Source organism: Hypanus sabinus, chromosome 1 (assembly GCF_030144855.1).
Source record: "Hypanus sabinus isolate sHypSab1 chromosome 1, sHypSab1.hap1, whole genome shotgun sequence".
Taxonomy (NCBI): domain Eukaryota; kingdom Metazoa; phylum Chordata; class Chondrichthyes; order Myliobatiformes; family Dasyatidae; genus Hypanus; species Hypanus sabinus.
Genome location: NC_082706.1, coordinates 75,536,369 through 75,680,547, shown reverse-complemented (window position 1 = coordinate 75,680,547; position 144,179 = coordinate 75,536,369). Strand labels below are relative to the sequence as shown.

Genomic DNA, 144,179 nt, shown 5'->3' with positions numbered 1-144,179 from the left:
GCTGTAATATTTTCTCTGACAAGCAATGCAACACCTCCCCCTCCTGCCCCTCCAATTCTATCACACCTGAAGCAATGAATTCCAGGAATATTTAGTTGCCAATCACACCTCTCCTGCAACCATGTTTCACTAATACCTACAACATCATATTTCCAGGTATCAATCCATGCTCTAAGCTCATCCACCTTCCTTACAATGCTCCTAGCATTTAAATAGATGCATTTAAGAAACTTTCCAGCTCTTCCTTTCTGTTCATCCCTAACGATGCAATCAACTTTATTATCTTTTTCTTCCTTCTCCCCTACATCTTCGGTCTGAGCGCTCCCCTTCTTTGTCACCTGCCTATCCTCCCTCACACACTGTCTACTAGCTTTCTCTATTTGTGAACCAACTAGTCCCCCTCTCTCCTAGTCTCTTCAATTTGATTCCCACCCTCCAACCATTCTAATTTAAAGTCTCCCCAGTAGCCTTCACAAATCTCCCCGCCAGGATATTGGTCCCCCTAGGATTCAAGTGCAACCCGTCCTTTTTGTACATGTCACATCTGCCCCAAAAGAGGTCCCAATGATCCAGAAAATTGAATCCCTGCCCCCGCTCCAATCCCTCAGCCACATATTTATCCTCCACCTCATTCCATTCCTACTCTCACTGTTGCATTGCACAGGAGGTAATCCTGAGATTACTACCTTTGTGGTCCTTCTTCTCAACTCCCTTCCTAACTCCCTATATTCTCCTTTCAGGACCTCTTCCCTTTTCCTACCTATGTCATTGGTACCTATATGTACAACCACCTCTAGCTCCTCACCCTCCCACTTCAGGATATCTTGGACGCGATCAGAAACATCCCAGACCCTGGCACCAGGGAGGCAAACTACCATCCGGGTCTCCTGAATGCATCCACTGAATCACCTATCTGACCCCCTATCTACCGAGTCCCCTATTACTACTGCCTTCCTCTTCCTTTCCCTACCCTTCTGAGCTACAGGGCCGGACTCTGTGCCAGAGGCATGGCCACTGTTGCTTCCCCCAGGTAGGCTGTCTCCCCCCACCCCCAACAGTACTCAAACAGAAGTACTTACTGTCAAGGGGTACAGCCACTGGGGTACTCCCTGGTACCTGACTCTTCCCCTTCCCTCTCCTAACCGTGACCCACTTGTCTGCCTCCCGTGGCCCTGGTGTGACCACCTGCCTGTAACTCCTCTCTATCAACTCCTCACTCTCCCTGACCAGACGAAGGTCATCGAGCTGCAGCTCCAGTTCCCTAACACGGTCCCTTAGGAGCCGCAGCTCGGCGCTCCTGGTGCAGATGTGGATGTCCGGGAAGCTAGGAGACTCCAGGACCTCCCACATCCAACACCGAGAACAACAAGCTGCCCTCACACTCATAATTCCCCCTTTCCTCAAATAACAGGAAAAATTGAAAACTAAACCTACCTTGCCTCACCTGTTTCCGCTTAAGCCCGTTGAGCCAAAGGCCTTAAGCCTTCACTCTGCTCCCGGCGCACTCCGCTGCCCACAAATGACGCTCGCACTGTATAAGGCTGTGTTCCTTTTAAATCTTCTGCGCTTCACTCAAAATTCAAAGTTTTTGTGATTTTTATAAATGACCTGGATGAGGAAGTGGAGGGATGAGGGGTAAGTTTGCTGATGACACAAAGGTTGGGTGTGTTGTGGATAGTGTGGAGGGCTGTCAGAGGTTACAACAGGACATTGATAGGATGCAAAACTGGGCTGAGAAGTGGCAGATGGAGTTTTACCCAGATAATTGTGAGGAGGTCCATTTTGGTAGGTCAAATATGATAGCAGAATATAGTATTAATGGTAAGACTCTTGGCAGTGTGGAGGATCAGAGGGATCTTGGGGTCCGAGTCTATAGGATGCTCAAAGCAGCTGTGCAGGTTGATTCAGTGGTTAAGAAGGTGTACGGTGTATTGGCCTTCATCGATCCTGGGATTGAGGTTAGGAACCGAGAGGTAATGGTGCAGCAATATAGGACCCTGGTCAGACCCCACTTGGAGTACTGTGCTCAGTTCTGGTCGCCTCACTACAGGAAGGATGTGGAAGCCATAGAAAAGATGCAGAGGAGATTTACAAGGATTTTGCCTGGATTGGGGAGCATGCCTTGTGAGAATAGGTTGAGTGAACTCAGCCTTTTCTCCTTGGAGTGATGGAGGATGAGAGGTGACCTGATAGAGGTGTACAAGATAATGAGAGGCATTGATCATGTGGATAGTCAGAGGCTTTTTCCCAGGGCTGAAATGGTTGCCACAAGAGGACACAAGTTTAAGGTGCTATGGAGTAGGTACAGAGGAGATGTCAGGGGTAAGTTTTTTACTCAGAGAGTGGTGAGTGAGTGGAATGGGCTTCCAGCAACGGTGGTGGAGGCGGATAGGATAGGGTCTTTTTAAAAATTATTTTTATTTATTTATTAAATTTTAGAAAATTACAAAGAATAAATGTGATGATAAAATAGTGAGAAAAATAATATTAACCCTCCCCCCCCCTTAACCCTTATCTAAAGAAAGAAAAAAAAGAAGAGAAAGATTGCCTGGATATCAAAGGATCCCCACATGCTCCATGGAGTTCAAAATAATTTTAATATTTATTTTTACTTTCCCCAATTACTTTATAATTTTATCTTCAAAGGACCTATGTATTTAATCCTATCTTTTGTAAGTATGGGAGCCAAATTTTCAAAAATATATCATGTTCATTTCTCAGATTGTATGTAGTTTTTTCAAGAGGAATACAACTATGTATTTCATTATTCCAACAATCCATAGTTAAATATAAATCAGATTTCCATGTAACTGCGATAACTTTTTTGGCTACTGCCAATGCAATTTTTATAAATTTTTTCTGATACTTATTCAATTTAAGTTTCTGTATTGTCCCTTCAATGTCTCCTAATAAAAATAATACTGGACTATGTAGGAGTTGTACTCCAGTAATTTGTTCTAATAAAAATCTTAGATTTATCCAAAATGGTTGAATTTTAAAACAAGACCAAGTAGAATGTAAAAAAGTACCAATTTCTTGATTACATCAAAAACATTGGTCAGACATATTTGAATTTAATCTATTTATTTTCTGTGGTGTTATATATAATTGATGTAAAAAATTATATTGTATTAATCTAAGTCAAACATTTATTGTATTTCTCATACTATCAGAACATAATCTTGACCAGTTTTTTCCATCAATTTTAACATTCAAATCAGATTCCCATTTTTGTCTTAATTTATGAATTCCTGATTTAATTGTCTGTTTTTGAATCAAATTATACATACAAGATGTAAATTTTTAAATTTTTCCATTTTGAATTAATATTTCTATTTCACTAGGTTTTGGCATCAAAATCATTTGTCCCAGCTTTTCTCATAAATAAGCCTTTTATTGAAAATAACAGAAAAGAGTGTTATTTGATATTTTATATTTATTTTTTAATTGATCAAATGACATCAATATACCTTCAAAACAATCACCTATATATTTAATTCCCTTTTGGAACCAATTATATAAAAGCTTATTATCCATTGTAAAAGGAATAAGCCTATTTTGAATTAAAGTTCTTTTTGCTAATAAAGATTTCTTTATCTCATCGTCCATATTTACCTTATTCCATAAATCAATCAAGTGTCTTAATATAGGAGATTCTTTTTTTCCCCGTATCCATTTGGATTCCCATTTATATATAAAATCTTCTGGTATGTTTTCTCCTATCTTATCTAATTCTATTCTAATCCATGCCAGTTTTTCTTCATCAAAAAAAGACACAATAAATCTAAGTTGATTTGCTTTATAATAATTCTTAAAATTTGGAAGTTGTAACCCTCCTAAATCAAATTTACATGTCAATTTTTCCAATGATATTCTTGACATCTTTCCTTTCCAAAGAAATTTCCTTGCATATTTATTCAGTTCTTGAAAAAACTTCTGAGGTAATTGTATTGGTAAAGTTTGGAATAAATATTGCAATCTAGGAAATATATTCATTTTTACAGCATTAACTCTACCTATTAATGTTATTGGTAACATCATCCATTTATCAAGATCCTCTTTTATTTTTTTAATAATGGCAAATAATTTTGTTTATATAAATTTTTTACATCATTATCAACTCTAATACCTAAATATTTTATCCCATTTATTGACCATCGAAATTGAGTTACTAATCGACATTGATTATAATTTCCTTTGGTAAGGGGTAAAATTTCACTTTTATCCCAATTTACTTTATACCCTGATACTTTCCCATATTCTTCCAATCTAAAAGATAATCTTTGCAAAGATTGCAATGGGTTTGTTAAATAAATCAAAACATCATCAGCAAATAAATTAATCTTATATTCTTCTTGATTAACTCTAAAGCCCCCAATGTCTGAATCTGTTCTAATTAATTCAGCTAATGGTTCTATTGCCAATACAAATAAAGCAGGTGATAATGGGCAGCCTTGTCTAGTTGACCTCGTTAAGCAAAATGGTGTTGAAATCTGACCATTTGTAACTACTTTAGCTTGAGGATTAGTATTTAAGATTTTAATCCATTGTGTAAAAGATTTTCCTAACCCATATTTTTCCAATACCTTAAATAAAAAATCCCATTCCAATCTATCAAATGCTTTTTCTGCATCCAAAGCAACTGCCACACTCATTTCCTCGCTTTTTTGTGCCAAATGAATTATACTAAGTAACCGGGTTATATTATCCATTGATTATTTTTAATAAACCCTGTTTGGTCCATATGTATTAATTTTATTTAATTAAATAAAATTTTTGCTATTATTTTATAATCTGTATTCAACAAAAAATAGGCCTATATGATGTTGGTTTTAAAGGATCTCTATCTTTTTTTGGCAATACAGTTACGATCGCTGTTAAAAAAGATTGTGGGAGTTCATGCATTCTTTCCACTTGGTATATTAATTCCATAAAAGGAGGAATTAATAAATCTTTAAATTTTTTATAAAATTCAGGAGGAAAACCATCTTCTCCTGGGGATTTATTACTCTGAAGTGATCCTAAAGCTTCTTCAACCTCTTTTAATGTAAAGGTGCATATCTAATCCTTTATGTTCTTCCAAATTTAATTTTGCAAGGGTTATTTGTGATAAAAATTTATCTATCTCAGCAATCTTATTTTGTGATTCTGATTGATATAGTTCAGTATAAAATTTTTTTAAAGTTTCATTAATTTCTAAAGGTTTATAAGTAACCTTATTTACTTGTTCTAATTGCATTTATTGTTCTAGAAGCTTGTTCTGTTTTCAACTGCCAAGCAAGAATTTTATGTGATCTTTCACCTAATTCAAAATATTTCTGTTTAGTTCTCATAATTACTTTTTCTGTAGGATATGTCTGGAGTGTATTATATTGTAGTTTTTTATTAACAAGTTGTCGTTGTTTTTCTTCTGTCATATATCTTTGAGATTCTTTTTCTAACTTTATATCTTTTTCCAATTGATCTATTTCTACCATGTATTCCTTTTTAATTTTAGATGTATAACTTATAATCTGACCCCTTAAGTATGCTTTCATTGCTTCCCATAATACAATTTTATCCTCAACTGAATGTAAATTTGTATCCAAAAAAAAATTGAATCTGTTTTTTCATAAAATCACAAAAATCTTGACGTTTTAATAAAATTGAATTAAATCATCTATAAATTGATTCCTCCTTATCCATCATTATCATTGTCATTATCAAGGGGGAATGATCTGACAGTATTCTTGCTTTATATTCCACACTTTTCACTCTATCTTGAATATTTTTTGATAATAAAAAAAAATCAATCCTTGAGTAAGTTTTATGTCTATTTGAATAAAATGAATAATCTCTTTCTCAGATTAATTTTTCTCCATATATCAATCAGGTTTAAATCTTTCATTAATGATAAAGTTAGTTTTATTACTTTTGATTTTGTAGCAACTTTAGTTAACCTATCCAAAGCTGGATCTAAACAAAAATTAAGATCTCCACCTATTAATATTTTATCATGTGCATCAGCCAAGTTCAAAAAAAACTTCTTGTATGAATTTTGCATCATTTTCATTTGGAGCATAAAAGTCCATAATTCTGAAAAAAATTGACAATGTATAATCACATATCTTCCCACAGAATCAATTATTACATTTTGTATTTTAATTGGTAAAGATTTATTAACCAAAATTGCAACTCCTCTCGATTTTGAATTAAATGAAGCTGCAATGACGTTTCCAACCCAATCCCTCTTTAATTACTTATGTTCTGTTTCTGTTAAATGTGTTTCTTGTAAAAAAGCTATATCTCCTTTCATTTTTTTAAATATATGTTAAAACTCTTTTTCTTTTCACAGGTCCATTAATTCCATTAACATTAAAACTTAAAAAATTAAGTAAATTAATCATTCATAATACCTTGGGAACTCTTTAAAATTCTCCATGTTGCTATGAGTTTCTCCCCAACCATCCAGGCAAAAAAGAAGAAAAATAGAAGAAAGATAACTAATATATTAGAAAAAAAAACAAAGTACCCCCCACTAATGTTGTGAATAAAAAGAACACAAAATTACCCCCCCCCCCCATTTTACGGGTCATGGTAATCACCACGATTGTACACGTGAAACTCGCAGCCATCGATCAGGAGCTCCTCCAGCTCCCCCGCAAAAAAAAAGAAAATATATTAGTGAAGAAAAAAAAGAAAATAATTAATGTGTCTACTCCCAATTAATATCCTCAACTTTTTTTATATAAATGTCCGTCAAGTCCAACCTTGTTTCAGTCTTCATCATTAGTCCATTTCATTTCTATAATTCTTTACTTCTTTTCGTGGACATCAGGTAATTCTTGTACAAATTTCTCCGCTTTCCGGTAGTCAACGAAAAATCTTGTTTCTTTGTTATCCAGGAAAATTATCAATTTTGCTAGGTAGCTCAATAAAAATTTATAGCCCTTTTCCCATAAAGATTTTTTCACTGATTAAATTCCTTTCGCCTCTTCAGAAGATCGTAACTTATGTCTGGATAAAAAAAAACTCTTTTCCCTTCGATTATTAATGGCCCATTTCTCTTTTTAGCACCTTCAAGATCATTTCTTTATCTTGGTACCTTAAACATTTTATCAAAATTGATCTTGGATTTTGATCTTGTTAAGGTCTTGGTCTTAAAGCTCTATGTGCTCTTTCAATTTCAATTAATTGGCTTCCTTCTTTCATTTCCAAAATTTTCTGAATCCATTCTTGAAATAATTTTATGGGATTTTCTCCCTCTGTACCTTCCATAAGACCAGCAATTTTGATATTATTTTGTCTACTAGAGTTTTCAAGCGCATCTATTTTTTCCAACATCCGTTTTCTTTCTATTGTCCAGGCAAGATTATTGTCTTCTATCTTATTTATTCTTTCAGTGTTTTCTTCCACTTTTACTTCCATCTCTTTAACTTTATTATCCATCTTCTTTTGTTTTTCCACCACACTATCGAGTGTATTCTGCATCCTTCTTAAAGCTTTTAATTCATTCATAATATATATCAGGATATCTTTTATGTCTCCTTTAATCTCCTCCTTCTTTTCCTTTTCTTCTTCCTCTGAATTTCCCAGAGTCTGATTCCACTTCCAATTCACTTAAAGTTTCACTTCCAGCCGTAGTTGGGATTTGTAGTTTAGTTAATATCTGTTCGTGCATACTTGTTTCTTCGCGCATGCGTTGTTCTTGTTGTTTCTTCTTAGAGACCGCCGACATTGCTGCAGCTTCCTGTCCCGCATCATCAGAAGTGCCATGCACTTCGCTGGGAGGAGATCCAACTTGAGTCCGAGGCTTCGCCGAGACGGTTAGGCCTTTTACCCAGCTGATTTGCGCAGTCTTCGAAGTAGTAGCTTTCTTCTGTTTCGGTTTAGGAGCCATATCAAAAGATAATCCTGAGTTGCTTATAAATAGTTTCTAATAGGTATTTGTTAACTCTTCTTCATTTAAACCCTATTTCATTACTTTTTACGAGGGAGCTGGATTCCCAATGTCTCGACCCTACGTCATCATGTGACGCCCCAAGATAGAGTCTTTTGGATAGGTACATGGAGCTTAGTAAAATAGAGGGCTATGGGTAAGCCTAGTAATTTCTAAGGCAGGGACATGTTTGACACAACTTTGTGGGCCGAAGGGCCTGTATTGTGCTGTAGGTTTTCTATGTTCCAATGTTTCTAATCTATGACCCCAACAGTCCCCAACAAGTGAATTGCATAGGGGAGCGCTCCCTGTGTAAAGCAAAAATTGGGGGAAGGGAACAATGTGCTTGCTAGTAGGATCCTGTTAGAGATGGTGGAAGTCACAGAGACGGGAAGGCTGGTGGGGTGGTAGGTGAGGACAAGCGGAACCCTATCCCTGGTGGGGTAGTGGGTGGATGGGATGAGAGCAGATGGAAGAGATACGGTTGAGGGTAGTGTTGATGGTGAAGGAAGGGAAGCCTCTTTCTGAGAAGAAGGAGGAAAGCTTCTTTGTTCTGAAATGAAAAGCCTCATCCAGGACTAGACAGGTATATGGAGGAATTTAAGGTGGGGGGGTTATATGGGAGGCAGGGTTAAGGGTCAGCACAACATTGTGGGTTGAAGGGTCTGTACTGTGCTGTATTGTTCTATGTTCTTTCCTGAGAACAGATGCATGGAGATGGAGGAATTAAATGAAGGGGGTGGTGTAATAGCGTGGGAAGAGCTATGGTCTAGGTAGCTTCTTAATAATTTCTCTTTTGGCTCCACCAACTTCCTTCAAATGAAAGGTTTAGCCATGGGCACTTGTATCGATCCCAGCTCTGCCTGCCTTTTTGTTGGCTATATGGAACAGTCTATGTTCCAAGCCTACACTGGTGACCGTCCCCTACTTCTCCCTTGCTACATTGACGACTGCTTTGGTGCTGCTTCCTGCACCCACACTGAGCTCGTTGACTTCATCAGCTTTGCCTCCAAATTCTACCCTGCCCTTAAATTTATCTGGTCTATTTCAAACATCTCCCTCCCCTTTCTTGATCTCTCTGTCTCTATCTCTGGACACAGCTTATCTACCGATGTCTGTTATAAATCCATAGATTCTCACAGCTGCCTGGATTATACTTTTCCCACACTGTCACTTGTAAAAACTTCATCCCCTTCTCTCAATTCCTCCGTTTCTGTTGCATCTGTTCGCAGGATGAGGCTTTTCATTCCACAACAAAGGAGATGTCCTCCTTCTTCAAAGAATGGTTCTTCACTTGCTCCACCATCAATGCTGCCCTCAACCGCATCTCTTCTATTTCGCACATGTCTGTCCTCACTCCATCCTTCACCACCCCACCAGGGTTAGGGTTCCTCTTGTCCTCACCAACCACCCTGCTAGCCTCTGCATCCAGCAAATAATTCTCCATAACTTCCGCCATCTCCAACTGGATCCCACCACCAAGCACATCTTTCTCTCCTCCCCCTTTCTGCTTTTTGCAGGGATCACTTCCTAAACGACTCCCTTCTCCATTCGTCCCTCTCCACTGATCTCCCTCCCAAAACTTACCCTGGTAAGCGGAATAAGTGCTACACTTAACCCTAAATCTGCTCCCTCACTACCATTCAGGGCCCCAAACAGTCCTTCCAGATGAGGCGACAGTTCATCTGTGAGTCTGTTTACTGCATTTGCTGCTCATGGTTTGGCCTCCCATTCAGCCGAGCATCTACGCTCCATCGAGAGGGAGTGGTGGGGGGAGAGAAGAGAGAGGAAGGAAAGAGGGAGAAGGAGGGAGAGAGATATTAGTGTAGTTAGGCATCTTGGTCATCATTGTCAAAGTAGGCCAAAGGCTCCTTTGCCATACTGTTTAACTTTGTAACTGTAAATCTATAAATGAAAGCCCCCATTGAAAGGAGGATGAAGTGCTGAAGGTCCAGTATATGAATCCTATCAGCATAACTTGATGATGTAAAATTCATTGGAAAAGTTGTCAAACACTTCGCAGTGATGCTCCTTTAAAAATGAGCTTTCTGAATTTATCTCTAATAGTAGGCTGGGCTACTGAAATATCCAATAGAATTTGTGAACCCTGTCAAGCTCAGTAAAAGCAGGAAGAAGCTCAGTTAATTCTTCCTAAGCTACTCACCAGCTGTGAAAGGTAGTAGACAAACTTTTGAAAGATTTGCTGCCTTACTTCTCAGTAGAAACAGTAAATCATTTTACTGTACCAGGTAAGCTCAATGTCACTGTGTTGTTTTCAATAATCACTTGGTTGCAGCAGAGTAACTGCTTTTAGACTAAGGAATAGGAAATTGGTTTAGTTTTAAAATTCTACATTTATGTGTATGATTTTTAAAATCCTGTTGAAGGAGGGTTTAATGATTGTTGCCATGATAAACAGGACTTTAAAAACTTGCACTTGTTCCTCAATCACACTTTATTTACTTGATCGCAAGCAGAATGTAACCTGTGCCAATTTATCAAGTAAATGGAACAAACGGCGGTGCAGTTGCCGGCTTGCAAAAATTGCTAAAACAGTAAGCAAATTTAAAGCTGATGCATATTTTCATAAGCTATTACTATTTTTCTTTTGATGAGTTTAACAGTTAGTTTTTGAGCTCAAGAAAGGCAAATCAAAATGAAATAAAATGCTGTAAATACTCAGCAAATCAAAGGGCATTTGTGGAGAGAGAAACATTTCAAGTACCTGTTTCTTTGCAATTTAGTGCTGACTGACAGTGAAAGGTTATTTATTGTATCTGCCAGTGATGTATCTTAAATCTTGTTTGATTCTTAACTTTTCCTAATACTAATAAGAGGTTGCAGACCTAAAGGATTAGCTTAGTTTCCCTTTCCTCAGAGGTTGCCTAACCTGCTGAGTATTCCTAGTATTTTCTGCACATTTCAGATTTCTAGATCTGGAATTTTTAACATTTTGCAAAAAGAAATTATAAACGAACAGAGTTCTTATGCAAAATGATGCAGAATGACTCACTATAAAGAATGTGGTATGTTTAGTCATAATTTCCATTCCTCTTCATTTAAATTTGCTTCCCTATTTTGGAATATTTACATGTTGCGATGTCTCAGGCTGAGATCCTACTTCTTGTCTCTAGCAAAACATTGATGACTTGAACAGGAAACTTATTATTCTTGAATCCATATTTCTACATAATTTCCTCAGGTCTTCAAAGAAATAGAATGGCGTAATTCAAAATCACATTCTGGGCTAAACAAGCAAATAATAGCAATACAATATTTCTATTACTCCCTTAACCAAGTGCAATCTTTTGAAATAAGAGATGTTACAATAGTTTACAATTTCTATCTTAAAGTAGAAGTTAATAATTGATTTATAATATTTAACAAACACAAAAATATAGGAGCTAAAATGCTGGTTTGGATTATTTGACTGGTTTTCATTAAGTGTTACTAGTCATGAGTTAGTTACAGCCAGTTACACCGCTGGTCAACAAGAGGACCACAACTTTGTCGTAGGGTCCGGAGACTTGTGTGCCTCAATGACCCAGAGAGCTATGTTGGCTGGAGTCGGGGCTGTGGGCTTTGACTCTTGTTCCTCCAGATTCGGGGGTTCAGCTCAGGGCGAACAACCCTGATTGGTCAAAAAAAACTGTTATGAAAACAGTTATTAGTCATTGATGCAAGTTCTACCTGTATGGTCAAACACTCTCATTTTTGATGCAATTTTATTTTCATATCTCGTAGCAAGAGGCATCCAATATACTCTTTTTTTCAGGCAATTTAATCTGTATAACATAGTGCATTCATAGTGCATTTTACTTGCTGGATCCTTGATGTTTGAACATTTGATGGGTCTGGGCCTGAGGAGGGATCTCTTTGAAATCTATCGAATATTGAATAGAGTGGATGTGAAGAGGATGTTTCCTATGGTGAGGGAGTTTAAGACCAGAGGACACAGCCTCAGAATAGAGCGACGTACTTTTAGAACGGTAGATAAGGAGGAAGCCAGAGAATGGTGAATCTGTGGAATCTATTGCCACAGGCAGCTGTGACAGCATTGGGTATATTTAAGGTAGAGGCTGATAGTTTCTTGATTAGTCAAGGCATGAAGGCATACGGGGAGAAGGTGGGAGGTTGGAGCTGAGAGGGAAAATGGATCAGCCGTGATGAAAAGGCTGAGCAGACTTGATGGAGCCAATGGACTAATTCTGCTCCAATATCTTATGATCTTATGGTGGTTGTTGGCCTTTGGATGCAGGGTTTACCAAGCCCTAGAAAGTGAGCAAACAGTTAAGAATTTAAAGTTCTGGTAGAACTTCTGGTGCACAATTTCATTATTTAACTTAGATAACTGATCCTGCTCTCAAGATTTTCTCTCAACTTAACAAAATCAAAATCAAGGTAATACTTTTAGTTGAGTTCTCATGTTAAGGTGGTTCCTAAGTATTTTCCATAGGGGTACAATTGAAAGCATCCTTACTGGCTGTATCACTGCCTGGTATGGGAACTGTACCTCCCTTTATCGCAGGACTCTGCAGAAAGTAGTTCAGACAGCCCAGCACATCTGTAGATGTGAACTTCCCACTATTCAGGACATTTACAGAGACAGGTGCATAAAAAGGGCCTGAAAGGATCATTGGGGACCTGAGTCACCCCAACCACAAACTGTTCCAGCTGCTACCATCCAGGAAATGATACCATAGCATAAAAGCCAGGACCAACAGGCTCCAGGACAGCTTCTTCCACCAGGCCTTCTGACTGATTAATTCATGCTGACACAACCGTATTTCTATGTCATATTGATTGTCCTGTTGTACATACTACTTATTACAAATTACTATAAATTGCAGATTTAGCCAGAGATGTAACAAAGATTTTTACACCTTGTATATGAAGGATGTAAGCAATAAAGTCAATTCAATTCAAACTCCCTCTCTTGTAACTCTGTCATCCTCCAGCCTTCAGCCCCTCTTTCACATATCTACAGAAAACAACCTTCACTTGTCCTATGTCTCCTTTCAGCACTTAATCCAATTAAACCTAATCCGAGTAAACATCTTATAGCATCCAACTAATTCTATTCTGCACCCTCTGCAAAGCCTTGTTGAAGTTGTATAACATAGTGGTAAAGCCTAATTTGGAGTATTGTGTGCAGCTTTGGTCAGCTGCAGAAAAGATATAAATAAGGCTGAAGGAGTACAGAGAAAATTTACAAAGATGTTGCCAGATGGGAGAGCCTGAGTTATAAGGAAATATTGAATAGGTTAGGACTTTATTCCTTGGAATATAGAAGACTGATGGGAAATTTGATAGTGGAATACACAATTATGAAGGGTATAGATAGGGTAAATGCATGCAGGCTTTCCTACTGGGATTGTGTGGGACTACAACTAGAGGTTTTGTGTAAGGGTAAAAGGTGAAAAGTTTAAAGGGTACATGAGGGGAAACTTCTTCTCTCAGTGAGCTGTGTGCGTGTAGAAGGAGCTGCAAGTACAAGTGGAGCGTGCAAACTTGATGTCAACGTTTAAGAAAAGTTTGGATAGATACATGGATAGTAGGGGTATAGAAGGCTATGGTTCCAGTGCAGGTTGATGGGAGTAGGGCATTTAAATGGTTCAGCACAGAATAGATGAGCTGAGAGGCTTGTTTCTGTGCTGTACTTCCCTATGACTATCATTCCTACAATGGACACTGAGAGTTGAATTCAATGCACTTAATTTTTATAAAGCTGCACCTTAACATTTTAACTCTTGAGCTCAATGCCTTGACTTGCCAAAAACCCTATGTATACCCTGCCAGCTAGTAAGGTCATTTGCAGGGAGTTATGGATTTGGGCTCCAAGATCCTTCTATAATTGTTTTTCAGTTTTGGTCAACCTGCTGTAGGAAAGATCTTTTTAAACTGGAAAGAATGTAGAACAAATGTTTCCAGGACTCAAGAGATTGGACAATTTGGAAATATATCTATAACCCTGAAGTCTTCATGAATTTATAACTTTTGTAAAATATAATGTGACAAAATGGAACCTGTGTGATCCTAGAGTGCTTCGCTGGTTTGGAAGGAGGATTACAAGAAATGTGTGTGTGAGTGTTTTATTGCATGGGGTGTGTTTATGGCAGGGTTTGCTTTGGCAACAGAGAAAACCAGGTCAAGTTGTCATGAGGGGAAGAAGCCTCAAAAGGTAAATGAACAGATTAAAGACAAATGTGATCGATGCAGGTAAGAAAGGAATGCAATTATGGGCTGGAATGACCTCAAAGACATGAGGTTGATGAATTACTGGATTCTGTAAATGTATAAAGTTAGTTTGTTTTGAGCTGCAATATTGAAGCTTCCTTCCAATGACTTAATGTATGGAAGTAGTCTTAACCTTGCAAGTAATAAATGTGATTAGAATTTGATCTACTCTGAATTTGCTGTAGTTTGTTACTGTATATTAGAATACCTAGCTGAATGGTACATTCCAACAGGCTAGGACTTCCTTCCTTGGAGCACAGAAGACTGAGGGGCAATCTTATAGAAGTGTATATCATTACGGGAATTAATAGGGTAAATGCATTCAGTGTTCTCCCAGGGTTGGAGAATCAAGAACTAGAAGCATAGGTGAAAGGGGAAAGATTTAATAGGAACTTGAGAGGCAACCTTTTCATATTGAGGGTGGTACTATAGGGAATGAACAGCCAGAAGTGCTGCCTCTATACCTACAACTGTATGGCTATACATAGTTCAAACTCATTGATGACACCACTGTTCTTAGCAGAGTCACACATGGATGATGACCAGGAAGCAGAGAGGAGTGAGGTGGGTCAGCTGATTGAGTGCTATTGTAATAACAATGATGCATTCAAAGTCAGCAAAACCAAAGACCCGATTGTGGACTTTAGGAAGGGAAAGTCAAGTGAACACACATCAGACTTTGTTGAATGGTCTGTGGTGAAAAGTGTAAGTAGCTCAAAGTTCCTGGGTATCAATATCTCGCAAGACCTACCTTGGGCCGTAAGGAAGCCTTTTGAGATTTGTCATGTGATCTAAGTTCCTGATGATCTTCAACAAATGTGCAGTGGAAAACATTCTGAATGGCTTGAAAGCTACAGTGCATAGAAATGCAAGTGATACAGGGTGTGCTGGATTCAGCCAGTCCCATCATGGGTACAGCACTCCCTATTGTTGAGTACATCTGCAAATGGTGACATCCATTACTAAGGAACTCCATCATCTGAGCCAAGCTCTATTCTCATTACTACCAAAAGGCGAGAGGTGCAGGAGCTTGAAGAACCACACATCACGGTGCAACAACTGCTTCTTCCCCAGTGCCGTCAGGCTTTAGAACTTATCTGAAAATCCCTAATTCTACTTCAAACAGTACTTCCCTCAACTTGCACTTTATGCTATTTTTGTTTGTGTAAGTTATGCATAATTTAAGTTTATGTAATGTATTGTGCTTTGCTGCAAAAAGCCAAATTTCATGGCATTTATATCCTGGTTATGTATGCCCATGACAAGAAAGTTGAACTTACCCTGAATTTAACTAAGTTTGTGACAGCGTTTATTATTGAGCAGTGTGAAAAATTATTTTTTTTGCACCCAGTAACTTTTCCTTTAAATGTCAGCACAGATAGCAGTTTGTTCCTGCTTGGAAAACAAGCCCCAGAAATGCAATAGTGATAGCTATTTGATTATGCGTTGCACTAGAAAACCTGAGATACTTCTAAGTATATATTTGAAATTAAGATGTTTAATAGAGCAATTTCATCTTATCTGGAAGCATCTATGCAGTATTTGAGGAATTGTAACAGCTTTAATATTGCTACCCAAGTAGGAAGAGTTATTAAGATGAGAAATAATTGCATTGTATTGAACATACTTCCATTTGAAAGAATAAAGCTCTGTTCTGGTTTTAAAAGCTTTTTCATATTTAATTATTCATTGTGTATTCAGAGGCACTAAAATAGCTTTGTGCATGCCAGGTGAAAATAGGTGTTCCTGAACGTAAACACAAAGAAAAACACTGAGCAAGAAAGGCTTGCAGCAGAAATGTGGCAGACTTGCAGCTGAGCATCCAGTATCTGCTAAAATTAATTTATTTGTAGTCCAAGTGATCCCAATTTTGGCTCGTTTTTGTCTCTGAGTTTCGTGGTGCTCACCTGACTGAGTCTGTAAGCTGTAATGTTGAGTTTTTTGAATGGAGAAAGCATGAGACAAGCAATATGCACTAGAATTTCACAAGCTGAAACAAAGCCATCTACGTTTTGCATATGTAAATATTTCAATTATATTATTGCTTGGTGTCACATTTCCTTGAAAATTAAGTCATACTAACAAAAGATAAAGTAACACTGCCAGCAAGCTATTGAAGATTGGTGTTGTTGAGTGCCATTGAGTCACTGTTGACACATGGTGACCCTATAGATAGTGTAGTTGTCCATAGAGTTTTTGTGGCAAGATATGCAAGTAGATTGCCAGGCCTTTCTTTTGTGTAGATACTGCTGCTGTTCAGGTTGGGGATTACCGTATACTTTAACATTTTTCAAATGATTAAAACATTTACTCAGCCTTTAATATTAATTTGCCTTTAGATAGGACGACTACTTCTTGGCAGTCCCTCTGTTCCATTCAGATGCAGTTGAAAACCTCAGATTATAGTCATGAGTCATAGAAAAGCACTGCATAGAAAAGGCTCTTCAGCTCATCAAGTCCATGCCAAACCATTTACGCTGCCTACTCCCATTAACCTGCACCGGGACCATAGCCCTCCAAACTTCTTTTAAATGTTGAAATTGAGCTTGCATGCACACTTGTGTTGGCAGTTCATTCCACTCTCTCATGACCCTTTGATTGAAGAAGCTTCTCCTCATCTTTCCTTAAATTTTTCATCTTTTATCTTTAATCCATGACCTCCAGTAGTAGTCCTACCCAATCCCAGTGGAAAAAGGCTTGCTTGCATTTACCCTAACTATACTTTTCAGAATTTTGTATGTCTCTATCAAATCTCCTCTCAATCTTCTACTTTCCAAGAATTAAAGTCCTAACCTATTCAATCTTTCTATATAACTCAGGTCTCCAGGCCCAGCACCATCCTTGTAAATTTTCTCTGTATCTTTTCAACTTTATTTACATCTTTCCTGTAGGTAGGTGACAAAAATGGTACACGATACTGTAGCAGTGTGCTACACGCAGCGCTAAAATTACGACATGGAGTCGGTAACTGCAGTCGAAGGAAAAAAACTTTATTCGAAAACTTCAGCCTCACTTTTAAGCCTCTGTCAACCGGCCCCCCGTGGCGCGGAGGCTCCAAAGCTCTGTGCTCGCAAACCCCCGTAGGCTATCTAATTGTGAGTCGGTTCGGATACGCTAGGAAATGGGTCGCCACAATACTCCAAATTAGGCCTCATTAATGTCTTATACAACCGCAGCATAACATTCCATCTCCTGTACTCAGTACTTTGATTTATGAAGGCCAATGTGCCAAACCTTACTTTAAGACCCTATCTACCTGTGACACCACTTTCAATTATGGACCTGTGTACCCAGATCCCTTTGTTCTACCACACTCCTCTGTGCCCTACCATTCACTGTATAAGACGTCCCTGGCTGGTCCTATAGACGTGCAAGATCTTGAAGTGTTGCCATTAAATTCCATCTACCAGTTTTCAGCTCATTTTTCCAGCTGGTCCAAATCCCTCTGCAAGTCATGATAGTCTTCCTCGCTGTCCACTACAGATCCAGTCTTGGTGTCATCAGCAAACTTGCAGATCTAATTATCCACATTATCATCCAGATCACTGATATAAATGACAAACAACAATGGACCCAGCACCAATCCCTGTGGCAGTGAACTAGTCACAGACCTCCAGCCATTCTTCTTATGGCTTTCTCAATTTTTTTTTTACATTTCTGTGAGGTTACTTGTTAAGTTTTGTGTGCTTTTAAAAGTGATATATAAATACAAATTTGTGTTTTTTTAAAAATTAATGACATGTATATAATATCAGTTGTGAAGACGAGTTGTTTAATTCAGACTACCACTTCTTATTGGAATTTCCTATAATCCACACTGTTCCTCTGGACTGCAGAAATGTTTACTGAAAGTTCCTGTGACAGTCTGTGAAGAATTTTCGGACAAACAGCACAGATTCTGAGTCTCTTGTGTCTCACCTGCCCACATCAGTACACCTAGTTAGGAAAGAAGGCACTAAGCATGCATGTATTACAATTATCCATGGGAAACACAGAGACGTTGCCAGAGATACCAGGTTCATTCTTATCTTCGGGTGCTGTTAGTGTGGAGTTTTCACATTGTTCTCCTGACCTTGTCCAGAAGAAGATTCTTGATCCAAAATATCGACTGTGCCTCACTCCTCCACCCATAGAAGCTGCCTGACCCGCTGAAATCTTCCAGCAGTTTGTGTGTTGCTCCAGATTCCAGTCTCAGCAGTCTCTTTTATCTCCCCTGTGACCGTAAGGGTTTGCTTCGGCTTCCCCCCACAGCCCAGAGATGTGGGGGTTGCTCAGTTGAAAGGCCCTGTAGGTGGATATAGCATCTGGGAATATGGGGAGAAGATGAAAAGGGACTGATGTAGGACTTGTGTAGACTGGATGGGTGATGGTTGGTGCAGATCCAGTGTGCTGAAGGCTGAATGTCCATATTCAGGAGTTTAGCTGATGAAGTTGTTACTTCCAGTAAGATGGTGGCATGCCTGGTACTTGTTTGTGCAGAAAAGTGGCTCTCAGACAGCATCCCACGCGCCATCAATCTTCAGGCCTTGCCACTCAGAGACTTGGGTGAATATTACTTTGTGATTGTACGTGCTATTGTAACAATATGTGTTGTGTATGACTGTAGATAGAGTTTTGTACATTGACCCCAGAGAAATGATGCTTCCTTTAGTGGTATACAATGACAATAAACTTAAATATTTCACCCTTACGTTCTGCATCCATTTGCATGGAGAGGAGGATATTCATGAGTCATCAAACCATTGCGTGACACAGGTCCATCTCTAGAAATTAATGTTAAACAGGATCAGTTGACAAGGGTCTGATATTATAAATGTGCAGGAAATAAAACCAGCTGATGCTCCCTATAATTGTCCAGTCTGGCCTTTGAACAAATTGAATGAAAGCTGGATTATTGTCAGTAAATTGAATACATCCCTCTGCTAACATCCTAGATATTGTGACTTTGATTGACAGAATTTCTCAGGAGGAAAATGATGATGTGCAGTTTTGGACTTGGCAAATGCATTTTTTTTTCAATCTTACTAAAGCAAATTTCACGGGTCAATTTGCTTTCATGTTGGAAGGATGTCAGGATACCTTTCAGAGGTTAGCTCAAGAGAATTTATGTCATCCTACCCTATGTCATAATTTAACAGAGTGCAGGGATATAGTGAGAAATGGCAAGTAAAGTTTTACATGATGTTATTGAACAGTTGAAGAACACGGTGTGGGAAATTAAACCAACAAAAACACAAAGGCCAACCACAAATGTGGTCCTTTTGGACACTCTAGGAGAAGAAAGGGATAAAGTTATGGCACAGCTACAGCCAAGGTATAGGCATGAAGTTTGTAGTTCAGTTAGATTTTTGGATATGACACATTTCCCACTTGATGATAATGCTACAGCTGATAGTTAACAAGGAGAAATGAGGATCATTTGAATGAGGATCCGAAGCTGCTAAAGAAGTATTTCTGACTACCTTTAGCGCTAAGGAAGCCTAACTGCATATTGGATCCTCAGGTAATGAACAGCGCGGTGGTGTAGCAGTTAGGCTTACAGCATCAGCCATCCAGGTTCAATGCTCTCCGCTGTTTGTATGTTCTCTCTGCTACAGTATGGCTTTCTCCCAGATGCTCCAGTTTCACACCACATTACAGAAATGCATGGGTTGGGTTTAGGGTGATTAAGTTGTGGGCATGTTGTGTTGGCACCAGAAGCATAGTGACACTTGCAGGCTGCCCCCAGTACATCCCAGCACCACAGTAGCGTAGCAGTTACTGTGATGGTATTACAGCTTGGGCTGTTGCGGAGTTCAGAGTTCAATTCTGGTGCCACTCTGTAAGGGGTCTCTGTATGTCCTTCCTGTGAAATGCAAGGGTTTTCCACAGGTGTTCCGATTTTCCCCACAGCCCAAAGATGTGCCGGGTATGTTAATTGGTCATTGTAAATTGTCCCATGATTAGGTTAGGGTTAATTGGGGTTGAGGGCTTGCTGGGGTGGCATGGCTTGAGGGGCTCAAAGGACCCCCCTGCACTGTATAACAAAATAAAGATAATAATTGAATCAATCCTCAGACTATATTGATCATTGTTGAAAACAATTACTAGTTTGTTATCGCGCATTGGTGGAGACAAAAGCTATGGTGGAAGAATAGTAATACTTTGCTGGTTATTTCAATTATGATTTAGATATATGTGAATAGCACCAATGATAAAATTTGTCATGCTTGGCAAAGTTCTGTAATAAAATAGAAATGGTACATTGCTGCTAGAGTGATGACTTTGCTACAAAGTTGGACACTTCTGCCATGCAGAAGCACTGTGAAAGGGGTGACAAAACAATTATCCTAATCTCCACACTTTTAGGGACCACCATTTGGCACAGCAGAAACATCAGAATCAGGTTTAATATCACTAGCACATCATGAAATTTGTTGTCTTTGCAGCAGCAGTACAATGCAATATATTGCATACTAATAGAACAAAAGTGTGAATTACAGCAAATATATATATTTTTAAAAAGTGAGGTGGTGTTAATGGGTTTAATATCCATTCAGAGATCAGATGGCAGAGGGGAAGAAGCTGTCCCTGATTTGTTGTGTGTGTGCCTTCAGGTTTCTGTACTTCCATTCTGATGGTAGCAAGGAGAAGAGGGTGGTGGGGGCTTAATGATGGATGTCACCTTTTTTGAGGCATCGCTCCTTGAAGATGTCTTGGATACTACAGTGGCTAGTGCCCATGAAGGAACTGACTAAGATTACATCTCTTTGCAGCTTATTTTGATTGTGTGCAGTAGCCACCCCACCTCCCCCACCATAGCAGACAGTGATGCAGCCAGTTAAAACGCTCTCCACTGTACATCTGTAGAAATTTGCGAGTGTCTTTGGTGACATACCAAAACATCTCAAACTACTAATGAAATATAGCTGCTGTCATGTCTTTGTAGCTGCCTCAATATGTTGGGTTCAGAGATCTATCACCCAGGAACCTAAAGTTGCTCACTCGCTCCACTTCTGATCCCTCTATGAGGACTGGTATGTGTTACCTTATCTTACCCTTCCTGAAGTACACAATCGGTTCTATGGTCTTATTGACGTTGAGTGCAAGGTTGTTGCCATTTGATTTATGGACGGATCTGCCAGAGAGGTTAGGGAGAAACATGTCAGGAAAATCGCAGCTTTCAATCCTTTGTCCAAGACTATTTTAACTGGTATTATGAATGGACACTCCAATCAAAATGCTGAACTGATTGCTGTGGCGCTGGTACACGTCACGCTCTGAAGTGGAAAGGTGTTGTGGCAAGAAATACATGAGATTCTGGACTAAAGTATTTGGACTAGGAATATGGACAATCAAACAGAAGAATAGTGACAGTGGGATGCTAGGAAAGCTACTGTAGAGACAGGACCTTGGACAAAAGATAAGAAATATCACAAAAATCACAAATTGCAGAGTATCTTGTTGATGCTCAGGCAAAAGAAGATGATTTATCTCATTAGTATGGCCAATGTGTTGATCAAATTGTGCAAGTTTGAGAAGTAGGTAATAGAGGAAACAGATAGTGTTAATGCAAACAGACTTTTTCCAGTGAGATTGTGTGAGACTTGAACTAAATGTAATGGGTTAAATATTAAAGGCAAAATACTTAAGGAAATCTTAGGGAAACTTCATCACTCAGAGGGTGGTGTGAGTGTGGAACAAGCTGCCTAAGGAGGAGGTGGATCTGGGTATGATTTCAATATTTAAGAGAAGTTTGGATAAGTACATGGATGGGAAGGTTTTGGAGGGCTATGGTCTGGTTGAAGAGACTATGAAGAATAACAGCTTGATGGGCCAAAGAATCTGTTTCTGTGCTGTAGCGCTCCACCAGTATGATTCTCTCAAACGATGGAGGAATACCCTTTCCATTTAAGGCAACTACATATTCCAAAAGAGGCTTAGTCTTGCTCAGGTACAGCAAGTAGATTATGTATAACCCTTTTACAAAAGAGCTATCAACACTTACAAGTCCCGTCCAGATTACAAACTGGTGACTTATGGACACCCTGTACATATGAACAAGCCCTTGTGACACTGATGGGATAGACGTGGATGGATTTACCAGCTGTTGTGTGCCTGCTGGGTGGGAATGGGGTATTTCTGTGGGTCCTCTTTCCCCACCCCCACACATGCCCCACAATCGAACTGCAACGATCAAGGGCTGGGTCAAACCACGCAGAGTGGGTAGTGCTCACTGACACTGACAGAGTCAACGACGCTGACTAGTGACTGCCTTTCACATGCATGCTCACTTACCGTCCACAGATGTTTCTGTGATTCTCTCCCACATTTTGCTTTCGTTCATTTCTGAATTGAAAGTTCAAAGTAAATATATATCACCATATACAACCCTGAGACTCATTAATTCCATAAAATAGTGACCATAATAGAATTAATAAAAAAATGGAAACATATCAACCAGTGTGCAAAAGACAACAAACTGTCCAAATGCAAAAGAAAATTAAAGCAATAATAATAATAGTAATATTTAAATAAGCAATAAGTATCAAAAATATGAGACAAGGAATCCTTGTTCCCCTTAAAATTTTCACCCTTAACTGATGACCTCTAGTTGTAGTCCCACCCAACCGCAGTAGAAAAGCCTGCTTGCATTTACCCGATCTATACCCCTCATCATTTTGTATACCTCTATCAAATCTCCTCTCAATCTTCTACATTCCAAGGAATAAAGTCCTAACCTATTCAATCTTTCCATATAACTCACATGCTCCAGACCCAGCAACACTCTTATAAATGTTCTTTGTACTCTTTCAACCTTATTTACAACTCTCCTGTAGGTAGATGATCAAAACTGTACACACTACTCCAAATCTCCAAATTAGACCTCATTAATGTCTTATACAACTTCAGCATAACATCTCATCTCCTGCACTTAGTACATTGATTTATGAAGACCAATATTCCAAACCCCTTCTTTATGACCCTATCAACCTATGACGCTATTTTCGATTATTTATGGACCTGTACTCCCAGATCCCTTTGTTCGACCGCACTCCTTAGTGCCCGACCACTCATTGTGTAAGACCCACCCTGGCTGGTCCTACCAAAGTGCAATACCTCACGTTCGGCTGCATTAAATTCCATCTGCCACTTTTCAGCCCATTCTTCCAGAGGGTGTAGTCCACTGTAACTGATGATAACAGTCTTTGCAGTGCACTACACCCTCAATCTTGATGTCATCCACATACTTGCTGATATAGTTTACCCCATTATCATGCAGATCATTCCTGTAGAAGATAAACAACTATGGACCCACCACTGATTCCTGCAGCACTCCACTCATCCAGACAGAGAAGCAACCATCCACTACCATTCTCTGGCCTCTCCTACAAGGCGAACATCTATTCAAATTTGCTACCTTATATTGAATGCCGAATGACAAATTTCTTGAGCAACCTCCCAGGACCTTGCCTAATGCCTTGCTAAAGTCCATGTAGACAACGTCCACTGCCTTGCCTTCATCAACTTTCCTTCTAATTTCATCAAAAAACTCTGTGGGATAGGTTAAGCATGAAGCCACGCTGACTATCTTTGTCTATGCAAATATTCATATATCTGGTCCCTTAGAGTACCTTACAATAACTCTCTCACTCTTGATGTCAGTCTCACCGGCCTATAATTTCCTGGTTTAATTTCTTAAACAGTGGAACAACATCAGCTATCCTCCACTCCACTGGTACCTCACCTGTATCTGGATTAATTGAACAGCTAAATGAGTTACTGAACAACATGTAAAAATGTTGAGACTGTGATATACTCTGTAAGAATGGTTCACTTATTTGTTATGTGTTGTGTCATATGATGTAGGTGATCATAGTCTCAAGGCAATTTTTTCTACAGAAGTGGTTTGTCAATCCCTTCTTTTGGGCAGTGTCTTACAAGTCAGGTGACCCCAGCCATTATCAATACTCTTCAGAGATTGTCTGCCTGGTGTCAGTCTGCTACCATGGCTTCTGGTCAGGGGACTAAGCAGGTGCTTCACCTCACCCAAGGGTGACCCACAGACTAGTGGAGGGAAGGTCATATTCCTCTTTTGGTAGCAACATATCTCCATCCCAACACGCACAAATGGTTAGGTCTTTTAAATTGGGTCTAGTTTAATCTCAACAATTGACCACTAACAAAAATGTCATCCTTCCAACATATAATAAATGCACATTGATTTTCTAAACCATCAGAGGAATGCAAAATAGTGACACCCAAAAAGCAGTCATTTGTAAAGGGGCAAAGGTGCAGAAATATTACTCAGAAAGTGTTGTCAAAAATGGGGAAATTATTAATCAAGTAAATGCATATTGAGTGTTACAGTGTTAACCCTCTAACTTCAGAGTTAGAACTCAAAGTAACAAGAAAGCAGAGCCAAATCAACAATAGTGTCACCAAGACCAAACCAAAATTATTGCTCAATTTTATTTATCCATCCAGGAACAGGTTTAATTATACTTTGTCGCAAGAGATTCTGAAAATGCTGGAAATCTTGAGCAACACACACAAAATGCTGGAGGAGTTTAGCAGGTGAGGCAGTGTCAATGGAGAGGAATAAACAGTTGATGACCTTTCTTCAGGGCTGGAAAGGAAGGGGGCAGAAGCTAGCGGAAGAAGGTGGGGAGAAAGGAAAGAATACAAGCTGGCAGGTGATAGGTGAGAGGCAAGGTCTTAGTTTTTGTACTTCTGCAGAATGAAAACATTTGTATGAGTTGTATGCTCTAGATTCTAGAGCCTAGAATATGGACTATGTGGCTATTTAGTAAAAGCATCAAGTGGTGGAATAGAGTATGTAGTGGAAAACAGCAAGAACTTTGTAATTGGTTTAGTGATGTTGAACATTTTGTGACATGTGCAATGTATATTGTTAATCACTATTACACCAGTGTCTTTTTTAATGTATCAAGAGTGCAGTAAATGGACTGATTAAAACTGATTGCTGTAATTTATCATGTGATGTGTACTTGTCATGCAGCAAGAAGAAGCTTGATCATGTGTATAAAGGAAGGAGATTTTGCCGTTGATGGAGTGGTCTCTTTGGACTGGATTTGTATGTAGTGCTAAGGATCATAAACTGGTGTAGTCATAGTGTCAAAACAACATAATGAACGTGAGAGTATTGTTTTGTTCTCTCTTGAGAACTGTTTTTGAATTAATCAAGCATACTTTGCTTTTAAACTGTGGTCATGACAGAGTTGTCTCAAGAGCAACTGAAGACTATTTACATTTGCTGCTACGTACAGCAGAAAGGACATGAGAAGTGTGTTTACGTGAACAGTGTATGCGGCTCTTATATAATAAAATAATGTTCTTGAATATAGTGATTGAATCAGAACCAGACTGCAATACACCCCCATTTTACAACTAATAGGAACAACTTGCAGAATGGGCTCGACTGACTCTATAGAGATACTATTTCTTCCATAAAATAAAAAAAATGGGTATAATTCATTGACATGATTGATGTGATCAGAAAGTTGCTCTGAAACTAGTTTAGACCCTTTTTTTGATCAGATCGGCTTATGAGGAATTAAACCATATATATTATGCTCTGCAGCTAGTGTAATCAAAGATCCATGTATTGCTGGAAGATTGCAAACCATCACCAGCCTAGACAAGCCTAAAGAAGCGAATTGAAAATTGGTGAGGAAGGCAAGAATGGTAATGGATGAAAATACATCAGGAGAGGTATTGAAACATCCCCTTCTCAAGCATCATGCAACAGGTGGTAAGTATAATGGAGTAAATAAAAAAATGAATTCATTTTAATAACAAGATACCAATAAGGGCATGTTAATAACCCACACCAATAATAATGTGGAAATCAGCTAAGTTCCAGCTATTTGGCAGTGTCATGCATTAGGCACAGCTTTCTGGAATTAACATAGAATTCTTACACATGCAAAATGAATTATCAAAGATAATTCTGTGTTAGAATTCTGTGCAAAGATAAAAGCTGTGTTTACACAAGATATTGTGTAACTGGAGGAAAGAACTGTAGTTTATCAATTTTCCATCAGCTTTCCAATTCATTTGTTTAGTCCTAAAACTATTCAAATTATAAAATTCACTATCTTTCAAAGTCTCCCTTCCAACTACGAAAACAAGTTGAAATACGTATAGGGATAATTAACAGATCACAAAAAAAAACTTACTCTTTTTTTCCTTCACTTTCAAATACTTCTCACCATTCTGACTGGTATGTTCCAGGTAAATTTCAATGAGCATCACCCAACTTGTTGAAAGTTGAGAAGAAGGCTGGTGAGTACAGGACTAAAGGCTCCTGTATTTCCTTTGCAATGGTAGCAGCGAGAAGAGAGCATGGCCAGGATGGTGGTTGTCCTTGAGATGGATGCTGTTTACTTACCGCAGAGCTCCTTATACATGTGCTCAATGATGGAGATGGCTTTTCCTGTGATGGACTGGACTGTATGATATCCATTGTCTTTTCCAGGTTTTGCTGTTCATGGGAATTAGTGTTTCCATACCAGGCCATGATGCATCCAGTCAGTATCCTCTCCACTGTGCAGCTACAGAAGTTCATCAAAGTTTTAGATGCCATGCTGAACCTGTACAAACTGCTAAAAAAGTAGAGGCACTGCCTTATCTACTTTGAAATGACACTTCTGTACTTGTTCCTGAACAGATCCTCTGAGATGGTAATGCTGAGGAAGTTAAGTTACTGAGCCTCTTCACCTCTGATCCCCTGATCAGGACTGGCTCATGGATCTCTGGTTTCCTTCTCCCCTAGTCAATATTCAGCTTTTTGGTTTTACTCACATCGAGTGAGAGGTTGTGGCACCATCTGGCTGAATGGTGTCACAGCAACAACAGCATCTCACTCAACATTGCACAACCAAAGATTACAGGAGGAGGAAACAGTGCCTTCCAATATTTATACATTGATCCCAGGGCTTCCCAACCTGGTGTCCACACAGCTTGTTTAATGATATTGTCTCCTGGCATAAAAAAGGTTGGGAACCCCTGCTGTCTGCCTTGCTCATTCAAGTCCCTGTCCAAATACCTTTTTGATATTGTAATTGTTTCTGCCTCTATCACCTCAACTTGCCCCTCATTCAATTACTCTTTGTTTGAAAATGTACCTTTCAGATTCTGTGCCATCCTCCTCCCTCCCACTTCAAACCTCTGCCCTCTAGTTGCAGACAGCCATACCATTTCGAAACAAATAGTACCTACATAACCTATCTATGCCTCTCGTTAATTTACATACCTCTAACATTGCATCTTACAGCCTCGTCTGATCCAGGGAAAACAAACCCAGTTTACCCACTCTCTCCTTGTAATTCACGCCCATTAATCTAGGAAGTATTCTGAGAACATAGAGCAGTCTCTCAGAGGAACAGGCCCTTTGGCCCACAATACTGTACTGTACTCATTAATAATTAAATGCCCTTCTGCCTAAACAACCTTCATCTTCTATTTTCTAACCTTTTTTCTAACCTTCTATTTTCTGCACAGCTATTGCCTATCTAAGAGTTCCTTAGTAATCTCTATTTTGAATCTGCCTCTACCACCACCCTTGGCAGTGCACTGCAGACTCCTAGCCCTCTCTGTGTTTATAACATAAAATTAAAGATTTTCCCTCCATATTTTTTTTGAACTTTCTTCCCTCACCTTAAATATATGCCCTCTAACATCTACCTGTCTATTCCATCTATGCCTCTCCTAATCTTATAAATCTCTGGAAATGGCTTGGGAAAATGTGTAAACAGCCATGTACACCCCCATCCTATTTATAAACCAATGTGGGCAAAATTCCAGACCACAACACACAGAGCTTGCCACGAAACCAATCAGTGACAAGATGTCCTCCTTACATCACAATTGAGTTTCCATAATGACGTCCAATCAGCTAACTGATTAAGGCCAAGCATTCGGCAGTCTCACCACAAATGAACAGCATTGATGATGCATCCTCATACAGTGACGAAACGCTTGCAAGTAAACTGCCAGGATCGGAAAACAACTCAACCCAAACATTACAAACCTCCATCAGATCTTGCTTCATTCTATGTTGCTGCAGGAAAAACAACCTCAAATTCGTCTGACCTCTGCAGAATGCGCATGTCCACTAATTCATGCAGGATTCTATTAAACCTCTTCTGCAGCCTTTCCAGAGCCTCTATATCCTTGTTATAGCAGGGTGAACAAAATTCAATGCGGTACTTCAGGTACAACGCAACTAATATTTTATAAAGCTGCGACATAACATCAGGACTCTTGTGAATCTATTCTGCATCCCCTCTAATTTAAGCATATCTTTCTTATAGCATCATCAGAAGAGCTGGCACTGTTCCATGTATTTCACAGAAAGTGTAGCTTGGGCCTATGCAAGTGCAAAATGCCATTAACCACACCTTTGAACTGGAAAAGCTAAGTGAGTGTTATTAAAAGGGAATTTGTTTTATATGAGGACAAGTTTACACAGGACTGTTGAGGTGGAAAACTGATACCAACTGATCATCAACTGTAAAATGGGGATAAGTAATTTAAGAAAATACAATTTATATGGACTAATCAGAAATAATTGTGCTTACTGCTGTTTGCCCAAAAGAAGCCAAAAATGCTTATATTTGTGACACTTATGCTTCCTGGCGTGTTGACAGTTTCCATTTGCTTGATCTTAACTAATTCATTTTTATCTTGGATGTACAATCAATTCTAGTCCAACTGCCTTGGGGTGGGGTGAGGATGACAGACTGGAGTTATGCCTCATTTACATAAGCAAATATTCTAAAGTCTATTTCATACTTGTGAAAAGTACGTTATTGTTTTTCCTCTAATTACAAAAGTAGATGGAACAAACGGTACCACTTTGTTATGTTAGTGAAGACCTCAGCTACATTCGATAGTTTGTTTTTTCTGAAGGCTTTTTTGCCTTTAGGTTTTAGCCTTTTTGTGCAAACCACTTCATGGATCCAGCTTCTGAATCATCCCTTTAAACCACTTCAACCAATTGATCGCTTTCCTGTTTGGTTTAATTCCAAATGTTCCCAGAAAAATATTGAGGATTTATGCATAGGAATTAGATTGTATAATGAAATATTATGGAAGTAAATTATTATGTATTCATCGGATGAGAGGAAATATTTCTTGGTCAGGTAAAAAAAAGTAACAGCGCAAATATGAAAATCAAGAACAAAAAGGCAGTTCATTTGTAAGCAACACACACAAAATGCTGGAGGAACTCAGCAGGCTGGGCAACATCTATGGAAATGAATAGACAGTCGACGTTTCGGACCAAGACCCTTCTTCAGGACTGAAAAGGAAGGGGTAAGATCCCAGAATAAAAAGGTTGGGGGGGAGGGAAAGGAGGCTAGCTGGAAGGTGATAGGTGAAGCCAGGTGGGTGGGAAAGGTCAAGGGCTGGAGGTGGAATCCAATAGGAGAGCAGAGTGGATCATAGGAGAGAGGGGACCCCGGGGAAGTGATAGCCAGGTGAGAAGTAGTAAAAGATCAGAGTGTGGATTAGAGGAAGGAGGAGGGAGGGGAGAATTTTTTTTACCAGAAGGAGAAGTTGATATTCATGCCATCAGGATGGTGGTTACCCATATAGAATACAAGATGTTGTGCCTCTATGCCAAGGATCGCCTTGGCATGGCACCAGAGGAGGCCATGGTGCAACATGTCGGAATAACTTATTTATTTCAATTAGTTGCTAATTTTGTATTGAAAGGCAAAGTTAATCTTTGAAATATAATGAAAGACAATGTAAGGACTGCTATGATAAGGTTCATCATGCAAAGGATGACAAATATGATATATTAAGGATTCTGCCAGAGTCCTGATAAATTCTAGTTACAATATCTGTTAAAGGACAGAGCAACTTTAAAGAAGAAGTTCACTCAAATTCATTGGTCAGAACGCATTTAGAGTATTGTATGCAGGATGCATATGGCAGCAACGGAGCAAGAGCCAGTGGAATTCACCGGGTTGTTGGCAGGAATGGAGGGCAGTCATTATAAGGAGAGAGGAAATAGGCTGGGTTTATTTTCATTGAAAGGCGGCAGACTGATGGCAATCTTACAAATAGTTACAAATTATGAAAGGTAAAGACAGGATAGACAGTCAGAAACCTCCTCTAGAACAGAGGACATGAGGACTAAAAGGTACAGACTTAAGGCAAGAGTGAAGAAATTTAAAGCATATCTAAGGGGTAAATTTTTCCACACAGAGTGTGGAATGAGAGAGAGTATTGGAGACAAATGCTATTACATTTAAACATCCTGAAACAGCTGGAAACATCCACTGTTAATTCATTTCCATAGATACTGTCTGACCTGCTGAGTTCCTCCAGCATTTTGTTGTTATAGCATTAAAAGCACATCAGATAGGAAAGGAATAGAGGGCTAAGATAGGCAAATTAGGTTAGAGTAGATACACACTGTGATCCGTGTGGATGAGCTGCACCATAAAGTACATTCTGTGCTCTGTATTTGTGCTGTACATTTCTATAACCCATTGGCTTATTTAAATTTGTTGTAAATACATTAAAACTCTGTACTGCTTTCCCATTAGACACAAAAGCAGAATAGGGCCTCTCAGCCCATTAAGTCTGTCCTGCCATTCTGTCAAGGCTGACTTACTATCCATCTCAACTCCATTCTCCTGCCTTCTCCCCATAACCTTCGATGCCTTTACTAATCAAGAACCTATCAAACTCCACTTTATATTTGCCCAATGACTTGGCGTCCGGAGTTGCCTGGGGTAATGAATTCCGCAGATCCACCATCCTCAGGCTAAAAAAAATTCCTCCTTGTCTCTGTTCTAAAGGAGTATCCTTTGATTCTGAGACTATATCCTTTGGTCTTGGACTCCCCAACCATAGGAACAACCTCTCTACTTCCACTCTATGTCCGCCTTTCAATATTCAACAGGTTTCAATGAGATCCCCTCTCATTCTTCTGAACCCAGGCGAGCACAGGCCACCGGCCCATTGAACACTCTGCATTCCTGGGATCGTTCCTGTGGCCCTCTCCATCATGCCAGCACATCCTTTGTTAGACAGCAGGTCCAAAACTGCTCACAACATTCCAAGTGCTTCAGCATTACATGCTTTTATATTCTAGTCCTCTTGAAATGATTGCTGGTATTGCATTTGCCTTCCATACCACCAACTCAACCTGCAAGTTAGTCCTTATTTCCCCATTTGGAGAGATGACTAATACTGTGGCGAGCATTTGACAGATGAGGAAGCTCGTTAAACTCAGCAACCACTTTATTGCGATAAGCACAAAACAGACCAGGCACCATGACCCGGAGAAGGAACCTAACTAGTCTCATACACGTTGTTCCCCACTGTGATGCGCGGCCTCCTCTTCCCTCGCATCGCCGCAAAGTTGCCGATGACCATAGCCAACCGGACCACTGTTGCTGTCCACCCAGGCGACAGTGGTCCGTATTGGGGAGAATACAGGGATGGATGGTAGTGATGGCTGACCCCGTGTCCACCAACGCACGGCATCTGATGCCCTCCACCACGCAGTTCACGTGTAAGCCTCGCTCTCCACCCAAATGGCCCGCCCGGAGGGGCGACATCGGAGGGGTTCTGCTGGAGGATTTGGACAGTGCTGCCCACTCGGCGATTCCCGATGGCTGCTCTGGGCTGTGGCATGGTGCTGGTTGGGGGTAGTCCCGGGCCAAATGACCTGCCTCATCGCACCAGGAACAGAGGTTGTTTCGTGGCCCAGGGTGGGGTCGGCATAGTGCTGGTCAGACTTGTCTCATGGGCATCCTCCTCGTCAAGGTTCCTCCTCATCCTCGGTGACACAAGCCCTGGCTTGTGGCATGCAGGGTGATGCTGGAATGTCCTGAGAGGCTAAAATTGCTTCTGCGATGATGGCGACGTCAGGCGAACATGCTGCCGAAGGTGATCCGGCGTCAGTGCCTTTACAAAGGTGTGGGGGGAAAGCTGTCCCTGGGCCGCAGGAGGGAACCGGGGGTGGCCATGTCAAGCACAGTGGCGGGGTTCAGCTGCTAATGCCCCCAGGCTTCTTCCCATACGGCTGCCCAGTTCTTCCCTCATTGCTTCCGCCAATGGCCTCTGCTTGAAATGCCGCTCCTGCACCACTATGAGGGCCCTGTAGTCACACAGCTCCGTCAGCATTAGGTTGAGGAGGGCCCACAGGGCACCTCGTTCCAGTGCCAGGGTAAGGTGCATCGCTGTCTCGGGGGGCCCCACCCGATGTGCCATGCGGCAAGTTTGATTGGATTTTCTCCTCAGTGGTTGTTAGTTATGGAGTCATACAGCACAGGAAAAGGCTCTTTAGTCCAAGTCATCCAGCCAACTAAGAATCCCATCCAAGCTAGTCCAATTTGCCCATGTTTGACTCATATGCTTCTAAATCTTCCAGATACTAACCACCCTCTGGTCGAAAGGTTCAGTCCTCAGGGTCCTGTTAAATCTCTTCCCTCCCAACTTAAACCTATTGATTACCCAGCCATGGGAAAAAGAATGTGCGTATTGACCTTATCTATGCCCCTTGTGATCTTATACACTTTTGTAAGTTCACCCTTCGTTCTCCTACACCCTGATGAGGAAAGACTCAAAATGGCCAATTTTCCTCCATAGCTCAGTCCATCGAGCCCAGGAGATATTCTCATAAGCATAATCTGCACTCTCTTCAACTTAATGGCATCTTTCCTATAGCAGTGTGACTAAAACTGAACACAGTATTCCAAATGTATCCTCACCAACATTGTATATCTGCAGCATAGTATGTTAAATTCTATACTCAGTTTCCTGACTGATAAAGGCCAACATATCAAAAGCCTTCTTCATCAACCAGTCTACTTGTGGCACCTACTTCCAGACAACCATGTCTTTGTACTTCTAGGTTCTTCTGTTCTACAACACTTCCCAGAGCCCTACTGTTTACTATGAAAGTCCTACCCTCATTTGTCTTGCCTCAAATGCAAACAACACACGTATCCAAATTAAACTCCTTTGCCTTTCTTTGGCTTTCTTTGGCTTATCTGCCCAGCTGATTGAGATCCCTCTGTAGATCCTGATAGCCATTGTCACTGTCTATGGCATTACTGATTATCGTGTCATTGACAAACTTACTAACTAGTCTCTTGGTACTACGGAAAATGCAAATTCTTTAGTTGCTGGTCTTAAACAATTGCTGACTCAGGTAGACTGGGAGAATCAGAATGGTACTGGACCCCAAGAAAGGGAGTTTGTGGAGTGCCTCCGAGATGGATTCTTAGAACAGCTTGTACTGGAGCCTACCAGGGAGAAGGCAATTCTAGATTTAGTGTTGTGCAATGAACCAGATTTGATCAGGGACCTCGAGGTAAAGGAACCATTAGGAGGTAGTAACCATAATATGATATGTTTTAACCTACAGTTTGAGAAGGAGAAGGGAAAATCGGATGTGTCAGTATTACAGTTGAACAAAGGGAACTATGGAGCTATGAGGGAGGAGCTGGCCAAAGTTCAATGGAACAATACCCTAGCAGGGAAGACAGTGGAACAACAATGGCATGTATTTCTGGGAATAATGCAGAAGGTGCAGGATTGGTTCATTCCAAAGAGGAAGAAAGATCCTAAGGGGAGTAAGGGGTGGTCGTGGCTGATGAAGGAAGTAAAGGGCAGTATAAAAATAAAAGAGAAGTATAACATAGCAAAGATGAGCGGAAAACCGGAGGACTGGGAAGCTTTTAAAGAGCAACAGAAGATTACAAAAAAGGCAATACGCCAAGAAAAAAATGAGGTATGAAGATAAACTTGCCAAGAATATAAAGGAGGATAGTAAAAGCTTCTTTAGGTATGTGAATAGCAAAAAAATAGTTAAGACCAAAACTGGGCCATTGAAGACAGAAACGGGTGAATTTATTATGGGGAACAAGGAAATGGCAGATGAGTTGAAGAGGTACTTTGGATCTGTGAGTTGAACAGGTACTTTGAATCTGTCTTCACTAGGGAAGACACAAACAATCTCCCAGATGTAATAGTGGCCAAAGGAACTAGGGTAAAGGATGAACTGAAGGAAATTTATATTAGGCAAGAAATGGTGTTGGATAGACTGTTGAGTCTGAAGGCTGATAAGTCCCCGGGACCTGATGGTCTGCATCCCAAGGTACTTAAAGAGGTGGCTCTAGAAATCGTGGACGCATTGGTAATCATTTCCCAATGTTCTATAGATTCAGGAACAGTTCCTGCTGATTGGAAGGTGGCTAATTTTGTCCCACTTTTCAAGAAAGGGGGAGAGAGAAAACAGGGAATTATAGACCGGTTAGCCTGAAGTAAGTGGTGGGAAAGATGCTGGAGTCAATTATAAAGGAGGAAATAATGACACATTTGGATAGCAGTAGAAGGATCAATCCAAGTCAGCATGGATTTATGAAGGGAAAATCATGCTTGACTGATCTTCTGGAGTGTTTTTGAGGATGTAACTATGAAAATGGACAAGGGAGAGCCAGTGGATGTAGTGTACCTGGACTTCCAGAAAGCTTTTGATAAAGTCCCACATAGGAGATTAGTGGGCAAAATTAGGGCACATGGTATTGGGGGCAGAGTACTGACATGGATTGAAAATTGGCTGGCTGACAGGAAACAAAGAGTAACGATTAACGGGTCCCTTTCGGAATGGCAGGCTGTGACCAGTGGGGTATCGCAAGGTTCAGTGCTGGGACCGCAGCTCTTTACAATATACATTAATGATTTAGATGAAGGGATTAAAAGTAACATTAGCAAATTTGCAGATGACACAAAGCTGGGTGGCAGTGTGAAATGTCAGGAGGATGTTATAAGAATGCAGGGTGACTTGGACAGGTTGGGTGAGTGGGCAAATGTATGGCAGATGCAGTTTAATGTGGATAAATGTGGCGTTATCCACTTTGGTGGCAAGAACAAGAAGGAAGATTACTATCTAAATGGAGTCAAGTTAGGATCACCTAGATCTCGTTGTACTTCCCCATAAGTCAATGAAAGCAAGCATGCAGGTACAGCAGGCAGTGAAGAAAGCTAATGGCATGCTGGCCTTTATAACAAGAGGAATTGAGTATAGGAGTAAAGAGGTCCTTCTGCAACTGTACAGGGCCCTGGTGAGACCCCACCTGGAGTATTGTGTGCAGTTTTGGTCTCCAAATTTGAGGAAGGACATTCTTGCTATTGAGGGAGTGTAGCATAGGTTCACAAAGTTAATTCCCGGAATGGTGGGACTGTCATATGTTGAAAGGTTGGAGCAACTGGGCTTGTATACACTGGAATTTAGAAGGATGAGAGGGGATCTGATTGAAACATATAGGATTATTAAGGGATTGGACATGCTGGAGACAGGAAGCATGTTCCCGCTGATGGGTGAGTCCAGAACTAGAGGCCACAGTTTAAGAATAAAGGGTAGACCATTTAGAACAGAGATGTGGAAAAACTTTTTCACCCAGAGAGTGGTGGATATGTGGAATGCTCTGCCCCAGAAGGCAGTGGAGGCCAAGTCTCTGGATGCATTCAAGAGAGTTAGATAGAGCTCTTATAGATAGTGGGGTCAAGGGATATGGGGAGAGGGCAGCAACGGGCTACTGATTGTGTATGATCAGCCATGATCACAGTGAATGGCGGTGCTGGCTAGAAGGGCCGAATGGCCTACTCCTGCACCTATTGTCTATTGTCATTACCATGCATTGCATCTGTGTAGCTATGTCTCCTACTGTGATAATTCAGCCATTATACATCACAGATTTGGACCACTTCACTAGAATGTAGCAAAATGAGGGGAGGGGTTTATAAAATTATGAGGGGTGTAGATAGGTTAAATGCAAGCGGGCTTTTTCCACTGAAGTTGGGTGAGACCAGAACTAGAAGTCACAGATTAAAGGTGAAAGGTGAAATACTTAAGGGTAACTTTATCACACTTTTTTAAGCGTAGTGACAGAGGAATAAAACTACCAAACAAAGTGGTGGATGCTGGTTCACTTTCAGCACTTAAGAAAAGTTGGGATAAGTAAGTGAATGTGAGGAGTATGGAGGGTTATGGTCCAGGTGTGAGTGATGGGACAAGGCTGACCAACAGTTTGACACGGACTAGATGTGACAAATAGCCTGTTGCTGTGCTCTAGTGCTCTATGACTATATGACTGAGATCCTGTAGTTAAGTCCTGGAGTATCTAGACAGATTTGGTTATAGCAAACACAAGAAAGTCTGCAGATGCTGGAAACCCACAGCAATGCACACAAAATGCTGGAGGAACTCAGCAGGTCAGCCAGCATTCATGGAAATGAATTGACAGTCGATGTTTCAGGCCAAGATCCTTCTTCGGGACTGAGAAGGAAGGAAGAAGATGCCACAATAAAAAGATTGAGGGAGGGGAAGGAGGCAGGCTGGAAGATTTTTCTCGACAGCATTCCTTCCTCTCTAGGGTGACAGTAAGTTCACAAACTGCCTTGTGGCTTGACTGAACAGGCTTCAGCCCTGGCCTGAATGTGTGAAGCTTGCATGTTCTCCACCTGAAGATTCACAAGCTAATTGGTCTCTGCAAGTTGCCCCCAGTGTGAGGACAAGTTGATGGTACCCTGGGAGAACGAAGTAGGTGCATGATGATCAGTGGACCATAAGGCCAGTTTTTGTGTTGTGTGATTCTGTTGCTCCAGGTAAGATGTCATTATTTCACAAGCTTTATTTTTTTCCCCTTGGACAGATTGTATTTCAATTTTATTCTAAAACTCCGTTGTAGTGTTTTAATAATGGCTGCTGCTACTTCATGGTCAAATACATGTGGCTAGAGCTCTCCTTGTCTCCCTTTGATCTGACTGCTAATAAATTAGGCTGGGGCAATGCTGGAGGAAGCTCTCAAATTATTATTCATGCAATTAAGCATAGCCATAGAAAACTGGATGAGGTCAGTAGAATTGAATTGAATGGTATTTTTAATCTGTACCTATCCTATGCTCCCACAGGAGACTACAAGCAACAGAATATTCAAGATTGGTTCAACAGTAATTGCACGTGAGTAATCCTTTCCTACCTCTAAAAATCTCTTGATGCAAAAATACCAGTGAGAACCATCTTCTACTTGTTCTTTCCAAACCTTCCCATGATGACAATGGGGAAGCTGCTCCTGAGACCCCACAGAGTCACAGCTAGAGTCAAGGGTATAAGCAGTCATTGGGGTGGACCACGCTTTATGCGGCTGGCAGTTCCAAATGGATCCACACTGCTGTTTAACGTAGCTCTGCCTTCCTATGTAGAAGGAAATAATGGAACAGAACAGGTTCTGGCCCATCTCATATTTGCTCTGTCTCTGGGATTGGGTTAGATTAAATATAAGTGGTTTCTTTTATCTTTACTTTAGTTATCTTGCATTGAGCTAAATATGCTGTTCAATGGCTGCATTTTTATTTTCAGTTTTTCTTTCTGAATAATTAAAATACACTTCAGCATTTGTTCAACAAGTCTAATCAGAAACTTTCAGAAATTGGTAAATGGTCTTTGAGGAAAAGGCCTTTGTCAGCATGCATTATCAGCAATGATCAGGTTGCCTGCAGCATAGCATCAGGATCCAGTAGCTCAGGCCAATATCACTCATACACCATTGTGAGATGGACATAATAACAAGCCCTTGGTATAGCTGCAAAGGAGCAAAAGTTATGCTAGGGTAGGGTCTTGCACATTTTGTTTAAAGCTGTTTTCAGGGTTACAAAATTGAACATATGTGAATTGCTATTCGGTGCCCTTTACTTTATTTCCTTTGTATTGTACTGTAATGCTGCCACAAACAAATACATTTCACAATGTCAGTGACAATAAACCTGATTCTGATTCTATGCTCAATAACTGTACACAAAATATCTTTCTTACACTTCCCAACACAGTACCCATTTCATTATGCATCAAGTCTGTCCTATCAACAGTTCCTTTGTGACCTCTTTCTATGCAGAACTGTGCTATCTTTGATCTCTGCACTTTAAGCATGAGACTGGAATTAGAAGGAAGTGTGATTGGATGAGGAGCACACTGTGTATCGAGGACTCATCGGTATTGACATCAATGCAGGTGCGCCTCAGAGATGCCTACTGCTCCACCATCTCTATACTCATGGATGTATGGCTGGGCATAACATAAATTTGCCAGTGTCAGCACTGCTGCACATAAATCTCAGAAAGCAACAAGGAGGCATAAAGGAGTTAGATATATCAGCTGGTTGAGTGGTGTCACGACAACAATCTTGCACTCAGTGTCAGCAAGATCAGGGAATTAATTGTGGACTTCAGGAAGGAGAAGGTGGGAAAACATGCACCCATCCTTCTTGAGGAATCACTGGTGGAAAAAGTGAGCAGTGTCAAGTCACTGGTTGTCAGCATCTCAAAGGATCGACCCGAGGCCCGAAATATTAATGCAGTCATGAAGAAGGCATGCCACTCTCAGGATAGTTGGTATGTCAGCAAAGACTAGCAAAGTTCTACAGATGTATCATGGAGAGCATTCTGACTGTTTGCATCGCGGCCAGGGTGTGGATGCAGGGGGTTGTAGACTCTGCCTTGATGGGCAGAACTCTCCCCACTATCAACGATAGCTTCAAAAGGTGGTGCCCAAGAGGTGCTGCATCCACCATAAGGGACTCTAACCATCTAAGACACGCCCTCTTCTCATTATTGCTATTGGGGAGGAGGTATGGGAGGTGAAGATCCACACTCAAGTGTTATAAGAAAAACTTCTTTCTTTTCATCATCATATTTCTGAATTGTCCGTGAACCCATGAATACCTCACTACCTCAGTATTCCTCTTGGTTTAAGATGGAGCTGACGAAACTCAGTGGTGACTTGCTGACAGCAAACACAACCATTAGCTACTTTATTGATCACACTTTTTCTTAAAAATGATCACTGCAATCAATAGCCTGCAACTTCCTTTTTGGATTTGAGCTTTGGAACCGCCTGTGTTGCCTGGCATTTTTGTAGTGTGAACTGAAGCCTCGAAAGTTGCAGTCTGGCGGGTATGGGCCAAATCAAGGTGGTGGGACCTGGGCCGAGAGTGGGGAATGAGCCAATGTTTGCCCATTGCTGGAGCAGACTTGGAGACAATTCGAAGCAGTTAAACCGAGACAAAGTAGAGTCGAGATGGCGGGGCCTGCTTTTGAGAGTGAGGGATGACCCACTGTTTGGCCGATTAAAGCACTAGGCCCAACTTGAAAGGTTAGGTACAGACTGAATCAAGATGAAAGGGCCAGCCCCAAAGACATATCAAAGTGGCAGGGCCCACGTCTAAGAGTGAGGAATGATCGGAGGTTTAGCCAATTTAAGCACTGGGCCTTATTGAAAAGGTCACGTTGTCAGGGCTGGAGATGAGGGACAGGCTGGTGCTCAGCTTGCTGCTCAGTAAGGTTTACTCATCTCTGCACTGAATTGAGGCTGTGGCCTGCAACTAATGGGCTCTTGGATCAGCCGTAATTATCTCTGTGTCTGTGAACTCACTTTCATGAACATCAGTTCTGAACGTTATTTGCTTACTTTTTATTGTTGGCATAATTTGTTCTTTGTTCTGCACTTTGGCTGTTTGACGGTATTCCCTTTTCTCAAAAGGTTCTATTGGTTTTCTTTGTTTTGTGGCTGCCTGTAAGAAGATGAATCTCAAGGTTGTATGTAGCATAAATACTTTGATAATAAATGTACTTTGAACTTTTTGTTTCCTTTTTTATTTATTTGTAACTTATAGTAACTTTCAAAGTTCAAGTTCAAATTAAATTTATTATCAAAAACACGTACATGTCACCATATACTACCTTGAGATATATTTTCTTGCAGGCTTTCACAGCAGCACAAAAGAAATTCAATATAATCAATGAAGAATTACATACAAACACTGACAAACTACCAATGTGCAAAAGAATATAAGCTGTGCAAATATAAATTAATAATAAACAAATAATGGCCATGAGTTGCGGGTCCATAGGTAATGGAATCAGTCTGGATATTGACGCTGATAGCTGAGGATTAATACCTGTTCCTGAACCTGCTGGTATGGGTCCTGAGGCTCCTGTACCTCCTTCCCAATGGCAGCAGAGAGATTAGAGCTTATCCTGGATGATGGGTGGGGGTGGGTATGTCCATGACTACAGATACAGCTTTCCTGTGGCAGTCATTCCTTGTTGATGTGCTCAATGATGTGGAGGGCTTCGCCTGCGATGGACTGGACTGCGTCCACCCCATTTGTAGGACTTTTTGTTCTTAGGCTTTGTTGTTTCCATACCAGGCTATTATACAATCAGTTAGGATACTCTCCTCTGTAATCTATGTAAGTTTTAGATGACATGCCTAATCTATGCAAAGTAGGGGCACTGCCGTATCCTCACATTTATTGGTATTAAACGAGTAGAGCAGGATGCTAAGCACACAGCTTTGTAGTGTGCATGCACTGATGGTGATTATGGAGGAAAGGCCAATCCATACTGACTGGGGTCTGCAAGTGAGGAAGTCGAGGATCCAGTTGCATAAGGAGATATCGAGGCCTAGGTCTTGGAGCTCAGTGAGTAGTTTCAAGGAGATGATAACATTGAATGCCAAGCTGCAGTCAATGAAGAGCATCCTGATAAATGCATTTTCACTTTCCAGATTTCCAGAGCTGAGTCAAGAGGAATGAAACGGCATCTGCTGTTGACCTGTAGTGACTGTAAACATATTGGAGCAATCCAAATCCTGCACCGCATTGCTGTCCCAAACAGCAAATTTCATGACATGATAATGTACCTGATTCTGATTTTAAGCTTATGATCTGATTTTTTCATTTCTCCAAGCTTCATTCTCTTACAGATACCTATATTGATGACCCCTACTTTATGTGGGAGTTTGCATTCCTAGAAAATGGCCTGTATCATGACTTTTTGTAAGGTGAACCATGTCATCTGTGTATGTGACGAGAAACTTGAGTCAAAAATAAAATTTATTTACGTTTTCTCACTTTTTAACCTTTGCTCACACAAATTCCATGAAAGTGAATTTTATTTGGGATCTTTTGAGTGGTGATTCTATAAGGGGTGAACTTCCATACACCAAATATCCATAACACGGAGGTTGCCTGCCAAATGTCTTGTGTGTAGTTGTGGTTTTAGGTTTCCTAGTTTGGTGTGGGAGCATTTTGTAAATATCAAATGTGCTATTTTGTTTTACAGATCACTTGTATATGAAGCCAGGACTCAGAGCCCACAGGAAGCAGGTGACGACAGTAAAACTTAGAATTACCATTGAGGGTGTTTCATTGTTAGGCTGATTGTCAGCACTATTGTTACTTAATTTTACTCACATTTGTAAAACACAGCTCTTCATACCAGCTTCCTTTATTGCAAGTCAAATTTGCCTTTCATAGCAGGACTAACATAAAACAGATATTCTCTTGAGATAAAATGTAAGTTTTCTATAGTATTGTATTTCAAACACCAGGAATGACGAAAACTAGAAAGTAGGGAAGTCCTAATTGTACTTGTGTACAGTATTGCTAAAATGATCTTTTCCTGTCTTGAGACAGTTATTGGCAAATTATTTGATCCTTGGAAAGAATGCTTCAGACCAAGTCTGCACAATGAGTAACAACCAGTGGCAGTAATCATGGACTTACTTGTTCAACTTTTGACTGGAGTTGAAACCAGTAAAGACAATTGATAGAAATAAAACACATCCACTACAAGATAAACACAATGCAAGCAATGGTGTTCATATAACAGCCCTACAGAAACATAGCTTAAAAAATCCATTTTGAACAGAAAAGAAAAACCTTTTCACTGCATGAAGAAGGCGCCTCAGTGGCATAGCTGTTAGTGCGATGGTTTTGCAGCTCGGGGCATTCCAGAGTTTGGAATTTGATACCGGCACCACCTGCAAAGAGTTTGTACTTTCTTCCCATGACTGCATGAGTTTCCAACAGGTGACCAGTTTCGTCCCACAGTCCAAGGGATTACCAGTTTGTAGGTTCATTGGTCAATGTAAGTTGTCCTGTGATTAGGCTGGTATTAGTTGGATGGGTTGCTGGGCAGCATGGCTTGTTGAACCAGAAGGGCCTACTCTATGCTGTATCTCTAAAGAAAGTAAAATAAAACAAAAGCTACATAGCAGTGCTTCATTTATGAAGGGCTACTGACTTGTAATGGAATGCACTACTACTACATGCATTGGCTAAAAATGGGTTTTAGAAATGGATCATAAATTCGGAGTAACCAAAATCCCTGTCTATAGCTGTATTCCGCGCTTTTTTTCCCAATATCACAGTGGTCTATTGTGAGAGTTCAACTGATCACATGGGCACTTTTAGAAACTAGGTGAAGTTTTCAGTTTCAAAACCAAGATTTGCATTCCACCCAGCAAATATAAAATCCTCTGAGCTTGACATTTGTAATATAGTGAATACAGTGACATTGTAAAACAGTTGCTCATTGGGTGAGCATGTTTTGTCAGCAAGATTCTGAAAAATATCTTGAGATGGCTAAGTGAAAGTTTAGTCAAAATAGATGCAATAGGTACCCTAAGGGATGAGAAAGGAAGAGAATCAGAGTGATGCAGTAAAGATTCAGCAGCATTAGGTGAAACTATTAAAATCAGGGTTGTGTAGTTGGTCAGGACTGGAAGGAAAGGTTTCTGGGTGCTGTAAGGAATTATAAAGACTATGAAAGTATCTGGAAATGTTCCTCTGAAGCACTTTCAAATTTCCTCTGAAGAGTTATGTAACGGAAAATCTGAAAGCAGAACATCCCCTGCTCACTCACAGGAGAAAGGCCACGGACTTCCTTTCTTGTGAGGCCAAGATACTTGAACTGTAGATAAAAATATGAACTGTAATTTTCTGACGTGTTTTGATTACCTCAGGCTGAGAAACAATAGAGCCAGGGAAGATAACTAGGAGCACATTACAATGGTCAAGTCCAAAGGCAGCAAAAGTTAGAGCAACAATGAAAGTTAAAACAAGAGGTGAACTTCCGCAGGAGCTGGTGTTATGGAAGAAGAAAAGGACAGAGCAGTACTGGCACTGATATATTGTTCTGAACTTTTAAAGTTCAGGATTGTGAAGAGTAGTGGTCTTTTGCAGATAATTGCCTGGAAAATGGATATAGTTGGCAGTTGCAGAGCAGAATTTTAAATAAAGCTGACATTCGCCTTGACACCATTTGAAGTAAGTTTCTGTTGGGTGATATTAGACAAGCAGATTGACAAATTAAAACTGTCAGGGAGTCAAAAGGGAGAGAGGGGTGTGGGTGAAATTGCTATGGGTGTTGTCCACATACCATTTGTGAGGAAACTGACATTCTACAGGAATCTTGGGGCAGGGATTGAGAACCTGAGGACAACAAGAGGTAATTCTCTAGCAACTTGATTGATTAGAATGGAATAAGATGAGTGCGGTCCCATGCACCCTGCAGTCAACAGACATTGTAGTGTTGTCAAACATGTACAACTGTCTTTATGGATTTCATTTATGCCTTTGAATTGTTTTTGAATGGGATGAAACCTCAACTGGAGAAATTTGGATGGTTTTCCAGGGAAATTTTGAGGCTGCAGTATGTTCAAAGGTTTTGGAGAGGAATTGGAAGTGGTAAATGGAACAGTTGTTGCAAAGGTAGAAGGATCGGTGCTTAATTTTTCATGTGAAAAGATCATTGTAGCAAATTGGAGACAGTGATGAACAAGAGCTGCTGAAAGTATTAGCTGGTTCTGCATTCTTAAATCAAAAAAGGAGCTAGAACTGAACATGTGAAATAAAAACTGACCCGGCAGTATCTGTGGTGAGTAATGGAAGTCATGTTTTGAAGTACAATGTTCAAAGCAAATTTAGTAACAAAATGCATTATGTCCCCAAGTACAACTATGAGGTTTGTTTTCTTGCAAGTATACACAGTAAATCCAAGAAATACAATAGAATCAATGAAAGACCACATCCAACAGAGCCAACAAGCAATCAATGTACAAAATACAACAACCTGTGCCAATACAAAAAGAAAGAAAATATAATGAATAAATAAGCAATAAATATTGACAACATGAAATGATGAGTCCTTAAAGGTGAGCCAACTGGTTGTGGGAACTGTTCAGTATTGGGTAAGTGAAGTTGTGTTATCCGCGTTGGTTCAAGAGCCTGATGGTTGAGGAGTAGTAACTGTTCCTAATCCTGATGGTGTTGGTACTAAGGCTCCTGTACCTCCTTCCTGATGGTTGACGGGTAATAACTGGTCCTGAACCTGGTGGTGTTGGTACTAAGGCTCCTGTAACTTCTTCCTGATGGCAGCAACAAGAAGAGATCATGACCTGGGTGGTAGGAGTCCTTGATGATGGAAGCTGCTTTGCTGCAATAGCACTCCGTGGAGATGTGAATATATGTGGGGAGGGCTTTACCTGCAATGGAGAAGCCCGTATCATATACTTCTTGTAGGATTTTCTGTTTAAGATCATTTGATGTTTCTAAACCAGGCCGTGATACAACCAGTCAATATACACTCTATGACACAACTATAGAAGTTTGTCAAAGTTCTGGATATCATGTTGAATCTTCAAAAACTTTAAGGGATTAGAGATTCTGCCATGCTTTCTTCATAATTGCACTTGTGTCCTGGGCATGATAACACTGAGGAATTTGCTGACCCTCTCCATCTCTTATCTGCTGATGAGGACTGTCTCATGGACCTTCGGTTTCCTCCTCCTGAAATCAATAATCAGCTCCTTGGTCTTGCTGACATTGAGTGAGAGGTTGTTGCTGTGCTCTACTCAGCCAGGTTTTCAGTTTTCCTCCTGTATGCTGATTTGTCACCAACTTTGATTTGGCCAACAACAGCGGTGTTGTCAGCAAACTTAAATATGGCATTGAAGCTGTGCTTAGCATCACAGTCATAAGTTTAGAGCAGGTAGCCCAGCATATAGCTTTGTGGTGCATCTGTGCTGATGGAAATTGTGGAGGAGATGTCGTTGCCAATTCGAACTGTCTGGGTTCTGCAAGTAAGGAGATTGAGGATCTAATTGAACAAGAAGGTATTGAGGCCAAGTTCTGAAGCTTACTGATTAGTTTTGTGGGAATGATAGCATTGAATGCCAAACTGTAGTTGATAAAGAGATCCTGAGGTATGCAGCTTTGCTGTCCAGATGTTCCAGGGTTGAATGAAGAACAATGAGATGGCATCTGCTCTGGTCCTGTTGTGCCCGTGGACAAATTGGAGTGGATTCAAGAGGCTTCTTAGACAGGAATTGATATGTTTCATCACCAACCTCTCAAAGCACTTCATCACTGTGGATCAGTGGACTGAAGCAAGTTGTCGCGTTCTTCTTTGCCACCAGTATAATTGAAGCCTGCTTGAAGCAGGTGGGTACCTCAGACTGCCAAAGCAAGCGGTTAAGGATATCGGTGAACACTCCAGCCAGTTGATCAGCACAGATCTTTAGTACTCAGCCAGATACCCCATCTGGGTCAATATCCCAGCACGCACTCTGCTGCGGGGTCTGCGCACCTTCATGGGTGAGCTTCCAAACAGGTTCAGCAGTCACACTCATGAGTATTCACATTCCAGCCAGTTACTGTTTCATTGTGGTGGTATTTAACTCTCTTGCTCACTTTCCAGTCTTGCTGAGACTTTCCAAAATCAGAGCAACCTCTACATGCCATGCTTACCATCGTTCTCCTTCCAGGAAAGAAGACTACTGTTTAGCTTGACGCTGCTCAGGAGCGATATTCATTTATCATTAAGCTACTACGGATGAGCCGCTGTGTCAGATTTAGCTTGACAGTTCTAGATAATGGCCCTGTTGGCCTAGCTTTATTATGTTATTTTCTGCACAGTTGCCATTAAAGTCAGCGAACCGTTGATCTGGTTCAGTGTCCTCTCTCTCTTTCTCTCTGCCCTTTGGCCATAACCAAACATCCTGTTAAACTGTAGGCGCACCCTCTTGAAGGATGCTCCCACATTGGCCTTGGAGACTAAAATCACAAGGTAATTGGTGGCTGTAGCTGCATACAGTATCTTCATGGATTCCCACAGGAGTGTTAAACTGTATGATCTTCATAATTCTGGCCTCATTAACATATGGCATTGGTAACAATCCTAGCTACATATAGTATCTGTACCTAGGACTTTTGCACAGTACTGTATTATGTTCAATGTTAAATCTAGAAGGCTGAAGCATACTAAGTCAGAAGATGAGACCTTCCTTGCTCAAGGATAGTTGGGTCTTGTTGGAACCCAAAGAAAAGATGATCAGAATGAGAGCCGGATATGGAAATAAAGAAGTGAGTAGAAGTGCAAAGTGAACCCATTTCAGAGCTTTGATGATCAGTGATAGAGAGAGAGGAAACCACATTTGAGGAAAAGTAGGAAGTTTTCAGTGAAAAATATCTTCATCTCAACAGCTATGATGGAACAAAGATACTAAGAGAATAAGGACCACGGCCCACTGCAAGATATAGTCAAGATAATACAGTAGTACATGGATTTATGATAAATATATATTGCCAATGTATCCTCTGAGATTGTGATTAAAATCCTAGAGAAGTGCAGCACAGAAACAGGCCCTTCAGCCCATTAGCCCATGCCAAACCAGAAATCTGCCCAGGCCCATTGATCTGCACCCAGACCCTAGCACTCCATACACCAGCCCTCCACACCCCTCCCATCCATGTACCTATCCAAATTACTCGTCAAAGTTGAAATCAACCCTGCATCCATCTCGTGCACTGGAAGCTAGATCCACACTCTCACCATCCTGTGAGTAATTAAGTGCTCCCTCATGTTTCCCTAAAACATTTCACCTTTCACCCTTAACCCATGACCTCCAGTTGCAGTTTCACCCAACCTCTGTGGAAAATGTCTGCTTGCATTTACCTTATCTATATCCATCATAAAATTGTATTCCTCTATCAAAACATCCCTGAATCTTCAATGTTTTATGGACTAAAGTTCTACCCATACAACTCAGGTCCTCAATTCCTGGCAGCATCCTCATAAACTTTCTCTGTACCCTCTTGATCCTATTTACATCTTTCTTAAAGGTAGGTGACCAAAACTGCACACAATGCTCCAAATTAGGTCTCAGCAAAGTCTTGAAACATCAGCATAGCATCCCATCTCTGGGTTCAGTTCACTGATTTATGAAGGCTAATGCACCAAATGCTTTCCTTATTACCCTATCTACCTGTGATACCACCTTCCATAAGTAATGGATCTGTATTTCCAAATCCTTCTGTTCTACTGCACTCCTCAGTGCTCTACTGCTCACAGTATAAGACCTACCACTATCCAGGAACATTCTAGGAACATTCCACTATCCAGCCTGGCATTCCAACTGTTTTATATATGCAATAAGAAGGAAAGAATGAATAAAAAATGAAAGAAATGTCAACCTGCAGCCTATGCCTCTCCTCGCCAAAGCCTCAATTCCCCACTCTAACACTGGCCCACTCACACAATGGCCACTCCACTTAAACCTGAACACTAAGAAAAAAGGTTGAATAGGTTTGAAGGACCGAAGTGCACAGCTTCGATGAGAATCATCAAGTATTCCTGTTTAGGACTATAGCTGAAATCCACAGTCATAGTCATGGGTACATTGTTTTAAGATTTATAAAAAATCTATCGATACTCAAAATCAGTGGATCCTGTACTGCAGACTCAGCTGGCAAGTGCAGTTCCTCTTTAAAAAATGGAAGCAGGAAAGGCGTGTTCATCTATAGGTACTATTGAAACACAAAAGCTTTAGACCCCATTCCTGTCTACCCTTTTGGCAAATGTACAGTCTCTAGAAGGTAAAACAGAAAACCACAGAGCAAGGTAGAGGTATCAAGGAATGCTATGTACTTTGCTTCAAGGAAACATGGCTATTCCCTGCCTTTTCAGATACCGTGCTGCAGCTTGATGGCTTCACCATTCTCCACAAAGACAAGACAGCTCAGTTTTTAAAGGCAGAGGAGGTGGAGTATGCTTTACGATTAACTCTTCGTGCTGCACAGACATGGCAATTCTGCTCACCTGACCTGGAGCATCAAGCAGTCAAATGACGACCATTTCATCTGCTGAGCGAGTTTTCCACCATCATCTTGATAGTTGTGTACATTCCACCTCGAACTAGCAACAGGCAGGCACTGGAGGAGCTGAGCACCATAATAAGCAGGCACAAAACAGTGCACCCTGATGCACCCCACTATGATTCTGGGGTATTTCAACCAGATCAACTTGAAGAATTTTTCACACAACTACCACCAACATATCATCCTTGGAACACTTGACCACTGTTATCCCAGTATCAAGTACATTTACTGTGCCATCCCACACCCACACTTCGCAAAGTCAAGGGAGGCAAAGAAGCACTTAACAGAACTGCTTTGGATGCATGCTTAGCCCACTGCTGTGCTCGTTCTACACCAACAGCTGTGTGGCTAGGCACAGCTCAAATGCCATCTATAAATTTTCTGATGACACAATTATTGTTGGCAGAAATTCAGCTAGTGGCAAGGAAGCTTACATGCGTGAGATAAATCAGCAGGTTGAGTGGTGTTGCAACAACAACCTTACATTGAACATGAGTAAGAACAAGGAATTGATTGTACACTTCAGGAAGGGGAAATTGAGGGAACACACGTCAGTCCTTATCAAGGTATCAGGAGTAGAAATACTGATCTGTTTCAAGCTCCTGGGAGGCAACTTCTCTGAAGATCTATCCTGGGCCCAGCACATTGATGCAATTAGAAAGAAGGCATGATGCATGTCTATGTCATTAGGGGATTGAAGAGACGGCGTAAAGCTGTAAACTTGGCTCCATCATGGGCACTTGCCTCCACAGTATCCAGGACACCTTCAAAGGGCAATGCCTCAAAGGTGGCATCCATCATTATGGACCCCCATAACCCAGGGTGTGCCCTCTTCTCGTTGCTACCATCAAGTAGGAGGCAAAGGATCCTAAAGACATGCACTCAGAGTTTCGCGAACAGCTTCTTCCCTCCACCATCCAATTTCTGAATGGACAGTGAACCCATGAACAATACTTCACTGTTTTCTCCTCCTTTTTTGTACTACTTACTTAATTTATAGTTTTTTAATTACTATGTTTGTAATGTACTGCTGTTGCAAAATGACATATTTTACAATAAATGCCAGTGACTCTGGCATAATCCCATGAACGTGATTATCTCATGGGATAAGAGAGGAGTATTATATATTTATATTCTTCTGTGAGTATGAAATATAATAATAAAAGATAGTGATGACATAATGTAAGCTCTAGATACTGGGAGGTCCTTGTTGCTTGAGTTTGAATAGACAATCTTGTTTAATCTTGTTTAATCTATGTCCTTTTATAGCTAACTTATATATAAATTACCAAAACTAGCAATATCCAAAGTCAACATAAAAATAGTCTATATGTTTATTTAAAAATAACTTGAGAAATTGCTAATATGTCTTAAGCAGATGTACTAGCTCTGTAGGAGAGAGGGTAATGATGTTTAATCCTCAGTAAGAGGACTGCATCATAGAAATGTTGGTCAAGTAGGAGGCTGTGTATCCAGCTGGATAGATGAGGGCACAAAGACTAGCAAAAGAGAACATGGAGGATTTGAGGATTATGATCAAAAAGAAAGCAATAAGTATCTCTGAAGAATATCTGAAGGCTAGAGTGTAGAACAGATTTATTACACATCTTCAAATTTCCATGCATTGTATTTAACAGCTCAGCTTGAAATTCAAAACCCAGCAATGTCATTAGTCTTTAATGCACTTGTGCCATATTTCATTCAAACAGCACTTACGATGAAATTTTTATGCATGATCTCCCTTCAATCTTAATGATCATTTTCAATTTTTAATTTTAATAAAGGTTGCCAACTATATGGCATTGTCCCAGCAACCCTTCTTTCAAAGTGACTTGCTTTGACTTTTTTCATGTTGTGTTTCAAGAGACAGATTTGCAGTCTGAAGAGTAGTTTGGAACAGGACCTTCTAATGAGCAACCACCCTGGATCAGCTCTGTCCATCTCCTGAGTTCAGTTCAGACAGACAGTACTGGTACTGAATCAGAAGAACAAAATTTAAATGGAAGCTGAAAGTTAAAAACAATCTTTAGCCAGTCTAAAACAAGAGTAACTCTGCAGATGCGAGAAATCTGAGCAACACACACAAAATGCTGGAGAGACTCAGCAGGCCAGGTAGCATCTATGGGAAAATGTACAGTTGATGTTTCAGGCTGACACCCTTTCGCTGGACTGGAGAAAATAAGATGAGGAGTAGAGTTAAAAGGTGGGAAGTGGGGAGGGAAAAGCACAAGGTGGTAGGTGAAATCGGGAGGGGGAGGGATAAAGTAAGGAGCTTGGAAGTTTATTGGTGAAAGAGATACAGGGCTAGAGAAGGGGGATTCTAATAGCAGAGGACAGAAGGCCATGGAAGAAAGAAAAGGGGGGAATAGAACCAGAGGGAGGCGATGGGCGGGCAAGAAGATAAGGTGAGAGAGGGAAAAGAGGATGGGGAATGGTGAGGGGGAGGAATTATTGGAAGCTCAAGAAATCAATGTTCATGCCATCAGGTTGGAGGCTACCCAAAGGCGTTGTTCCTCCCACCTTAGTGTGGCCTCATCGTGACAGTAGAGGAGTCCATGGTTGACAAATTTTAACCAGCCTATTCATGCCCAAAACTTCCTCAATGAAATTGTTGTCGAATAATTCATTTGACATCGTGTTCTGATTCCCACAATTTTTTTTAAACTGGGGAGTAATATTTCAGGCTTGCACAGGAGGACTGACAGAACATAAAACAGAAAAATGCCCTTCAACTAGTGATATTGTGCTGAATAAATTAATAATCAAATGTCCAACTAAACTAATCACATCTGCCTATCCAATGTCATATCCTTCCATTTCCTGCACATTCATCTGTCTAACCAAGAGCTTCTTGAATGCCTTTATCATACCTGCCTCCACTGCCACCCTTGGTAATACATTCTAGGCACCCTCTACCCTGTTTAAAAATAGCTTGCGCTGTACATCTCCTTTGAACTTGCCTGCTTTCACCTTAAATACATGCTCTCTGGTATTAGACATGTCATCTCTGGGAGAAAGTTTGTGGCTACCTTCTTTATCTATGCTTCTCATTATCTTATAAACCTCAGCCTCCGCCACTCCAAAGAAAACAGCCCTCATTTGTTCAACCTCTCTTTATAGCCCATGTGCTCTAATCCAGGTAAACTTCTTCAGCACCATCTCCATGCTTCCTATAATGGTGGAACCAGAACTGAATGCACTACTCTAATACAAAATAATGAGAGTTTTACTAAAGCTGCAATGCAACTTGCTGACTCACAAACTCAGTTCCTTGACTAATTAAGGCAAGCATGTCACATGGATTCTTTATCACTGTTATGGTCCGGTCTGGAGCCTGCATTCCGGTTCTTGATCCAGTCCGCGGACTCCAGACTCCGGGTCTTGTTGCCGTCCCTCCTTTCGCCCTTGAGCCCAATTAGTCACACTTATGGATCATTGTGGCTTGTTGGGGCTCAAGGAGGCACACCTGATGCCCATCAGCTGGCGGTGTATAGAGGGGGCTCTGGGACTGAGTGGAGTTGGATGGGGTTGTCCTGTCTATCTTGCACCTCCAGTTGCCCTGGCTTGGAGTTCCCCTAGTTAAAGATGAGTTCCTTGAGTAAGTCTGGTAGTCACCCTGGACCTAGTTCCCTTCCTATCCCTTGCCTCCATCGAGCAAGCCTGGCCAGACTGCTGTTGCCTGGTGGGGGACTTTGCCAATGGGTTGTGCCCTGCAACCTACCCAGGTGCCCCATGACCTGCTCAAGCCCCTGTGTTCCTGCCTGAGAGGTCTGGGCCCTGCCTAGGAGTTGTGTGGCCTGCCCAGAGGTCTCTGCCCCTACCTATCCCTCGCTGCCGATGGGTTGTGCCCTGCAACCTACCCAGGTGCCCCATGACCTGCTCAAGCCCCTGTGTTCCTGCCTGAGAGGTCTGGGCCCTGCCTAGGAGTTGTGTGGCCTGCCCAGAGGTCTCTGCCCCTACCTATCCCTCGCTGCCAATGGGTTGTACCGGCAACCTACCCAGGTGCCCCATGACCCGCTCAGGCCCCTGTGTTCCTGCCTGGTAGGTCTGGGCCCTGCCTAGGAGTTATGTGGCCCACCCAGTGACCCCTCCTAGACACTGCCTGAACTCTGGGATCCTGCCTTGCCTGCCTGAAATCTAAGACTCTCACATCACCTTGAACGTCACGTCCCTCATGCACACCATGGTCTCCATATCTTGTCTCTCATTTAGTTGTTACCTTCCTGCCCCTTGTACTTCAGTGCCTGCGTCCTGAACTTGGGTCCAGCCTCCTGTCCCCTTATGACAATCACCCAATTGACTGGGTAGCCATTGTGGAGCTATGGAGTTGTTTCTCAACATCCCTCTGCATATCAATTCCATTCAGAATCCTACTATTAACAGGGTACAGTCCCTTTATATTTCATCTACCAAAGTGCAACATCTCAGATTTGACTGGGTTAAACTCCATCTGCCATTTCTCGGCCAATACCTGCAACTGATCTATATCTCGTTGTATCCATTAGCAGTGTCCTATGCTATCCACAACACCACAAATCTTTGTATTGTCTGCACAATTACTAACCCACCAATCTATATTTTCATGCAGTTGATATATACATATCAAAGCAGAGGTCCCAGTATGTATCCCTTCAGAACACTACTAGCCACAGACCTCAAACCAGAATAAGTCCCATCAACCACCATCCTCTGTCCTCTATGGATGGCTAATTCTGAATCCAAACATCTAATTCACCATGGATCCCATGCAAATTAATCTTTTGGCTAACCTTCTCATGGGGGACCTTTACAAACACCTTATTAAAATCCAGGTAGACAACATCTACAGCTCTACTTCCATTAGCTTTGACACCTAATCAAAAAAAACTCAAATTAAGATAGTAAGACTCGACTTGCCTCATCATGCTAACTGACCCTAATGAAGTAATGTTTTTCAGACTGTTCATAGGTCTTATCCCTTATAATCCTCTGCAGTAACTTTCCTCAAATGATGTGAGACTACAGTGATGTCTCCATTTGCTTTCTTGAAGAATAGAACAACATTAACTGCTTGGCTGTCCTGTGTGATATTGCCTGTGGCTAGAGAGGACATAAAAGTATTGGTAAAGGCTCTCGCAATCTCATCTCTTGCTTCGCTCAGTACTTTTGGATATATACCATCAGACCCTGAAGACTTACCCACCTTAATGTTCTTCAAGAGAACCAACACTGCCTCCTTTATCTCAAAATGGCTAAGTATATTTGCATGCTTCACATATTTCTCCTTATCCTTTGTTGTATATTCTCCTTGGTAAATACTGATGCATAGTACTCACTTAGGACCTCATCCTCTGCCTCCAAGTGCACCTTCCCATCTTTAGCCTTGACTGTTCCTAACCACTCCTGATTATCCTCTTGCTCATGATGTACTGTATGTACAGAGTACATTGGAATTCTCTTTAATCTTACTTGCTAAGGACTCTTCTCCTGTATTTCTTAATGCTCTTCTTGAGTTCTTTTCTTTCTTTATAATCTTCAATGACTGTGGAAGTTGCAGCAAAGTAAAGGGTAAAATGGTGTGCTAACAGATCAGAGCAGACACTTTGTATAGCCTTTCTATGCATTGAAGTTCACTAAGACAGCAGTCAAGATGATAAGTTAACAGCGACAGTGTGCAGATATGGTGCAGTCACCCAGGCTGAAAGTGGCCCCTGGACACTGAACTCTTGTACAGCACAGCCTTCCTGTTCATGCGTGGGAACCAAGGATACTGAGCACACTAAGATAAAGATCGAGATGTGAACAAAGGTTTCTAGGGAAACACTTACTATTGGGAAGCTATTTTACTAATTCTCAAATATTATTGGCCTTTATCATGTAGTTTTAATTGGGTAATAACACCTGAAGTATGTATTATGATTGGTATTTAAATATGCAAATAATGGGATTCAGAAGTGCACAAAATTTCTATTGGAATAATATTTGTTTACAGCTAGTCAATTTCTGTATTAAAATGTCATTTTTCCCCCTCAAACTTCACAGCAGTTTGATACATGGTTCTCTTTGCTGCACAAGTGGAAGCTGTCAAAGTCCAGTTAATCGGTGACATCTGGGCTCTATTTAATTTCAATTACTTAAGCCTTACATACACTTCCTTTATCTCCTTGATTAAGTTTACTACCTCTGTCAACATTCAATGTTCCCTGATCTTGCTATCCTTGTCCTTCAATCCTATCTAAGCTACAGTAGCTGTCACTTACTCTGTGAAAGTGGACTTGAATCAATCTCCACATGTCAGATGTAGACTTGTCCACAAACAGCTGTCTCCAATGAACTCCTCCTAGCTTCTGCCTAAAACTTACATAATTTGTCCTACTCCATCTTGAGGCTCTGCCATAAGATCCATTCTTATTCTTATCTTAAACTTTAAGGAGTTGTGCTCACTGATCCATAACTGTACTCCGACTGAAAGGTCAGTCACCAGGCCAGGCTCATTGTCCAGCTCCAGGTCCACTATGGTCTCTCCTCTTGGCGAAGTGCCTACGTATTGATTTAAAAAACCTACTGGATGCACATAACAAATCCTTCCCCATCTAAGCATCTTGCACTGAGGAGGTACCTGTTTAGATTAAGGAAGTAGAAGTCACCCACAACTATAACCCTTCAGTTTATTCACTTTTCTCTAATCTGCCTGCATATCTGTCCTTCAATATCCTGGTGGCTACAATGGAGTCTGTTGTGTATTCCCATCAGAGTGATTACACTTATTTTTGAATTCTTCTTCTTCTTCTTATTATTATTATTGATCTTATTTTTGAATTCTACCCATATGGCGTCAATGGATGAGCCTACTATTATGGATCCTCTCTGACATTGACTTTGATTAAGAGTGATACTGCCCCCTCTTGTTTATCTCCCTCTCTTGCCTTTCTAAAGCTTTGAAACCCTGGAAAAATAAAACATCCATTCCTTTCCTTCTCTCTGTTAAGTCTTTGTAATGGCTACAACATCATAGTTCCATGTACTGATCCATGCTCTAAGTTAATCTTACTCACAATGCTGCCAGCATTAAAACAAACCTGTTCCAAGCCTTCTATCCAATTCTGTCTATTACCTTGATCCCCTCTGTTCTTACTGGTCATGATACCTACCTTCTTCTCGATCACTTGATTTTCTGACATGTTTCTCTTGCTCCCAACACCCTGCCAAATGAGTTTAAACCCTCTGCAAATCCTTCACCCAGGATATTGGTTTGCCTCCAGTTAAGCTGCAACCCATCCCTCTTGGACAGATCATCCTGTCCCTGAAGAGGCCCAATGATTCAAGAACCTGAAGCCCTGCTCCCTAAACCAGTTCCTCAGCCTCTCATTCATCACTGCGAACTCTACATCCCTGCCTTAACTAGCATGTGGCACAGGAAGTAATCCAAAGATTCCTATCTTCAAGGTCCTGCTTTTCAGCCTCTTTCTTAAGACCCTAATAGAAGTACAGCAGACAGAAGTGTGAAATTAATCTGCACATGCTGCTCTTACCCTGAGGTGATCACGAGACTGTAAAATTCTCTTTTGCAATTTTTCATTTAAACAACTGCTGCTTCTGAGAATAAAGTTGGTATGGACTGACAAACTCTCATGTCTGGCCCATCAGAAATCATGCAGAGGATGAACAGCACAGAAGATGACTTAATGTTGGGAGTGGAAGGTAAGCAATATTTACTTTTCTCTCTCCTTTGCGTTCCCTACCAGCTCGGTTCTAATCCTGTTCTGTTCATTATTTCAGTGATTCAGGGATAGGAACTGTGGGAAATAACTTGAATTAATTTGCAATAGTCTCATTTCCCATTGACTTTTACAGGCTGGCCCTATGGAGACAGTTTCCTGATTTTTACAGGCTGGTCCTAGGGAGAACTAGGAGGAGGGCCATGGTGAAGATAGGACAGAGAACTCCCAAGACAAAAATAAAAGGATTTTTTTTTGTAATTTATTTTTTATTGAAGTTCATCATCAAACAAACATTTCCATAAGATGTATTTCAGACATTGTACATATATATCATATAATCATATATATCACAAATCTCCACAAAGTATTTATCTGAGGTATACACTTATAGAAAAGAGTGGAAAGAAAAAAACAAACAAAAGGAAAGAACTATGTACAAGTAGAGAGTGATCTTTTTTAAACAACAGATTCATTGGTTTGTGAGAATAAAATCAGGTCTATGAGGCATTAATGTAGTTAAACCATTTTTCCCAGTATGAATCAAATTGTTCCCGCTTATGGTTAACAGATGCTGTTATCTTCTCCATTTTGTAAATGTTCATTGTAATTTCCATCCATGTATTTAAAGTTGGGCTCTCCTGGGATAACCATTTCCTAGTGAGAGTTTTAATTTTTTTTTATTGTTACTATGCTCATGTCACTTGAATTTCATAAGAAGTTAATTAAATATTTTTGAGAGATGGACCAGCCTCAATTCCAAATGCATCAACTCCATTTGCACATTCAAACATAGCTTCCTAGAAGAACAACTAACCACTTATAATTTCCCAGAAAACAAATACATATGGGAAAGTGGAGACACTTTGAGGTGTTGATCTGTGCCAAGACTCATTTGTGACAAACCACAGAAGTGTGAGTTTTGCTGGATCAAACCATAACTTAGATTCATCAGCTGGAATATGGGTGTGTGATTAAAAGTTGACTCCCTATGGATTGTCTACCAATCAAAATGGAGGACTGTTACACAATACTTGCAATGTATTTAAATACAGTCATGTCTGACAATTTGGTGAGATCTATTTCTCGGTTTAATATATTGACAAATATTTAATTTTAATCTTACAGCTATGATATATCCAAGTTCAATACAAAACATGTCTTTCAAAGAGTATGTGAGGTTAGTTCATTTTTTATAACTGAATTTAAGACGAAAATGAAATATTGAATGTGGCACAGTATATTGGAGATTCATCACGGGTTATGTTTTATCGAGCAGAGCAACTTCATCCAAATAATTTCACGATCGCGTCTGCTTTCAGAAGCTGATTCTGAAAGCCAGTTTTTGAAGGATAGCAGAGGTACTTGCTTAACGAATCACTTTGAGTCCCTCTGTCGCCCACACTTGCATCTCTTCTGTCAAAGGATAAGAGGGAGTTGAGAGTACCAGAGGTAAATTGGAAAACAATATTGACCTGAAGGTGAATGTGCACAGAGCTTCACAAGTCTAGACAAATATGTTGAGGGCACAATTGCAATAAAATTTCTATACCTGCTACGTCCAAAATCGGTGCTACAGTATAAATGATGGTAGTGGATTGGAATGGGTATGACACAATATTGGTTCCAGCACTTTTGAGTTGACATGGTGTGGCTTCAGTGCCTACATCAGGACCCTTCGGTTGAATTGGATGATAAAGCATAGAACATAGAACAAAGTAAAAACAGAACAGGAGCAGGCTCTTTGGTCTACAATGCTGTGTTGAACCAATTAAATTAGAAATCAAATGGCTAACTAAACCAATCTCTTCTAACTACACAATGCCCATATCCTTCCATATTCCTGATATTTATGTGTCTATATAATCATTTCTTAAAAGTCTCTAATGTTTTTGCCTTTTCCACCACTCCAGACAGCACATTCCAGGCATCAGCCACTCTTCATAAAAAACATGCTCCTCATGTTTCCTTGGAAAAAGATATTGTCTGTCTACTCTATCGACGGCTCTCATAAGCTCATAAGATCTCCCCTCAGCCTCTGCCACTCCAGAGAAAACAATCCAAGTTTGTCCAACTTCTTGTTACAACACATGCCATCTAAAACCAGGTAACATTCTGGTAAAACCTTTCTGCACCCTTTCCAAAGTCTCAACTTTCTTCCTGTAATGGGGTGACCAAAACTATATGCAAAATTCCAGATGCAGCCTAACTAGAATTTTATAAAGCTGCAGTATAATGACCTGACTTTTAATCTCAATGCCTCGAATAATAAAGGCAAACATGCCATATGCCTTTTTAACTACCCTATAAATCTGTATAGCCACTTTCAGGAAGCTATGAACTTGGACTGCAAAATCCCTCTGCTCACGTTTGATATACCAAGGTTTAGCACTTCACATTTAGCCTGGTTAAACCGGCTGTCATTTCTCTGTCCACATCTATATCCCCATGTATTCTTTGCCAGTCTTCTACACTATCCACAACATAATCAATCTTCATGTTATCTGTAAACTTACTAACCCACTCATCTACATTTCCATCCAGGTCGTTTATATATGTCATAAACAGCAGAGGTCCCAGCACAGATCGTTAAGAACACCACTAATAGACAATAGGTGCAGAAGTAGACCATTCAGCCCTTCGAGCCTGCACCGCCATTCTGAGATCATGGCTGATCATCTACTATCAATACTCGGTTCCTGCCTTGTCCCCATATCCCTTGATTCCCCTATCCATAAGATACCTATCTAGCTCCTTCTTGAAAGCATCCAGAGAATTGGCCTCCACTGCCTTCCAAGGCAGTGCATTCCAGAACCCCACAACTCTCTGGGAGAAGAAGTTTTTCCTTAACTCTGTCCTAAATGACCTACCCCTTATTCTCAAACCATGCCCTCTGGTACTGGACTCTCCCAGCATCTGGAACATATTTCCTGCCTCTATCTTGTCCAATCCCTTAATAATCTTATATGTTGCAATCAGATCCCCTCTCAATCTTCTTAATTCCAGCGTGTACAAGCCCAGTCTCTCTAACCTCTCTGCGTAAGACAGTACCAGGAATTATCCTCGTGAATCTACGCTGCACTTCCTCTATAGCCAGGATATCCTTCCTTAACCCTGGAGAACAAAACTGTATACAACACTCCAGGTGTGATCTCACCAGGGCCCTGTACAAATGCAAAAGGATTTTCTTGCTCTTGTACTCAATTCCCTTTGTAATAAAGGCCAACATTCCATTAGCCTTCTTCACTGCCTGCTACACTTGTTCATTCACCTTCAGTTACTGATGAACTGAAGAACATGACTAATGACAGACCTCCAGCCAGAACAAGCCTGGTCTGAATCCAAATGGCCAAATCACTATGTATCCCTTGTCAAATGCCTTGCTAAAACCTTGTAAACAACATCCACAGCTCTACCTTCATCAATCACACTCATCACCTTGTCAAAAAACTCCATCAAGTTAGTAGGACTGAACTTGCCCCGCACAAATCTATGTTGGCTCTCCCGAATTAGGCCACGGTTTTCCAAATGCTCATAAATCTTATCCCTAAGAATATACTCTATTAACTTCCTTACTACTAGTGTAGACTCACCAGTCTTTAGTTTCCAGAATTATCCCTGTTTTCCTTTTTGAATAATGAAACAACATTAGCAACTCACCAGACCTCTGGGACCTCACCTGTGGCTAGCAGAGGGCACAAAAATATTGGTAAAGGCCCCAGTCTCGTCTCTTGCCACTCTCAATAACCTGGAGCGTATCCTATCAGGTCCTGGGTACATCACTTTAATGCTCTTTAAGAGGTTCAACACTAACTCTTCCTTTACCTTGAAATGCCCTAGCCTATCATACGCTCAGTACTGATCTCCCTACCGTCCATGTCCTTCTCCTTGGTAAATACTGATGTAAAGCACTTATGAAAGACATCACCCTCATCCTCCACGTCCAAGCAGATGTTCTCCCCTTTAGCCTTGAGCTGGCCTACCCTCTCCCTAGTTACCTTCTTGCTCTTGATGTATGTATAGAATGCCTTGAGATTCTTGTTAATCCTTCTTGCCATGGACTTTTTTTAGCCCCCCCACTGGCTTTCCTAATTACCTTCTTCAGTTCATTTCTCACTTTTTTTTTAATCCTCAAGGGCTGTGCTTGATTCTAGCTCTATATTGTTTGGAGGTAACATCCTATAACTCTTCAGAAAATTATTAGGCATGTAGCTTCTGTAAACATTATTTAAAGAAAACCTTTCCTTCATTAAGATAAACTTAAGGCTCCCAGCATGCTTTCAACATTCTTTAAAACCTAGCTTTTTTTTTTGCTATTTTGTATAATCTTTCACTTATAATGAGATCTACATTGACTTGTGATTTCCTGGTGGGAGAGTATTTGCCTGGTTCCATTTGTGATGCATAATTATAATGGGGTTTGAAGGGGTTTCCCTCGTTGGCATTGACAAGAGAGCTTAAGAGAGCTTAAATATAAGATGGGAGGTTTAAGAGAGGATCTGAGGAGGATAATTTTTCACCACAAAGTGTGGTTGCCATCTGGAACAAGTTGCTTGAGGAGTTGATGAAGGCAGGTACTATCACAACATTTAAGAAGAGTCCAGACAAGCACATGAATCGTCCAAGACAGACTGTGGATATATGGGATTAAAACAGTGAAGGACAATGGTTGGTGTGGCCATGCCGGCCTGTTTCTGTGCTCTATGACTATCACTAGATGTGGCTCTATAAAACTGACAGAAAGAAAGAAAAGAGATGACAAAAGGTGAGTTGGTGATGGTAGTGGATGGGAAAAACTATTCTAAATGCTGGGGGTGTGAGGTACAAAAGTCAATTTTGTCCCTTGCTATCCTTTTGCTCTTAAAATACCTGTAGAATCCCTTAGGATTCTCCTTCACCTTGTCTGCTAGAGCAACACGCCTTCTTTTTGCCTTCCTGATTTCCTCCTTAAGCAAACTCTTGCATTACTCATACTCCATAAGTACCTCATTAGATCCTACTTGCCCATGTCTGTTATGCACCTTTTTTCTCTTAACCAGTGCCTCAATATGTCTGGAAAACCAAGATTTCCTGCACCCGTTATTTTTACCTTTTATTCTGACAGGCACATACAAGCTTTGTACTCTCAACATTTTATTTCTGAACCCCTCTCATTTTTCAAGTACACCTTTGCCAGAAAACAGACTTTCTCAATCCACACTTGCCGGATAATTTCTGATACCATTAAAATTGGCCTTTCTCCAATTTAGAATCTCAAATTGTGGATCAAACCTATCCTTTTGCACATTTACTTTGAAACTAATGGCATTGTGGTCACTGGATGCAAAGTGTTCCCCTGCACAAACTTCTGTCACATGCCCTGTCTCATTCCCTAATAGCGGTTCCAGTATCACAGGCTCTCTTGTTGGGACTTCTGCATGCTGATGAAGGAAACTTTCTTGAACACATTTGACAAGCTTTGTCCTATCCAGTCCTTTTACAGTATGAAAGTCCCAGTCAAAGTGTGGAAAATTAAAATCACCTACTCTAACAACATTATGTTTCATGCAACAGTCAGCGATCTCTTTACAAATTTGTTTCTCTAGATCCCCAGGAGTGTTGGGTGGTCTGTAATATAGCCCCATTAATGTGGTCTTTCCTTTTTTATTTCTCAATTCCACTCGTTGTGCCTCACTAGTGGAGTTCTCCAGTCTGTTGTGACAGAGCACTGCCGTGACATTTTCCCTGGCTAGTAACACCACCCTTCCTCTTTGAACTACTTCTATCACGTGCAAAACAATAAAATACTGGAATATTGAGATGCCAGTCCTGCCCCTCCTGCAAGCAAATCTCACTAATGGCTCCAATGTCATAATTCCAGGTGTTGAACCATGCCTGAGCTCATCTGCCTTTCCTACGATACCTCTTACACTGACATTTAGTCAGAACATGTGTAGAAAGGGTAATTGAATCAAATAACAAGTTTGAAATTTCCTTTAAAGGAAAAAAATGCAAGGTCATGGTCCACATAAGAATATAAGAAATAGGAGCAGGAGTAGGCCATCTGGCCCCTCGAGTCTGCTCCGTCATTCAATAAGAACATGGCTGATCAGACCATGGACTCATCTGCACCTAACTGCCTTTTCTCCATAACCCTTAATTCCTCTACTATGTAAACATTTATCCAACCTTGTCTTAAATATATTTACTGAGGTATATTTGCTTCATTAGGCAGAGAATTCCAAAAATTCACCACCCTTTGGGAAAAGCAGTTCCTCCTCATCTCCGTCCTAGATTTACTCCCCTGAACTTTGAGGCTATGTCCCCTAGTTCTAGTCTCACACACCCGTGGAAACAACTTCCCTCCCTTTGTCTTAGCTATCCCTTTCATAATTGTATATATTTCTATAAAATCTTCTCTCATTCTTCTGAATTCCAGGTTACTCATTCTCTTCTCATAGTCTAACCCTCTCATCTCTGGAATCAACCTGGTGAGCCTCCTCTGCACTGCCTCCAAAGCTAGTATATCCTTCCTCAAGTAAGGAGACCGGAATTGCACGCAGTACTCCAGGTGCCAGTACCCTGTACACTTGCAGCTTAACCTCCTTGCCGTTAAATTCAATCCCTCTAGCAATGAAGGACAACATTCAATTTGCCTTCTTGATAGCCTACTGCACCTGCAAACCAACCTTCTGTGATTCATGCACAAGCATTCCCAAGTCCTTCTGCATAGCAGCTTGCTGGAATTTTTATCATTTAAATAATTTTTACCTTTCCATTTTTCCAAATTGGATGACCTCTCATTTACTAACATTGTACTCCATCTGCAAGACCCTTTCCCACTCACTTAACCTATCTATATCACTCTGCAGACTCTATGTATCCTCTGCACAATTTGCTTTTCCACCCAATCTAGATCCGTTCTTTCAAAGGAACTAAAGAGATGCTGAACCAAGTGTCCTCTTTTTGTATTCTATGATTCTGTAATCCTTTTTTAAAAAAAAACTAGTTTGTGTTAATCAATAGTGCCTTCTACTCTGAAAAACATCCACTGACAAGAATGAACAGCATAGCTTCAACAACCTCCTTGAACAATGGACCCAAAAGGTGAGTTATTCTAAGGCAGCATAGTGCTAAGATAATACAAATTTGCTACCACCAGTCATGAAGATTGACATATAGGTATTTTAAATAGTGGGGCAGGGGTGATTTTGATCTAAAATATATTAGTTCACTTTAACATAACTGCTGGGGGCTGGATTGGCCAGCAACAAAGAAACCTATGATTTCAGTGGTGAAGTTGGGTTTACAAAAGAATGGTGAAGGGTGTGCTTTCAGGTCTGGGAACTACCTGGTTTCTCATTTACTAAGCTGCAGTCCTCTGAAGGTAGCCATGGAACAGCTCAAAGATTCTAACCTGAAATGGCAATTGTGCTCCTTTCTTAGAGTCTAACACACAACTTTCCAAAGGGGTTCATTTCTCAAAACTGACTAGTGTTCTGGGCCCTCAGTTCTAAGGCACCTACAGGCTGAGCTTGATTGCAAATGATTCAGGCATGCCTCTGGCATTCAGAGGTACAGCATGATCACTGTAGAGGATGGAGGTGTATTTGTAGCATCTCCCAATTGCTGCTGAATTGCCATCTGGGTGTGGCTCACTATAGAGTTTTGATCACATGTGCTGATTGTGGGATCTCATTCCCTGTATATTTCAAGCTGCTTCTGCAAGTCATCCCACATTTCAACTTCACCAGAATCAGATTTAATATCACTGCCATACTGTATGTCATGAATTTTGTTGATTTGCAGCAGCAATACACTGCAATATATAATAAAAATATAAATTACAGTAGGAAATATATATAAAACAGTTTAAAAAGTAGTAAAAAAAAGAGAGTAGTGGAAAAAAAGTGAGCAAAACAGTGGGGTATTGCACATTCAGAAATTTGATGGTAGAGGAAGACAACCAGTGTAAGAGGTCATTCTTTGGTGACAGAACATGAGGTTTAAAAAGAGCATAGTTCAGGGGTCGGCAACCTTTACCACTGAAAGAGCCATATGGACCCATTTCCCACAGAAAAGAAAACACTGGGAGCCACAAAACCCGTTTGACATTTAAAATGAAATAACACTGCATACAACGTTTTTTTTTGCCTTTATGCTATGTATAAACAAACTATAATGTGTTGCATTTATGAAATTGATGAACTCCTGCAGAGAAAACGAAATTACATTTCTGCATGCAACAAAAACATTTTGAACTCCGAAAAAAAGATGTTGGGTTGAAGGTTACTCCATAGTTAGCCTACCTTGGATCGAAAAATTAAAAGAAATTGCGCACTGGCGGGTGTCAGGCATTGGCAGTGGTGACGTATATTAATAGTGATAAAAAACATGTTGTAGCGGTGTGCTACACGCAGTGCTAAAATAATGACACTGCAGTCAAAGATAACTTTATTCGAACTAAACAGCCTTGCTTTAAAGCCTCCCTCAACCCGCCCCCGCGGATGCTCCAAAAGACACGTACTCACAAACCCCCGTAGGCTTAGCTGGAACTGTGGCTAATTGTGAGCCGGTTTGGATGTGCCAGGAAATGGGGTCGCCACAACGTTTTATTTAGATTGTACAAGATCACCATAATCTTCAAATTCCGAATTACATTTCAAAAACTAACAAACCATGGGGAGCCGCAGCACAGAGATGAAAGAGATGCATGCGGCTCCGGAGCCGCGGGTTGCCAACCCCTGGCTTAGTTACTTCTCAGCAGGCAGCAATCAGCATGGGATCAATAAAAAGAAAGGAGGTGTAAGCCGAGCGGCCATTGTTGGAGTTGGAGTATTGTTATAGGGTTTCAGATCTCTGGTTCATTAGGATCTCTTCTCGGGAAGGTATGACCCGCACAAAAATGACAAGTTACACATCTGTGTGGCTTAGCTGATGACACCACTGTTGTGGGCTGTGTCAAAGGGGGAGGGGGAATGAATCAGCAGACAGGAAGGAGATTAATACCTTGTCTGAGTGGTGTAATAACAACAACCCCTCACTCAATGTCAATAAGATCAAGGAACTGATTGTAGACTTCAGGAGAAGGAAACCAGAGATCCATAAACCTGTAATCATCAGAGGATCAGAGGTGGAGAGGGTCAGTATCTTTAAATTCCTGTCATATAACCATTATTGTTTACAAACACCCATCATATAAATAGTATTGTTGAAAAAGCACAACAGTGCCTCTACTTCCTCAGGAATTTACGGAGGTTCGGCAGTTCATAGAAAACTTCGGCAAACTTCTATAGATGTGTTGTGGAAAGTGTGGTGACTGGCTGCATTATGGCCTGGTATGGGAACACCAATGCCTTTGAGCAGAAAATCCTACAAAAGGTAGTGGATTCAGCCCAGTACATCACGGGCAAAACCCTCCAACAACTGAACACATCTACATGCAATGTTTGCCATACAAAAGCAGCATCCATCATCAAAGATCCCCACCACTCAGGCCTTGCTCTTTCTTGCTGTTGCCATCAGGTAGAAGGTGCAAGTGCCTTAGGACTCACACAACCGGGTTCAAGAACAGTTACCATTGGGCTCTTGAACAAAAAGGGGATAGCTACACTCATTTAAAGACTCTATTATATTGTTATTTCATGCTTATTATTTATTGATATCTGCATTTCTACAGTTTGTTTACAGTTAACAGTTTCTGATGTTTACAGTTTAGTTACTGTTCTATATATTTGCTAAGAAAATGAAACTCAGGGTCATATTTGGTGACATCTATGTACTCTGATAATAATGACCATGAACCCGAGGGGGACCAATATGCTTGCAGGCAGGTTTGCCAGAGCTGCTGAGGAGGGTTTAAACTAATCTAGTAGAGGGATGGGAACCAGAGTGATAGAGCTGAGGATGGGACAGTTGGTGTACCAGTAGATTCCGTGTGCACTGTGAGGAAGGGCAGGCAGACCACAGGGAAAATCAGCAGTCAGTGGTATGAGTTGAAGTATAACAGGGGATCAAAATCAAAAAGGGTAATGAATGCAGGACTGAAAGTGTTATATTTGAATGCACCCAGCATACAGTATGAGACCGTAAGTCATAAGAAATTGGAGCAGAATTAGACCATTCAGCCTCTCGAGTTGATTCCACCATTTGATCATGGCTAATCCATTTCTCTCTCAAACCCATTCTCCTGCCTTCACCCCATGACCTTTCATGATCTGGCTTAAGAAGAATCTATCAACCTCCATCTTAACTACACTCAATAACCCGGCCTCCATACCCACCCTCTGGCTAAAGAAATTCCTCCTCATCTCCATTCTAAATAGATGTCCCTCTATTCTGAGGGTGTGACCTCTGGGAAGCATCCTTTCCACATTCACTCTATTGAGGACTTTCAACATTCTATAGGTATCAATGAGATCCCCCCTCATTCTTCTAAATTCCAGCGACTATAGGCCCAGAGCTGTCAAATGCTCCTCATATGATAAACCAACCCAGCAATCACTTTCGTGAACCTTCTTTGAACCCTTTCCAGTGTCAGCACATCCTTTCTTAGATAATGGGCTCAAAACTGCACACAATACTCCAAGTGTGGTTTAACCAGTGCCTTACAAAGCCTCAGCATTACATCTTTGCTTTTATGTTCTAGTCCTCTTAAAATGAATGCTGACATTATATTTGCCTTCCTCACCATCTGCACAACCTGCAAGTTAATATTAGAGGATTCTGCATGAGTTCTTCTGCACCATTGATTTTTAAATTTTCTTCTCATTTACAAAATAGTCCACTTCTTTATTCCTTCTGCCACTTCCCTGCACTATATCCACCTGCCAATTCTTTGCCCATTTCCCCAATCTATCTAAGTCTTTTTGCCATCACTGTGAAAAGAAGTGGTCCCAATATCGACTCTTGGGGCACAACCCTAGTCACTGGCAACCAATTAGTAAAGACCCTGTTATTCCCATTCTTTTCCTGCTATCAGTCAGCCAATATTCTATCCATTGTACTACCTTTCCCAGTTGCTTATGGTGTTCCACAATGTCAGAATTGGGACCAATTCCTTTTACATTATATGTCAATGATTTGGATGACAGAATCAGTGGCTTTGTGGTCAAATGTGCGGATGATATGAAAATCGGTAAAGGGGCAGGTTGTGTTTAGGAAGTAGGGAAGCTGTAGAAGGAACTAGACAGATTAGCAGAATGGTCAAAGAAGAGGCAGATGGAATACAGTGCTGAGAAGTTTGTGGTGATCCACTTTGAAGAGGGAATAAAAGGGGAGACTATTTTTGAAACTGAGAGAAAAATTTAAAAACTGAAGTGCAAAGGGATTTCCTAAAGGTTAACATGCAAGTTGAGTCAATGGTGAGAAATGCAAATACAATGTTAACATTCATTTTGAGAGGACCAGAATATTAAAAAAAAGGATGTAATGCTAAGGCTTTATAAAGCACTGGTGAGTCCTCACTTGGAGTATTGTGAATAGTTTTGTGTCCCTGAACTTAGAAAAGATGAGCTGACATTGGAGAGAATCCAAAGGAGGTTCAGAAGAGTGATCCCAGGAATGAAAGGTTTAACATATGAGGAGCATTTGATGGCTTTAGACCTGTACTCGCTCGAGCTTAGAAGAATGAGGGAGGTTTTATTGAAACCTATCGAATGATGAAAGATTTGGATAGAGTGGATGTAGAGAAGATGCTTCCAATAGGTGGGAGTCTAGGACCAGAGGGCACAGGCTCAGAACTGAGGGACACAAATTTAGAACAGAGATGGGGAAAGATTTCTTTGGCCAAAGGGTGATGAATATGTGGAATTCTTCACCACAGATAGCTGTTCAGGCTAAGTCATTGGGAGTTTGATAGGTTCTTGATTAATCAGGGTGCCTGATGTTACAGGGAGAAGGTGGAAGTAGGGGGTTGAGAGGAATAATAAATCAGCTGTGATGGAATGGTGGAGCCTACTGAATGGGCCAAGTGGCCTAATTCTGCTCCTGGTCTTATGATCTTAAAGCCTAAGATGTTGTTCCTAAAACAGTGAGTGTGTGTCTTCTGTCACCTCCTTGATGATAGCAATGAGAAGAGGTTATGTCTTGGGTAATGGGGTCCTTAATGGAAACATAGATGGATTCGGCCTTTTTGAGGCATTGCTTTTCGAGGATGCCCTCGATGCTGGTGAGCTGACTGAGTTTGCAACTTTCTGCAGGTTTTTCAGCTTCTGTTCTGTGACCCTTCTATACTAGACGGTGGTGCAACCAGTTAGAATGTGCTCCATGGTGCAGTTGAAGAAATTTGTAAGAAGCTTTGGTTACATACCAAGCTTTCTCAAACTCCTAATGAAATATAGCCACTGTCATGCCATCTTTGCAATTGCATCAATATATTGGATCCAGGATAGACCTTCAGAGATGTTGACAGCTAGGTACTTGGAATTGCTCACCCTTTCCATTGCTGATCCCTCAATGAAGACTGGTGTGTGTTCCTTTGACTTCCCCTTCCTGAAGTCCACAATCAGTTCCTTGATCTTACAGATATTGAGTGAAAGGTTGTTGTTGCGGCACCAACTAGCTGATCTATTTCACTCCTGTGAGTCCTCTCATCAGCATCTGAAATTCTGCCAACAACAGTTGTGTTACTGGCAAACTTACAGATGGAGTTTGAGCAATGCATAGCTACACAGTCATGGATGTAGAAAGAGTAGAACAGTGGGCTAAGCACACTTGAGGTGCGCCAGTGTCGATTGTCTGCAAGAAGGAAATGTTATTTGTGATCTGCAGTGACTGTTGTCTCCTGATGAGGAAAACAAGAATCCAGTTGCAGAAGGAGGTACAGATGATCAGGTTTTGGAGCTTGGTGATTAGTAATGAAGGTAAGAATGCTGAGCTGTAATCAATAAACAACAGGTATTGCTATTGTCCAGGAGATCCAAAGCCAAGTGGAGAGCCAGTGAGATATTGTGGCAATAGGGCAGATTGTAGTGGGTGCAGGTCCTTGCTTGGGCAGAAGCCAGTTCTGGCCAGGACCAATCTTTCAAAACATTTCATCATCAAGTTATCACCTTAATTTTAATGTGCCTGATACTATCTCAGCATGCCTTTTTGCATTCTTCATTGAACCAGGGTGATTCAAGTCAAACTATACATGATTGAACTAGCAGAGTGAGAGATACATCAGGCCATGAATTTACAGATTGTGCTGATGCACAGTACTGCTTATGTTGATGATTCAAGGTACCTCATGAATATCCAAGTTTAAATTCCCGGTTCATTTCTGAATCTTTCTCATTAAGCACAATTGCAATCCCACACGATATGATAAGGATCACTATTAGTATGAAGATGAGACTTGGTTTTCACAAGGGCTGTGCAGAGGGAGCATAATGCTTTGCAATACAGGTGACCCAGGTACAATTCCCACCGCTGTCTGTAAGTAGTTTGTACGTTCTCCTTGTGACTGTGTAGGTTCCCTCCAGATGCTTCTGTTTTGCCCCACAATCCAAAGATGTACCAGTTGGTAGGTTAGCTGGTCATTGTAAGTTGTTCTGTGATTAGGGTTAAATTGGGGGTTGCAGGTGGCATGGCTGGAAGGGCCTATTCCATGATTTATCTCAATACATTAAAAAAAATACAATGTAATCATGCACAGAGGCATCTGTCATTCGTGAGGATGGTTCACACAGATTCATTGATAATAAAGCTTCCCTCAGTACCTGCTCTCCTTCCAGCTCGGCAGTTATGTTCTTGAGGATTTATCCAGTCCAATCAGTGCTGATGCTACCAAGTCAGTCTAGGTGATAAACATAGAAGTTCCCACATTCTGTGCCCATACTAAATGCTGTTCAATTTGAAGGAAGACAGGTTCCTCAGCAGATTGAGGATCAAGAGGATTTTTATTCCTCATGTTTGGTTTTTACGAGATCCGGACTCAATATTGACAAATTGTGAGCTGTTCCTTGCACATGTATAAAACTGTATCACCACTACCTTTAGTGAATTCAACTTACAAGTAGGACAGAGTGTATCCAGGAACTGTGAAGGAGAAATCTGATTCACTGTCTGGAGTGTATAATTCAAAGGGTGTTATTTCATTTATAAGAGGGACTGTTTTCCCAATTAGATAACAAATGTTTTTGAAGATGACTTTGCAAGTTAATGGGAGAGGGAAGCACTTTGCATATGTGAATTCAGTGCTTAAGTTGGTGCTAGGTGAACTGTCTCAGTTTATCCTTTTTCTGTATTAACCTAATGGTTATTAAACAATAGCATTTTCTAATGAAAATTAAATCATCTACATTGCTGTGAGTCAGAAGACCTGTAGCGACCAGTATGAGTAATGACAATAGGCCTCTCAAGTCAAGTCAGTCAAGCTTGCCTATGTATATACCTATGTATATACATGTATATGACATATATGACCATATAAAGTATGTAGAAATGAGACAATGTTTCTTTGAACCAGGGTGTAAAGCACAGTGTGCACATATCACACACAACACACAATAACTAATGAAGGTAAGGATAAACTTTATAAACCATAACACCATCAGACTTGGGAGCAGAATTAGGCCATTTGGCCCATCAATTCTGCTCTGCCATTTCATCATGGCTAATCCTTTTTTTTCTCCTCCTCAGCCTTCCCCTATAACCTTTGATGCCATGGCCAATCAAGAACCTGTCAATCTCTGCCTTAAATACACCCAACAACCTGGCCTCCACAGCAGCCTGTAGTAACAAATTCACCACTCTCCTGAAAGAAATTTCTCTACATCTCTATTTTAAATAGATGCCCCTCCATCCTGAGGTTGTGCCCTCTTCGCCTAGACTCCCCAACATGGGAAACATCCTTTCTATATCTACTCTGTCTAGGCTTTTCAACATTCAAAAGATTTCAATGAGCTTCCCCCCATCCTTCTAAACTACAGCATCAACACCTCCATTAGCTGGGTTGTGCAGTCTTTCAGAACCCGACCTGGTATATTATCGGGCCCGGGTGTTCCTCACCTCAGTTTCAGCCAGACGGAGTGTCTGCTCCTCTAGACGGAGGGGTGCCTTCCTCTCCAGCACATCAAACAGGGTGTAAAAGACATTCAGCCTGTCAGGGAGTGAAGCATCCTGGTCTCTGATGCACAGGGTAGACTTGTATTCTGTAATCCTCTGAATTCCCTGCCACATGCCCCTAGTTTGCAGAAGTGGCTATAAATTCTTTGAGAAGGCTCCTGTTCCACCTTCCTGATGGAGCAGGAAAGCACAGATCTTGCTTCCCTGAGGGCCATTGCATCCCTCAGTTGAAAGGCAGCATCACAATCCCTCAGCCATGCACAGACCTCTGCTTTAAGCTGTGGCTTCTGATTTGCCCAGACGTGTTTCATGATGGTAACATCATCAGTACACTTCTCCACGTAGCTGGTCACAGGATCAACATATTCCTTGACGTTAACATGGTTGCCATCGGTAACAGCCTCCCTGAATATTCTCCAGTTCGTATTATCAAAGCAGTCCTGCAATGCAGAGATTGCACCCTCAGGCCAGGTTTTCACCATCTTTGGAACTGGTTTGACCCACTTGATCAGTGGTTTGTATGCTGGAATTAACATTACAGACAAGTGATTTGAGAGTCCAATGTGGGGTCAAAGGACTGCTTTATAGACACTGGTATGTTAGTATGAACCAGGTCTTGTGTATTTTCACCTCTGGTAACAAAATTAACATGCTTGTGGAATTTCAGCAGGACTGTTTTAAGTTCACATGGTTAAAATCACCTGCGATAATGAAGATACCATCAGGGTATTTGGTTCGAAAGTTACTGATGGTGCTGCAGGGCTCCCGCAGCACCTCACTAACATTATTGTGTGTGGGGGGGGGGGGGAGTATATACAGATACCAACACAATTATAGCGCACTTCCTCAGTATATAAAATGGTCTGCGCTTCACAAAAATGAACTCTTTTCCTAAGGTGCAAAATTTTTACAAAAACTGTCTGATAATTTTTTTGTCACCAATACTCAGGATAGTTGTCTTATTATTCCAAACTTTTTTTAACTGAGACCCTATCTGGCTGCATGGTCTTATAATAACCTTTCTTGTCAGCATGACCAAAGAAATGATTATAGATTTCAGGAGGGAAAACCAGAGATATGTGAGCCAGTCCTCATCAGAGGTGAAGAGGGTCAGCAACTTTAAATTCCTGGGTGTTACTATTTCAGAGAACCTGTCCTGGACTCAGCATGCAAGTGTAATTGTGAAGAAAGCACAGCAGCACCTTTACTTCCTTAGGAGTCTGTAGAGATTTAGCATGACATCAACAACATTGACAAACTTCTATAGATGTGTAGTGAAGAGTGTTGCATCACAGCCTGGTATGGAAACACCAATGCCTTTGAATGGAAAATCCTACAAAAGGTAGTGGGTAAACCCTTCCCAACCATTGGGCACATCTACATGAAACACTGTCATGGGTAGGCAGCTTCCAACATCACCCAGGTCATGCTCTCTTCTCACTGCTGCCATCAGGTAGCAGGCACAAGAGCTTGCACATTCAGGACTTAAATATCAGCAGATAACTACACTCACTTGCCCCATCATTGATATGTTCCCAGAGCCAATGATCTCACTTTTAAGGATTCTGTATCTCAATGTCTCATGTTCTTGTTATTTATTGCCATTTAATGATGCATTGGAAATACCCACGTCAAGATGTTTGTTATTGACTATCGCTCAGTGTTTAACACCATTACCCCTACAGTTCTGATTGAAAAGCTACAGAACCTAGGCCTCTGTACCTCCCTCTGCAACTGGATCCTCAACTTCCTAAGTGGAAGATCACAATCTGTACAGATTGGAAATAACATCTCCATCTCAATCAACACCGGCTTGGCTCACTGCTCTACTTTCTCCACACCCATGACTCTGTGGCTAGGCATAGCTCAAATGCCATCTATAAATTTGCTGATGATACAACCATTGTTGGCAGAATTTCAGATAGTGTTGAAAGGAGCGAGCTGCACTGGTTAGTTGAGAGGTGTTGTGGCAATAAACTTGCACTCGTTATCAACAAGGCCAAAGAGCTGATTGAGGACTTCAGGAAGGGTAAGACAAAGGAACACATACCAATCCTCACAGAGGGATCAGAAGTGGAGAGAGTGAGCAATTTCAAGTTCCTGGGTGTCGGTATCTCTGAGGACCTAACCTGGACACAACATATCGATGCAGCTATAAAGAAGGCAAGACAGCGGCTGTATTTCATTAAGAATTTGAGGAGATTTGGTTTGCTAACAAAAACTTCTACAAATGTACCACGGAGAGCATTTTGACTGGATACATATCACTGTCTGGTATGGGGGGGGAGGGGATTGTGGGGCTACTGCACAAGATTGAAGTAATTTGCAGAAACTTGTTAAGTTAGTCAGCGCCATCATGGGTACTAACCAAGACATCTATAAGGAGCAGTGTCTTAGAAAGGCGGCGTTCATTATTAAGGATCCCCATCACCCAGGACATGCCCTCATTGTTACCATCAGGAAGGAGGTACAGAAGCCTAAAGGCACACACTCAGTGGTTCAGGAACAATTTCTTCCCCTCTGTCATCTGATTTCTAAATGGACATTGAACCCGAGAACACTACCTCACTACTTTTTTTTTGCACTACTTATTTTAAGTTAACGGTTTAATAGACATATATATTTAATATAATTCTGTTTTTTCTCTATATTTAATTATCATGCATTTCATTGTACTGCTACTATACAGTTAACAAATTTCATGACATATGCTGGTGATATTAAACCTGATTCAGATTCTAATTCTATTTATTTATATTTGCATTTGTGCAGTTTGTTGTCTTCTGCTCTCTGGTTGATGTTTCACTGATCCTTATAGTAACTGTTTTATAGACTTGCTGAGTTTGTCCACATGAATATGAATCTCAGGGTTGTTTATGCTGACATATGTATATTTTTATGATAATAATTATTTTGAACTACGAACTTTGAATTTTTTTTTCAGTTGACTTTGAATCTGTCAACCTTCTGTCAATCTAGCCTAGCAGAAAAACTGCACCACATAGTACATTGTGAAATGAAGCCAAGGACACTTGAGCATAAATTGATGAGATCTTCAAAGTGTTTCATCTAGTGGCTGTTGTCTTTGATAAGCTGTCATCTACTGTCTTTTAGGTGGTAGGGTAACCATGTGTATCTTCATTTCAGCTTGTTGCTGGGCCTTCTGTGCTTTTGATTGAGTTTTGCCATCTTATGCCCACAAAGCTTGATGAAATTATCAATCCAAGAATGCTTGCATTTCTGATTAATCAACTGATACATCCCTTGGTCATTCTCAACAAACCATTCCCCATCCTTACTGGTGGAGAAGCCAAGAGTCTCTTCACAGGTAGAAATTATAGCAGATGTCAGACAGTCCACACATTGCACCAGAAGTCCAATCAAATCAGTCAGACAGTTCAAACATTGCATCACAGATCCAATCAAATCAGTCAGATACTCCAGATATTGCATCACAGGTCCAATCAAATCAGAGTCATTAGGTACTTGGGAAAGGAACTTTCTTTGAGGGTCTTGAGCCATTTGGGGTGAATTTTATTGGAATAGCCTTACAATTACCGCTATTATTTGGGGGGGCCAGGCTGATGAACATAACAGAGTGGCTAAGGTGGTGGGCAGTGAGCTGCATCCTGACATTCATTGTAGCTTGTGAAGCCTCAGCAGTGACTGAGTCTTATGCATCATAATCCATGATCCTCAAGCACCTTTACAGTCTTTGGCTGAGGGTAAAACGGGATGGAGAGCCTGCCTTTCTGTGGAATCTTTTTAAACGTCTTGTATCTCCTGATTCTTCAGTGGTATTTAATCACTGATTACAGCAAATATTTAAAAATATAAATGTTATTATTTTGAGAAAACATATCATTAAGAAATAAAAAATATAATAAATTAAAACAGGTAGAAAGAAAATTACTTCCCTTAATCGCCAGGACATGAATATCTATTCAATAAATGCCATTTATTTACCAGGTTTAGCTGATCACTAAAATAAAGCCATTTTCACATCTAAGCCTATGTTCTTGGTCTTTTAAGATCATCTTGCTTTTTTTTTGTTAGTGTGAGTTTTGAAAGGGAATTTACATTTTTAACAAGCCAAGATATAAATTTGTGTTTCCTAGATAACTGGACCTCTTAATTATTAACCCAGTAGTATAACATCACACCACTACAACTTAAGCAAATTAACACCTCTTGATTTCTGACGTTATACAATATACTTTTAACATCCTAACTTGCCTAATTTTCAGCGTTTTTGAATTTCTGGATCGCTGGCACCATGACCCTGAGGAACTTCTACTTGACCTTGGGTTTGGCAAAGAGGAACCTGACATCTCAACCAAAATACCAGCTCGTTTCATCAACAGCTCCTCTGTTGCAACTGGAATAAACATAGGGGTCTTTCTGGAAGCTCAGAAATCACGAATGGAGATGGAAATTCTTGATATATGCAGTAAGGAAACCTCCACATAACTAAGCTTCATGAAATGTCCCTGGAATTACATGAGATTCCACACTGATAGTTCACAAAAAACTTGCATTTGATCATGAGAATTTCTTCTCCAAAGCAGCACTTGATATTTTTTTAAAGTTCAGGGTCTGCTTTTCTTTCTAATTTAAATCACTTCCACTTACTTGAAGTCATAAAAGTGACTAAAGTATTTTCTGCTTCGTCGAGCACCTCTGCTCCATCCGCCTACCACAAGCTGGGTTTCCCAGTGGCCAAACATTTTAATTCCGATTAAGAGATTTTGAATTGGTAGGGGCAATGATAAAAAGAAAGAATAAGTATGTGTAAAAAGTAATCATTTGGAATAGTTTGGAAATGTTAACTTTTTATTGCCCTCCGTAGACGCTACCCGACTCAGCATTTTGTGTGTGTCCTCGAGATTTCCAGCATCAGCAGAATTTCTTGTGTTTATCATGTGGAATCTCATCCAACACAAACACCAATATTGGCAGTGATAATGTTTGCAAAGAAACCTGATGATTTCCCAGTGGCCAACTATCTAAATTCCGATTGCCATTTCCATTCCAACGTGTCAGTCCATAGTCTCCTCTTGTGGTCAGGCTCAGGGTGGAGGAGCAACACCTTATATTCTGTCACGGTACTCCAACCTAATGGTATGAATATTGATTTCTCCTTCCAGTAAACAGATTCCCCCCTCCCACTCTATTCCCCACTCTGGCCTTTTACTCCTTCTCACCTGCCTATTGCATTCCGCAGGTCCCCTCTTCCTTCCCTTTCTCCATTGGCCAATTCTCCTTTCCTATCAGATCCCTTCTTCTCCACTTCTGGCCGCTTCTCTCCCACCGGGCCTCACTTGTCACCTTCCAGCTAGCTTCATTCTAGCCTCCACACCTTTTTATTCTGGCATCTTCCCCCTTCCTTCTCAGTCTTGAAGAAGGGTCTTGGCTTGCAATGTTGATGCATTTCCGTAGATGCTGCCTGACTTGCTGAACTCCTTCAGCATTTTGTGTGTGTTGTAATGTACTTTTGTTCTTGTTCACAGAAACAACCAGCCAAAAAGTTTTGTCTGAGCTCAACAGTGTGCAGATGCAACTGGTGGACATAAAAAATGAACACAGAGCACTGCTGAAAAACATTTCACAGAGAAATCCCTCTAAAGACATTGAGGATTCTCAAAAACCTGAAGAAAACTGGGGAAATAATGAGAATACTTTGAGCACTTTAGGAAGAGAAAGAAAATATGCTTTCCTCTGTGCTCATACAATTACTCCTCAAGATGACAGCATCATATCACAATGGAAAGTAGGACAGAATGAAGATCAGAGAAATGTACCTGGTTTGCCTCTTGATTTGAAAATAGCCCAAGATTATCCCCTGCCAGAAGCATCCGCCAAAGACAAAGACATGGACTTTCAATTTCAAATGCTCCAAGCAAAGAAGCTGAAGCATGGCATGTGTGACAAGTTACCAGAATCCTTTGAAATTGAAGAGGTAAGCAAAGCCAGGAATCATACTTCAGCGTGGTATACATGGGTTTGCTAGCTGGAGGTTAGATTATTGCAGTATGGAACTTAGGGATGGATGGGGGATGGTGCTGGTGGTTTCTGTAAAGTTGAGAGAGTATAAGAATAATTGAAAGTAACTAAGGGACTTAGCCTGATGGTGGAACCAATCCAGCAATGTGTTGGGAAGACCTAGTTGTTGAGAAAGTGCCCACTAAATATCATTTCCATCACAATGGGACCCACAAGGATCAATGGCATTCCACGCGTCTCTGATGCAGAAGTCATGGGTAAGGTGCCTGGAAGTACCAAATCAAGTTTCTGAACTGGAAATATTGTTATCATATTTCACTGGAGAATGTTAGACTGCATACCAGAGTGTATTAAATGGCAGTTCAATGATTGAATTACAAACTAATCCCTTTTCTGAAAAAATTATAAAAACTTTTGATGTTGGTGAAAAGTACAAATGGTGTGAATATTCACAGGTCAGACAGCTTTTGTGGAAAGAGAAACAGTCAACATGTTGTCTAAACTCGGAGATGTTGCCCTACCCCTTGATGCTTAATGTTATCTACATCTCCTGTATCAAATCTTTTGTCTACTCTATCTAGTAAACTGATTAACTTTGTAGCATTTCTCCTTCTTCAGCTACCTTCTCTTTCCTTTCTCTTTGTGGGTCTCTATATTTCACTTTCCTACTCACCTCTGTCAATAGTTAATTTGAATGTATTACACTCTCCTGTGTAATAAATTGGAACTATTGGAGGCCAGGAGAAATATCTATGACAAGCTACTAGGAACTGTCTGTAAAACTGAATGTTCCCACTCTGATTTTTGTCCACTGAACAATACTCCATCCATGTGGATATCCTACCCCAGCCTTAAAAAATGTTACTCAAAAATTGATAGGAATCTGGAGATTACTGCCTGAAAGACTAGTCAATGCTGCTTATAATGGTTAGTTATGGTGAGATTAGTGTGAGTAGCCCTTTATTGATTAACAATAGGGTTTTGGCCTGAAATATTGACTGTATTCTTTTCCTAGACGCTGCCTGGCTTACAGAGATCCTCCAGCATTTTGTGTGTGTTACTCCGATTTCCAGCATCTCCTGATTTTTTTTCTTATTTAGCCTCCTTATTTTGTTTGCTTAACTTATTCTGTAGTGAGCTTTGAAGGAGTGTCACTAGTCTGTCTACCTGCATTGTATCCCACCAGGGGTTTAGCTCTGATCTGTCCAAAGGTGCTCCCTTAACATCTCTCATGCTTTGATGATATTTGTTTGGATCATTGAATTCTCCCATTTCTGCTGGGCAGAGAAATGGCAGGTGGAGTTTAAACCATAAAAACGTGAGGAGTTGCACCCTGGCTGGGCAAATGTAAGGAGACAGTACACTGTTAAGGGCAAGACCCTTAACGACGTCAGTGAGCAGAGAGTTCATAGATTCATAAACATAGGTTTTTAGGATGGTTAAGAAGGGTTATGGAATACTTGCTTTAATAGTTGAGACATTGAGCTCAGAAGTCAAGAGGTTATGTTACAACATTTTAGAACTCTGGTTGGGCCACATCTGGAGTATTGCATACATTTCTGATTGCCCCATTATAGGAAGGATGCTGAGGCAATGGAGGGGGTGCAGAAGAGGTTTAACAGGATGCTGCCTGGTTTAGAGTGCATATGCTATCATGAGAGGCTGAAAAAAATATTGGGTTGTTTGCTTTGGAATGGTGGAGGCTGAGGGAGATCTGATAGAGGTTTATAAGATTATGAGAGGTATAGACAGAGTAGTCAGGGACTACCCTTTTCCCAGAATAGTAATGTTTAATAGCAGTGGGCATATATTGAAGGTGAGAGGGGATGTGAAGGGTAAGGGTAAGTGGTGGATGCCTGGTATGGTGGTAGAGCCTTTTCAGAGATGTTTAGGCATGCACATGAATATGGGGGAGGTGGAGGGATTTGTTTTTTTGGGGGGGTTTGATTTACTTTTTAGCTGGTGTGCCTTTTCCTGTGCTATACTGTTCTACTGTACCTCCAGAAGTGAAAACAAAATTGGAAACAGACTAGAATCACAAAAGACTGCAAATGTTGAAAATCAGGAACTGAGCCAGCTAGGCAGCATGGAGGAACATGAGGGAAAGCAGACAGTCGATGTTCCGGCTTGAGATCCTTCAACAGATCTGGAAAGAAAGAGAGCAGATGGCCAGTAGGAAAAAGTGGAGGGCTGCTAAGAGAGGACAGTGGACCATGAAATAAAGGGAAAGAGTTGAGGGGGGAACCAACTGCAGGAGAGTGATTGGCACATGGAGAGAATGGAAGAGGGGAAAAATGGGGTGATGGAGGCAGAGGGATAAGGGAAAACAAAGGAAGGCCAGAGAGCTGTTGTTACCAGAAGTTAGTGAAACGGATACTTATGCTATCAGTTTGGAGACTACCAAGGCAGAATATGAGGTGCAGAATGGATGTTAAATGTTACAGCCATTTTCTTTGCTGCCCACCACAATTTATCGACACAGTGTCTAATATATATTTAACATTTTCTGCTCTTTCTCAATGAGTCATTGAGTCATGGAATTTTATAGTATAGAAACACGCCATATAGCCCACCAGCAATTATCCATTAACTCCATGTTTGTGTATAGGGAAAACCTGCAGTAACCACCAGAATAACATTGGAATTTGGGAAGAAATCAGAGCACCATATGGTTATAAACATACCCGGGTTATATCTACCCGACACAGAGAGCTCCCAACATTAGGAAGGAACCCAAAGTTTTAAAGCTGCAATCCTGTAGTGCTAACTGCTGCTTCACCATGCTACTACTTGGTTATGGAAACATTAATTTATTTCATTTTGTTAAACAGCTTGTGGATATCTTTCTCTTTCTTTGATAGTTCATTTGCCATTTTCTGCTACATCTAAAACTTCTCAAACTGCAAGCTTTCTAATTTTCTTCACAACATCACTGTACAATCAGTGGCCACATTGTTCGGTAACTATTGTAAACAATGAAGTGATCACTGATTGTTTACTCCTGGTCTTCTGCTACTGTAGCCCATCCACCTCAAGGTTCAATGTGTTGTGCATTTTTCTAAAATTATTTATTGAGATACAATGCAGAATAGGCCTCTCCGCCCCTTCGAGCCACAATGCCCAACAATCCCCGATTTAATCTGAGTCAAATCATGTGATTGGTGATCATGGGACAATATACAATGACCGATTAACCTACCAACTGAAATGTCTTTGGACTGTAGGAAAAACTGAGGCACCCAGAGGAAACCTACATGGTCATAGGGACAACGTGCAAACTCAGGCAGCAGCAGGAATTGAACCTGGGTCACCTGTACTGTTAAGCATTGTACTAACCATTACCCTACCATGCCACCCATTCAAAGAGCATTTAAACATGCTCTTCTGCAAGACACGTGGATTTTTGAGTTACTATCAGCTTCCTCTCTCAGGAACTAGGCTGGCCATTCTCCTCTGACCTCCCTCATTAACAAGGCATTTTCTCTGACAGAACTGCTGCTCGCTGGATGTTCTTTTTGTTTATCACACCGTTCTCTGTAAACTATTGTGCTGGAAAATCTCAGGAGATCAGTTTTTAAAATACTCAAACCACCCTATCTGGCACCAACAGTCATTCCACGGTCAAACTCACTTAGATTACTTTTATTCTCCATTATGATGTTGGGTCTGAATAATAACTGAACTTTTTGACCACGTCTGCATGCTTTTATGTACTGAATTGCTGCCACATGATTGGCTGATGATATAGTTGCATTAACAAGCAGGTGTACAGGTGTACCTAATAAAGTGGGCCACTGGGTATCTATTAACTGAAGATTCTGAGCATTTCTTTATCTATTGGAAAATTCTGAAATTGGTTTCCCAATTAACTGATGCATTCCTTTAACTTGTACAGAGTTTTATTTAAAATTAAAACTACTTTTCCAAATAATTTGTTACTCCAGAAGTATGTATTCAAAATTCTGCCCTATTTTGCATGAAAGGTAAAATTGTTTAATGCAGGAAGGTTTTGAATCTTTAATTGTTGCCTCATATTTCATGCCCTCCTGACCTGAAAAGCAAAAAAAAATACAGATGCTAGAAATATGAAATAAAAAGAAAAACTATTAAAATATTCAATATATCAGAGAGTATCTGTGGAGAGAGAAGCAGAGTTAATGTTTCATGTATTGATGTTTCCAAACGTACATTTTTCTCTCTCTACAGATGCTGCCATATATACTGAATATTTCTAGTAATTTCTGTTTTAACTTATGTTTAACATTTCACCTGAAAAGATTAATTGCTGCTCAGATGCTTCCTCAGTACAATACTGGGAAAAGCAATCTGCATGGTTTTTGTGACATTTTTTGCTCTGTTTGATTAATTATTTTAGCAACTGATAAACTGACACTTATATAGCCATTGAAAATCCAAGGGGAATAAACTGACATGGATATAGCTGTTGAAAACCCAAGGGAAAAACAAACTAAATTAAGTGATTTATTTTGTGTCTTAGATGCAGAGTTTTGATGAAGATAGTTCTCCAAGAATGGCTGCTAACAAAAATTGTTCAGGTAAATATATATTTTAATCATAGAATATTGAACATGGGAAGTAAATATCTCATCATTACAATGAAGAATCAAGTTATCAATAGTTTTCTTAGCAATATATTTACATATAGTTTAATCTCAGGCATTTAATACATTTCAGTTTTTCCATGTTTGGCTGTCAGTACTTATTGCCTATCTTTGTAATTGGGTGGTGGGGTGGAGATACCGTACATCTCTGCCCAAGGAGGTGTAAGGCACTCCTTTCCTCTGCTCGTCTGCAGGTCACCCTTGGGCAAGGTGTAGCATCTGATTAGCTCCCCACCCCACCAGGATCAGGATCACATGAAGTCTTGAGAGCAGGAGGTGGATGGTCATATGAGCAGCTGGTGCAGATCACAAGTCCTGTTTATGTGACCATTGACACTAGGCAGATGATCTCTGTAGAGTACAGATAATGGCTGGGGTCACCCACCTTGTAAAGACACACTCCAGAAGAAGGGAAGAACAGTCATTGTCATGAGAACATGATCGCCCACATCATACGACACAGCTCATAATGATGATCTCATACAACACAGCACATAATGATGACTTCATACAACATGGCACATAATGATGATGATGATGATGACTACTCAGAGCCCTACAGTTGTTCCTTTGAAAAGGTGAAAATGTGCATAACCATTGTCTTTTCATCCCTTCCTTTTGTGATTCTTGCCTACTGACTTCAGAATCAGGTTTATTATCACTGACAGACATCATGAAATTTGTTGCTTTGTGGCCGCAGCAGAATGCAATACATAAAAATTACTAACTTCATCATCGTTATGTACCATTCCCTTCTTCTGGGCAGTGTCTTTACAAGATGTTTGACCCCAGCCATTATCAATACCATTATCAGAGATTGTCTGCCTGGTGTCAGTGGTCACATAACCAGGACATGATCTGCACCAGCTGCACATACACCACCTGCTCCCTTGGTTTAACGCGACCCTGATGGGGAGGCTGAACTGGTGCTACACCCTGTCCAAAGGAGTCCTGCCAGCTAGCCGAGGGAAGGAGCACCCTACACCTCCTTTGGCAGAGATAAATTTCAACCCCGCCACCCAAAGATAAAATTACTGTAAATTACAAAATAAATACATCATACAAAAGATGAATAATGAGGTAGTATTCATGGACTGGTTCACCAAACTCAGAAGGGCAGAAATATGTGGAAGAATCAGTATCCAATAATTTTCCTTTATCAAAATAATTCATTCTCCTCTCCAGGAGCATTGTCCTTTCTTTGGCCTTTACTATAATGTGTCTATTGCCTATGTCTTAAAAATGTCTCAATAATCAGAATCAGAATCAAACTTTAATCGCCAAGTACCTGTGCACATACAAGGAATTTTGCTTCCGGCAGATGTCGTCTCTCTGCTCATAACAATAATAATGATAAATATAAATGAAAATATAGACTATACAGACAGGTAGTGCAATCCAAGTAATAGTTAGCCGACAGTTAACCAGCAGTTAACTGTTCAGCAAAGTGACCGCAGTAGGGAAAAAACTTCTCCAGTGCCTATTAGTCTTAGTCTGGAGGGATCTGAAGCGCCTACCAGACGGAAGCAGTTCAAACAGTTCGTGCGCAGGATAGGAAGAGTCCTTTATGATGTTCCCCGCCCTCTTCTTCAACCTGGAAGTGTACAGGTCCACAATAGAGGGCAGGGAGGCTCCGATGATGCGCTCGGCAGTCCTCACTGTGCGCTGTAGTCTGGTTCTATCCTGCTTGGTGGCGGCTCCAAACCACACAGTGATGGAGGTGCACAGGACAGACTCAATGACTGCAGTGTAGAACTGCAGCAGCAATTCCTGAGGCAGACCATATTTCCTCAAGAGCCGCAGGAAATACATCCGCTGCTGGGCCTTCTTCAAGATGGAGCTGATGTTCTGCTCCCACTTCAGATCCTGAGAGATGGTGGTTCCCAGGAACCTGAAGTTCTCCACGGTGGACACAGGGCTGCTGAGGACTGTGAAGGGGGACATAACGGGGGGATGTCTCCTGAAATCCACTATCATCTCCTTTGTCTTGAGTGTGCTCCGCTCCAGATTGTTCCGACTGCACCAGAGCACCAGTTGGTCCACCTGCTGTCGATATGCAGACGCATTACTGTTCTGGAATAGTCCGATGACGGTGGTGTCATCTGCAAACTTCAAAAGCTTCAAAAGCTTAGGGGTTGGAGGAGGTGCAGTCATTGGTGTAGAGGGAGAACAGCAGTGGAGAGAGGACACACCCCTGGGGGCGCCAGTGTTGGTGATTCGAGTATCCGAGGTGACCTGTCCCATCCTTACCTGCTGACTTCTGTTGGTCAGGAAGCTGGAAATCCAATCGCAGAGGTCAGGTGGCACAGTGAGGTGAGACAATTTGGAGCAGAGGGTATGAGGGACGATGGTGTTAAATGCCGAACTGAAATCCACAAACAGCATCCGAGCATAGGTCCCAGGACGATCCAGATGTTGCAGGATATAGTGCAGTCCCAGGTTGACTGCATCGTCTACTGACCTATTTGCCCGGTAGGCAAACTGCAGGGGATCCAGCAGGCTGCTGGTGAGGGTCTTCAGGTGGTTCAACAGCAAGTATTCAAAGGATTTCATGACCACAGATGTCAATGTGACAGGTCTGTAGTTGTAATACGCATAATATGCATATGCGTATAGTCGTAATATGCATAAAAAAACAGAAAGCAACAGACAATGGAAGTGAGGATAAGATGTAATATAAGGATTCAATACGAACCTATATTAAGACAGATTACTGCTAAGAATTACTTTTTAAAATTAAAAAAATTCATAGTCTATGACAGCTTCATCTAATATCTATGATGTATGCATCCCTGCAGACACTGAAATTGCAGAGAGCTGCAGCTATTCATACGCACAGCACAACAGCATACACATAATCAAGTATATCATACAGGGATATTTGTTTTAAAAGTAGTTTTTGATGGACTATAGGTCATGGTCTCTTTGGGGGCTTGCATGGTGGGTGCTGGGGAGACCAATGCTTTTGCTGAAGCAGGGAGGGAGGGTTGATTTTTTTGCTGTTGCCTGTGTGTGAGTGGGGAGCGTCTTTGGAGTTCGAACATTTTTTTTTCATTCATTCTTTGTGGTTTTTTTTCTATTTCATGGGTGTCTGCAAAGTGTAAAGGATTTCAGGTTATATCCTTTCTCTGATAGTAAGTTAAACCTTTGAAAATGTGGTGGTACATACAATAACCATTGAGAAAGTACTTAGTTTCCCGATATCAGTGCTGTTACAGTCATAAAGTTATTGAAAAGTACAGCATGGAAACAAGTCCATGCTGAACCATTTAAACTGCCTACTCCAATCAACCTGCACCGAGATTATAGCCCTCCACACCTCTACTATCCATGTGCTTATTCAAACTCCTCTTGAATGTTGAAATCGAGCATGCATGCACTACTTGCTCATTCCACACTCACGATCCTCTGAGTGAAGAAGTTTCCCCTCAGGTTCCCCTTAAACTTTTCATCTTTCACCCTTAACCCATGACCCCTAGTTGTACTCCCACACTACCCGAGTGGAAAAAGTCTGCTTGCATTTACCAGTCATAATTTTGCATACCGCTATCAAATTTCCTCCTAATCGTCTACATTCCAAGGAATAAAGTCCTAACCTATTCAATCTTTCCTTTGTATGTTATTAGTCAGAAATTGTGGGAGGGGTAGGGCATTGAGCTTTGTGACATCATTAGCACCATCAGGAAAGTGCTTGATTTATTGAAAAATCAAGGATGTAGTCCCATGACTCCTGTTACCAGTAATGGTAAAAAATGCCTGGATATTTTATGAACCTTAGCTGGCAAATCTAGCCCATCTATTGCTGATGAAGGTTCCTGGCCCCAAAATGTTGACTGTTTATTCCTTTGACCTGTTGAGTTCTTACAGCATTTTCCCATCTAGTGTAAAATCATTTCTACATTCTTTATGAACAGATTCATAATGAGATCTAAAGGAACAGACTTAATTAAATGGAACCGGTGAGATGGGCAACACATAGTGAATGAAATTCAAAAAAGCAAGAAGTGATGCAATTTAGAGGAAGAAATATAACTCAATAAATTACAAAGGCAGATAACATATGTAGCTGAATGAGTAGAGAATTTAACTGAAATTTAACTTTTATAAATGAAAGAGAAGTGTCAAAAATTTAATGCAAACATCCAGAAGAGCAATATTTTGATCATGATTGCTTTGGTTTTTAGTGGAAAGTCAGCAAAATCTATACAATATACATCCTGAAAATTTTTCTTCGCAAACATCCACAAAAACAGAGGAGTGCCCCAAAGAATGATTGACAGTTAAACTTTAGAATCCCAAAGCCCACCCCCCTCCCATGCAGAAGCATCAGCATGGCAATGGATCCCCACCAGAGTAAAAGCATCAACGCCCTCCACCAAACACTTAAGCATGCAGCAAGCAACAGCAAAGACACAGACTTACAGCACCCAAAGACAACACATTCACCTGGTTCTACATACCACAGGCTCTCTCTCTCTGTCTCTCCCTAGTAAGGGAAAAAGAGATGTCCCCGTTTCACAGTGAGAGGGGAGACATTACAAACAACTCGCTAATTTACGATGTTAAAAGTCTGTTGCGTCACTTTTTCCAAGCTCTGCGCCCAGAAAGTCAGCCCCGGAATGTCTCAGATCTCTGGACACACAACCCACTGCTCCTGATGTTCTGTGTTCTCCTGCAACACTTTAGTCAGGGGTATCAGCCTAAAGTCAACACGTCTCCAGAGCCACGAAAATCCAGAACCCTGAAGGCACTCATCTTCCGCGAGGCCTCTGGTTATTATTGTGCCTTTCCTTTAGGGAGGCTGAACAGCGGCATGAAGAATCAATGGTGACAACAGAAACTTTCTTGTGGTCCTAATCCTGCTTTGCATTGATTGGCTGAGATAAAAGCTGGAGTTGTTCTTCTTGGGAGAATTTAGTCTGATTTTCTCCTCAGTGCTGCAAAGTCTCCACAAATCTTGCTGTTTCCATAAACAGTGATTCCAAGTTAGTTTCCAATCATTCAGTGATAAAACCTAGAAGATGTAAACGAATCAAATTCATCAATAGACACCCAGGTAAATGGAGGTGGAGAAGTAGAAATGGAAAAGGTTGTATTAGGAATAATGTAAAAGTAATTTGATAAGTGAAGTTGGCTAATAATGAAGGCAAACAAAACTGTCAATGATACTGGAACAAAAAAACAAAATTATGGAGGAACTCAGTAGGTCAAGCAGTATATAAGGAGATTAAGAAATGCAATTTGACATTTCAGGTGGTGAATCTGCCTTTGGATCAATGCAGGGGCTTGACTCAAGATATCTACTCAAATTTTTTGCCCAATTACATGTTGCTTGACCCACTGGGTTCTTCCTGTATTCTGTTTTTTTTTTGGGCTAATAATGAGCATGGTGTAAAGCCAAAACAGATGACCAGCATCTTAATCCAGTCTAGTGGACCCATTCAGCTCTGTCTGTAGATGATGCCCATGTAATTCAATGTAGTTGGTACATTGATTATAATATTCATTATTATTTATGAGAAAAATTTGACTATCTTGCAGTGCAGTAATGTTTCTAATCTAGTCTCTGATATCTCCTTGCATATCTTCAGATTTATCTCATTTCTTAGTAACTCATTTGCATTGCAAATTTAATAGGTGAGGTATTACTGAGCAGTGCAGAGATCATTTGAATGCTTGCAGTGCGTGTGACAATACAATAACTTAGTACTTACACCGCTGGCATTTTGGGCAGTGAAGACCCTCCATCTCTGTCTGTCCTTGGCCATCTTCTCTATTGTGCCCCAGGTGTGGTTCAGGGTCCTCATTTCTGCCTCTATGGTATGGTGCCAAGTTGTCTTTGGTCTCTGGCATTTCCCCCTCCCTTCAGGGACACAGTAAAGTGATGTGTTAATGATGGAGCCAGTCCTGCCGAAGGGTCTCGGCCCAAAACGTCAACTACTCTTTCCATGGATACTGCCTGGCGTGCTAAGCTCCTCCAGCATTTTGTGTGTGTTGTCTTGATGATGGAGTTGGCCTCTCCTCTCAACACGTGCCCAATCCATCTCCAACGTTTCCTCATGAGGATTGTGGCCGTGTCCTCTTGATGTCACTGAAAGAGTAGGGCATGGCTGGAAATCTTTCTTGGCCAGAAAATATGGAGAATCTTCCAGAGGCTCCCTCTGGTTTTTCTTTAGATCATATAAATCTTTCACCTTTTACAATACAGTTAGTCTAGCTAATATGTGGATTAATGAGAAATTTGAGTATTAAAGTTCAAAACTTAACTTGAGTTTATATAGAATTTATATAGATTTATTATAGATTTTTTTTACACAGGGAATCAATGCACTATCCATTGAGGCCTAACGAATGTCTCTATATAATGAAACATGAATGGGAAATTTGATTATTTAATTCATGCCATAGTGGAAGATCAGCACAAACAGCATGTTTACTTCATCAGTCATTCTCCTCGTGGTCACATGCATGTGTCGCCCCCTGGCTCACCGCAGGCTTGCTCAGCTCGCTTCCGTCTAGGGGGAGCAGCCTTCGGCCCCGCCAGACTGGGTAATCAGCTTGTGTAGATGCTGTGTGATGTCCCCACCCCGCCAAATAACAGACAGTACACCATATGCGATTAAATGATTACACTTTATAGCGATTACAAGAACTAAGTGATTAATAATGGTACAGTATATATGAAGGAAAAGAAAATAAAGAAAAGGTGCCAAACTTATCAAAGTCCAAACCACTTCATGCACAACCGTTGGAGCTCAGTTAACGAAGTCTTCTGGCCACCATTCGATCCTCTCAGACCTCCTCGACTCGCAGCTCAGGACCACCCGAAGCGATCAACCAAGCACCCGTGGCACGTCTGTCTTCGTCTCCTCTCCTCGCCGACAATCCTGGCCTTGGACCCCCACTCGGGGTCTGTTCCGTCGTCCAGCTTACAGCATCGCATCCTCTCTCTCTCTCTCTCTCTCTCTCTCTCACCCCCTCGCGCTGACTCCCCAAAATGCCCGCCAACAATAACTTACAAACTCAGAAGAAAGTATAACATTATTCCCAGTTGGTTAACAAACAAATACAATTCTCGTTATCAATAATTTTAACCCAAACAAACTGCGAGAGAAAGCACTTATCATAACAAAGAAGCATTCCTACTTTTAACAAAACAAAGAAGCCATTTTGATTAATATACGCAGTAACATAAAGAAAAGAAGAAACTCCAATACAAAAGAGAAACCCCCTTACACATGAAATATTTTTTAAGGTCTTGGTTAACACAGTGAAGAGACTGGGAGCCCAGACTATTATTTCCAGTCACCATGAATTCATCATGGAGGCCTTCTGGTATATTTGGTCTTGCGCTCTTTGCACAAACCAGGCCTGATATTTGATGGGTGTATGTATTCAAGTCATGTTTATTTTACATGAGGAGCTTGTAAAATAAAAAAAAATGTTTGCAGCAGTAGATGACATACAGAAATAAACTATATTTAAATTATACATAAAATTGTTACATACAGTGTGCATTGGAATTGGCCTCTCTTCTCATCATGTGCCCAATCCATCTCCAATGTTTCCTCTTGATGATTGTGGCTGTGTCCTCTTGGTAACACTGAAGGAGTAGGGCATGGCCTATATTCATTCATTCAGGTACATTTATATCAAAGAATGTATAAATTTTACAACCTTGAGATTTGCTTGTTCACTGGTAGCCACAAAGCAAGAAACCTGAAAGAGCCCAATTTGAAGAAAAAAAAAGAATAAAGAGAAAAATAAAAAAACAACACTCAATGCGAAAGAGAACGAAGAAAAAATATACAAGTCATGCAAATAATTGATGCAAACAACAACAGCATTCGTCCTCAGATCCGAGCCCTGGAACAGCTGGGCCCAATGCCTCACTTCTCAGTTCATCATATTAGTGGGCACAGAGCACAGCAGCCAGGGCAGTCTTCATAGCCTCTGTGCCTTGGAGATGACTTTCATGGAGAACAAGTGAAATCGCCTCTCGTCCCAACCAATACCCTGTCTTTTCAGTCTATCTGGGATGGCATTTAAATTGTCCCCAGCAAGAGGCTCCAGTGCCCTGGAGAGAGGAGTGAACATCACAAAGAATGAGTGAAATTGTCTCTCCCCTCTGATCTGGGCCAGTGTTTAAATTGTCTAAATAGCCTAAAGTATCTCGCACTGGGACCCAGGCACTGCAGCTGCGAAGGGGCCCCAGGCCTAGACCACGCTGCTCAGCTACTCGCTCTTGACCCAGATTTTGTCACCCAGGCCAGTTGTACGAGCATTGAAATCGAATCTCCTCTCCCTGGGTTCCAATTTCTCCTCATGGCACCCAGAGAGATGGAACCACACTCCCGGGCCAGTTGTACAGGCATCAGAACTCCATCTGCAATGGTTCATCCTCCAAACTTGCCTCACTATCGCTCTCCCCTTCACTGTTTTGCATCAATAATTTAACTCAATTTACCTCAGAAAAGGTATTTTCAGTGATGTCTTTTAGTCAGATTTCTTAGCTTTTCGACTACCAGGAAGATGTCACATACATTCAATAGCACCATCGTAACTGCAAATTTTTGAGAAGATGTCTGTAGTATTGCAAGAGATGGTCCACAGTGTTCTATTGTTGTGGTAGGATTAGGGATTTGCAAGTAGGTTCAAGAACCTGATAGTTATAGGAAACTTCCTGAACCTGGTGGCATGGGTCTACAAGCATCTGTGCTTCCTGTCTGATTGTAACATTGAGAAGAGTGCATGACCTGGATGGTGGAGATGATGCCTTCTTGAAACCACACTTCCTGTAGAAGTTATGTCCAGTTCTCTCTGTAGCTTCTTGCTTTCCTATGTGATGGAGTTGCTATCCTAGTCAGCATCTGCATCCGCAGAAATTAGTTAAGAGTCATTGGTAACATACATGAAAGTGAGGTGTCCCATGACTACTTTGCGATTGCTTCAAAATGCTAGGCTAAGAACAGGTCAGTTGAGATGTTAACACACAGGAAACTGAAGCTGATTACTTGACCTCTGACCCAGCAGTATGACCTCCTGACTTCCTCTTTCTGAAGTCAACGATTAGCTCCCTGGTTTCATTGACATTGGGTAAGAGGTTGTTATTGTGGCGCCAATCAACAAGATACTCTATCTAACTCCTGTACACTAACTCATCACCATCAGTGATTTGGGCAGCATCACTGAATGTATAGTTAGTACTGGAGCTAAGTTTAGCAAGGGTCGTGCGTGTAAGCAGTAGTAAGTAGAGCAGGGGACTAATCAGGCAGCTCTGAGGTGTATCTACACTGATGATGAGTGAGGAGTTGTTACTGATCGGGGCTGACTGAGATCTGCCAATGATGAAGTCAAGAATCCAGTTCCAGAAAAGATGCAAATTTATGCTACTCTTTGTAATAAAGAAACAAGATATCCCTACATGTTCTTTTCTCTGAGCTTTCAGTTGTGCCATCTTTTAACATTATTTCAATTAGCTAGTGTGATGAGGGACCTTGATGAGGTCGGTTAGGACCCAAGTGATGGAGTATCTGAGGCTAGGATTGAGACACAATACGAGACTAAAACTAGAACTGAATGCTTGGTGATAAACCAAATGAGTTTACGATTGAGCACTGAACCTCCTTTCAAGTGATCCTCAAATACTGAAATCTTGGCATCAGAACATGGCAGCACATTAGTGTGGTGGTCATGAATCCTTAAAGAGGCCACACCAGCTATCCATACTCCGGACTCCAGAGAGTCAGAGGGTCGGAATTCTGGAAACTTGTGTGGTTGGGTGCATATTGTAACAGGACCCTCCTCCCCATGGCCATCTCCCAACGGCCCTGGCTGCTCAGAGAGACTGTGATGGTAGTTATAGGTAAGAGCAAGATCCAAGTTGTCCTTTTCAGCCACCCATTTACTCTCCTTGGGTTGGAATCTTCCCCAGACTACATGGTACTGCCCAACACTCCAAACAGTTCATGAATCCAAAATTCTTCTTACTGCGAACACCTGTTCCCCATTGATTAACCTGGGTGGCAGCTGGGCTCATGGTGTTTGGGCTAAGGGGTTTTTAATTTAGATCTTCAAGGTCTTGGGGAGCTGCAGGACGTAAGCCACAGGGTTTACTTTCTTGAGGACTTTGAAAGATACAATGAATTTGGGCACCGACTTTCTAGACCGGTTGCCCAGGCTGCAAAGCAGGTCTCTGTTTTCTCCTTCGGTTTGCCTTGGTTTCCACCTTCCGTGTAGAGACCAGCAAAGTCTCTCTCACCCTACTCCATTTCTGCTTGCAGTGTCGGACAAGATCTTTGGCCTCCTGTTCTGGGAAGAGTGGCAGTGGATACCCAAACTGGCAATCAAATAGTATTGTGAGCGATCTCTGCTCCTATCAAATGGTCATCAGTTCTTCTAAAACCAGGCATCTCAGGGTTTGTTCCAAATTGTGGCTGACCTGCTCCATCTGACTGTTAGAGCAGTGGAAAGACTTGCTGTTGCAATCAGCTTACAGAATGCCCTCCAGAAAAGTGACATGAGTTGTGGACCACGATCCGTGAAAATGTCCACTGGAAATCCATGGGTCCTGAAGACCTGGTCTAGGACAATTTCGGCCATCTCTGCCGCAGACGGCTGCTTGTCCAAGGCAATGAATTTGCAGGCCTTTGAAAATTGATAGCAATGACCATGATGACAGTCTTCCCCTAGGATGGCAGAAGACTCATGACAGATTCCATGGAGATGTCTGCCCATGGTCTGTTCAGAAAATGTAGAGGGTGGAAGAGCACTTGAGGTTGGGTATGGGGCTCCTTGTTCTGGGCACACAGTTCGCATCCTGCCCATATTGTCGAACCTCTTTCACCATTCTGGGTTACGAGTCCCTTCTCTTGATGAAGCCAAAGGACATAGCAATACCTGGGTCATTCTTGAATGTTCCCATTGGAGTCCCTGAAACTGGATGGAACTTGGGACAAACAGCCGACTCAGAGGACTGTTCCTAGGAATCTCCCCTTGTGCATGGGCTTCGCGAACAAGGGCATCGATTCCCCAATGTATTAATGCCACTACCTTGTCTTGCAGCACAACAGTAGTAGGCTGCTCCTCTCACTCAGGTTCATCGAACTGATGGGACAAGGGAACTGGCTTCTGGTTCTTTGACCCTGGTCGATAGGTCAGGATGAAGTTAAAGCAGTTAAAAAAAGAGACCATCTGGCTCGCCTGGAATTCAGTCTCTTGGCCTTCTGATTGTAAGTCAGGTTCTTGAGGTCTGTCCAAATGACAAAATGGTTCTTAGCCCCCTCCAGCCAGTGATGTCATTCTTCCAATGCCAACTTGACCGCGAGAAGTTCCTGATTTGTGATGTCATAGCTTCTCTCTGCAGGAATAATCACCTGGAAACGAATGCACATGAAGGCAAAAGTGACCATTGAGACAACACTGCACCCAGTCCGGTGTCTGAAGTGCTCACCTCCATGACGAAGGGAAGGTCTGCATTAGGTGAAACCAGGATGGGAGCTGATCAGAACCTTTGTTCATGTTCTGCAAAGGTAGCCTCCGCTTCAGTAGTCCAAACAAAAGGGCCCATGGATTTCAGTGGAGCCGCCACTGAGCTGACATTCCTGATGATGATGCAAGCCCCAGGAATTGTTGGACCTGTTTCACATTGGATGGTGGTGGCCAATCTCTGACTGCCTGGTTCCTGAAATTGCCATTAGAAATGATAAAACACAGAAATGAAACAGTGGTCATGTGAAGTTAGGACTCCAACAGCTTGACATAAACTCCATGGTCTAGAAACCTCTTTAAAATGTCACTGATGTGAGTGATGTGCTCCTCCATGGACTGAGAAGATTAGGTTATTATCCAAGTAGACAAAGGTGTACTTATGGAGAGTATCCCAGAGCACACTGTTTGAAGAGGTCTGAAGAACTGCTGGAGCATTCACAAGACTGAAGGGCATAACCAGGTACCCTGTCAGCATATTGAAAGTGGTTTTCCACCCATTGCCCTCCAGACCAGATTGCATGTACTTCATAAGTCTAGCTTCGTGAATACTCTTGACCCTTGGAGAATCCAAAAGTCATTCATGAGTGAAAGGGAGTAATGATTCTTGGCCATTATGCAGTTTACCCCTCTGTAATGAATGCATGGCCACAGGCTCCTATATATCATTTTTTTTATATACGAAGAAGAAACCTGTGCCAACTGGTGAGGTGCAGGGCCAAATGAAACCCATGGCAAGATCCTGCTTTATATACCCTTCCATTGTGCTTTTCTCTGGGCTTGAGAGCAACCCCATGGAGGACAAGTACCTAACATTAGGTCTATAGCACAATCGTAGGGTTGGAGCGGTGGAAGATTCAAGGCCTTTCCCTTGCTGAATTCCTCTTCCAAGTCCTTGTAAATAGAAGCAATTTTGACCAGTCTGGGTGCTGCAAGTTCCTCGGAACATTCCTTCAAGGATGACTCTTGAGGCTTTTTAGGTGACGGGTAATTCGACAGACCTCAGAGTCTCAGGTGATGGTAACGAGGTGTTACAGCTGGTCCTCACACCACCGAGAACAGGCTCCAAGGGTCTGTGTTTAGGAGTAGTTCCCTTAGCTGGAACCTGGCAGCAGGATCCTTAAAGCATATCTGCAAGAGTTCCTGACTGCTTTGGCATCTCCTGAACTAGAGATTCCCACTCTCCAGTGCAGAGGGTAGGAAGTCACATAGTCCCATTGGCTGGGACTGCTCATCTGTCTTTGAGGTCAGAACTAGGTCTCCAGAAGGCTTCAGGTTATCCCACACTGAAGTCTGCATGCTTGTTGGTCGTTGGTCTTGGGAGAGCCTGGGGGTCAGATCCCCACGGTGCAACCATACCCTCTCACGATGATTGGACCAAGCAATGATTCTCCATGCCTTCCAGTTCATGAAGGTTTATGCTGGGATGGCTAAGGGTGCCTGAGGATCAGGGGTGTGAGTAGTGAGTCAACGATGTAGAAACTAATGTCCTCCACATGATCCTCCACCCTCATCTGCAAGACCAGTGTTGGATGCTGAATCTGCCCTGAATCTAAACAGTTGCAGGCATGGACTGGCTCGACTCTTGCAGTGGTACGTTGAACCGACAGGCAGTTCCCAAGTTCAGGAAATTAACAACTGCTCCAGAATCACCTCTCCTTGGATTTTAACCCAGGAGATTTCTGCCTTCAGCATGATGCCAGAATCCATAGGGTTAGGAGTGGTGTCTGCTCCCATTGCAGTCCTCCCAGCGCAGGACAGTCTTTGCAGTTCTCACAACAACTGCATCCTCAAGCACTTTGCCCACAGGTGACCTGTCTCCCCACAGTAATAGCAGCAGCCGTGACTCCAACACTGGGACCTAGCATCAGTAGAGAGCCTTATATAACCAATCTGCAAGGATTTGACTAAGTCCTGAACAGGTTTTGGTCCGACATTGGGGGGGGGGGGGGGGGGCGGTGAGTGATTGGTGGAACTGCGATGCTTTGACGCCAGGCTCGGGCTAATCCTCTTCAACCTTGATATAGTTGCACCTGAATGCTCTGCCAGACGATTATTGAAGTGGATGGACTGATCAATCAGGTCCCCTGCTGGCTCTCCTAGGGTGAGGACATACTCTAGTTTGCCCTGGAGTCCACGGTGGTTTAGAGTGGCCAAGGCTTACCCATTCCAGTCACTCCCTTGCAAGAAAGTCCAGAACTCGATAACATAGTTGGCTGCTGACTCTGCTCTGATGCGCCTTCATCAGACCATCCAAGGCTCTGTTTGCTCTGGAGGGATAATAATGTACCTTTCTCATGGCAGCCATGAATTCTTCCAAAACCACACATATCTCTGACCTTCATTACCAATGTGCGGGTCAGGGGTCTCCCGGTCAGAGAGAGATCATGAAGGTCACTTTTCCATGCTGTGAAGGGAACTGGAATGGCTGGAGTTTAAACACCAATGAGCATTGAGTGAGGAAGCCATGGCAAGAACCCGGATCACCATCAAATCTACCCTGGGTCAGAAGGTGTACTAGCTCTGCAGAGTGTCTAACAGCCTTACGTCATCGACCATGGCAACCTGGAGGTCATGTACCTACAAGTTCTGTCTAGAAATCCTCTCGCTGTGGCTGGCCATGGAGGCCATGAGACTCTGATACCCCTTTGGTTACATGTTTGGCTCAATTGTAGTGTGATGAGAGATCTCCATGAGGATTGAGTATCTAAGACTAGTATCGAAACACGGTACAAGACTGAAACTAGAACTGAGTACAAAACATCCAAGTGAGCTTATGATTGAGCACTTAACCCTTCATTCAGGTGATCCTTAAATACTGAGATCTTGGCATCAAAACATAGTGGCCAGTTAGCAGAAAGATTGTGAATCCTTAAAGAGGCTGCACCAGCTATCCATATTCCGGAGAGTCGTCGATATTCCAGGTCAGATCATCAACATTCTGGAGGCTGGGACAGTTGGTCGTGTATCATTACAGCTAGGTTCTGAAAATCCACAAGCTCTAGTTACATGAGGCAAGAAAATAATGAATCCGTGGTTCTAATGTTATTAGGTGTTATAGTGAAGTGTTTTCTCATGCATTTCCTTTAAATTCTCTCAGTTTGTGAATGGGTGTATAGCAAGCAAACATGTAAAACACAAAGTCCTGATGAAGGGGCTGGCTTTTCATTCATCTCCATAGATGCTGCCTGACCTGCTGAGTTCCTCCAGCATTTTATTTCTTTAATGATACAATGAGGAATAGGCCCTTCCAGCTTGTCTGGTCCTTAGAGCATCACCGCAGCAATCCTTGACAAATCCAACTAACCCTAGCCCAATCACAAGATAATTTACAATGACCAGTTAATCTATCCAGTGCATCTTTGGGCTGTGGGAGGAAGCCTACACATTCCACGGGGAGGACATACGGACTCCTTACAGAACCACTTTCAATAGCGGCAGCACAGGAAAATGAATGGCTTTCCTATTGGCTCACTTCCCTACAAACTATTTAATGAATCCTTCAGGACACCGGTTACCCACGGCACTTGTTCTCTCCGAGACGAGCAGTCTCTCGCAATTTAAATAATAAGCTTTATTGCTGGCAATGTGGACAATTTTCATATTTTCCTACATTATGCTCCATCTGGCAAATCTATACCCTCTTACTGACTATCTATATCCATTATGGTTTAGTAATACTTGGTGTGGACTCCAGTTGAACAAAGTACCTGTTTCCTTTCTGAATCTCTCTACAACTGTACAACTCTTTACAATTTCCTGATGTCCTTTCACAGCCTACATTCCTATCACTGTTTTTGTTGAAAGTATCAGGTGTTCTAAGTATCACTAGAGTTTTCACTAGTATCCTCACAATAGTCACCCTCACTACAAGTAACCAGGTGAAAATTGACCACCATGGTTTTCAAGTTGACAACAGTGACTCCACGTGCAAAAATAATGTTTCAAGGTACATCGGGGGAAATGAATGATAAACAATACTTATGAAGACTCTCTTTTATGGTCACAATGATTTTGGTTGATTACCATACTATGTTGATAATGTATGTATCTTTTCCTTGCAGATATTAAAAGAGAAAATAGTTGTCAGTCGGATAGTAGTGGATTTCTGGAGGAGCCATTCATTCCACCACAGGTAGATAACTCTATGTCACAATAAACCATCTCTCATGCAGAGGGAAGTCAGTGTCTGTTAGTAACTTTGGCTCTACTACTTCAGTTGATATCACAAGAAAATAAATAAATATTTCTATCAAAAAAAAACACGTGAGAAAGCAAGATTTTTCTCACTTGATAATAATGTACATTTTTTGCTGGAAATTGCTGAGACTTATGGGTTCTTTATTCTGATGCCAACGTTCAGTTCCTCAACAGTCAAAAAATCTTAAAAGCAGTTACAATAAAGTGTTTTTGGTTGATTGATCAGTGCCCCTGTGAGTAATAAATTAACCTGAAGTTAAAGAAAATCAGAATTGGGATAGAGATAAGATTTACCAGCTATAAAGTCCTAGAAATTCAATTGTTGAGTACAATGTTTATAATAAAATGATAGAATTATTTAGCACAGAAGTGGCCCCTTCCATTCCACCTTGTTTGTGATTCCTATGTACACTAATCACATTTGCCTGTATTAGGCCCTTATTCCTCTATGCCTTCCCCATCTATGTGCTTGCCCAAATGCATTTTAAATATTGTAATTGCATCTGCCTCCACACATCTGCTCTGTTCCTGATTCCCACCACTTTCTCGAAAGCTTGCCTCTCACATCTCCTTTAAATTTCTCCCCTCTGTGTCTCCAGTTCCAGTCTCCTCTTTCCAATGAAATGAGATTTTTACTACCAATAATTTCATACTTTCATAAATCTCCTATTCCAGTAAGAATAAACCCTACCTACCAATCTCTCCTTATAACTCCAGCCATTCACTAGAGTCAATGACCTAGTGAATCTTTTCTACACTTGCTCTGCCGCTACGATATCCTTCCTGTAATGTGATGGCAGAAATATATTCCATACTCCAAATGTGGCCAAGCTTATGTTTTGTACAGCTGCACCATGATTTAACAACTCCTATATTCAATGCCTCAGATTATGAAGGCGTGTGTATAGGAGTTTCCACCTCTGTAGCCACTTCTGGGATATTTACGACTTGCACCCTGTGTGTCAATACCCTGAAGATGCCTGCCAGATACTGTAGATGCCCTACTCAAATTTGATTTTGCCAAGTTCCATCTACCAGCAATCAACCAAAATTTCCTGATGATCCATGCCCCCAGTACCCTTCAACCACTTTTTCATTATCTCTATTTCCAGATATTTTCTATTTATTAGCAAACTTAGTAATCGTTGCACCTCCATTCTCATCTGAGTTATTTACAAACAACAAAAACTCAGGCCCTGATCTTGCAGTACGCCGCATGTCACAGGCTTTCATTTAGCAGAATATTCATTCACCACTACTGTTCACTCCTTATCACCAAATCAATTCTGGACCTAGTTTGCTAGCACACCTCGGCATCTTTGTGCCTTAACCTTATGGAACAGTCTCACATACAGAATCTTGTCAAAACTCTTACTGAAGTCCACGTAAAGTACATCAATTATGCTGCTTTCATCAATTTTCTTAGCTACCTCCTCAATACAGACTCATTCGACTTTATAAGATATGACCTCCCCTGCACAAAACCACACTGACTCCTCTCAATCAGTTACGGCTTTTCAAGTGATTTTAAGTTTTGTCCCTCTGAAGTTGCTCCTCCCACTTCCTTACCATTCACCGAGAGTTTCCTGACTTATCCTTGCTGCTCTTCTGAATAACAGAACCTATCCTCCATAACCTATCCTCCAATCCTCCGGTAGCTCTCCAATGTCCGTTGAAGCGAGTCAAAATCTGCATCAGAGACCCAGTATTCTCCTCCTTTGCTTCTGTTAGTATCTTGAGATAGATCCCATCACACCTTGGGAATTTATTCATCTTTAAGAAAGATCATTACTAATGAGTCCAAAATCTCTTCAGCAACCTCTTTCAGAAACCTGGTGCATCCAGGTGACTTCTCTACCTTCAGAACTTCCAGCTTTCCAAGTACCTTTTCCTCAGTAATTTCAACTGCACTCATTTCTGCCCCCATCTCTCTCGAACTTCTGACATAATAGCAATGACATCCACTTCTGCCCCTGACACTTACACATTTCTAACATTTTGCTAGTGTTTTCCACAATTAAGACTGACACAAAATATTTATGAATTTCCTCCCCATTTCTTTGTCCCCTATTACTATACTTCTTCAGGTCTATTTTCAGATTGTCCAATATCCACTCTCATCTCTCTTTTATTCTTCATGTTACTGAAAATACTTTTTGTATCCTCTTTTATATTATTGGCTAAATTACCTTCATATTTCATTTTTTCTCACCTTATGGCTTTTTTAGTTGTTTCCACTGGTTTTTAATAGCTTCCCAATCCTCTATCATGCCACTAATCTTTGTTATATATTGCCTCCCTTTTGCTTTGATGCTGTCTTTGGTTTCCCTTGTAACCAGTTACCTCATCCTCCCTCTAGAATACTACTTCATCCTAAATCAGCCAGATCCTGAGTCACTCTGTTGAAGTTCCCCATCCATGCAAATACAATTGTCGCTAGCCTTTTTTTATCTTAACATTTCATGATTTTTTTGCAGTGAATATGTTTCTTTTCCATTGCTATTTAAAGGCATGACATCTAAAACTTGACAAACTTCTATAGATGTGCAATGAACAGTGTATTGACTGGCTGCATCACAGCCTGGTATGTGAACGCCAATGCCTTTAAACTGAAAATCCTCCAAAAGGTAGTGGATTCAGCCCAGTACATCACAGATAAAGCCCTCCCAGCCATTGATCACATCAACATGAAATGTTGTCTTAGGAAGGCAACATCCATCATCAGATATCCCCACCATCCAGGTCATGGTCTCTTCTCACTGCTGCAATCAGGTAGATGGTACAGGTTCATCAGGACTCACACCACCAGGTTCACAACACTTACTACCTCACAATCATCAAGCTCTTGAATAAAAGTGGATAAATACACTGCTTTGCCCATCCATTGAGACGTTCCCACAACCAGTGATTTCTCTTTAAGGACTCTTTATCTTGTTCTCTCATGTTGTTGTTACTTATTGTTATTTATTTATATTTGCATTTGCACAGCTTGTTGTCTTCTGCACTCTGGTTGATCTTTCATTGATCCTGTTGTAATCACTATTCTATAGATTTGCTGAGTGTACCCAAAGAAAAATTAATCTCAGGGTTGTATATGGTGGCATATATATACTTCGATAATAAACTTAGTTTGATTTACTTTGACTTTTGAAGGAAAACTAGTTAAGTAAATGTCAGCATCTGCAGTCTGATATTGAGAATAGGGTGAAGGTAGGTGACCACGATTACACTTTTGTATTTGTTCCTCTTTGATGCCCAACCACAAAATCTTGGCTAGCAGTGGTTACCAATACTTTACCCTGATGCAATTACCCGTCTCTCCGATTGTCTTCCCTCTTCGTGTTCTGGCCCATGAGGTTAAATGACCCAACACACAACTGATTTATTTCCTCCACTTGTTCTGCCTTTTGAAAGAGTAGAGATCCTGTAAGTATTACAAAGTTGCTGTGGCATACTCTCTTCCACACTGCACATCTAATTTGTCACTTCTGGTACCATTGAATCTTTCTGCAAAAATCTGGCCTTGCATGCAACCAAGTTTTATAAAACAAAAATATAGGATATGTCAGGAATTTTTGAATTGTTGTTAAAAAGATTGTGAAATATATGAAAAACAGAAAGTTTGCTTTTTCAGCCCTTTGCCACTGCCTGTGTAAGCAATACTATAATGGCTTCATTCTAGCAAAGGAGATTCAAAGTCAATTGCAATAAAACTCATCATCTTCAATCTCTGCTCCCAGACTGCTATGCATATGTTTTAACCTATTGATAAATAACATGAGATACTATTTGGAAATGTCTCCAGAATGCATGACCGTACCCACTTGACCTGAAGGCTACACCTGAATTTGACTTACAGAATAACAGAAAATGGGGGAGACAGTCTGCAACTTAGTCAGCGTCAGTGAAGAAAAAAATTATAATTAAGATATATGACTCTGATCTTGAGCTCAGTTATATGTGAATTTTGCGTGAATGTTCTGCTGCCAGACTGCTATGCCAGAATGTTCGAAGTTAATTCTCTGGTATTACACAGCTTTGGACAGTGGGAGCTAAAGACCACTCCTTTTTAACTGGTAGAAAAATCTCCAGATACCTTTGAGTGCTTATTAAGTGATCATACTGACACAGTTAGACTGTTGAATATAATAAAAACTGCAGGTTTTGGATATCCAAAACAAAACCGAAAAAAAATGCCAGGCTCAGTTCAGTTGTCCAATCTTCAGGGGGCTGTCTGTTGTAAGATTTTCACTCTCTGTTATAGTGAAAATACACATTTGATTTCTCAATTTTCTGTTTAAACATTTTCAGAATCTGAATACATTCAAAAGTGTTGGTTGTGACAGGATTAATAGCCAAGACCCCTTCCAAGATAAGAAACAATGGCCTGTCCCAATCGAAGATCTGGGGCAAGCAACGTGTAACATTACTGAGCAAACCCAGGCCCCTGTGTCTGGTGACTGTGATCAAGCAAAGTTTTCAGAAGCATCCACAGAATTACAAGTTTCACACGAAGAGAGTAGTATCAATGTGGAAATTTCTGATCTCCTTCCTCACACCTTTGGAGATCCGCTGGGGATAGTGGTTCCATGTATTGATAAAGTCACAGGGGAGAAAAGTGAATTGAATGATGACCAAAACAATTTTCCCATGGAAGCTTTAAAAGATGATTTTATTGTTGATGAAAAATTCTGGGAAAATAACCAAATCCAGAAGGAAAATAGTGATGTACATAATCAGAATAATGACCCTGTATGCAGTGAAGCAGTAAATGTGAACAATAGTGAAACTCAGCAAGAATCCAGCCCTCATGTACAAGACCCTGCTGTTTTAAGCAAAGCAGAGACCACTGAAAGTCCTCAAGAGAAATTGGAACAAAGTGTCACAGAGGTTTGCTCTTTAGAACCAGTTCCACTTTTATGTCAATCAGATGAAGATTCTCCTGAAAACTCTGAAATTAAAGAATGTGGCAAGATGAGGGGAGCTTCAGCGCAGACTGAAGATAACACTGAGGAGCTCACAATTGAACCAAATAAATATGACCAAGTTAGGAATCCCTTTCTACTTGTACCTGACTTCCAGACTGGCATGCAAATAAGAAAATCAGTTTCAGTGGACACTGGACTACATATTATTGAACAGAATGCTCAGAAGCTAACTGCTAACACTCCAACTCATTGCTGCCGCCAATGTTCCTGTCACCGACATCATTGTTCAGCAGAATGGTTCAAAGGTGACAATGTAAAATGCCTGCCGAAGATTCCAATCTCACCCTCAGAGGCACAGCTGGTCAAGACCTTACAGCAGTTACAAGAAACCACAAAAGTGATCTCTGGATCTCCGGTGAGTGTTAAGAATGCAACAATTAAAAGAAAACTATCCTATGATTTTCATACGATTCTGTCTTTTTCTTTTATTTATTGACCTTGTGGGCAAGGTGTTGGTGATGATTAAGGGAAATATCCAGAAGTGATAAGAACCAATCCCACCATGCATTCTCTGATGCAACATCTTTGCAACAGGTTTAAGTAGAATTGGCTTCTCCAGTGCACATTAGATTTCGTGAAAATCAATGTCAGGTTTTGTTCATTTTGCAGGCATTAATAACTCTTCATCCTTCAACATTTAAAAAAATTAGCACCCTTTTCCCAGGATCAAAATGTCTAGTACAAGAGGATATGCATTTAAGCTGAATGGGGTAAAGTTCAAAGGAGATGTGCAAGGCATGTTTTTTCACACGAGAGTGGGGGGGATGCCTGGCCACTTTATTAGCTCCCTCCTGTACCTAATGAGTGCATTTTGCTGGTCTTCTGCTGCTGCAGCCTATCCACTTCCAGCTTCTGTGTGGTGTCCATTCAGAGATGCTTTTCTGCACAACACTGTTGTAATATGTGGTTACTTGAGTTACTGTTGCCTTCCTGTCAGCTTGAACCAGTCTGGCCATTCTCCTCAAAGCTCTCTTGTTGACAAGGAGTTTTCACGCACAGAACTGCTGCTGTCTGGGTGCATTTTGCTGATTGTACCATTCTCTGTAAACTCTAGAGACTGTTGCATTTGAATCTCCCACAAGGTCTGCTGTTTCTGAGATACTCCGACCATCTCATCCTGCATCCACAATCATTCCACGGTCCAAGTCACTTAGATCTCATTTCTTCCTCATTCTGATATTTGGTCGGAACAACGAGTAAATCTCATGACCATGTGTGCATGCTTTCACTCATTGAGCTACTGACATATGATTGGCTGATTAGATATTTGCATTGATGAGCAGGTATACAGGTTTATACTATAAAGAGGTCACTGATTATGCACTGCCAGAGGCAGAAACAATAGAGGCTCTTAGATAGGCACATGAATAAGCAAACAATGGAGGGAAATGGGCCATGTGCAGGCAGAAGAGATCAGTTGTAGATATAGAGAGATAGAGTATGGAAATGGATTCTTGTCCAAATTGGTCTACAGGAACCAAGATGCAATCAGGCAGCATTAGTTTGCAGCACTGTGGGCAAAAGGCCTGTACATGTTCTGTGCTACATTGACCTTCAGCTGGAATGAAATTAAAATCGTTGCAGCTAGCTGTCTGTCTCCAGTTGTCTTCAGTCCAGATAAGGGACCTGAACTGTTGACCGTCCATTTCTCTTTACGGATGCTACCTGATCTATTGTGTTCCTCGTCAGCTTGTTTCTTTGCTCCATTTTGTATATTACATTATCATCATTATGTGCCATGTTGTATTGACGTGTGATCATGATCTTATCTACCTATTTATCTATTGGGATGCAGTGGAGAACAGGCAGCAACCTCTGAATTAACCCTTGCCTAACCGCGGGACAATTTACAATTACCAATTAACCTACCAACCGGTAGGACATTGGACTGTGGGAGGAAATTGGATCACCTGGAGGAAACCCACGTGGTCTTGGGGAGAACGTACAAACTCTTTATAGGTAGCAGTGGGAAATGAACCCAGGTTTTTAGTACCATAAAGCGTTGTGCTAACTATTACACTACCGTGCAGGTCCTTTGCTTATCTGTGACCATAATTGTATATGGCTAATTTTTCTACAGAAGTGGTTTTCCATTGTCTTCTTCTGAGCAGTGTCTTTTCAAGATTAGTGACCCCCACCATTATCAATACTCTCAGAGACAGGGGGAAATCATGGGTTAGGAAAGAGTATGGTTGCTTCAGTATCTGTGATGGAGAAAGGAAATACACTATGGGTATGAGGGAAAAATATGGAACTTATCTGAGAGGATTATTAAAGGATCATAATGTTATTCAGTCCTCATTGTCTTTGGAATGACCAATGATGGTGCTGGCCAAGATAATTTTCTAACTTTCTTCATAACGATGCAAAAGAAAATAGCACTTTGGTACAAATGTATTCATTGCCAAAAGTCCCTGTTCATATTTCAACTTATTCAAAATGGTACTTCCAGTTTAAGATAGCACTACTGAAGACATATTATGGCTTACTGGTGGTTTGAAAGCAAAATAATTTGATTAAGAACATTATTATTAACACCTTTTTTGAAGTAAATTGTGGTAAACTATCACCCCAAACAATGAAGAGGCGAGTGAGGACAAAGCACATTACAAGATGTGCCCTGGTGCTGCGCTGCAAAATCAACGCAGTTGGAGTTGGGGCTGTGCTGGTTGGAGTGGTCAATTTGGAGGGGAGAAGATAGGACGGAGGCACTCTGATGCCCATCCAACTAACCCAGGTGGATCATCCTAAGCACCGAGTTGATTAGGAGAAGTCACATACAGCTTCACCAGCACTGAAATCTATGTCCCTAGGCCCAGAACGATTCATCATGGCGGGGACCAGTTTCTACTGCAAGTTTCAGATAACTTGAAAGCCAGCCCAGATCGTCTGGGGCTCCTCTTTCCGCGATGCCAAGGCTATGAGACTGCTCCCGGCTGCTGTGCTTTGTATCTGTGAACTTCGCAGTGACCTGCCCTGCTAATACGATGAACTGCATACTGAGGCTTTGGGCCTACTCTGGGCAGCTCTGGGAATTTGGATCTAGAGACACAATTTGGTTCAGAATGCTGTTGTTGTTGCTCGGTTCTTTTGTTTGCATGATTTGTTTTGTTTCTTTTTCTCTGTGGGCGCTGGAGGTTGGTTTTATTATTTTTAAATAGGTTGTTTTGGATTCATGCTTGGTGACAGTTAAGCAAACAAATCTCAAGGTTGTATAATTTATTATCATTCTTTGACAATAAGTGCACTTTGAATCTTTGAAATGCTCTGGGCATGGTCACTTTTGATGATTTACTATGAAAAAAAGTATTTTTTAATTGCATAGCCCTGAGAGAAAAATAGAATTATGAATGAATTTCTGAGCAGATCTTCCCATGTCAGATGGAATGGGCAAAGCAATTTGAATATTTTCAAATCTTGCTTTCAGTAAATATACCCTGGCTGGATGAAGTGATTGCTGTAAATCAGGTAAAATTGATGATCATGAAGTCAACATTACTTATTCTCCAGTTCCTTAACTCCAGACTCTGGCGTTGCATGGTAACAAGCACTTTGGCTGTTCTACCTATGAAGACACAAACCTACAAATGGACACTTCCTACTAATTCATTGTATGTCTGTTCCCAGGTTTTTCAGATTTGTAATGCCCACACTGGAGGGACACATTTTCCCCAAGTGTGTTGGCGTTCAGGTTTAAAGCCTGTACAATTTACTGAGGGGCAGCATGGTAGCATAGTGGTTAGCACAGCACTCTACTGTACAGGTGACCTGGGTTCAATTTCCACTGCTGCCAGTAAGGAGTTTGTACTTTCTCCCCATGATCACATGGGTTTCCTCTGGGTGCTCTGGTTTCCTCCCACTGTCCAAAGACGTACCAATTAGTAGGTTAATTGGTCATTGTAAATTGTCCTGTGATTAGGCTAGGTTTAATTGGGGAATGCTGGGCCGTGTGGTTCAAAGGGCCAGAGAGGCCTATTTCCTTGCTATATGTCAATAAATAAATAACTAATTGGAATGACAGAGAAAGACATACAGAGGCTAATCTTAGGTGTGTGCCAGTCACATCTTCCCATACCCAATCATTCATTCAGTTCTGCAGCAATTAAATGGCAGTAGAAATGAATGGATTTTTCTCAGACTACCTGCTCCATTTCCAGGAACTTACTTTTCTTACTTTAAATTGTATATTCTATCCTTTATTGTCAATCATTTGCAAATTGATCGTCATTTTGTATTGAGCTGATGTTGCTTGATGACAAAGTGCTTACATTCCAAGCAGATGCAGGATGTTCCCTAAGTCTTTAAATTTAAACTATCCTTTAAATTCATTTCTGTTACACTTCCAAAATTACTAGGGGGATAATGATGTTTTAATACAAGTTCTTTTGCTGTTGAAAGTGAACTTGAATTTCATTGCAGTGAATACATTTCTTTCCGACTTCTTCGACAGTCTGGAGTACAGGACTTTCAGGGATTTGGTGTAGTTGGCACAAAATCCTTCCCTTTACGTTTCTGTCCACTGCTGTGCTGGAAACATAGCTCAAATCCTTGTGTTCTGCTGGCGCTATTTACCTCGACTCAGTGTAGGGAGGCTGCTTGTGAGGGCTGAACAAGTGCAGCTATCACACCACATGGAGATGCTCCTGACTAGCATAGTGAGTGCTGCTCTTTGCAGGTGTCCAGCAGTAACATACACACATGGACCAGATAGTCCTTTCAGTTTCTATCATCACCATTTTTTGTATGTTATGGAGGCTACTATCAACCCTGGTTGACCTTTCATTGAACAGAGGGAAATATGTGGCTAACTAAAGAGTAGACTACAGCTTCTTTCAGGTTCGGCAGGAGGCAATAAAGGGAGATCACAGAATCTGGGTAATATATGCTAGATGATGTTTAATATAGCCCTTAAGAACCAAATTTATAGAAAGGAGGATAGCAAAGAAAGAGGGCAGTCCACTAGCATAGTGGATAGTTAATGTTATTGCAACGCCAGTGACCCAGGTTCAAATCTGCCGCTGTCTGTATGTTCTCCAATTGACCATGTGGGTTTCCTCTGGGTGCTCCAGTTCCCTCCACGTTCCAAGGATGTATGCCTTAGTTGGCTAGTTAGTCACATGGGTGTAATTGGGTGACACAGGCTCATTGGACTGGAAGGGCCTGTAACTGAGCTGTAAATCTCAATTTTAAAAAATCGTGCAGAAAAAGAAGAAAAGCTCTCTAATTTTTTTTCTTTTTTAATTACTTTTGAAAGAATTTATGGAATTTCCTTTTACTTTTTCAGGAAACAGAGCCTTCTACATCATAATGAACATTATGAGCATAATATAGACCATTGTACATCACAATGGCTCTCCATGTAAAAACAATCATTCCCCAGTTGTTTTTCTGTTTAGGGTTATAGAGTTGTGCAGCACAAGTAAACTCCCTTTGGCCTATCACTCCTATGCTGACTGTCATCCTTATAAACACCAACCCTACATGCCAGCTTTAATCCGCCATCTCTCCCTGTCTTGCTCATCCAAGTACCCATCCGGATTCTTCTTTGTTGTTCTTACCGTCCTTTCCTCTACAACTCCCTCTGGCTGCTTGGTCCAGAGACCAGCTTTGCTTTATGTTAAAGATTTGCCCCTCAGAAATCCTTCATTTTCACCTTAAGTATATGGATTCCAGTTTTAGACATCTGTACCTTGGGAAACAACTTTGTGTGTTTAACCTTATTCAATCCTCTCAGTATTGTATGTTCATGTCACTTCCCAACAGAATCACATCTTTCTTGTTGTGTGGTGATGAAGACGGCACACAGTATCCCAAGTTCAGCCTGGCCAATGTTCTGTGCAGCTCTTCAGTGTCTCAGCCAGTGAAGGCAAGCATGGCATGTGCTTTTTTTTCACCACCCTGTCTACCTGTTGCTACCTTCCTTGTTCCACAACATTTACTGTTATTCACTGTCTATATTCTGTCCTTATTTAACCTCCCAAAGAGCATAGTGAAATCTAAAGGTGGCCAAGCTAGTGATGAGGGTTTCAATTGTCCACATACACATTTGCCATATTCTTGCAACTAATCCGATACAGTTCATCCTTCAAATAGTTGGTCCAGAGAGTCAAGTAGCTTTGATTCACTTCTTTCATTTGCCGGCCGGCACAATTAAAGGATCCTCAATCTAAGGAAAGTCAGAGATTTTATTGTTTAACCTTTATCCTTAGATCCCATATGCTTTGACCCATATTATCTGGTCTTCGGCTGCATATGCTAATCTTATATCTCTCAAAATTCTCTGAAAGTACTACATGTTTGTACATTAAAATAGTCCTACAGAACTTTGTAGGACTTTCTTGGTCATGGCATTTGTAGATTCACCAGTGTTCGTGTTTCAGGGTCCATTGGAAACAATATATCACCCTCATTTTTCTGTATAAAGCCATCTTTTTCTGTTCTCTGTCCTGTCCCAATAACTTGAAAATATTATGAACCCTCAGGAAGATCTCCTTCAATTTCTTGTCCATGTATAATGACTGAGACCTCTTGTATTCACTAATATGTCTACCTGCCTGCACTATTAATGCTTTACCTGAAAATCCCATTCTCTACCCACAGTCTATACTCATCTGCTTTTCCTTCAAGCAGCAAAGTCCTATTCTTGTCACCTGCAACATGTCCATAAGCTCCTACATGCTTGTGTTCATTAAGGCAAGTAACAAGAAGAGAGCTATTAACATCATTCATTAAAGGCCATCTACATTCAGTAAGGGCAGGGGGTATTTACATGTACTTCAGAAGATATGGCAAGAGATGTTTTATTGTTTTATTTTTGCCTGGAGGTGATCTGTCAAAAAACTCTACCAGATGGTAAATACATGCCTGAGGGGATTTGCAATATAATGATTGTTTGAAATTCCTTTTTTTTTTCTTTTGCCCCTGATATTCCATTGTTATTGGAATACATTTTATATCTTCTACTGTGAAATCAAATAAAAATATTTTTTCACAGTTCCTGCTGTTCACGTATTTCCCTTTATTAATTCCCCTGTGACATCTTTGGAGCAACACACATTTATACAGCTTCCACCTTCCTTTTAATAACTTATAGAGATACATACAGTTTGTTTTCATATACCGTATTTATTTTTTATTCATTTTGTTTTAGCCAACTTTTGCTTGACCACAGACCTTCACAAGGTGGTATTCAATGTAATCCTGAACTTCCTTAGCTTTCTATGTAGCCATGGAGCCTTGTAGGAACCCATGGCCTGGATCCATCTGTAGTTGTTGGAACCCATGGCCTGGGTCAATCACAGGTTGTTGGAACCCATGGCCTGGGCCCATCTGTAGTTGTTGGAACCCATGGCCTGGGTCAATCACTATTTGCTGAAACCCATGGGATGGGCCCACTGGTGGTTGTTGGAACCCATGGCCTGGGCCCACCTGTAGTTGTTGGAACTCATGGCCTGGGTCCATCACCAATTGTTGGAACCTATGAGCTGGGTCCATCACTAGTTGTTGAGACCCATGGCCTGGGTCCAGCACTGGTTGTTGGAACCCATTGTCTGTCTCCGCCAGTGCTGGATAATGAGGGGCAATCTTTTGAGGTTTATAAAATCATGAGGGGCAGAAATAAGGTGGATGGTAACAATCTTTTCCTCAGGGTAGGAATGCACAAATTTAGGGTGAGAGGAAAAAGAATTAAAACTAACTTGAGGGGTAACTTTTTCATGCAGTGATAGTTAAGAACATGGAATGAGCTACCAGAGAAAGTGATTGAGGCCAGTATAATAACGTAAATTAAGAAGCACTTGCGTAGGTAGAAACATAGAAAACCTACAGCACAATACAGGCCCTTCGGCCCAAAAAGTTGTGTCAAACATGTACCTGCCTCAGAAATTACTAGGCTTACCTAAGAATCCTCTATTTTACTAAGCTCCATGTACCTATTTAAAAGCCTCTTAAAAAATCCTATCATATCTGCCTCCACCACTGTTGCCGGCAGCCCATTCCACACACTCACCACTCTCTGAGTAAAATACTTACCCCTGACATCTCCTCTGTACCTACTGTCCAGCACCTTAAACCTGTGTCCTCCTGTGGCAACCATTTCAGCCCTGGGAAAATAGCCTTTAATTATCCACACGATCAATGCCTCTCATCATCTTATACACCTTTATCAGGTCACCTCTCATATTTTCCAAGCTACATGGAAAATCAGTTCTGAAAGGGCTATAGGCTGAACACAGAAAATTGGGACAAAATTGGTAAACTTTTTGGGCCCAAGTGCCTTATCTGTGTTCTATGAGCTCCCAGCATATAATGCTCAGCCTGGCCATTGCTGATGTGTTGAATTCATCCCGTACAACGATATCAAAAAGACAACCTTACGCTGAACTGAATGCAATTTCCCTTTAAAGTGTTGTACCTGATGCTACACCATATCAGATTTGGTAGGATCCTGACTAGCAGAAGAAAAGGAAATTTAACCAAGTAAAATTGTACGTGCCACAGGAGTGAGATGGTGTGCTGCCATTGAGGGTTGGCATTCCTCACTTTTCTAAAGGTTACTTCAGTTCCAAGGATCAAGGATCCAAATTGTACATTCACCATTCAATGATTCTGAAGCATGGCTAAGTACAACAGTATGTTTAGATGTGACATAGAAACTCTTTCTCTCTGCACAGATCCTGCCAAGTTTTTGCAGTGCTTTTTGTTTTTATTTCAGTCCTCAGCATCTGCAGTTTTATTTATTTTCAATCATGGTTCATAAAACTAATTGAATGTCCTGTGAAATTCCCTGCAGGCTATACAGGAGATTGATACCATGAAGCAATGTCTGCAGAGTTTTCAGAATACATTGGGGGACATAGAACAAGACATCAGTGAAGAGCAGGCTTCGGTCGACAGTGCTTTAACTGAAGAAGAAAGGTATGAGCAGTTTAACAGAGGAAGAGTTGGATTATTGAGGATATCTCAATTGTTTGGTAAAACATTTAATTGTGAAGTAAGAACAATAGTATTGTGTATAAATCTGACAGTGATGTAATGCAATTACATATTTATTTGTTTGTTTATTTATTGACATACAACACAGAATAGTCCCTTCTGGCCCACCAAGACACACTGCCCAGCAATCCCCGATTTCTCCCAGCCTACTCGTGGGGAAGTTCACAATGAGCAACTAACATCCCCACCGTCATGCCTTTGGTCTGTGGGAGGAAACCAGAGCACCTGAAGGAAACCCACGCAGTTATGGGGAGAATGTACAAACTCCTTACAGGCAGCAGCTGGAATTGAATACAGGGCACCTGTGCTGTGGTAGCCATTACACTACCATGCCGCCCCATTCAAAGAGCATTCAAAGATGATCTTCTACACGCCACTGTTGTAACAACATGTTTTATTGAGTTACTCTCACCTTCTTGGCAGTTTGAACCAGTCTGGCCTTTCTTCTCTGATCTCTCTCATCAACAAGGCATTTTCTTCCACAGAACTGCTACTCACTGGATTTTTTATTTGTTTCTTGCACTGTTCTCTGTAAAATCTATAGACTGTTGTGCATGAAAATCCCAGGAGATCAGTGGTTTCTGAAATACTCAAACCACCCTGTCTGGCACCACAATCATCCCACAGTCAGAGTTACCTTCATTGGCCTTCATAAATTAAAATACTGAGTAAAGGAGTTGAGATGTTATGTTGAAGTTGTATAAGACATTGATGAAGCTTAATTTGGAGTATTATGTGCAGTTTAGATCTCCTATCTACAGAAAAGATGTTAATCAAATTGAAAGAGCGCAGAGAAAGTTTACAAGGATGTTGCCAGAACTTTGGGATGTAAGTTATATGGAAAAGTTGAAAAGGTTAGAACTTTATTCCCTGGAGCGCAGAAGAATGAGGGGAGATTTGATAGAGGTGTACAAAATTATGAGGAGTCTAGATAGGGTAAATGCAAGTAAGCTTTTTCCACTGAGGTTGAGTGAGACTAGAACTAAGAATCATGGGTTAAGTGTGAAAGCTGAAATATTTAAGGGGAACATGAGGGGGAATTTTTTTCACTCAGATGTAGTGAGAGTGTTTAACCAGCTGCCAATAGTAGAGTAAATAGGTTTGATTTCAACATTTAAGATAAATTGGATAGATACATGGATGGGATGGGTATGGAGGGCTATGAGCTGGGTTTTGATTGATGGGACTAGACAGATTAATAATTCGGCATGGTCTAGGTGAACTGAAGGGCCTATTTCTATGCTGTAGTGTTCTATGACTCTATGACATTGAGAAAGAGATTATTTTCCTGGTAGCAGTCCTCAAGCTGTTGCATCTCCTCTCTATAGGTTGTCTCATCTTTGTAGATGATAAGGTGACTCTGCTGTGTCATCAGTAAAATTGATTACTCAGATGTTTGGCCTTGTCTGTACTTCATTGCCTAGTTGATGTAACATACTCAGGGAATAGATTTTAGGCCATATTGCTGTTGTTTTAGGTTCCTTGCAATAGATATTACAAAAATGAAAACAGGAAAAAAAGTCAGGGAAATAATTGGTAGTGAATAACAAACACACATATATGTTTAACAAAACACTAGGAAGTTAAGCTTATAGCAACACACATGAGATTCTGGAGGAACTCAGCATGTCAGGCAGCATCTGTGGAGGGGAATAAATGGTCGAAGTTTAGGGACTAGGCCCTTTATTAGTCCTGACGAAGCATCTCAGCATGAAAGGTCAACTGTGTATTCCATTCAGTGGATGCTGCCTGAATTGCTGAGCTCCTTTAGCATTTTGTGTGTGTTGCTCTAAGTTTAACGAGCTTCTTTTGTCTCACTCCCAGTTCTGATGATCTGCAGCGCCAGCTCTGTTTCTCTTTCCACAGAAGTGACCTAACCTCCTGAGTATTAATAGCATGTTTGTGTTTTTACGGCACATGAATATTGTAGATGATCTTAATAGCCCCAATCTATGCAACATCAGTCAGAGGACAATCATCTGACAGGATTCAGATTTGAAGTAGTGGTGTCGTATTTTATTTCCACCTGTAAGTTATCAACTTTGTCTCATCTCTGGGTTGAGATTTAAAAAATATTGTAGAACCCTCTGAATGCTGTACTGAGATACAAGTCTGGATTCCAACACAATGTTTCCAGTCCATGTTTAATGGGAGTCTATTAGAACAACAAGAAGTTTCCCATTTACTAAGATGGGCAACTTCATGAAATCTAGTCACTGATATGAACTACCCTACTGCCATGGTTTGAAATGGATTTGTAGTGTTAGAATGTATCTCCATGAATTAAAAACGGCATTTCATTGCTAGTTATCACAACAAGAAGCAAGAAAATTTGTCTGGAAAGTCCTGAATCCTGAGCAAAAATTCATGGAGAGAGAGGGAGAGGGAGAGGAGGAGGAAGAAAGGGATGGGGAGAGAGAGAGCAAGGGAAAACAACACACATTGGAGAGCAGGAGAAAGGAATGCAAATTGGGGGGAGGGAATGCATGAGAGCAACACAGACCTGAAAGTTTGTCTCTCCCGGTGTGCACGCTGTAGAATGTCTTAATCCATTCATCAAGCAGTTTATCCCTGAGACATGAGCCGTACTTTCCAGAAGAATCTTCAATTGTCTTCAGTGAAAGCATGAGTGATGCAGTGAAATGGTTTAGGGTTCACTGTTAATTATTATTTTAATAACTGATAAATATTGTAATAAGCCAGTAAATAATATGACTTTAACTAACAATGCAATGTTTTTGTTGAATCAGTTAAATTTATGTGCTGGTGTACCTGTGGTTGGCATGGTAAAAATTTTTACAGTGTTATCATAACCATTGACAGATTGGGAGTTGATGTGATGGAAAGCTTCAGAGCACAATTATGGAATACTCCAAAGATGTCTTCACACATCATGTGGCATCTCACAAATTGTTCATGGGTCAGAAAATGGCAGCTGGGAGCCAATGTGGCTCACAGTCAACATTTCTGGTGTCCCAATATACAGTACCACTTTATCTATGTGATCTGATGCAAAGGGATTAATTGTTGTTCTGGGAAACATAATTTTGCTCATTAATTTTGGTGAATATAAGCACTGGCTCAGATTGAGGCAGAAACATGTCTATATTGCTTTTGACCTCAGTTGCTTATGTTTTATATGATACTTAATAGGACATGTACATTTACATCTCTTCTGAAGGAAATGTGATAGTGGACTATCACATATATAAACCACCACATCACACATTTAGCACTTGGATAAAATTAAAGAATTCTCCATTCACAACTATGCTGTTAAATCAAATTCAGAATCAGAATTATTATGAAATTTGTAGTTTTGTGGCAGCAAAACATTTAAAAACATTCTATAAGTTGCAATAAATAAATAAGTAACAAAAACAAAAGAGGGATAGCAAGGTAGTGTTTATGGGTTCATGGATCATCCAGAAATCTGATGGCAGAGGGGAAGAAGCTGTTATTAAAATATTGACTGGGGGTCTTTCAGGATCCTGTTCCTCCTTCCTGATGGTAGTAATGAGAAGAGGGCATGACCTGAATAGTGATGGTCCTTAATGCTGGATGGCACCTTATTGAGATATCACCATTTCAAGATGTCCTCGATGGTGGGGAGGATTGTACCCATGATGAAGTCAATAACACTCTGCAGCCTCTTTCCATCCTGCATCTGAACTCCATCCCAGACAGAGGTGCAACCAATCTGAATGCTCTCCATAGTACATCTGTAGAAGTTTGCTTGAGTCTTTGATAACATACCAAATTTCTGGTATTGGAGGTATACACATCTGGACGTTCATCAGATAGATATTTTTACTAGTGAAGTTTTATTTTACTGAGTTTGCAGCCCAGAGAAGCAAAACCAAATCCAATTACAGTAAAACTAAATGCAGTTAGCTACCATCCTCTTTACAAACTTCAAAGGCTGAAACCCAATTAATTCACTCATAATCTTCAAGTGAACTTGATATTCTTGATTATATGATTGACCCAAAGCTGTCTGAAATTCACCAGCCCTTTGAGGATATCCAGGTATCTGTTCATTGTCAGGATGGATATTGATAGTTCATTTGACACATTCTTTTATCAATAAATGTTGTGCTTGACTATCAGTCAAGGGTTATTTAATTAATCACTATCTTCTGACAGAGAGGATGTGAGGTGGCTACAGAAGTTACGCCATTCAGTGCGTGAAGAGGTCAAAGAATTAGAGGTTCTTCTTGAGGATCGGGCTCGACAATTTAGAGAAGCAATGAGAACAGTAAGTAGGATGTTAGGTAAAACTATTTGTACTATCTTTCTTTAAATTACAGAACTTGCCAATTCTGTTCTGTTGCTCCCCTTTGGGCCATGTATTTGAATTGTTAACTGCCTAATTTCTTAAAAGCAATTGGTGTTGCAAATAGTGTAGATTCACAGAGGTATGTTATATGGTGCAGTGGCACAGCAGTTAGCATAACACTGTTTGAGAACTAGCGACCTGGTTTCAGATCCACAGCTGTCTGCAAAGAGTTTGTATGTTCTATGGGTTTTCTCCGGATGCTCCAGTTTCCTCCTACATTCCAAAGGTGTATGGGTGAGTGGGTTAATTAAACACACGGGTGTAATTGGGCAGCATGGACTCATTGACAGGAAGGGCCAGTTACCGTGCACTATCCCAAAATAAATAAATCTGATAGGTTTCATCCATCATTACAGTCACAGGGTATTCCTTGTCCCACCATCAAGACAGCAAAGTAGTGACAGTCTCATTCAGAACATTAACTATGGACTTCATGAAGTCTCACAGCAGAAGGGCTCTTGTTTTCACTGCACCAGAAAAATACAAACACAAAAATACTTACTTTACCCTCACCACACTACCTGTTACAGATGCCTCAGCACCAGATAATAAAACAGGACAGTAAATTTTTTCGAGTGTTGCTTCCTCATACAGCTTCAGTGGTTATGATACAATGCTTGAATCTGAACACAAATATAATTCCAGACTACATGTCTCACCTATAATCTGTAAGCCACCAGTACCATCTGGGAGGAATAATTCTTATAGTGACTTTTGGGAAGGTGTACACCCCTAGTGCTAGAGAATATGTGATAACATTGCAGCAGTGGTAGCTTGCATTGTAACTGTGCAGTGCAGCTGTCAAGTAACAACCCCCTGGGTCAGATCCCTGTGGACCAGGCTATTGAAGCCACAGTGAACAAACATGAGTTGTAAGGTATCACAGGCACCCAGATGGTGAGGCAGTGGAGGAGCTTCCTGACCAAAGTCAGTAACAAAAATAGTCTCATTAGCTTCGTAGTCCATGAATGGAGGAAGGCGGAGTAAAGAGCAAAGCTACAGGAGAAGATTCTGTACGTAACTGTGAATGACAAATGTTACAGACTCACATCTCAAGACATTGAGGAAGTGTCGGCTCTTCAGTGTCAACAAGAAGAAGTAAATAGCTGCTTACTTCTCCATGCTGCCCATGCCACAAGAGAGGGATACCAATCTGTAGTGATCTGCTCAGAAGACACAGATGTCTTTATCATGTCTTTAGCATTTTGTGACAAGATTGAGGCCCCATTGTTCCAGAAGTGTGGCACTAGAACCCGTACAAGGCTTGTAGATATCAGGAAGGTTGCTGCCACTGTTGGCATGGAGATTTGTAGGGCTCTCATCAGGTTGCACGCATATACAAGATATGACAGTGTAAGCGCTTTGCTGGCAAAGGAAAGACAAGTGCCCTAAAACTTCTGACCAGCAACAGGGAAACTCAGGACACATTCTTAGAGTTGGGTCAGGAATGGGACCTCTCCCCAGAACTGATCGACAAACTGGAGGCATTTACATGTCTCCTGTATGCCCCCAAAACATCGACCTCCAAGGTCAATAAGCTCAGGTATCACCTTTTCTGTGCCAAAAAAGGTGAAATCGAAAGTCATCAACTCCCACCATGCAAGGACTGCTTAACAAAACATGCACAGCAAGCCAACTACCAGGCTGGTATATGGAGAAGATGTTTGGAGAAGGACCCACAAGTGCCAAGCCCTGTTGGCAGAGGATGGAAGATGAAGAGGGAAGAGGGAACTGAACAGTTGATGGTGCACTGGATGGAAGGCCAGCCAGCACCCGATGCCGTCCTGGATCTACTGGCCTGTAACTGTCCAAAAAAATGTTCACTTCCAAGATGTATGTGTGTTGCAAGTGGCCTCAGGTGTACTGACATGTGTAGACTGGCAGACTGTGAGAATCAGGCATCCACATCAGAGAGTGTGGGAAGTTCAGATGAAGATGTGAAAGATTTGGAAAATTATTATGATTATTAATAAGTTATGAAAGTATGGAAAACAAAGTATGGACAGCAGTCTTTTATTAAATATATTCATTTTATAACCAAATGGGACCTAGATTATGGCTGTATGCAACCCCACATTTGAATTATTATACTGTAATTCTATATGCTATGACAAAAGCTTAAGGTTGTTTTGATTTGATACAACAATATGGAAAATATCATGACATTGATAAAACTCCTGAAATTTCTCCAAATGAGGTTTTTTACCTTTTGAGAAGTGGGGTAACATTTTCTGCTGTACTAATGTTAATATGGAATATATACAAAAAGTGATTACTTATTTGAATTCCCAAATAAATTCTCAACAAATCCATGTGATGATATGTGTCCTAGGGTTTCTATTGACTTTTCCAAAATAAACAACAGACAAAATATTTTTCTAAAAATGAAATGATTCACTCTACTGAAATTGGGCACTGTACTGCAAGTACTTCAATGCAGAATTTTATAACAACATTTGATGAAAAGTGCTTAAACTCAGCTACCATTGTGACAAATGTCAATGTTGATGGATCACTGATGACAAAATACCACTAGGTTGAATATATATGTTTATATTGGCCTCTTTTCAGAAATGCTTATTTTAGGGTAGTGTTATAAAATGCATGATAGCATACATAAAGCTACCACTGGTGCAATGCTATCACATATTTTCTAACTCTACAAATGTATACCTTACCAAAAATCACTATGAGCATTATTACCCTCAGGTGGTACTGGCCAGCCCTACTGGCTCCCGGACCACTAGGAATTTGGAGAAACAAGAAATTAACTTTTATTGAATATAATGAGTTTAATTGCACAGTGGTGCTGACACTTTGCAATAGTTCAATTAAGCTAAAAATGGTTTGTTGATTTTCATTTGTACTCAGAGTCTGAAACTTCTTGCTTAAGTGTTCAACAGTAATCAGCCAGCATTGATGGATTCCAGTTGCCCTGATACCATTTCTTCATGACCACAATGTCCTGGTGAAAGCTTTCACCGTGCTCATCACTGACAGTGCCAAGATTTACAGAGAAGTCTAAATGGGAATGCAAGAAATGAATCTTTAGTGACATATTGTCAACCAGCTGCACGTAGCTTGATGCTCTGTAGTTGCCAAGAAAATTTTCAATGACATCCTTAAAAGCTTCCATGTAATTTTCTCCGGTCCCAGTAGAAGTTCGTTGAATTGTCTGTCATTGATGACCTGACTGATATGTGGACCAACAAAAATGTCTTCCTTAATCATGACATCAGTTATTCTGAGTTGAATTATTAAATTAAATAATAAATATCATTGATTTTTAAAAAAAATGTTGTGTGATAGGGAAATTTCATGGTGTTTTTCATGATCAACAGCTCAAAACCTGTAAGATACACCCAGAAGTATTCAGGAAGCAACATTTTTGTTCTCCAATGTAATGGTAGGGGAACCCAGCACCACACATTCTGAAATAATCGTAAAATAATTGTAACTTGGAACGAGGCTTTAATTTTGAGTTGCAATTCAGAAATGTGAAGAGAGGATGAAATTGATTTTCATTCAGAATCAGAATCAGGTATATCATTTCCATCATGTGTCGTGAAATTTGTTAATTTAGCAGCAGCAGTTTGATGCAATACATGATAACATTGAAAGAAAAAATCAATTACAGTAAGTATATATATATATGTAAGGATATTAAAATGTTAAATCAAATATAGTACAAATACAGAAATAATAAAGAAAATGTGAGGTAGTGTTCGTGGATACAATGTCCATTTAGAAATCTTATGGCAGAGGGGAAATAGCTGTTCCTGAATCACTGAGTGTATGCCTTTAAACTTCTGCACCTCCTTCCTGATGGTAATAATGAGACAAGGGTGATGGGGGTTCTTAATAATGGGCATCACCTTTCTGAGGCATGGCTCCTTGGAAGTGTCTTAGATACTACAGAGGCTAGTACCCAAGATGGAGCTGGCTAATTTTATAACTTTCTATAGTTTCTTTCAGTCTTGTGCTGTAGTCCCCTCATACCAGACAGTAATGCAGCCTGTCAGAATGCTCTCCATGGTACGTCAATGGAAGTTTTTGAGTATTTTAGTTGACAAACCAAGTCCCTTCAAACTCCTAAAGAAATATAGCCACCCTGCCTTCTTAATAGCTGTGTCACTATGTTGGGATCAAGTTAGATCCTCAGAGATCTTGACACCCAGGAACTTGAAATTTCTCACTCTCTCCACTTCTGATCTCTCTATGGTATGTGTTCCCTTATCTTACCCTTCCTGAAGTCCACAATCAGCTCTTTCGGCTTGCTGACACTGACTGCCAGGTTGTTGCTGTGACACCTCTCAACTAACTGATAAATCTCGCTCCTGTACGCCCTCTTATCACCATCTGAAATTCCGCCAACAATGAGAATTGTTCAATTACTTGTATCTATTCTGCTAGTAAGACATTGTTTTCATCAAACCCCTATTGAATTTCAATAAATATTGCCGTATTTGTATTTAATTTCTTTGCAATCATTTTTGACTTTGATAACTTGAGAAAAGCAGTGATAACACGATCAGGAACATATAGAACTGAATTAAACCTGGTTCTTCTTTCAGCGGTTGCTGAATTTACTGGATGAAGAGTCTGCAGTCAACCCAGACCAGGAAGTGCTGAAGCAAACTGGGGATGTGGTATCAGATAGCCAGCCTTGCCCTTCATCCATCAGTATGACATCAGCACCAGCAGCCGTCACCAACTCAGAGGAGCTGGAATCAAATCCAGGAAGAAGTCTTTCTATGTATTCCATGTTACGCCGTAGTCTGATCAGTTCACCAACCACTTCAGCTTCAAATCAAATGGATGCTGAAGCCTGTTCAGAAGCTGTCAAAAATACAGGATTAATCAAAAATAAACCCCATCAGAAAGAAACACTGGAATTCAGAACCATTCTGCAACAGGTAAAAACATTGCAAATCTTTCTGTAACTTATTTGATTGCAAATTTTTCACAGTTTGCAAGCACTCTAATGCCCTCTCAAAAGTTGTGCATCAGGACTAGGTTTATTATCACTGACATTTGTCGTGAAATTGTTGTTTGGAGACAGCAGCACAACTCAATACATAAAATCTTGCAGGACAATATAGAATCACTATCAACTGACCAATGGGAGATCAGCTTAACTCCCTATCGAGGCCACTACCCTCCACCAAGGAAAGATGTGCTGATCCTGTGAGAGTAGCGATCGTGGACTCCAGCTAGTAGCACTGTGTGGAAGATCAAAGGCAATGGTACTCCCACATGCAATCCACTGCCCTTTCATCCCACGATCTCTGGTAATTCGCATGCTATAGATGGTGAAAGTGTGTAACTGCTCCTCTCACCAGAACACAAGTTATTGCTTTTCTACTAAGAATCGCAAGCCAGGCAACAGTAGCTGAGCAGAAATAGATTTAAAACAATTAAGACCCGACAGCAGAATTGGGCCATTCAGCCTATTAAATCTGCTCCACCATTCCATCATAGTTGATCCCAGATCCCACTCAACCCCATACACATGCCATCTCACCATTTCCTTTGATGCCCTGACTAATCAGGAAACTATCAGCTTCTGCCTTAAATATATCCACACACTGGGCCTCCACCTCAGTCTGTGCCAGAGCATTCCACAGATTTACTAATCTCTGGCTAAAACAATTCCTTCTTTCTTCAGTTCTAAAGGGTCGCCCCTCAGCACTACCTACCCCTTCACTTATCTTCCTATCATCCACAAACTTTGCCACAAAATATCAATTCCATTATCTAAATCATGGACAAACAATGTGAAAAGCAGCGGTCCCAGTACTGACCCCTGATGAACACCACTACTCACTGGCAGCCAATTATTCCCACTCACTGCCTTCTGCCTGTCAGCCATTCTGCTATCCATGCCAGTACCTTTACTGTAACACCTTAGGATTTAATCTTGTTAAACAACCTCATGTATGGCACCTTATCAAACGCCTTCTGAAAATACAAGTAAATGACATTTGCTACCTCTCCTTTGTCTAGCTTGCTTGTTACTCCCTTCAAGAACTCTAACAGATTTGTCAGACAAGATTTCCCTTTACAGAAACAATGCTGACTTCAACTTATTTTATTATTAGTCTCTAAGTACCTCGAAACCTCATCCTTAATAATAGACTCCAACACTTCCCCAACGACTGAGTTTACGTTAACTGGCCTATAATTTCCTTTGTTTTGCCTTCAAAGGTGTCCAAGGTACATTTAATGTCAGAGAAATGTAAACAATATGCATACTGAAATCCTTCTTCTTCGCAACCATCCATGAAAATAAAGGAGTGCCCCAAAGAATGAATGACAGTTAAATGTTAGAACCCCGAAGCCACCACAGCTCCCCCCTCCCATGCGTAAGCAGTAGCAAAGCAATGATTTCCCCTCCTCCCCCAGAAAAAAAGTGCCCCCCCACTGAGCACTCAAGTGTGCAGCAAAGCATCAATAAAGACACAGACTTGCAACACCCCAAGGACTACTTGTTCACCCAGTCATTCAACATACCACAGGCTCTCTCTCCCTCCCTGTTAAGGGAAAAAGAAGAGTCTCTCTTTCACAGCAAGAGGGGAGGCATAACAGACAACTTGCTGATTTATGATATTAAAAGTCGGTTGCTTCGCTTTTTCCAAGTTCTGTGCCCAAAGAACTTGGGTCTCTGGGCACACAGCCAAAGATTTTCCGTCTGCCATGATACACCAATTTCTTGCAGAGGCACTGACCTCAAGTCTGCCCAGAGCCTCCAGAGCCACGAAATCCCAAAACTCTGAAGGTGAGCTAATCTTCTAGGCCGCATCCTCGGTATATCGAATAACAGTGAGACTCCGAGAGCCGGACCCATTCCCACAAAGACCCGAAATCAGCATGTAACTCCAGGTCAGGGTCTTCAAAAAGAGCCTTGAAAGGGAAAAATAGAGATATTAAAGACAGAAATAGAGCTGTTTCCGAAGATGCAAGCAAAGGAGTTGCCTTTCTCCCTTCTTAAAGAGTGGAGCGACATTTGCAATCTTCCAGGCCTCCGGGACCATGACAAAATCAAGTGATTCCTGAAAGAGCATGCCTAATGCATCTGTTATCTCTTCAGCAAACTCTCTCAGGTCTCGGGGATGTAGTCCATCTGGCCCAGGTGACTTTTGAGTTTGCCTAGCAGATTTTCGTTTGTCCTTTGTAATAGCAAATTATAGAAGATTAGCTTTCATTGGCATCAAAACATCAGAACAAACAGTGAAATGTGTCAGTTGTTTCAAAAACCAAGCAGTCCAAATATGTGCTGGGGGCAGCCCACAAGCGTTGCCATACTTTGACACCAACAAGTTACTAACCCTAATCTGTATGTCTTTGGAAACCAGTGCTGGCTCTGTATAAATCACTGATCTAACTGCCACCTTGATGGCACCTCATCATTTCACACCCACCTGTTCACTTAGCAGGACTTACAGAAAGAATAAGTTGGATTTGGGGCTGAACATGAACGGAGGATGTGATGAAGGTTAGAACCAAGTGACATACAGCACTGGCAGGAGTGGTGGTCTGTCTAGGTGCCACTAACCAATGGCAGTGATCTATATAGCTTAAGGTCCAGAAGACTGAGATGAAAACTATACCTGATCAGCCTACAAAGGGATGTCTAATTCAAGCTTAATTGTCATTTCAACCATACATGAGTACTCATAAATATAGCCAAATGAAACAACATTGTTATGGGGTTCAAAGTGCAAAACTCAGTACAGTAACATAGAGCACAAAGCACACCTAGGCACACAAAATAGTATCACAATCATGCAATAAAAGAGACAAAAAAACTCGCATCATCAATCCACAGTCAACTGAAGTAGTCAATACAATAATTGGTGCACAGTCGACTCCTTCAGCCCGGACGCTGCACCCCCTTCCCACACCAGTCACTGCAGCTCGAGGCCCAGTTCACACACCTGACTCGGTCGTCTCTCTCCCACCGACTGTAAAGCAGGCAACCCCGCGGCAGCCTGAGGCCTAGTTCTTGCTGCGACTGAGACCACGCAACTCCTCTGCCATTCACCTTTGCTCTTAGCCAATAGATCAGCAAAACAAACTTGTGGTATATCAGATTAGCAATGTCCTAAAGGGTCTTTTGATCAGAAGAGAAGTCACTAAGATGGCCACTCACTATATCTGACTATAAGCTTCTTCATTTTCTCTGCCAGCGAGCCACTCACTGATGGTGTAGACCTGCAGTACTTTAAGTTCTTATTGTAGGATCTTGCAATCATTAAAAATAGTTTTAATTTGGACAGTAGAGCATGCACAGTGAAATACATGGTATATTGTCTGACCTGCCAGAAACTATATATGAAATGTAAAGAAACATGGAAACAACCATCTCCTAACCTTGTAAATGTTTTGCATGTGACTTTGATCCATTCCTTTCAGCTTGGAAGTGATAACTAGCTCCATTTAACACAACAATATTGCAGTCTATAATAATCTTATGAGAAGTGAAATCTCCTACAGTTGAGATCATTTTACGATACTCACTTAGTGCTCTCAAGACAATGTGGATATATGCTGCACCTCCCCACACTTTAAGGAAACCCTGGCATTTTTCTGAATCCATCTGCTATTGCTGGCTGCTGCTCTATCGTTGGGAAAAAGGACGAGTTTGGCCCTTCTTGAGTGGGATGTTTCTGAATTCCACGATATGGTGGTTTGTTGCAAATTATTGTCCATTTCACCTGGAAAGATTGGAGGCAAAGATACTCATGATTGCCGCCTCCCCACTCCTACTACTAATGCAGATCTAAAGCTGCTCTGCACAGGTAGCTCCTATGCAGCAGCATAGGCTTTTTTCCATTAGCATCTTCTTGAAAAGTTTACTCACACATTAAAAGCTGTTGTAGTAGTTAATGGTGTTATTCCTACATCACTCAGTTAGCCACTTTAAAGCTTAAAGTGTAATGACTAGTAATGCATTGCAATGCCAAAGTTCAAAATGAGCAATGCAGTTTGTAAAGCCATTTCACAAATGCACATGCTGAAGTGAATTTTCTGGATAAATTTTTTGGAAATGTTAAATATTTCTGCTTAATAATAGCAAAATATCCATTTCAGATTAAACAATCATTTCAACAGTTCAGATTGGTGGGTGACCATGACTGAACTAAAGACGTTTCACACATGGTAAGTTGCAATTTATTCCTGTTCTCTTGTAAAATTTAATTTGTAAGTGGAATGAAAATCAAAGAATAAGGCACCTTATCATTTAGGCTACTTTCTCTTTCCAATATTTTTATTAATTTACATATAAGATTACAGAGTACAAGAAAAAATTAAATCAATACATTTTACTAAATCACATATAAAGACTCCTTACCCTATATTCATAAAGATTAATTAATTTGTAACATCGAAATATAGTAATTTTATTATATAAAAAAAATCTAACCCACTACCAAGACCAAAGCTGATTAGTAAAGAAAAAAAGGGGGAAAAAAATCAGTCATCATCTGTGCTTTAACAGCAAATCAAAGGTTTTGAAAATAATTCAAAAAAGGTCCCCACAATGTTTGAAAGTCTTGGATAGATTCAGAGATTGAACATCAAATCTTCTCTAAATTTAAACATGACATCACATCATATAGTAGGAGAGGCTGCATCTTTCCATTTAAGCAAGAGCGTCATAAGAGAAATAAAAGCCAAAATGTGCAAGTCAGATGAGGGAAGTCTCTTTTCATTTGAACAACTGTCAACTAAATATACTTTACCCAAAACTCACTTTTTTTTTATACCTACAAATAAGATTTTTTTTACTGTCTCAAGTAAGTACATTTCCTAAAAGTCCTGATAAGAATCTACTAGATGTAATTTTTAATTTGAAACCTTTTTATAATGGATCTATATCTAATATTTATAATATACTTTTGGGAATGAGAAGCGTTCCTTTAGATAAAATTAAAAATCTTTGGGAACAAGATTTACAGTTTCTGAGGAAAAGCCGAACCAAATTTTTAAATTGGTTAACACTTCATTTTTATGAGCTCGCCACTCTCTTCTACAATTTAAAGTGGTCCATAGGGCCCATATGACCAAGGATAAGTTGTCTCATTTTTATTTAGATATATCTTCATATTGTGATAAATGTAATAATGGAGAAGCTTCACACATTCATATGTTTTGGACATGTCCAAGTCTTGGAAAATTTTGGAAAAAAGTATTTCCAACTTTCTCGATACTTTTCAAAGTAAACTTTAAGCCTAATCCTTTGACTGCTTTATTTGGTATTGTTGGAGGAAAGGATATAATTTTAGACTACTTTCTCATTCAATTTCCTAATTCAAGCTAGAAAGTTGAATAACACTGCAAGTGTCCAGTGGATTTGCAAAGCGCAGACTAATCTGCATGAATAATGCATTTAAAATTCTTGATCCCACAGTAAATTCTTGTGGAAATTATCAAATATCTTTTCTATAGAAAATGCAATTTCAAAAATCGGGTGTCACTGACTGAAGTCATGGCTGTATCTTTTAAAGGGGGAGTGTTTGTTGTTTCCAATTATTGGTGAGAAGCTTTCTTGAAGCTTGCACAGATTAGCTTAAAAGTATCTCTGAACCCCTTGTAAACAATGTGAGAAGGTGGAGAAAGGTCTTCAGTTTACCAGGGCTGGGGTGCCACTCAAATCAATAATGATATGTTGTTTAATGGAGGAAGAGCTTGCTCTACGTCAATGCCAGCAACTGAGGATGTAAATAATAATGCATAAAAATTACTTAACATTGATATGTCAGCAAAGTCATTAGTGAATCCCACAGTGTGACTATGTTATTGGACCAGAAACTCAAAGGTTTCGGTCTAACAATCCTGAGACCTGAAATCAATTTGCAACTCTGCAATTAATATTTTGGTTGCACTCATCAGTATTTTAGTGGAATTTTCACAAAACTATCAGATTGTCATGAAAGATATATCAGGCTTATGGATGAGTTTCATGGGATGAGTCTGTCATACTTACTGGTCTGACCTCTGTGCGAGCAGTATGTCTGTTTCTTAAAATGATCATGGAAATACTCCAGTAAGCCATTCAGTTAAGGGCAATGGGAGTTATGTAATAAATACTGGCACAATTAGCAATGCTCTCATTCAAAATATATTTTTCATAAAAATAAGCCTGACAAGCCATTCCTTTGTATGCAAAAATTATAGGTGCCTAACAATATTATCCACTATCCTGAATGCCTGCTTTGCACACTACACCAACCTTTTCACTCTATCTCACAATTGACACATATTCACAGCTGCTCAGTCCTGGCATGCATGACATTGAGGCACATTGCACAGTCATTAATGCACATTTCCCCGTCACAGAGAAAAAAAGGTGGGACATAAGCTGCAGCAGACTGTTGCCAAACAAGATCGTGACTATTTGTACAAAGCCTGGGGGACAGAGAGTGTCCTGCCAATTATTAGAGCAGGAACCATAGAATCCACGATTGATAGTAATGTAGAGAGTCCTGAAGCTGATTTTATGTAGATATTTGGCCGTATTTGTTCTGTAGGGAGTAAGTGATCGTGCACACAGATACTAATGGTATGCACAAATGTAATTGGTACACATTTGTAAGGTGTTGTTGAATGGTTATTTGAATAGAGCTTAGAATAATGAAGTACTCAGTCTTACCTTCAAGATTCTTGATGAAGCATCAGCTCTGATAATCAGCCACATATAGAATATAATAGGGTTTTTGAGAGTTTTTCAGTCACTCACAGAACATTGGTGTTGCAAACTGATCAACAGTTAAAGTTAAATGCTCTTGGGATGGTGGTAGGGATCAACCTTCTTGACCCTGACTGTGCTTATCATAAAGATATTCTCATTGTGCAGTCATGGGATGTTGCAGCTACACAAAATATCAGCCACCGGAAAAATACAAATGTATATAGGGTGATGTGTGGGTTGAAGGCAAACTTGTATATGATCTTCAACTTGAAGTATTGATTTTTTTTTCTCCCCTCGGGTACTGCCTGACCTGTCAAGTTTTCTCAGCATTATTGGTTTTTATTATTGGTGTGTTAGTTTGCTTCTTGAAATTTGTCTAGCATATCTCAACTGCTCGCAAAATTAGAGCAGGCTCAATTCCAAAATCCTTGCTACAGGATTTTTGCGGGCTGCCATATGTAACACATAATTGTTTACTGCTACTTTGGTGAAGTCAGAACAAATGTCAACCAGCAAAGTGGGGAACCTTTGATTTTAGACCATAAGACATAGGAGAATTAGACCATCTAGCCTATCAAGTCTGCTCCACCATTCAATTTTTTTTCTCCCCCTCAACCCCAGTTCCTGGCCTTCTCCCCGTAACCTTTGATGTCATGTCCAATCAAGAACCTATCAATCTCTGCCTTAAATACACCCAATGACCTGGCCTCCACAGCTGTATGTGGCAACAAATTCCACAAACTCACCACCCTTTGGCTAAAGAAATTTCTCAGATTTTTGGGTTAATGCAGTTTTTGGTTTTATGCCTGAAAGGTACTAAGGTTTAAAATTCCAAAACTAATGAAAGAAAAATTATGAGAGCCCAGGAAAAACATTTACTTCATTTTTACTTTAGTGAGGCATGCATATATGACGTGGTTGTGTAATGATGAATGCCATTAACACACATATTACACACTGTCTAACCTATAATAAATTATGTCAATATTCAAACTTAATCAGACAATCTATTTATAATATTACTCAAACATTACTGAAATATTAAAAACACAACACTCCTTCCTGCTTAGCTAAATCACTATTGAATACATCTCAACACAAATATATAACATATACTTGTGTTGAGTATATACATATACATATTATATATACATACATATACATATTGTATATGTATAATATATATATATGTATAAGTATATACATATACATATTGCTCTCTAGTCATCTATATTGCATATGTAATCACTGTGGAGTATTTCTTAATCTTGAGGGAAAATGTCTTTCCTGACAATGGGGTTCAATCTGAGAGACTTGTGGCTGTGAAACAATCTCATGTTCTGGAGCTTCCTCCATGGTGGTTGTAGGAGTTAACTCTGAGACTGCAGGACATGGTTCTGACAGCTCTGGACATTTTTCTTCTCTAACAATTGACTCTGCTCTCTTCAGCTGATCAATGTGTCATCTCCACTGGGTAGTTCCACTGAGTAGTCCAGTTCTGTCCTTAATCTATCCAAGTACCCACTTTTGATCACCTCTGTACTCACCCTTTGCCATGACTGCAGGTCCAGAGTGAAACATCGAACGTTCTTGTTTGAGGAGCCTGTAATTTGTCTCAACTGCCTGTCCTCTATACTCCTTCTGAGACTGGGTTTGAGAAGATCTAGAAGTGTGAGAGCAAGGGACAACCCCAGAACAGCATAGCTGAGGTGGGGTGTGCTGCGTTGCAAATTGCAAGAAGGAAATTGATGAGCTTGTGATTCAGTGTCAGTGTAGTGTGTTCTGCTGACATTGCTCACAGCGCTTTCTTTAGACTCTGGACAAACCTTTCCACCAAGCCATTTATTAGCTGGATGATACAGGACAGATGTACTGTAATATGTCTTATTCCATTCATTTTCAGGAATGATTGAAACTGTTCCAAAAAAAGTTGGATCCCATTGTTACCAACTGGGTGTCCCAGAAAACCAGTCCTTGAGAAGATGTTTGACAGACAGACAGACATACTTTATTGATCCTGAGGGAAATTGGGTTTTGTTACAGTCGCACCAACTGAACACATCAACAATGTGTCAGGCTGTAATGGAAGATATTAGGAGCAATTCTGGCCACTTTGTATCTGCATCCACTACTATCACAAAATTGTGCCCATGATGACAAAATCCACATGAATCCTTTGCCAGGGCAATGCAGGCCATTCCCAGGTATGGAGGGGTGTTGCTCTTAGCATATTCTGGATGTGTTGGCATCTGAAACAGTGCTTGACAAGCTGCTCGATCTGCTGATCCGACCCAGGCCACCAATTAAAGCTTTGAGCTAACACTTTCATTTTGCTCACTCCAGGTGATCGGCATGTAGCTCCTCCAACACTTTAGCTCTCATCTTGGATGGTACAACAACTCTCAATTCCAAGATATGGCAACCCCACCCATCAAGGGCAAGTTAATTCCGGCACTGGTAAAAGTGGGGGAACTGCTCTATATTCCAACCTGAGACAGCATGGGATATTTCCTAGTTCCCCTTTGGAATATCTCCAGTATAATAGGGAGACTTTTGATTTGCATTTGGGAGAATATGTCAAGTGGAGTGTCCTCTTTTGTAAAATTTTCAAGTATTTATTTTTCCAAGTGTAAACAGGAAAACACATCTGAATTTCTATGATTAAATTCAATCTTGCAATTGTATCGTTGAAGAAAAGGAGCCCAAATCTGCATTAGTGGTTTTGCTGCTCATGGAACACCCTTCTGTGGATTGAAAATGGACACTAGTGGCTGATGATCAGTATTGAGTGTAAACTCTTTCCCATACAAGTACTACTTGAAATGTTTTACACCCCAAACCAGAATCAAGGCCTCTCTGTCAATCTGCGTAATGTTTCTCTGCAGTGATAGGGGAACGTGATGCAAAGGCTATGGGCAATTACATCCATCACTCATAACGTGTGACATGACTGCACCTACGCCATACGGCGAGGCATCACACACAAGCATCAGTGGGTAATGTGGATCATAATGTTTGAATACAGTGGCTGATGTCACCATTTCCTTTGCCCTTTGGAAAGCCACTTCACACTGCTTCATCCATTGCCATTTTTCCAGAACTGCAGTAATAAATTCAAGGGGTGGAGCACAGCAGCCAGGTTTGGCAGGAATCTCTGAGAGTAATTGACAAATTCTAAAAGGACCACAACTGTGACACGTTCTTTGGCCTTGGGGCACCACCACTGCATGAATTTTCTCAGCACACTTGTGTAAATGCTTGTGCAGTAAGTGATGCTTGGTTTAAAGTATTCACACTTGTGCCATGCTCTGAACACATAATCTTCTATCATTTGAACACTATCTTCAGAGTTTGGAGATGTTCCTTGTCATCCTCATAGGTAACAATGGTGTCGTCCAAGTATCATTGAGCTCCTGGGCCGCCTTGCAGCACTGGTCCATAGCTTCCTGCCAGAGTTCAGGTGCAGATGACATTCCAAAAATAAGCTTATTATAGTGAGTGTTTATGATGAGAAACACTATGGACTCTTCTTCCATCTCCATCTGTATGTAGGACTCAGAAAAGTCCATTTTGCAGAAGTGTTTCCCCTCTGAAAGGTTTACAAAGATGTCCTCTATCCTGGGCAGAAGGAATTGATCTACTTTCAGTGTTAGGTTGACGGTGAGCTTAAAATCACCACGGATCCTGACAGACCCGTCCCTCTTTGTACATATCCTACTTTGTTGCATTTTCTGCAAATTTCATCTTTAAACCTACACTGGGCTGGTATACATGAGCCCATGCTCCAACTGTAACACAATTTGTTCAGCCAGACAGGTTTCTGTTTAGAAGCTGCAATTTTGTTCACACTCCCTTGCATTCGCATTGCAACTCAATTGCATTTCTGGTTGCTGTTTCCATTGAAGCATCAATTTCAACTACTCCTTTAAATATGAGTTGTGCTCCATTTGGGAGTCATTTTTGAATGCTTTCTTGTAAGATTCTACAAACTTTACGTGTCTATCTTTCTAATGTAGTCAGCCATTTCTACTTGTTTTTATTGTTATTATCATCCTACACTCACTATTTATAAACCCACGAACTTTGTCCATTTTCTGCCTTTTTAACTCTACTGTCTTTCTCCCCTTGTGAAGAAAAATCGTGTTGTGTTTCAACAGATAGGGAATTATCTCAGGTTTGTTTTAAAACTCATGTGTTGCCACTGTTAAGTTTTGTAACTCCAAATCTAATCAAAAGAAAAACATGAGAGCCCATAAAAATGAGACTTCTTCATTTTTACTTTGGTGAGACACACAAATATAATGTGGTGCCATAATGACTTATGCTATTCATGTACTTCTTTCATATAACCTGTATTGAATTATATAAACAAAAAATGAATGCTTAATTAAACAATATATTTAGAATATTACTCAAAAATTGCTGAAATATTAAATATACAACAAAAGAGTATTTAAGTGCAGGGCCTCAAAGATGCAAGTATTAATAGAGAGCCCTCATAACCTTCTATCAGTTCTCACTTCCATGGAAGCTAATTCCTGTTCACTGTTCTTCAGAAGCCTGCACAAGCTCCTCTGCCGTATCTCCCAGGGGTCTGCCAGCCCTCCCCTCTAACCACTGCTGCATTCACTCATGCCTTGCTAACGCTCCCCAATGAAAAGAGTGCTGGTTCACATTGCCATGCGATCCTCTGAGAACATTTTTTCTTGAGCCAAGAGCTGTGAGAAAAGGTACTACTAGGAAAGAAATTCAACCAAGCCATTCCTGAAAAGCAGGTTTGCATGAGGAAAACCATTAGTGCAGTTTTAGAACTTCAAAGCATTTTGAGTAATGATCAAGAGTTTAGTCCTGAGGCCGTCCATTGGTCATGGATGTTGTGTCCTAGTTATCTGCGTATAGGCAGGCCAGTACACAAGCAAGCAAAGTACAATATGGTGAGCTGGCTACTGCCCATGCGGCAGTGTCCCCTTCACCATGAAACCGTTGGATCCAAAGGAACAGCAGAGACTGATACAGATTGGCACCTGTGGTATTGCAGGAATTGCAGTCATTGTTGAACTCAATGTAGTTAGGGATTACAACTCCAGATTTTTCCTCGGGGTTTACACCCAAAGTCTTCCCCATGAGTGGGTATAGCTGCAAGGCAGCGGAGATTTGAGATCAGAGTTTTCCTTCTCTTAGATGAGCTGCCAAATATGGCTGACAAGCCTCATAGTGTCATAGAATCATAGAAAACATCAGCACAGAAACAGCCATTTGGCCAGTCTAGTCTGCTGTGAACCAGTAATCTGCCTAGTCCCATTGGCCATGGCCCTCCATACACTTCTCATTCATGTACTATCCAAATTCCTCTTCAATGTTGAAATCGACCCCACATCCACCACTTTCACTAGCAGCTTGTTCCGTGCTCTCACCACCTTCTGAGTGAAGAAGTTCCTTTTCATGCTTCCCTCAACCATTTCACCTTTCACCTTTAACCCATAACCTCTAGTCTCATTTCTGGGAAAAGACTGTTTGTACTTACCTTATCAATACCCCTCATAATTTTGTATACCTCCATCAAATCTTCTCTTAGTCTTTTATATTGTAGAATAATGTCCTATCATATTCAACCTTTCCTTAATTCAAGTCCTCAAGACCCAGCAAATCTCTTGTTCAATCTTAGTTACATCTTTCCTGTAGACAAGTGACCAAAACTACACACAATACTCCAAATTAGGTCTCATCAACTTCTTGTACAATTTCAACGTAACATCCCAACACCTGTGCTCAATATATTAACTTATGATGATCAAAGTGCCAAAAGTTTTCTCTACAACCCTATATATCTGTGATGCCACTTGCAAGGAATTATAGATTTATTGATCCCTCTTTTCTAACAACCTCCTCAGTGCCCTACCTCACATTGTGTAAGACCTACCAAAAGGTTGGTTCTCCCAATCTGCAACACCTCACACTTGTCTGCGTTAAATTCCATCTGCCGTTATTCAATCCATTTTTCCAGCTGGTCCAGGTCCTACTGAACACTTTGATAGCCTTCCTCACTGTTTTTTACACCCCCAATCTTGGTGCCATCCACAGATTTGCTGATCCTGTTTCACACATTATCATCCAGATTGTTGATATAGATATGAATAACAAACAACAATGGACCCAGCACTGATCCCTGCGGCATTTCACTACTCACAGGCAACTATAAGACCATAAGATTTAGGAGCAGAATTTGGTTCCTTATCCCATCAAGCCTTCTCCACTATTTCATCATGACTGATCCATTTTCCCCCTCAACCCCAATCTTTTGCCTTCTCCCCATATCCCTTCATGCCCTGACTAATCAAGAATCAATTAATCTCTGCCTTAAAATACTTACAGACTTGGCCTCCACAGCTACCCATGGCAACAAATTCCACAGATTCATCACACCCTGGATGAATAAATTCTTCCTCATCTCTGTTATAAAAGGACTTCGCTCTGGTCTTAGACTCCTCCACCATAGGAAACATCCTCTCCACAGCCACTCTATCGAGGCTTATCAACATTCAACAGGTTTCAATGAAGTCACCTCTTATTCTTCTGAATTTCAGTCACAGAGGCCCAGAGTGATCAAACACTCATGTGACAATTTTTTCAAACCCAGATTCATTTTTGTGAACGTCCTTTGAACCTCCTCCACTGTCAGAACATCCTTTCTATTTTTTCTTATATAATGGGCTCAAAACTGCTCGCAAAATCAAGAGAGGCCTCACCAGTGATTTATAAAGCCTCAACATTATATCCTTGCTTTTGTATTTAGATATGTTAGATATGGCCCTTGTGGCTAAAGGGATCGGGGGTATGGAGAGAAAGCAGGTACAGGGTTCTGAGTTGGATGATCAGCCATGATCATACTGAATGGCGGTGCAGGCTCTTAGGGCCGAATGGCCTACTCCTGCACCTATTTTCAATGTTTCTATGTTTCTATTTTAGTACTCTTGAAATGAATTTTAGCATCACATTTGCCTTCCTCACCACTGACGCAACCTGAAAATTAAACTTTAGGGTATCCTCTGCAATGACTCCCAAGTCCCTTTGCACCTCATATATTTGAAATTTCTCTCCATTTAGAAAATAATCTTAGCCTTTATTTCTTCTACCTAAGTGCATGACCATACACTTCCTGACACTGTATTCCATCTGCCTTTCACCTAATCTGAGTAAATTCTTCTGTAGCCTCCCTGCTTCCTGAGAATTACCTGCCTCTCCACCCACCATTACCACTCTCCATCCATTACCACTCTTTGGCTTCTCCTCTGAACCCAATGTCTAATCCAATTTATTAGCTCATCTTGAATGCCAAGCAACGGAACCTTCTTGACCAACCTCCCATGCAGGATCTTGTCAAAGGCCCTGCTAAAGTCAATGTAGACAACATCCACTGCCTTTCTATCACCAATGTTCCTGATAACTTCCTCAAAAAACACGACTGACCATGCACAAAGACACGTTGACTATTCCTAATAGTTGCAGGGAACACCTTGTCAGGCCCTGGGGATTTATCCACCCTAATTTGCCTCGAGGTAGCAAGTACCTCCTCCTTTGTAAGCTTTATAGTGTGTATATTTTGTGAAGAAAAAGCATTTCATATTGTATACATTTTTCTGATATTAAGTTTGAAACTTGCTGCTGCATCTCCTCATGTCTATAGATTCTATGCCTCTCTCCAGAGTAAATACAGATGCAACTTGCATATCAATGTGTACACAAACCCAGAATCACTAGCCTTAAGGTGCTAGTAACCCAACGTTACCTCTTCTCCTGTCTGTAGAAATGATTCTACCAGGCCTAGCAGCTAAGCTACACATGAAAGCCAGGAGATGGACTTGGTTACCAGAGGCTATTTGACATACAGCTATTGGGAGAATTTAATGTACCGTGGGAGCTTATTCCCACCAACTTCCTACCCCTCCAGCTATGACAACCTTAAGGAACCAAGAGTTTGCTAATATCATCTTAAAGCAGATCGTGGTTGAGCCCACCAGAGGATCAGCTATTCTGGATTGGATGTTGTGCAATGAACCAGAATTGCTTAGAGAGCTTAAGGTATAAGAACCCTTTGGGGAATATGATCAAATTCACCTGAAATTTGAGAAGGAGAAGCTAAAATCAGATGTATCAGTATTACAGTGGAGTAAAGGGAATTACAGAGCCATAAGAGAGGAGTTGATCAGAATTGATTGGAAAAGAACACTGGCAGGATGACAGCAGAGCAGCAAAGGTTGGAATTTCTGGCAGCAGTTCAGAAGGCACGGGATATATATACTGTATATGTCCCAAAGAGGAAGAAGTATTCTAAAAGAAAGATGACACAACCATTATTAACAAGAGAAGTTAGGGGACTGGGAAGCTTTTAAAAACAAACAGAGGCAACTAAAAAAGTTATTAAGAAGGTAAAGATGGAATACAAAAGTAAGCCAGCCAGTAATATTAAAGAGGATACCAAAAGCTTTTTCAAATATATGAAGTGTAAAAGAGAGGTGAGTGTGGATATCAGACTGCTGAAAAATGATCCTGGAGAGGTAGTAATGGGGGACAAGGCAAACTGAATAATATTTAACATCAGTCTTCACTGTGAAAGACACCAGCTATATGGTGGAAGTTGTAGGTGTTAGGGGGCATCAGCTGTGTGAAGTTACCATTATTAGGGAGAAGGTTCTTGGGACAAGATTGAAAAATTGTAATTGTTTCTTTACCCTTCAAGAAGGGAGAAAGGCAGAGGAAAGGAAATTATAGGCTAGTTAGTCTGACATCAGTTATGTTGGAGTATATTTTTAAGAATGTGGTTTTGGGGTACTTGGAGGCACATGATGAAACAAGCTGCAGTCAGCATGGTCTTCTCAAGGGAAAATCCTGCCTGACTAATCTGTTGGAATTCTTTGAAGAAATAACAAGCAGGATAGACAAAGAAAAACTGGTTGATGTTATGTAATTAGTTTTGCAGAAGATCTTTGACAAGATGCCACACATGAGGCTGCTTAACAAGCTACAAGCTCATGGTATTACAGGAAAGATGCTGGCATGGATAAAGCAGTGGCTGACTGGCAGAAGACAGAGTGGGAATAAAGGGAGCCTTTTCTGGTTTGCTGCTGCCAGTGGTGTTCCACTGGGATCTATATTGGAACCGATTCTTTTTAACTTATATGTTAATGTTTCAGGTGATGGAATTGATGGCTTTCTGGTAAAGTTTTCAGATAACACGAAGAATGGTGGAGGGGCAGGTAGCTTTGAGAAAGTAGAGAGACAACAGAAGGACCGAGACAGATTAGGAGAATGGGCAAAGAAGTGGCAGATGGAATACAGTGTCAGAATGTGTATGGTAATGTTCTTTGGAAGAAGAAATGAAAAGGTTGATTATTTTCTAAATGGAGAAAAAATACAAAAAAACTGAGGTACAAACGGACTTAGAAGTCCTTATGCAGGATTCCCTAAAGGTTAATTTGCAGGTTGAGTCAGTGATGAGGAAGGCAAATGCAATGTTAGCATTCATTTCAAGAGGACTAGAATATAAAAGCAAGGATGTAATGTTGAAACATTATAAAGCACTGATGAGGCCTCACTTGGAATATTGTGAGCAGTTTTGGGTCCCTCATTTCAGAAAAGATGTGCTGAAACTGGACTGAGTTCAAAGAGGTTCACAAAAATAATTCCAGGTTTGATCAGCTTGTCATATGAAGAGCAATTGATGGCTCTGGGCCTGCATTCACTGGAATTCTGAAGAATAGGGCTGATCTCATTGAAACCTGTCGAATGGTGAAAGGCCTTGATAGAGTGGATGTGGAGAGGATCTTTCCTATGGTCGGAGATTCTAAGGCCAGAGGGAACAGCCTTGGAATAGAGGAGCGTCCTTTTAGAATGGAGAAGAGGAGGAATTTCTTCAGCCAGAGAGTGTTGAATCTGTGGAATTGGTTGCCACAGGCAGAGGTTCATAGATTCTTGATTATTCAGGGCATGAAGGGAAACGAAGAAAAGGCTGGAGACTGGGGCTGACAGGAAAACTGGATCAGCCATAATGAAATGGCAGCGCAAAGTCAATGGGCCTAGATCTGTTCCTATATCTTATGGTCTTACAGTCTCAGTGACTTTCTGGCCCCAGTTTTCCCGTGCACAATGTACAAGTGACATTAGCTACAAAATAATACTGGAGGAAGATAGATGTCACCCCAAGCATGATAAAGCAAGTCTCAACACATTAGTTAATTTGCCTTGGAGTATGTAATGCTATAAATTCACAACTGATACTAGAGGCAAATTGATACTCAACAGAAGTACAGTAATTCAAGCCTGTTGGAGAAGTATTTGTTGAACAAATTTACTTTCATGGGAACTAGTTTGGCTGCAAGAAATAAACCCTACACTTTCCTCCTGTATCTCTATATTCAAGTGGAGATCTTTTTCTTTGTTTACAGCTCCATTTCCTTTACTTTCCCTGATCGTGCTATCATGGTGACTCATGACATCAATGTCTTCTGTCTGTGTACTGTTTGATTGCATGAAATAATCGTTTTCTACATAGCCAGTGGGACTTTGTGGGTGTATATTATATTTTATTTACTAATGGAATATTTCTAAATTATTGATATCTTCATTGCAGATTCAAACACAAAATCCTGAAAATTTCCATTAAGTGAAGAAACTCATCAAAGCAATGCAACTGAAATCCGAAGGGAACATTGCATGGGAAAAAAGAATCTTTTTTACTGAGACTGCACACCTCCCATATTTCCTCATCTTGTGAGCCACTGTGAACCCAACTTCTGAATCAAGCTCTTCCACCAATCTCAACTCTTCATTGCTTAGTTAAAACATGTAAACTGATGACAATTTTTTAAATGCCAACTTTAATAATTTATTCTGGAAAGCTTCACGTGGAATTTACTGCAGTTTGCTCCCATTTGTTGGAGTTGTACTCTGCTGCTATTGTTGCTGTTACTCAGAATTAAACACTGTAAACTTCACTTGGATGTATATCTTTAGCACTTAGAATACAATTAAAGGACCAGGACACTTAGAAGTAATTAAGTTTTCATTTTAATGAAGTATCTTCTTTAGTAAAGACAATGTTCACATGTAGAGAGTAGTGGGTCCATGCCCATTGAATACATGCCAATATTACTGCCATTTACAAACACTTGGCCCTTATCTTCCTATGCCATGTTGGTGTGAGACTGTTTCTAGATATTTCTTAAATGTTGTGAGTACTTCCCCCAACACCCCACTCTAGTAGGTGTTCCAGACTAAAAGCACCCTTTATGAATCAAAATATTGCTTTCACAGATCCCTCTATACTGTACCTCTTACCCACTTACCTTAAACCTATGTCCTTTCATTCCAGGTTCCTCTGCTGTGGAAAATTTCCCTTCTATCTGTCCTATCTATCATCATCATCACAATCAGGTGTCATGCCCAGTCTGAGCTCTGACTGCCACGGCCCACACATTCCTGTTTCAGGTCAAGTGGATCAATTCATTGGTGTTCATTTCCAGTTCTCTGGCATTGGCACTATCATCATTTGTCTTTGCCTTCCACTTGCTTTCTTCCCTTCAATCTTTCTCATAATTACCACACATTCTAACTTCTCTTTCCTAATCACGTGTCCAATGAAGTCACATTGCCTTTTCATGAACTCATACATTATTCTCTTTTTGTGCTGGCTCTGTTCATGACATCCTCATTAGATATTCATTTCGTCCATGATATTCTTAGCATCCTCCTCAAAAACCACATTTCTGCTGCTTCAATTCGTTTCCTTATGTTACTGATATTGTTCAATATTCTGAGCCATATAACATAACCGGATAAACATTTCAGTACTCTGAGGTGGGTTGTCATGCTTAGTTTAGTGTTGGTCAGTATACTCTTCATTCTTGTAAAGGTGTATTTTGCCATCCTTATTCTTCTTTTGATGTCCATGTCGCACCTGCCATCTGATGTTATCCAGCTTCCTAAATAGCAAACGTTCTGTACTTGTTTTATGTCTTTCCCGTTTATTTTCAGTCTGCAGATAGGATTCTCCTTTTTGGATATCACCATACATTCTGTCTTTTTGCAATTGATAGATAGGCCCATTTTTGCACTTTCTTCAACAACTATATCAATTAAGTTTTGTAGTTCTTCCTCTATACTTGCAATTAACACAGCGTCATCCATGTATCAAAAATTATTGATGTTTTCACCGCCAACTTTGATACCCAAGATGTCTCTTATTTTTTGTAATATTGTTTCACTGTACACATTAAACAAATCGGGGAGAAAACACACCCTTATCTAATGCCTCTCTTGATTTTTGTAAACTGACTCACTTCTCCATCTATTCTTACAGAGGCAGTTTGTTCCCAGTACAGATTTCTGATTAGGTGGAGGGCTTTTGAATCTAGATCTAGAGTTTCCTGTAATATTTCAAATAACTTATTGTGTTTCACCTTATCAAATACTTGTGTAGTCAATAAAACAAACAAATCTTCTTGCACTTGAATAGCTTGTTCTGATAGTATCCTTAACATCAATATCGCATTTCTTGTATCTTTGTCTTTCACAAAACCATATTGTTCTTTACCTATTTCAGCTTGTATCTTACTTTTAGCTCTTGTCATCAAAATTCTTAGAAGTATCTTAGTGATATGACTCGAGGGGCCGAATGGTCTACTTCTGCACCTATTGTCTATTAAACTTATGGTCATATGTAATTCACATTCTATTGCTCCAGGTTTCTTAGGGACTGTCATATGTTGAAAGATTGGAGCGACTGGGCTTGTATGCATTGGAATTTAGAAGGATGAAAGGGGATCTGATTGAAACATATGAGAGTATTAAGGGATTGGACACACTGGAGGCAGGAAGCATGTTCCCGCTGATGGGTGAGTCCAGAACTAGAGGCCACAGTTTAAGAATAAGGGGTAGGCCATTTAGAACAGAGATGCGGAAAAACTTTTTCACCCAGAGAGTGGTGGGTATGTGGAATGCTCTGCCCCAGAAGGCAGTGGAGGCCAAGTCTCCGGATGCATTCAAAGGAGAGTTAGATAGAGTTCTTATAGATAGCAGGGTCAAGGGATAAGGGGAGAGGGCAAGAACAGGGTACTGATTGTGTATGATCAGCCATGATCACAGTGAATGGTGGTGCTGCTAGAAGGGCCGAATGGCCTACTCCTGCACCTACCGTCTATTGTCTATTGAAGAGTGATACTGATTTTTTCAACTCTTCTGGTATTCCATTCTCATAAATTTAATTGATTAAATTAAAGTAAGTGTTTCAATTCCATAATCTTCAAGGGCATTATTTGTTCTATTACTAATTCATCAAGAACTGCTGCCTTTCCTTTTCTCATCTTATTTATTGCATTATGAACTTCAAATTTTAACATACTTGGACCTTCAATGTTCTTCTTATTTTCTGGTTTTTTGCCTCAATCGTCTTCAAACAATTCCTGAATATACTCAGTCCATCTGTTCATAATCACATCTTTTTCCATGATAATGGTACCATCCTTTGCTTTCAAACATCCACCCGAAGAACAGAGGAGCTTTTTACCAGTGATAGGTGACCAGGCATATAGCTGAGGGTAGTGTAGTGGATGTGATCTACATGGATTTTAGTAAGGCATTTGACAAGGTACAACACAGTAGGCTTATTCAGAAAGTCAGAAGGCATGAGATCCAGGGAAGATTGGCCAGGTGGATTCAGAATTGGTTTGACTGCAGAAAGCAGAGGGTCATAGTGGAGGGAGTACACTCGGATTGGAGGGTTGTGATTAGTGGTGTCCCACAAGGATCGGTTCTGGGACCTCTACTTTTCATGATTTTTATTAATGACCTGGATGTGGGGGTAGAAGGGTGGGTTGGCAAGTTTTCAGACAACACAAAGGTTGGTGGTGTTGTGGATAGTGTAGAGGATTGTCGAAGATTGCAGAGAGACATTGATAGGATGCAGAAGTGGGCTGAGAAGTGGCAGATGGAGTTCAACCTGGAAAAGTGTGAGGTGGTACACTTTGGAAGGACAAACTCCAAGGCAGAGTAGAAATTAAATGGCAGGGTACTTGGGAGTGTGGAGGAACAGAGGGATCTGGGGGTACATGTCCACAGAAATCTTTAGTTTAAGAGTCACGGGGTAATGATGCAGCTCTACAAAACTATGGTAGACCACACTTGGAGTATTGTGTCCAGTTCTGGTCACCTCACTTTTGGAAGGATGTGGAAGAACTGGTTTAGAGAGTATGGATTATGATCAAAGATTAAGGGAGCTAGGGCTTTACTCTTTGGAGAGAAGGAGGATGAGAGGAGACATGATAGAGGTGTACAAGATATTAATAGACAGAGTGGACAGGCAGCGCCACTTCCCCAGGGCACCACTGCTCAGTACAAGAGGACATGGCTTTAAGGTAAGGAGTGGAAAGTTCAAGGGGGATATTAGAGGAAGGTTTTTCACTCAGAGAGTGGTTGGTGCGTAGAATGCACTGCCTGAGTCAGTGGTGGAGGCAGATACACTAGTTAAGTTTAAGAGACTACTAGACAGCTATATGGAGGAATTTAAGGTGGACGGTTATATGGGGGGAGGGGGCAAGGGCCTGTACTGTGCTGTACTGTTCTATGATCTATATTCTTGACTTGTTGGTGTAACTTTTTTGGATCAGTAATAAGGATTCTTACTAATATACTCACATTCCTGGTTTAACCATTCTTCTTTGGTTTTTTGATATAAGCTTTTAACTTTTTTATATAAGGAATTATATTCTGTAGGATTTGCTTTCTTCCATCTCCTTTCTTCCATTAGATTTTTGATTTCATCTGTCATCCATTTATTCTTCGTGCTTTTTTCCTCTTTAGGAATCACTGACTTTGCTGATTCTACCAAGGCATCTTTTAGAGAGTTGAACTTCATTTCTACATGATTGGTATCATCTTCAACAGATTCTATTTCTAGACTTTAAAATCTATTCCTTATTCAATTGTAAATTTGTGTCTTAAGTTTTCTTCTTTAATTAATTGTGAGTAGTCAAGGGATTATTCAGATTTTTGCTTCTTTAGTTTTTTAAGTTTTACTTTTACATATTACTGGGTTATGGTCACTATTACAGTCTGCACCTGGATACGTTTTGCATTGAGTCACTGAGTTTCTAAATCTTTGTTTTATAGTAATTTCTGGTGTTATCACCTGGACTTTTCCAGGACCATAAGTGTCTTGAAAGTTTTTTAAAGTAGGTATTCATAATGACCTGATTATTCATCTTGAACCATTCTACCCATTTCTCGTCCCTAGTCCAAATTTTCCTGTGGTATTTCCATCAGCAACTTGTCCTATTTTAGCATTTAGATCTCTCATGACAATAACAACATCTTGAGATTCGCATTCATTCTTTGCTTGTTCAAGATCTTCATAGAATTTTTCTATATCCTCATTTGTTCCATCTGTTGTTGGTGCATATACCTGTATAATTGCTAAATCAAATGGTTGTCCTCTGAATCTAACAAGGAGCACTCTCTCTCTGATATTGCCCAATGTCCTAAAACACTTTTTGCCATGTTTTCATCCATAAGAATTCCTACTCCATTAGTATGGGATATTCCACAGGAATAAATTAGTGTTTTATTTCTATTTTGACATGTTCCAGCACCTGTCCAACGAACTTCACTAATTCCCATGATGTTAATCTTTAGTCTTTCCATTTATCATATCTATACCCCTATCAATTTGGTACATCTCTATCATTTCGCCCATCAGCCTTCTCCACTTCATGAAAATGAAACTGTAAGACCAGAATACAGAGGAGAATTCAGCTATTCCCTCTGCCATTCTATCATAGCTGATTCGTTATGCTTCTGAACCCCATTCTCCTGCTTTCTTCCAGTAATCTTTGACACCATTACTAATTACACCCCGCTTAAGATATGCCCAATTATTTGGCCTCCACAGCAGTATGTAGCAAAGAATTCCACAGAATCATCACCCTCTGGCCAAAGAAATTCTTCCTTTTCTCTGTTCTGAAGGGATGTCCTTGTATCTTAATGCTGTGTTTTCTGGTCCCACTATAGGGAATATCCTCTCCACATCTACTCTATATAGGCCTCTCAATATTCGACAGGTTTCAATGGATCCTCCACCATTCTTCTAAATTCCAGCAAGTACAGACCCAGAGGTATAAAGTGCTCCTCGTATGTTAACCCTTTCATTCCAGAATCATTCCCATGAACCTCCTCTGGACCCACTGCAATGCCAGTTCATCCTTTCTCAGATAAGGGCACAAAACTGCTCGCAGTGCTATCTGACCAATGCCTTATAAAGCCTCAGCATTACATACTTGCTTTTATATTAAGACTAACCCTACACTTCTCCCTGTTACTATTGATGGTGAGGACATGGATGTGGTGAGGACCTACAAGTACTTGAGGGTGCACCTGGATGACACACTTGAGTGCAGCACCAACAGGGGCTGTATACAAGAAGGGCCAGAATCGCCTCTACTCCCTGACGAGATTGAAGTCCTTTGGAGCGTGCAGGCCTCTCCACATGTTCTACCAGTCTGTTGTCACCAGTACAATCTTCTATGTGGTGGCTATCATTATTGAAGCACTCCATTTCAGGCAACATCCTAATGAATCCCCAACAGACCCTTTCCAGCACACAATTACCCTCCCAGCTATTATACAGTGTGCCCCACCTAATGAATGCCTATTTGCTCAATGCCATTATCACAATCTTATCTGCTGTGCTGCCACAATCAGGAATTTTGGAAGTTGAGTCATAGAGCAAAACAGCGTGGAACGAAACTCTTTGGCTCAGTTCTGCATTCCAACCAAGTTGTCCACCTAAGCTGATCCTATTTGGCCACGTTTGGCCAATATCTCTTTAAACCTTCCCTATTCAAGTGTTATTTAAAAGGTGGACATCAAATACCAAACTGTCTAGGC

At 40.8% G+C, this 144,179-nt stretch overlaps 1 protein-coding gene across 1 annotated transcript; it reads left to right on the top strand.

Annotated features, from left to right (window-relative positions):
- Positions 1 to 25,822: 25,822 nt before the first annotated feature.
- LOC132402227 (protein ITPRID1-like) lies at positions 25,823 to 138,100 on the top strand. Its single transcript, XM_059985027.1, has 14 exons — positions 25,823 to 25,910; positions 37,103 to 37,151; positions 41,312 to 41,355; positions 55,816 to 55,869; positions 75,164 to 75,223; positions 76,427 to 76,875; positions 81,418 to 81,475; positions 97,093 to 97,163; positions 101,540 to 102,571; positions 111,008 to 111,132; positions 115,357 to 115,468; positions 120,124 to 120,465; positions 124,643 to 124,711; positions 137,872 to 138,100. The coding sequence occupies exons 1-13, from the start codon at positions 25,841 to 25,843 to the stop codon at positions 124,688 to 124,690; spliced, it is 2,514 nt and encodes an 837-aa protein (XP_059841010.1). The 5' UTR covers positions 25,823 to 25,840; the 3' UTR covers positions 124,691 to 124,711; positions 137,872 to 138,100.
- Positions 138,101 to 144,179: the final 6,079 nt, after the last annotated feature.

What these genes read in the sequence shown, in the direction of transcription:
- LOC132402227 (XM_059985027.1), top strand. Translation starts at nt 25,841, where the DNA reads ATGGTAATGGATGAAAATACATCAGGAGAGGTATTGAAACATCCCCTT. An exon ending in GCTTTAACTGAAGAAGAAAG is followed by an intron (nt 111,133 to 115,356) that starts GTATGAGCAGTT and finishes ATCTTCTGACAG; the next exon opens with AGAGGATGTGAGGTGGCTAC. An exon ending in TTAGAGAAGCAATGAGAACA is followed by an intron (nt 115,469 to 120,123) that starts GTAAGTAGGATG and finishes TTCTTCTTTCAG; the next exon opens with CGGTTGCTGAATTTACTGGA.